Raw genomic sequence first — 122707 nt, forward strand, 5'->3', positions numbered from 1 at the left:
TAACATTACTTTAACCAGATATTTATCCCTTTTAAGAATAGTAGTGTCCTAAAAGTTGCATACACACATAATATAAGGATTCAAATGTAATTATCCCAATACCTGACACATAACATTACCAAATTTCAACTTTGGGGTAATTAAAAAACAAACACACAAGATTCTTCCAGGCAAATTCCTTCCACGTTCCGAGAGCAGGTGGTTCCACATATTTAGCCAATCTACAGTGCCGTGAAGAAATCAAATATCAAATTCTTATATTTTTGTATTGTTTCCCCACTTTAATGTTTAAGATAATCAAACAAATGTAAATAGACAAATATAACCCAAGTGAACTTAAAATGCTGTACTTAAATGGTGATTGAATTTATTAAGGGAGAAAAAAACTATTCAAAGTTACCTGGCCCTATGTGAAAAATAATGGCTCCCTAAACCTAATAACTGGTTGGGCCATCCTCAGCAGCAACAACTGAAATCAAGCAATGAGTGTTTCACATCTCTGTGGAGATATTTTGGCCCACTCTTCCTTGCAGAATATTTGGAATTCAGCAAAGATGGAGGGTTTTTGTTTTTCGCATTTATAACATGTAATAACCCAAAGACTGCTGTCTTTGTATGCTTTAGTTATGATTTAAATAACTCAGCACCATGTATTTTCATTAATGGTTTAAATGAACCTTGTTTCCAGGCATCCGGAACCAGGGTGGCATGGAGGACACCTGAGGCTCGGAGGAGCACACTTTTGGACGGCTTGGTCTTCCTACAGAAGCCCAGGTGACACCGCTGCATGAAGTTAGCAGTGGAAGTGTGTTTGGATGAAGTCCAGCTGTACAGGCTTGTGTGTCCTAAGGCAGCATGGATCCTTGACAGAAATGTTGTGCTACATTGCCTTAAACCAGGGCTTGTTGCCCCTACATAAGGCTGAATTGTATTAAATCCATACATAGCTGAGGGTAGAAAACAAACAAAAAAATATATTTTTTTGTTGAAGTGCATTTGTCTCAAACAAAAGGCACAACGTAAACACTAAGACAGTAGACCCAATACATTTTCACCTTAGTGTGCAACTTTTGATTTAATAGAACAATAATGTTTACAAATCTGGTCTGATCCCCATCCCAGCCTAATTTCTCCCTCGCCCACGTTCAGTATTTATCATTATTACCTCTCATTTTCGGACCAAGAGGTTAACATTGGATTTCTCTCCGGCACCAAGAAGATTTGTACTTTGTACAGGAGGCTCAATCGGTGGATCAGTCATGAGTATCGGAGAGATACATCACCTGAACTACCTGAATGAAAATGAACTGATGGAGATGGACACGTTCATTCACCGCATCGACTCCACCGAGGTGATTTATCAGCCGCGCAGGAAGAGAGCAAAGTTGATAGGAAAGTACTTGATGGGGGATCTGCTGGGGGAAGGATCATATGGCAAAGTGAAAGAGATGCTGGACTCAGAAACCCTCTGCCGCAGAGCTGTCAAGATACTGAAAAAGAAGAAGCTGAGGAGGATTCCAAATGGAGAAGCCAATGTGAAAAAGTGAGTGTCCTGACTTGTTGTTTAACATGATGCTCAAATAATGTATATAAATATCATAACTTCTAGGACTGAAACAATTGAATAACTTGAATAGCTCCATTACAAAAAAGTAGAAGGAACAGGAAAGCTTCACTTGGATCATTTTTCCATGCATAGTAATGTTACATGCACCACTCCATGTGGAAATAAATTTGCACGATGGTGGCTAACCAGGAGGAAAAAAGTCCATAAAAGACAGAATGTCTAAAGTTTGTTACCATTTAAAACTTACAAAAGAATAAAGTCGATACACCATAGTTGGGCTAATGGAAATTAGCATCGATATAATGGTAATTATAAACATTCAAGCAACTGCTACTTTAACACGCACGGAGCAGCAACACATACAAGCAGAGCATACAAAAGTACTCACAAGTGTATATTGTCTCGGTTGTATGGGAGCCAAGACTATTGACTACTACTACTACTACTACTACTGCTGCATGTCTTACAGTAGACCTCAGTGCAGCCCGGCATGTTGCGGCACAATGGGGTGGTACTCTGAAGATGCGCAACTCTAAATTCGGACTTGCTTCAATACTAAACGTTTGCTTAGAGTCTGCGATATAGAGGAGATGCAAATGATAAACTGTGATATCGCTGAGGAACACTGTATAGAGAAACTACCAAACCAATTTCTAAAAAATGTTCTTATTTGATATACCTTTAAAAACTTATTTTGCTCTGAACAGAGGCTGTTGTTTCTGTTTTTATGGTTGTCTATCAGCAGCAGACCCATGAGCTGCTGCATATTAGCCTCTGGCCAGTTCACTCAGAAGTGTCAGCTATTACAGCTAACGTTACGTCATATAGCAGAGACTTAAATAGTACTCTCTGCTGTTTTATGGCTGGTTGGGTCTGTGGTCGTGATTCTGAGATGGTTACGGTGATTACGATACGGTTGTTACCACAGCTTGAACCATGGTGACAGTCAGCCAGAGCATCTGTCACCATGAGTTTAAACTGTGTACATTAGTTCAGTCTCTAGAGAGGAATACTGTGTGACTTTATTGTATATTAACAGATCATGGCGTAATTTGTCCATTTGCTTTAACCTGTAGTGATCATCATGCAATGTGAGTGCAAGGACATGGATAAAAAAAATAATAAAATATTTAAAACAAAGGATAAATAGTGCGGCGGCACGGTTGCCGACTGGTTAGAGCGTCAGCCTCACAGTTCTGAGGAGCGGGATTCAATCCCCGGCCCCGCCTGTGTGTAGTTTGCATGTTCTCCCCGGCCTGCGTGGTTTTCTCCAGGCATTCCGGTTTCCTCCCACATCCCAAAAACATGCACGTTAATTGAAAACTCTAAATTGCCCGTAGGTGTGAATGTGCGTGCAAATGGTTGTTTGTTTGTATGTGCCCTGCGATTGGCTGGCAACCAGTTTAGGGTGTACCCTGCCTCCTGCCCGATGATAGCTGGGATAGGCTCCAGCACGCCCACGACCCCAATGAGCAGAAGCGGCTCAGAAAATGGATGGATGGATAAATAGTGCAAGAAGACATAGAATATAATTGTATTCTAAGTAGTGTAACAATATAATTGTAGTCTTAAATAGTAGTATTAGTGGTGTCATTAGTAGTAGAATAGTTGAGATGTATCACTTAAACATACTTCCTTGACACCTATTGCTAATTTCCTTTGAGCCAGGACTTTAGCGGCATCTCAGGGCATGACAGAGTGGTGCTCAGCGTTTTTAATATACACTGATTGAAGTCGTACCACTCGTGTTACGGATTCTGACGAATAGCCTCTCATTAAGGGATGCAAATATTTTTTTAGTTTTGAGTGAGTTTGCGATATTTTTCTCTTCTTTCTGACATAGGTTATAGGTTGACAAAACTGCAATGTGAAACAAACAAGCATTATTAATAATTTGTCTTCCCACATCTCATTGTCTCCCTCTTGCAGTGGCTGAAATAAGTATTTAACAGGTCACCATTTTTCTCACTAAATATACTTCCAAAGGTGCTTTTGACCTGAAAATTTCACCAGATGTTGGGAACAACCCAAGTAATCCTTACATACAAAGAAAATAGAACAAATAAGCTCAGAAATGAAGTTGTGTGTAATAATGTGAAATGACACAGGGAAAAGGTATTGAACACGCCAGCTGGTATTTATTTAATACTTTGTACAAAAGCCTTTGTTTGCAATGACAGCTTCAAGATGCCTCCTGTATGGAGAAACTAGTCGCGTGCATTGCTCTGGTATGATTTTGGCCCATTCCTCCACACAAGCAGTCTTCAAATCATGAAGGTTCGGTAGGCTTCTTTTATAGACCCTGAGTTTCGGTTCTTTGCATAGATTTTCGATTGGATTCAAGTCAGGTGATAGGCTTGGCCATTCTAGCAGCTTTTATTTTTTTCTTTGAAACCAATCTAAAGTTTCCCTGGCACTAAGTTTTGGATCATTGTCCTGATAAAATGTCCACCCTTGTTTAATTTTCATCATCCTCATAGATGGCAGCAGATTTTTGTCAAGAATGTCTCTGTACATTTGCCCATTCATCCTTCCTTCAATAATGTGAAATTTACCAGTACCATTTTCTAAAAAGCAGCCCCACACCATCATGTTCCCACCTCCGAATACTCACTGTTTTCCTTGTGACAACAGTACCTACTAATTCCAGGTCTATTTGAAGCTCTCCACAGGAGGTCATTGGCTCTTTGACAACTCTTCTGAATATTCTTTGCTCTCCTCTGTCAGAAATCTTGCAAGGAGCACCTGATCAAGGCAAATTTATGGTAGTATGATTGGCTTTCCACTTACGTATTATGGCCCCAACCGTGCTCACTGGAACGCTCATAAGCTTAGATATACGCCTGTAACCAAAGCCATCATTATGTTTTGCAACAATTAGTTTGCGATGGTCTTGAAACAGTTCTCTGCTCTTACCCATCATGAGATGTGTCTTGACTCACACCTTGGCAATGAGACTTTTATGTAGGCCATCAATTAGGACTGAACCAGCTAATATTCATTTGCACTGACAAGGGGTTGGATTGGTGTTTGATTATTGATAGATTTTAGGTGTTGTCTTGGCTTTCCATGCCTTTTTGCACCTCTCTTTCTTCATGTGTTCAATACTTTTTCCCTGTGTCAGTTCACATTTTTACACACAACCTAATTTATGAGCTTATTTGTTCTACTTTCTTTGTATGTATGGATTACTTGGGTTGTTCCCAACATCTGGTGAAGTTTTCAGGTCAATAGCACCTTTGGATGTATATTTAGTGAGAAAAATGGTGACGCTAATTATTTATTTCAGCCGCTGTATCTGTCTTATTGCCCTCTGATTCAGCATTTCTGGATTTCCAATTTTCTTGCAGAATATCAGAGGATTTAATCACACCACACATCATTAAATATTACTGCAACCTGCACTAATTATAGAGGAAGCACTAGGGAGCCGTCGCACAAGTTCACGAAGGGAAGAAAGTCTTCAAGATGGCATGTATAAAGAGCGCAAACAGTACATCTGTTCTATTTGGTGGAGGTCTCAAGCAGGATCCTTGAGCCTGTCGAGGCCTGTGTATATGTGGATGTCGTCGTGTCTCCCTTTGCTCTCAGTTCTGTCGACTAAGCAATGTCATTTCCATGACAACGTTCAAGGCAAGACACGCCTTTTTTGGGAATGATATCTGCGCACCTTCTACTAGATAAACACCAGTACCGTGAAGATGCATGTCAATCAGCTCTTTATAAGAGATGCCTTCAGAATCAGCTCTGAATTTATTTTAATTTAAATAAATGTAGTTTTATTATGCATGTGAATAAACGAGGGAGTGGGGGGGGGGGGCTGTCTGGTATTTGCTGAGAATCTTGTCTATTCACTTTTTGTGCTCAGGCTAAATCAATAAATCAAAATCATTCCACCATCTGTTGGAATGATGGTGTTGTTAGGTTAAATTCATTGATAATGCTTTTTAGTCTGTTTGAGATGTTTTGTTTTGTTGGCAGTCCTTGAATGCACCGCATACACTCTCAAAAGTGAAACTCCAAATATATTTCTGTTTCTTTCCCGATGCAGCTACTAATACTATTAGTAGTAACCCGTGTAGTTTACGTTTGACGTGACAATTTGGCTGTATTCCCTAACTTTTATTATTTTGTGTGTGCCTGTGTGTGAATTCCATAAGTTGAGTGTTATGACATAATACTATTTGTGTTAAGTGTTAGTGCATATAGTTTGCCAATGTAAGATTTCACGTCAGTTTGTGCTAGCGTGGTATTTAGTATGTTGTACTAGTATGCTAGCTATTACTATTGACGAGCTTCATGTGAAGGTGATTTGTTTGTGTTGCATAATTTAACTAATTCACTGCCAGATGTTTTAAGAGGGGCGGCACGGTGGCCGACTGGTTAGAGCGTCAGCCTCACAGTTCTGTGGTGCGGGGTTCAATCCCCGTCCCCGCCTGTGTGGAGTTTGCATGTTCTCCCCGTGCCTGCGTGGGTTTTCTCCGGGCACTCCGGTTTCCTCCCACATTCATTGGAGACTCTAAATTGCCCGTAGGCATGACTGTGAGTGCGAATGGTTGTTTGTTTGTATGTGCCCTGCGATTGGCTGGCAACCAGTTCAGGGTGTACCCCGCCTCCTGCCCGATGACAGCTGGGATAGGCTCCAGCACGCCCGCGACCCTAGTGAGGAGAAGCGGCTCAGATAATGGATGGATGGATGTTTTAAGAGGTCCCCATATTGTCGGTCATCTTAAATCATTGTGACTGATTTTTCAAGACCCACAGAATAGTCTCCTCTGTGACTATGGAAGCACCAAACCTACCAAAACTAAGAGTAGACTCTCTTCTTTCACCACAAAAAAGGTTTGTTTCCCTGACTCACTGCCTGGCTCGAATTTAACGTCAGTGGCTTTATTTTTTTGCATGGCTTTCGCCACTGACTCCATGAACTGCGTCATCTTCTATCACAATCGCGACACACAATTTCTACTAACTACTGTGGGACATACTCTGTTTATACCATACATATAGTATACATACTCTATGTGAGTGTGAGGTGACTAAACTTCAACTTCCAACGTGTTGGCATTTCTCTCCCTAACAATTGATGGGACGAGCCAAGATTCTTCCCCTAATCTTTACTCAAAATTACTGCAACGCCACTGGAATGTATTCAACATTACAGTTTTCTACAAACTTGGTATTAACACAGAACCGAACATTGGAATCCTATTGACAACTATAGACGTCCATGGCAGTGAATGAGTTACCTACTGAATACAGTTGTTTATGTAACATGGGTTCATGATTGTGTACATTTCTAGATGCATGGTGTTGGTGCTTTGTGGTCCTCCCTATTTTAAGTGCTTTGCTGCCATCTCATGGCATCTATACACAATTACAAACCCCTTCTAGGCAGGCTGGTGTCAATTATTTGCAGATTTTCACTACAGTATTTGCAGCAGGTCTCAGTCCCTATCCCCCAGGAATAGTGGGGGTTCACTGTATTATAAACTCTCACAGCTTAGTGATGAATGTTGAACTTCCCTGGGGTTTTGACATGGTGGTTTTGAGTGTTTGTAAAAATATTGTAAGTAACTAAATGTTCATCTAAAACCCTTTGATTAATCATTTCCATGTTTTTGTCTTATTTACAGGGAGATTCAGCTGCTAAGAAGACTCCAACACAAGAATGTGATTCAGTTGGTGGACGTTCTATACAATGAAGAGAAGGAGAAAATATATCCTTAATCCTCTTGATCCCTTTTTAAGGGGTTTGGTAGCGTTCTTCTTTTGTAAACGTCTCACTTCAATTATTAAAAGCTAGGTAAAAGATACACAGAGATTGCTGTTCGTTAGGTACACATGTATGTTTATTGTAAATAGATACAAAATGCCTCTTAGATAAAGGAAGTTACCAGAATAGTGCAAACAAATGCGCAGTTGTACACCACCGCAAATTACAACCACAATTATAAATGTACTTTTAATTAGGGCTGCACGATATGGGAAATAAATGACTTTTATTCATTTATTTATTTATTTTTATAACCCTGCGATGTGAAATAATACAGGATCAGTGTTGGGAATGTTCTGTTCATCGTTCCAAAAATGAACTAGTGCAGTTTTATATTCAAAATTTTGAACTAAATTTACCAAAAACGAACTAGTTCATAGTTATTTTTTGTTCCGCCCATATGTTGCTGATGGGCTGTTACCCTCAAAATACAGCCATTTCATTTCCCCACTGTTGCTACACATTCAGTCCACACTTATAGCCAGCTGCAGCTTTCACCCTACAATTTCCAAATATGAGGAAAAACGTTTTACTTAAATGGTGTTTTTAAAATGAGAAATTAAAACAAAATCAGGATTTTGGTCCTTAATGTGCAAACAAAAACACGCAACACAGTATGACAGGAACGATGGTGACATTGATTACTTTGCATGCCTGGCAGCTCTGGCTGACTATATTAATGAAATTATTTATCTATTTTTATATTACAAAACAAAATAATTTCCATATTATCACAATGTAATCATACATTGTTTTAACTAAAGCATTCCGATTTTCATAGTAATCCATTACTTTTGTACTTTATTACCAAAAAAAACACATTCACTCCCATTTACGCAGTGTACTTGAACGCACCTCGCTCACTGCCACGGGGCTGCCTAGTTTCACTCTGAAGAGCGAAATGGGAAATGCAGCAGGTGTACAATCTTTTTACCTTTTCAGCATGTCCAAACAGGTCCCTCTGCTGGTCACCTTTTAATATTAACTGTATATTGCAGTACGCTAACATCGCAGCAGACCCTGCGATGTGACTATTCCGCACACGTACATCGCGATGATGATGCTCAAAGAAAATATCATGCAGCCCTATTTTTATTGTAGTAACTCAGTGTCTTAGCATTTAAAGCCATATATTTGACCTCAGCTTTTGTATTAGCGCTAAAGATAATGTACATGTTTACCTAAAGTTGTGACCAGTGATTGTATTGCTTGGATTTTTGAATGCCCTTGACTTGTGACATACGTATATGGTGATGGAGTATTGTGTGTGCGGGATGCAAGAAATGCTGGACAGTGTCCCGGAAAAAAGGTTTCCTATATTTCAAGCTCACGGGTACGGGTTGTCGTTTCTCTCGCTCTTCTCACCCCCACTTTTTCTGTATTTCTGCTATTTTTAGACTCATCCTCTGCAACAATAGCTCCAGGCCTAAATTTAGATCCTGAACCGCTGCGCTTGTACATTTCAAATAACTGCCGGATGATTGCATGAATGTGTAATCACCTCTCTCAAAATGCAAAAGTTCTTAAGTGAGGAACCCTAATCTGTCCACCTTGTTTAATTGTTGGCTAGCACACTTGGTCACGCACCTTTTTGTTTCTGCAGGTACTTTTGCCAACTCTTAGATGGCCTTGAATATTTGCACAGCCAAGGAATTGTTCACAAAGACATTAAACCAGGCAATCTGCTGTTGACCACAGATGGAGCACTTAAAATCTCTGACCTGGGAGTAGCAGAAGTAAGCGCACCCATCTAAATTTGTTTCATTTTGTGAAACAAGAAGGAAGTGTACAAAATGGACTGAGATGGAATGTGTGTTGAGGTTTACTTTGCTTTACATTTGTGTCCAGGCCCTGCACCCATTTGCAGAGGACGACACGTGTCGCACCAGTCAGGGCTCTCCGGCCTTTCAGCCTCCGGAGATTGCCAACGGCCTGGACACCTTTTCAGGTTTTAAAGTGGACATTTGGTCAGCGGGAGTAACACTGTGAGTAGTCACAGGTTTTATCACCCTTCTGCACTGTTTACAAAACTATTCGTCCTCTTATTTGTATTATTCTAGCAAGTTAGTGAGGTGTCAAAAATGTTTTTTATATATATATATATATATATATATATATATATATATATATAGAGAGAGAGAGAGAGAGAGAGAGAGAGAGAGAGAGAGAGAGAGAGAGAGAGAGAGAGAGAGAGAGAGAGAGAGAGAGAGAGAGAGAGAGAGAGAGAGAGAGAGAGAGCCTTTATTTTTCTTATCTAAATAACAGGAAGGAATAGTATGTAGTGAAAAACAGTGACAGCTAAAAAGTGAGTGAGTAGCATGTAGGGCTGAAACAATTACCGTAATTTCTCGTGTATAATGCGCACCCATGTATAATATGCACCCTAAGTTGACCTCAAAATGACCTATATATAATGCATTTTTACAATGCATGATTTTGCTTCTACCCATATGATCAAAACATGAAGTAATACCTGTATTTTGTTAGGTTTTTTTCAGAGAATGATTATAAAGAAGTTAAGCACCTGGTTTGAACACTTAATCCTTATTTTAATTTACTTGCTCTTATTTTGAAATTCACAGCCCTACTTTTATTTAGTCAATTAGAAAACACAGAGTTGAGATCATGTTTGATTATCCAGGCAGAATTTGTAAGATGGGTACAATTCTTTAAAGAAAACATGAAGAACCAGGCGAAACACATTTTATTTTAATGGGATTCAAATTAAACGGTCAAGCATTTCAGAAAAGCATTATCATTAAACATAACATAACCATAAAGAAATTAATGATGGCTGTTGTTCAGTCATCAGTCATATTTAAATAAAAAATAAAACAATTCAAAAATTCTGCCAGGGTATATAAACTTATCAGCACAAATGTACATATATGCAGTCATACGTACCCCTGTTATATTGGCGACACCTTTTTTATAACCACTAGGTGGCGGTGGCATTTTGAAATGAAAGTGTACAGCTTTTTCATAACCACTCGATGGCGGCATACTTTTATAAAATGTGAAAGTTTTTTCCATTTGCCCCTATACCTATGTATTATGCGTAGTATTGACTTTTGACAATTTTTTTTTTGGGGGGGGGTGTGCATTATACATGAGAAATTACGGTAATCGAATAACTTGAATAATTCTATTACAAAAAAGTTGAAGTAAATCTCTGCTTCGAAGCTTCGCAGTAATCATTTTTCCACACAAATTAATGTTACTGCAGTCTCAAATAAGTTGGTATGATGGCAGCAAACCAGAAAGAAAGACCACATAAAAGACAATGCTCAAAGTTTGGGATCATTTCACGCTCAAAAAACGAAGATAAAGTGTAATGTGTCTACTACAAAGCAGAACTATCATACACAGCGCATCTACGATGACCATTACAAAGTGTAAATTTTAGCTAATTCAGTATAGCCTTATAGCCTACCACTGCTAGTTAGAACATATTGTACTGCGTCCAAAAGTGGTCAAGATAGACACAGCTGCCAATGCACTTTGTTGAACAAACTTTAACAAAATGAACACTTATTAAGCAAATTCTTATAGGCGTTGCTATGCCCATAACTGACGCTCATTCACTCAACAGTCAACACGGAGACATGCCAACTCTACACTCTCATTCGCTGACTCCCACATCATTCACCAGGATAGGCCCCACCTTCTAAAGCCACACACCCACAAAGTCACAAATATTATAGTGTGGAATGCGAGTGGACAACAATAATACCTCTACCTCATTTGCACATTTTGATGTTTCATAATGCAAAATTCGGCGGCACGGTGGACGACTGGTTAGAGCGTCAGCCTCACAGTTCTGAGAACCCGGGTTCAATCCCCGGCCCCGCCTGTGTGGTGTTTGCATGTTCTCCCCGTGCCTGCGTCGGTTTTCTCTGGGCACTCCGGTTTCCTCCCACATCCCAAAAACATGCATTAATTGGAGATTCTAAATTGCCCCTAGGTGTGACTGTGAGTGCGAATGGTTGTTTGTTTGTATGTGCCCTGCGATTGGCTGGCAACCAGTTCAGGGTGTACACCGCCTCGTCCCCGATGACAGCTGGGATAGGCTCCAGCACGCCCGCGACCCTAGTGAGGAGAAGCGGCTCAGAAAATGGATAATGCAAAATTCATTGTTATCCGATTTCTTGATTCATCAATGGGGTGCGCAGTAGTATAATCGAGCCATAAAATATTTGGTAACTGTAGCCCTATATTAGTGTAGTAAAATACCATTCAAAGATATAGCAGTGATTCCCTTGATGTTTCCCTCCATTCAGATATAACATTACTACAAGTCTTTACCCGTTTGAGGGGGACAACATCTATAAGCTATTCGAGAACATTGGAAAAGGAGATTTTACCATTCCTGAAGAGTGTGGACCCCTCCTTTCAGACCTGCTGCGAGGTGAGTGTTGTGTCTATCTGATGTTCTCGGTGGGGTTTCAAGTCCAAGATGTTTGTTATCGTAGCTCTGTATCTTCCTATTACTTTCATAGACAGCAGCATTCATTAAAGGAAAATGTTATGGAAACAGACTTTTTGGGTGCGACACAAATAGTTGTGCCTCAAGTGTGAAATAAAAAATATTTTCGCTGCCAATTCTCAAAAATGTGTCTGAAGGCAAGCTTTTTAGATTTGACCACAATTGTGCTAATAGTGGGTATTAGGGCTGCACGATATATTGTTTGTGCACGATATATTGTTTGAGCATCGTCATTGCGATGTTGGTGTACTGTAATAGACAGTGAATCAATTGTAATATTAAAAGTGATCAGCAGAGGGAGCGGTTTGGACAAACAAATAAGATTAGCGTCCATTTCTCGGTAAATTATAACTCTTCAAACAACATACAGAGCAGCCCAGAGTGTTGTATACTTACTCCTTGTATGATAACTATGAAAGACGACGTGGGAAACAATGTCCACCTGCTCCATTTCTTATTTCGCACTTCAGAATGAAACTACTGCAGGCATGCACGCCGTAGCTGCATGAGTGCGTGAGGTGTGTTCATGGACGCTGCATAAATGCAAGCAATTATGTTCCTTGATTCTTTTGTAATATAATACATATTGTAAAAATGGATCACAAGAAAAATTATTATTTGTATCAGAATGCTTTAGTTAAAACACTGTACGATCACACTAATATGGAATTTATCTTGTTAGATAAAATACTGTGTTAATATAGTCAGACAAAACTGCTGGGAATGCAAAGTTATCTATCTCATTTCACCATCGTTCCTGTCATACTGTGCTGCATGTTTTTGTTTGCACATTAAGGACTACAGTCCTGTTTTTTGTTTTGATTCTGCATTAAAAAAAACATCATTCAAGCAACACATTTTTACTCATGTTTTTTTAGATTGAAGGGTGAAAGCTGCAGCTGGCTACTAGTGTGGACTGAATGCGTGACAGCCATTGGGAAATTAAATGTCAGTATTTTGAAAGTAATAGCCTGTCAGCAACATACAATATTGGAAAAGAAACAAAAAACATTCAATCGTTGTCCGGCTTGTTAACAACACACCTTTTTTGGTGTGCTTTGTTCTACTTTAAGTAAAATGTCAAAGATTTACCAACTTCGATACTTTATTAAGACCAGGATGAGAGGGAAAAAAAGCAGCCATCACGGTCGCAAAAATGACATTACATACAATAAAGGTGTAAGATTGCAGAATGCACAGAAAAGGACAAAAAAAAAACGCTGCAGTGATGCTGCACTGGTGTCTTTTATCAGTGTGTCCAGCTGGTGGTGCTGTGACATTTATAGTCATTGGGTCTTTCCCCTCCCACAGCTAGAAATCCCTTCAGCTGCTGACGTAGTTTCTATTGATCTGGAGCCAACAGCAGAATACTAAGCACTCCACCAGGCTGCTGCAAAGCCCCTTGTTAAAACAAGTCAAGAGTCTTTTATGTTTAACCTCGTATCAGCTTTATGTCAGTGCAGGCTAACTGTCTGTGAAATTGTGAAAAAAATGCTGGCAAGACTGAGGTGAAGACATTAGACTGAATCCGTGTGTTTCCTTATGTTAAATAATACTGCGCCTAGTCTGCGGCTTTTCCTTTTATGGAAATGTTCCCCCATTCATGAATGCCTCCATGTGAGGGAGTTTAATTCTGCATTTCAAATGGGATGAGGTGTTACATTGACTTGTTTTGATCAATGACTGTTGAATTTACAGCTCAACACTGACTAGAGAGAGGGTGTTATAATTCCTCAGGCTTCCAGTCCTCATAGTGTGTGACGTCTGTGTCTGATGATGCGTCACATCAGCGATAGCTGGCCTCTAAATATTACATTGTCTAAAATAAACCCAGCACTATGATCAGCACTGCTCGGAGATCGTTACATTATTATTAGGTCTGTGTCTACAACACATCACTGCTGTCTCATCATGCTGACATTTTGTTTTTCCCACATTCAGCCCACATGATAAAGGTCCAAAATGTATTTTGTCAGTCACAGTGGATTACGGTTTGCCTTAACAATATCCCAGATGGATTGTTTCACTGTTCAATTCAAAAATAAACTGCCATCATTTTATACACCCTTAATGACTATCTTAAGCGGACCATATTCCACTTTAAACAATAATTGTATACAGTGGGTCCTTGTTTATCGCCGGTTCTTAAAGCAGATACATAACCTACATTTGTTAGTCTGAATGCACTGTAGTCGCTCTTGAGTGGTTTAGTCCTATCTGACAGGCAGAAGAACTCTGTGCTTAAGCCTTGGTTGCTCAGAGTTCCACTCTGCCCCACTGTCTTGTGGGGTTCCACAGGTTTCAATTTTAGGGCCCCTGCTGTTTTCTTTATATTTGCTCCAACTGGATTCCATCCAGAGAAAGCATTGGATTTCTTTTCATTGTTATGTGGATGATAGATTTATGTCCCACTAAGGAAAAGGACGCACTCTCCTTAAAGCCACTTTTGTTGTGTCTTGAGGACATTAAAGCATGACTGGCATTGAAAACAGATATTATGGTGTTTGGTCCCATTGGCTCTTGTAAATAACCCCCCACCCCCCTTCTCACACTATCAAAGGCCAGCAGTCTTGAACTTAGGTTTGAAACTGGACTGATTTTAAATTAGATTGGTAAATTGGTGCTGTTTTCAAGTCCAGCTTTTTTATCTTAGGCAGCTGGCTCAAGTAAAGTCTCTTGTTTCGCAACAGCACTTTGAAACAGTAATCCATGCCTTCGTTATAGCTCGGCTGGGTTACTGTAATGCACTTTATTTCAGTCAGCCAGTCCTCCCTCAAACGTCTCCAGTTGACTCAAAATGTTGCTGCTTGCCTCCTTATTAGATAAAGCATGTAGGAGGGAGCGCATAACTCCAATTCTGGCTTCCATTCACTGGCTTCCTGTGCATTTTAGTCTGTTTTAAGATTGTTTTATTTTTTTAAATGGTGTAGTCCCAGCTTACCGACAGTCCCCTCCAAAAGTATTGGAACGGCACGGTCAATTCCTTTTTGTTGTATACCGAAGACATTTGGGTTTCAGATCAAAAAATGAATATGAGACAAAAGTTCAGAATTCCAGCTTCATTCATCGAGAAGAAGTGTTTGATTGAGTCTAGTGAAATATGGAGGGATTTAAGGCCCTTTAAAGCATTTGAGGCAAAATGAAGTGCACTAATTGGCAGAAACCTACAGAGGCACTGTTGATTCAGTCTCAAGTGCAGTGGTGCCTTGATTTACGAGTTTAATTTGTTCTATGACTATACATATACAGTCCCCTCCATAAGTATTGGATCAGCAAGGTCAATTACTTTCAGATCAAATGATGAATATGAGACAGAAGTTCAGAATTCCACCTATTATTTCATGGTATTTACATCTAGATCTGTTAAAAGAGACAGGACAGGATATACATGTATACATATATGTATATATACATATACATATATATATACATACATATACATTTATATATATGTATATATATACATGTATATGTATGTATACATATATATACATATACATATATATATATATACATATATATATATATATATATATATATATATATACATATACATATACATATATATATATATACATATATGTATATATATATACATATATATATATATATGTATATATATATATATATATGTATACATATATATATATATATATATGTATACATATATATACATGTATACATATATATATATATATATATGTATACATATATATACATATATATATATATATTTATATATATGTATACATATATATACATATATATATATGTATATATATGTATATATATGTATACATATATATATATATGTGTATATATATATATATATATATGTGTATATATATATATATGTGTGTATATATATATATATATATGTGTATATATATATGTGTATATATATATATATGTGTATATATATATGCTCTAACCAGTCGCTCACCGTGCCGCCTGCCATGTTTTGTTTATTTTAATAGAAAATAACACTTGATACATGTGGCTATGATGCGTTGCCTTCACTTCTTCTGACCACCATTAGGTGGTCCCTCCCTCTCATACCTGCTTGTTGCAGCACCTGAGGACAATTAGCACTCAGGAGTGGTGAGGAAGTGTGAGATTGAGCGTGATTTTTGGGGGTTGAGGTCAAGTCTTCTTTTGATTTATAACTAATTTGTTTTTCCACAGCTGCCCATCTCCATGAGTAAGTAGCATGCTGAAGCTTTTCTTGTTTTAGTTCGACCTGGTGACCACTGGTAGCCCACTTTTTGAGTTGTTTCTTTGATAACCTATTTTTGTAGGTTTTTCTTAGGTTAGTTAGGGGGGCAGCGTTGGATACGACAACCTGTGATTTGGCTTGGTCCATTGTTGTCCCTGTTTATTTTCCTTTGGTCTGGGACTCCATTCCTTTTGGCTTGTTTGACTTTATTCCTTTTTGGGGCAAAATAATACTTGTGGCATTTGACCTCACTCCTTTTGTCTCTGGCGTCCTTTTATATGTTGCAATCTCTTAACAAGTTAAAGAGGTCTTAATATATTTGGGGGCTCGTCAAAACTTTTTTTCTGCTGCGGCGTGAGTTTTCTAGGCATTTTTATATGCCAGTTGCATAATTTGCTTATTCTTTTTCAGTTTTTGTCAGTAAGTGTGCACTGTGCAGATTTTGCAAACTGTGTCGAGTTACTTTTCTCTCTGTCTAAAGGTGCGAAGTTTAGCATGTGGTTGATACTTGTTTTGTGTAAAATCCAATATTTTATACATTTAGATTTTTGCACATTAGTTAGGATGGCTTTGTGTTGTTGCTGTTTTAATGAATTGTGCGTTTCTTTTGTACTTTTTGTGCCATTTTTGCAGCTGTCACTTTTAGGGCTTTTATTTTATTTATTTATTTATTTTTTTTACTTTGAAGGCCAATATCTTTATCCTATTTGCTCAGTAATCAGCGGTTTACTGTTCTTGAATAAGTTTAATATTGAAGACATTGTGGCTCACCTTGGCCTAGACCAACTCCATTGCTATACAAAAGAACCTTTATTTCCATTGCAGATCATTTTGATCACTGTCTAAACAACAAAAAAAACTAAAATCTGAGGTGTTATCTGCTTTGTGTGGAAAAAGGCATTTTGCTATGTACACCAAAAATGGCATCACCAAAGCAGTCAGCGTAATAATGCGTTTAAAGGAATTGGAACTTCAGCTTTGAAATTTACAAATTAATGTTGGAAGTCTGAAAAAGGGAGGGAGAAACAAAAAGGGAAATTGGACTAAAAAAAATTGAAATGAATGCGCCTTTATCGTAAAATGTTTCGTGTTCAGTCAACTGAATTTTATATAAATTCATTAGATTGATACCTCCCTACAGTGAAAGTCATATTTTACGTTGCTCAAGCATTACTTTTAAATGGCCTAAAAATCTCAGTCATAACAGTATTTTTGTACGTGAAGAGTCAAAACCCAATATAGGGTCAGTTTTGGTCAATGTGTGGTGCTCAGTCCCTTGTTGTGCGCAGAAGAGTCAACTAATTTTTCAAATGGTCCACTTCAGTTGCATTCGGCTGTGTTGCTCAGTGTGCAGCAGGCATTACACCGTTGCGAAAACTTATTCACTACGCTGTTTGAAATTTTTCCAATATCGTGCAGCCTTAGTTAGTTGGTACCTTGGCAAACTGAAGAAGCCCCTTTACGTCATAGCAGTCAGTGAACATACACTGCTGTTCACATTAAGTATGGAGTCAACCACGAGACAATTTCATTATTTCCATGCAAATGCATTGTTGTGTATGCACTACCGTTCAAAAGTTTGGAGGGTCACCTAACAATGTCTTTATTTAAGAAAAGCACCTTTTTTGCCACCTTAACGTCTGGACTGTATTTTAGAATTTATCTTAATTGAAAAAACTGCTTTAAAGACATTTCTAAGTGACGCCCCTAAACCTTAGAAATATTGTGAGGGGGGCTAAGCTTTATCTCTTCTATTCTATATTTTAGCTCAACCGATTATTTCTTTGTTAGAAGTGCCATCCTTTCGCCTTACCTTTTCAATGAATGAGTGTGAATAATTTTTCCATGGGCAAGAACAGTTGTTACTGAGCTATGTATATTACTGTGCATTCACACACAATAGGGTGACTTGAGAGCATTTCTGACATTAAGTGGCCCGTTTCTGTTCTCAGGAATGCTCCAGTATGACCCTGCGAAGAGGTTTTCCATACAAAACATAAGGCAACACAAGTAAGTTGTTTGTTATATAAGATATGCCAGTATGGATGGGGTCTTTGTTTTCCCCGAAGTAGAATTCTGAAGACATTCACTAAATGGTCACAGACGAGTTTTATCATTGATATACCTCTACTACACTGGATGTGTTCCTGGTAGCTGGGTGCGCAAGAAACACCCTCCAACGGAGCTCCCCGTGCCCATCCCTGCCAGCGCAGAGAGCAGGGACCCTTGGCGCAGTATGACGGTGGTGCCCTACCTGGAGGATCTCCACGGCTACACTGAAGAGGAGGATGACGAGCTTTATGACGGAGAGGACGAGATCATCTACACTCAGGATTTCACAGTGCCAGGTTTGTGTGCTCTTGAGAGGCTTTTACAGCCAAGTTTTCCCGACAGTGTTCATGCTTGATCTTCTCCAGTTGTCTGAAAACCTCACAAATAGAATGAAAACTAAAATACAGTGGTGCCTTGCCTTATGAGTTTAATTCTTTCTGTGACCATTGTAACTCAAAACACTTCCATCTCAACTCATGTTTTCCCATTAAATGAATGGAAATGCCATTAACTTGTTCCAGCTCTCTATAAAACGCCAACACAATTTTTGTGATTTTAAGAAAAATACAGTAATTAATATAAACTTGATAAAGTGAGCATTGTGATTTCATGCTGCAATACAATATGCGGCTCGTTATGGTGTGCATACCTTGGCCACCAGAGGGAAGTATAATACAAACATTGAGATAAACGAAGATGGCCACAACTGCTTAGTAAGCTGTAGTACATTTTGCAGACAAGAATATATGCCTGTCTGTCTACATGTGTTGCTGCACCCTTTAGTCAAAGCCATTGCTTAAATGCTTATAAGGGATGCACGAAAAATTAGGTCACTGAAAATCCCCACCCCACCCCCCGAAATGTTGCAAAAGTGCATTTTTGGCCGAAAAACCACGCCAAAACAAGACAGCCAAAACAGGATGTTGTGAGGACTTAAGCAAAACCCGTGGCCAGCTTGCACTGGAGAAAGGTCAGAGCGGCCATCGAGGTGGCATGTTTTGTGGGCGTCTCACTGTTTAGCATCCACAACGGTCCGTCAAAATGTCTTGGGGCTGCGCGATAAAGATGATAAAACGATAAAGATGCGTGTTAGCATTTAGCTACCGGACTTTTGTAAGACAAAATTGTGGTTTGTTTTAATACCCAATTTTTAATTTCTCTCGTTCAATAAATGGCGAAAAGTGTAAATGCAACTGTGGCTCTCCTTGGCCACATGCAAGGGCATTACAGTACCTTGATTGCTCCATTTTCTTTTCACTTAGCTCTGCATATCTGAAGGTCGCTCGGAAGCAAAAAATCAACCAATGCGACACTCGAAATTTGAAAAACTTAAGTTGGCGCACTCGTCAGTCAAGTTACCACTATACTTGGCGTTTGATTAACAAAAAACAATGACGCTCCAAGCCGACAGGTGGCGGCATGTTCTCAAGTGGCACTTACTCTGCTTTGATAATGAAAATGACCACATCCCAGAGTCTCCCTCACTGCTTTTTTCTGCAGTATTCACAATCACAATATCAGTTGCTAGGCAACAGCCTGAAATGATAAATGCAGTCGTCTGTGCTGGCCAGGCATCTAGAAGTGGTGCCCCACTTAGGTCCAATTGGAGCTGCAGAATGTGAACCAAGTGATCTATAAATAGTCCAGTAGAGACGTTTCTGGTCTTTTGTGTGTGAATGGTTCCAGGGTTCACTCCCACCTGTGCACCTCCAGTACATGCTTGAAGTGTGTATGATGACATTTCACCCGAGCAGATAATACATCTGAGCCGTAATCCTATGCTTCCAGTATAATTGTGTGTAAATGTGTAAGTTTCCTATGTAAATCAGATGTTTGCCCTGATTCCTTGGTGCTGTTCACTTTTTAAACCGTTAAAAGTAGGGCTGAACGATTTATCGTTTTTACATCGAAATCATGATTTCAGACACCGCGATCATGTGATCGCCAAAGCTGCTTTTTCCACGGCTGCTCGCAAGGGGGTTGGAGGGACGCGGGGGGAATGCTACACTGCATACTCTGCTTACTTGATCAGAGTTCACAACAGCTACGAGCAGGGCTTGCTGGTGCTGCTAAACACTATCCTTCCGTGGTGCGGATCCTCTCAACTAATCCTTGCCTCCATGGCAGCAAATAAGTTACACTTCTCACACGTACCGTTATCACTAAAGGTGGACGAGGAGTAACTAAGTGGTTTGTTATACAAGATATGCCAGTATGGATGGTGTCTTTGTTTTCATTGAAGTAGAATTCTGAAACGATCACAAGCTAATCGTGAATCTAATGAAATTTTAAAGAAACTCCTTAAGTGAATAGTACACTTTTAACATAACTCTGGCTGGAACCACGTTAGTGGAAAGTAACCTGACGAGCAAATTAGTAGGCAAATTGTCCAGAGTGAAAATAGAACAGCTACACAGGAAGCACACACGTAACCTGAAAATTAATTGGAGAGGGGATATAGTAAAGCATAAAGGATATAATGTTCTGTATGGACTTAGAAAAGATAAGATTAACTGTCCGAGGTTCTCAAAATAGATTTCTAGTTTGGCGCCACTTAACCTTATTTGAGAAATCTATTAGTCTCTGAGTAGCTCCCATCCCTACTTTCCCCTTTATAGTTTTTTTCCTGTATATATTTTGGGACTATTTTGTCATGGGATTCTTGATTTATATTTAGCATTTTATTTCTACTTTGTACAAATGTTATTTTTAGTTTTGTTTGCTGTCTGGGGATTTGTTTGTTGGTTGTAAATTTAAAATTAAAGGTATTTCAACGGGGAGAAATTGATTTGAGGGGAGTAAACAGTTACAAGCTTGGTCACAGAACTAAACTTGTAAGTCAAGGTACCACTGTAACTGATTGCAGGGTGCCATGTTGCCGTGTAAAAGCGCACAGTAGTGGCAATGTCTCTCTTTGCTGCGTTCTGTGCAGGAGGAAAAGGTGGATAAATCCTGGGTCTTGTTACGCTATCACTTGTAGGGGACATGTGCGTGTAAAAGAGGCTGAGAGTAATGTCTGATTTCTGATCTAAAGACTGTTTTCCACAATGTCTGGCTTTTAGGACAAGTGGCCGAAGATCACGAGCTAGGGCTTGCGGACTACAGCCCACCTATGGCCAAGCCCGTTTGTGTGAACGGGACAGAGGTGGGGTCTCTGAACAGCAAGGCTAAAACCGAACGGCGGTCTTCGTCCTCATCTAACCCCTCACGCAAAGGGGTGTCCACAGCAAGCAAGATCCGCAAGCTCTCCACCTGCAAGCAGCAGTGACGCCCCCCTTCTCTTCTCCAGTCTGTGTTGGCAGCAGCCCACTTGGTGAGTGTGGACTGTAAATAAAAAGCTTGAAAGGAAAATGTGTGTCAGGTTCTTAGACTTTTAAACTATAAAAATTGAAGATTAGGGAAGAACCTATCCGGCGAGAGAAAAATTAGAGACAAACGCATCATGCAGATGGAGAGTAAAAGGGGCATTCAGGGAGTGTCGAGAGGCCGTTAATATTGAGTGCTACAATGACTCATCACTAAACTGCACGAAGACACACAGGATCACAACTAGATCCACTGCAATTTGGGTCGTGGCTTTCTAGGGGCCATCAAGTGGAAGTGCAGCGCAGTCGAGCTCAGGGTGGCATTTTAATTAATTGCCTTTTTTATATGCTACTTTTACCAATTGGTAATGTTAATTTTAGAAAAGTTTATTTTTTTCTAGAGAGAATGGGCATGGTCGACTAATTGATTCTTAGCAATTATGTATACAGTGTTATGCCAAAAATCGCCCCAAAAAGGTTTATAGTTGCCAAACGATGGCAGCAAAGTACTACTTTTGTCTAAATGAACATTCTCAACTCACTTCAACATAGTTCATTGTCACCAAGATGGTGCCAAAGCAATTGATTGTGGTGGCTAACAAGCTAACTCAGCTTTACAAATGGTCGTTACCAAACTTTCGGGTCATATAGACCACACCAATTAAATTCAGTCCTGTGTCCTGTTTTTGTATTTTTGATTTGAGCCTAAAATTTGAGGGATCTGTTTTTTGTTAGATTAAATAAACAACAAATACCAAATTAAGCACTCTTCATTTTTGGATTTCTGATTGCCTGCTGAAATTGGAAACGGCAAGGTTTTTTTGGAGCAATTTAAAAAAACAATTGCAGCTGAAACAAAGTGCCGTAGATAATCATTTTTGTATAAAAATATAATCTTTTAAAACAAACGATTCAGTGACATCAAAACACTCCTGCAGGGCCTCCTGTGTCTTTAGATTAAACTCTTATGTTGGCGGCCTGCTATTCCACCAGTGGCCTGTTGCCAAGTTTTAATATTTTCCAGAAATGGTAAAGAGCCGTATGCTTCCTTGTCGTAGGCATACAGATGATCCAGAGTTTTCGACTCCCTCTTGCGCAGTCTAACATGTTGTGTGAAGTTGTGAGATGACAGAGAGGCACACAGTCTCCACTGACCAGTATGAGTGCTGGAATGCTGAAATTGTAATCTCATGATCACATTGTCCATGATGTCACTCGCGTCAGCTCCAGCAGCTGAAGGTTAAATAAAGCAAACTACAGTTTTCTAACAACCATTAGTTCTTCCGTTAGCGAGTAACCTCCCATTTTCTATAACGATCCATGGAAGGAAACTGTTCAAATCTGTTGTTGCTCAGTGTCCAGAAGTGACTCAAGGACGAATGATACATGAATTCTGTCACTACTGTAGCAATCGGTTTTCCAAACTACTGCTAAGATATCTTTCACACTGTAGCATACAGTGCATTCGGAAAGTATTCAGTGCTTCACTTTTTTCCATGTTCAGCCTCATTCCAAAATTGAATTCTACAAACACCCCATAATGACGTGGGGAAAAAAAAAATTTGAAATGTTTTTTTTCAACTTTATTGAAAATAAAAAACTAAGAAATCCCATGTACATAAGTATTCACAGCCTTAGCCATGAAGCTAAAAATTGAGCTCTGGTGAATCATGTTTCCAACCATCATCCTTGAGGTTCCTACATATTAATTGGAGTCCGCCTGTGGTAAAGTCAGTTGATTAGACATGATTTGGAAAGGCACACTCCTGTCTCTATAAGGTCCCACAGGTGACAGTTTATGTCAGAGCAGAAACCAAGCATGAATTCAAATGTAATGTCTGCAGACCTCTGAGACAGGATTGTCTCGAGGCACAAATCTGGGGAAGGGTACAGAAAAATTTCCTGATGCTTTGAAGGTTACAATGAGCACAGTAGTCGGCATCATCCGTAAATGGGAAAAAGTTTTCAAACTACCAGGACTCTTCCTAACCCTTAGTCAGGGAGGTGACCAAGAACCCGAAGGTCACTCGGTCAGCGCTCCAGCGGTCCTCTGTTGGGAGAGGAGAACCTTCCAGAAGGACAACTGTCTCTGCAGCACTCCACCAATCAGGTAAAAGTGGCCAGATGGCGCAAACGGCACCTGAAGGACTTTCAGACCATTCTCAGAGAGAGAAAATTCTCTGGTCTGATGAGAGAAAGATTGAACTCTGTGTGAATGCCAGGCGGCATGTTTGGAGGAGACCAGGCACCGCTCATCACTTGACCAATACCATCCCTACAGTGAAGCATGGTGGTGGAAGCAACATGCTGCGTGGATATTTTTCCAGTGGTAGGAACTGGGAGATTAGTCAGGACTGAGGGAAAGATGAGCCGCAATGTACAGAGGCATCCTGGATGAAAACCTGCTCCAGAGTGCTCAGGGCCTCAGACTGGGATGGTTTACCTTCCAACAGGACAACACAGAACACAGTCAAGACAACAGAGTGCCTTCAGGACAACTCTGTGAATGTCTGTGAGTAGCCCAGCCAGAGCCAAGACTTGAATCCGATTGAACATCTCTGGAGAGATCTGAAAATGGCTGGGCACCAATGCTCCCCATCCAACTTCATGGAGCTTGAGAGGTGCTGCAAAGAGGAATGGGCGAAACTGTCCAAAGATAGGTGTGCAAAGCTTGTGGCAGCATATTCCAAAAGACTTTAGGCTGTAATTACTGCCAAAGGTGTATCAACAAAGTATTGAGAAAGCTGATGTACATGTGATGTCTTAGTTTTTTGTTCTTAATAAATTTGCAAAAATTAACTTTTTTCATATTGTCATTACAGGGTGTTGTGTAGAATTTTGAGGAAAACCATGAATTTGGTCCATTTTGGAATGCGGCTGTAAGATAAAAAGTGAAATTGAATACTTTCCTGATGCATTGTACACTCCCAGTAGGTGCTTTTGTCACGGCTGCAGTGCAGAGGAAATGCGTGTTAATCTGTCGAGGCAATGACTCACCCCGAAGTCGGCTCCGCTCGGCTGTGCAGTGTTTGTTCTAGATGAGGCTTTCAGCGTCACAATGATACGGTTTTATTTTTCTCTGGGAAAGTATGTAAATTTCCTGTTTCTTTCTCTTCTTATAGGCGGAGTTGTCCCCTGTCCTCCTGTCTGCAGCGGGCACGTTTGAAATGCGCTGAAGTTGATGCCCCTCGTTCGTGCACAGACCACCTGGCCTTGTAGAAACGTGTGCTCAGAGTAGAGTTGCAAAGGGGTGGAAAATTTGCAGTAAATTTCCAGGGAGTTTCTGGTAAACTTCCTTGAGAAATTAAGTTTTGAATTGAGGGTAATGTAATGGAAAGGTATCATATTCAAGTATGTTTTGTTCAGTCATGAGCAGACATCCATGCAAAATTCAGCTTTGGAAAAATATTACAAGATGAAAAAGCACCTTTTTTCCTGCAAATTCACTGACAATATTTATAATTAGAATTTGGGAGTTATGTTAATATAGAATCAGTTTCTTTCTACTCAAACATACCTATAAAGGGCAAAATCAGAGAAACTGAATTTTTTTTTTTTTTAGTGCTCATTTTTAAAGCTGCAAATGAAGTTCCTTGCCCACATGAGGTCACTACAGTACCTTATTGCGCCATTTTTTCCCCACTTAAGTGACGGTATATCTAAAATTTGCTCATACCTGAAATTTTGGCTAACAAAGGGAAAAAAAACAAAATGGCCCCGAACTCAAAAACTTTTTTCCATTTAGAGCATTCATTTCATGAGCCTAATAATTTGCCAGTCGTTTTGTTTTTTCTTTCGGATAAGAAAAAAATTAACATACCACTAGTTTAGATTCAACCTTGGCGGATTACCATGACCAGGATTACTGAAAATCTACAAAAAAGGAAAAAACCCTTAGCGATCACATTGGTATTTTTGATTATTGTGACAGTATGTTAAAAATTACTTTTGCAATTATGTCATTAGATACGATTTGCATAAAAAAATAGAACGGTCAAAATACACTATTTTGGGCTCATCTCCCCAGAGCTGTACACTTTGGGAAAATATATTTTAGCATAATTCTGACAGAAACGGCTAAATTAAACGAGGTAAGTTTTTTTGTTTACACTCAAACTAGGCATCGTTCCTTGACTTGTCGGTGGAATTCAACCAAGCATTGGATTGTTCAGCCACTAATAGGGGACAGCGAACAGTAGTGAGACAGGTTCGTTTCAGATAATTGTTGCCACAGTCGTAATTCAAAGTGAAAAAAGTTTTATCCCCAGTGTGGGTTCTTGTGTGAACGTACAAAAGTCCCTTCTGAGCGAATCTTTGACCACAAACTGAGCAGGCAAAAGGTTTTCCTCGTGTGTTGTCATGTGAGTTGTTAAATTACTCTTGATTTACTTGCTCTAAACCACACACAAAGCAGGAAAAAAAGTTTTCTCCTGTGTGTGTGTGTGTTATGCTTTACAATTGAATTACTGCTGCGACAACACATCAGCAAAATAAAACGAACCTGTCTCACGACGGTCTAATCCAGTGATTGCCAACCAGTGTGCTGTGAGACCATCAGGGTTGTTGTAGGAAATGATCCAATTCCACTTGTCCAAAATTAATTACAAATGTATCTGTGCTCATCTATGTCAGTGACAGGCAGAACAAATATATGTTCTTCCACAAGATGACGGAAGGTACAACCTATGTAACCACCTGTTGCCTTTCATGCACTATATTGCCAAAAGCGTTTGCTCACCTGTCTTGACTCGCGTTTGATTTTAAGTGATAGCCCCTTCTAAATCCATATGGTTTGTGATGTTGGTCTACCCTTGCAGCTATAACCGCTTCGTCTTGTAGGAAGGCTTTCAACAAGGTCTAGGAGTGAGTTTATGGGAATTCTTACACATTCTTCCAGGAGCATATTTGTGAGGTCACACACTGATGAACGAGAAGGCCTGGCTCACTGTCCACTCAAAATCAACCCAAAGGTGTTTTATGGGGTTGAGGGCAGGACTCTGCAGGCCAAGTCTCATCCATGTCTTTATGGACCTTGCTTTGTGCACTGGTACACAGACATGCTGGAATAGGAAGGGATAATCCCCAAACTGTTTGTCCAAAATATTTTTGTATGCTGAAACGTTCAGTTCCTTTCACTGGCGTTCAGGGGCTAATATTTTGGTCATTTCCAACTTTGTGGAAACAGTTTGGAGATTGCCCCTTCCTGTTCCAACATGACTGTGCACAAGTCAAGGTTCATAAAAATAGTTTGATGTGGCTGAACTTGACTGGCCTGCACAATCCTGACCTCAACCTGATAGAACACCTTTTGGATGAATTGGAGCGTCGACTGAGAGCCAGGCCTTCTTGTCCAACATCAATGTGTAACCTTACAAATTCACTTCTGGGGAAATATGGTCATAATTCCCATAAAGACACACATAAACCTTGTGGAAACCTTCACAGAAGACTTTAAGCTATAATAACTGCAAAGGGTGGACTGATTGTCATATTAAACCCTATGGCTGAAGAATGGGATGTCACTTAAAATCACATGAGTCAAGGCAGGTGAGCGAATTCTTTTGGCAATATAGTGTACAACAGACTAATAGTTGTGTTCAATTTAACAAATTTCACAGTCAGTTTGTGAGCCTATTCAGATCATTTCAGTATTTGTAGTTGATATTTTTTGATTTGGTGGTGTGCTATAAGATTTTTTGACTCTAAAATGGATGCATTGGCATAATAAAGGTACGGAAACACTGCTTTAATTCCAGCTCACTTTCCCTATCAGTGGGTGAACAATCCAATGAGGAGTCAAGACGTACCTGGTGAGAGTGAACATGAAAAAACGTTTTGTTTTTTTTCAGGATTATGCTAAAATATATTTTTCAACTGTACCTTGTGGGGGGGGGGGGGGGGGGGGTTGATTACACACAATTACACACTGGCCCCCTTCATTTTCTGCAAATGCTATGAGGCTTGAGATACGACTAATTCGTTCCATGACTATGCTTGTTTCTTAAAACTCATCTCAAATCACCTTTCCCCATTGAAATAAAAGGAAATGCAATTAATCTGTTCCAGCCTCCTCAAAAATGGGTTTTTGGAAAGGGTTAGGAAATATTGTAGTGTACCGTTTATATTTAAAAAAAAAAAAAAAAAAAGTTTAAAATCACTAATAACCTTTGCCCTCCACATAAACTGCAGTTTTTCTTTAACTTTGAGACTTGAAGGCTTTGGAGGTTGCCTGAATGATACGTGTAACCACTTGATTTTTTTTAGTCGCTGCTCACGCACTCGCACACTGAGAGGGTCAACGTACCTTTCATGGGTTTCGTTGCCATCTCCGCTGTTATGAAAGTCTTCCAGTCAATCTGTGACTGGTTCGTGTATTCTCGTAGATTACACACCTGGTCACTTCCAGTCGTTTGTGTCTGCGTGACCTATTCTGCTGCCCCCCAGTGGACAGGTCGCACACACCCGAAAGAGCCACAAAGAATGCACAAACTGTTTAATTCTTTAATTTCTACTTAGTTTTATTTTCCCTCGCTAAAAAATGCATTGCAAAATTGTTTGGTTTTGGGGGAGGCTGGAGCGGATACATGGCTTTTCCGTACATTGCCATAGGAAAGATTAAGATTTTGAGTTACATGGTCACTGAACGAATTGCGTATCACAAGGCACCACTGTACAGTATTTGAATGTAGGGGTTGTCAATTTATAAAGTCCAACAAATGTTCAATTTACTCAAACAATTATAAATGGCAACATCAGAGAAACTGATAATGTTGCACTGGTCTCTGTCTCGCACCCCCCCCCCCCCCCCCCCCCCCCCCCCAGAGCTGTATTTAAGTTCCCGCTTAAGAGCCAACGTTCAATTTGGTAACTTCACAATTTCTTCCTGTAAATTCCCATGGAAAGTTTCCAACCTCCTGGAAGTTTGTTGATTCCTACCTCTGAGGGACAGTGAGAAGAGTAGGACGCTGCAATGATTCTCCTTACTCCAAGACAAGGAAAAGCGCTCACCAACGTCAGTCACTTTCCTCTTGCACGTCATCGCTCTGTCAACTCCCGATGTCGTCCGCCGTCTTCCCTCTCTCCGGAGGGCTCCAAATGTCGCACTGGACTTTGACGAAGCCCTCACTCATCTTCTGTTTCATCTTTACCGCTCTGTAGCAGATGGGCAGAGCGGGGGTAGGCTGAGTAAGGAGATGTTCATCCCCTAGGTGGGGGCAAGGCGGAGGTGGTCTCTGAGCAGAGAGCGTAGTGGGCACCGGCGTGGCGGCATCATAACGACTTCAGTTTGCAGGCCTCTGTTAAAAGGTGTTTTTTGTTGTTTTCTATAAAACGTATTCACGGAATCTGTAAAAGTGGCTTTGGACTACCTTTTTGTTTTGACAGAACCTTCGTTGTTTAGAGGCACATTGTGATGTGTGAGGGGGAGAATATTAAAAAGGAAAAGCAAACATGATCAATCATTCTATTTGTAAATGCGTATGAAAAGGCTTTTGAGCATTTATACGATGTTCTTTATCCTGTAGTACACTTTGTCTTCACTAGTAAGACAATTCAGCGCACTAGTAGAATGACTTGGTTTTTTTTCCCACTACGAGTGCCACTTTTTGCCTACTAGTATGCAATTAATCCTTACTCGTAAATTACTGTAAACTCGTAATATTTTTGTGCCATATGTGTAACTGTGTATTTGTACGACAAAGTTGTGAATCCTTGTCTCACACCATCCATTTTCTGTACCGCTTAGCACCAAAATTCCCACTAGTAATTTTGCTTCACTAGTAACTTAGTTCTACTAGTGTGCAGAAATGTCATCCAGCAGCAAAACGTTACTAGCGCAGTCATTGTACTTTTGTGCTGAATCGTCTTACTGGTAAGGACGAAGCGCATATGAGTACATGGACCTTAAAGGATATCCAATAAATGCTCAAATGGTTTTCCATAAATCTGTGACATGCTAATACTCTACTACCACCAACATCCAACCTGCATGCTGTACAAAGCTGGAAGAGGAGGACAGACGGACGGACTGATTGTCTTGTGGGGGGAGTTTTGGTTTCCCTTTTAGTTTTGTTTTTCCAATGAAGATTTTTTTATTATTTATATAAAAATGTCCCAAAAGTCTGTTTTGTTGAATTCATTTTTTATTCTGTTTGACCAGAGTTGAGCTGTGCTGGGACCCACATCTTTCTCTCTCACACTGATTTTTTTATTTTTGTCACATACACTACTGAAATACTGAGTTTATTTCACTCAGACACTTTCACAGTATTTATGCGCTCACACGCTCCTGAATTTTCATTTGCTCACATTTCTGAAACGCCCTCACACTATTGAAACGACTGAAATTCTCACACACAGTAGTGAAAAACGAAACAGAACAATACTGAATCGCTCTCACGCTTAAAACATTTTGTGCTCAAGCACTACTTAAATATGCACTACTGAATTTCTTTTCACCCACACTACTAAAATGCTCTTGCAACTTAAATGCTCACACACTACTGATTCCCCCCCACATACACTACTGAAACACTCAACTGAAGCGCTCAAACAAGGGAAACAGTTTTTGCTTACTGCACCACTGAGCTGTTCGCTTTTGAAATCCTACTGAATTTTCGTTCTCCTTACGCAACTGACATGCTCTCACACACTAATGAAATGCTAAAATTTCGTACACTACTGAAACACTAAACAAAAAAATGCTCACATACCACTGAAATGCTCTCAGACTGCAAATTTGCCCACCCATACTTCTAAAGCAAAACATTTGCAATTGTTTTTTGCTCACATATAATAGTAAATAGGCACATTTCACACACTACTGCTTTTTTTGTTGTTGTTGGTCACAGATTTCTACAACACAATATCAAAGCACATATGCAACTTTTTCTTTTCTTTTATTTGCTCACACAAGTAAATAACTACATTCTAGTGCATGTGTCAAACTGGTGGCCCGGGGGCCAGATTCGGCCCGCCACATCATTTTATTTTATTTTTTATTAAAAAAGAATAACTGAAATATCACACAGCCATAAGTATTCAGACCCTTTCCTGTGACACTTAACTCTGGTGCTGTCCGTTTCTTTTGATCATCCTTGAGATGATTCTACACCTTCATTGGAGTCCAGCTGTGTTTGATTATACTGATTGGACTTTATTAGGAAAGTCACACACCTGTCGATATGTATTCAGACCCTTTGCTCAGTATTTAGTAGAAGCACCCTTTTGAGCTAATACAGCCATGAGTCTTTTTGGGAATGATGCAACAAGTTTTTCACACCTGGATTTGGGGATCCTCACCAGTTCTCTCAGGTTGGATGGTGAAAGTTGGTGGACAGCCATTTTCAGGTCTCTCCAGAGATGCTCAATTGGGTTTAAGTCAGGGCTCTGGTTGGGCCATTCAAGAACAGTCACAGAGTTGTTCTGAAACCACTCCGTTATTTTAGCTGTGTGCTCAGGGTCATTGTCTTGTTGGAAGGTGAACCTTCGGCCCAGTCTGAGGTCTTGAGCACTCTGGAGGTTTTCGTCCAGGATTTCCCTGTACTTGACCACATTCATATTTCTTCGATTGCAACCAGTCTCCCTGTCCCTGCAGCTGAAAACACACCCACAGCATGATGCTGCCACCACAATGCTTCACTGTTGGGACTGTATTGGACAGGTGAAAAGAGTGCCTGGTTTTCTCCACACATGCCACTTAGAATTAAGGCCAAAAAGTTCTATCTCAGTCTCATCAAACCAGAGAATCTTATTTCTCACAATCTTTGAGTCCTTCAGGTGTTTTTGTTACCAAACTCCATGCGGGCTTTCATGTGTCTTGCACTGAGAAGAGGCTTCTGTTGGGCCACTCTGCCATAAAGCCCCGACTGGTGGAGGGCTGCAGTGATGGCTGACTTTATAGAACTTTCTTCCATCTCCCGACTGAATCTCTGGAGCTCAGCCACAGTGATCTTTGGGTTCTTCTTTACCTCTCTCACCAAGGCTCTTCTCCCCCGATTGCTCAGTTTGGCTGGACGCTCAGCTCTCGGAAGGGTTCTGATCGTCCCAAACGTCTTCCATTTCAGGATTATGGAGGTCACTGTGCTCTTAGGAACCTTAAGTGCAGTAGAATTTTTTTTTGTAACCTTGGCCAGATCTGTGCCTTGTGACAATTCTGTCTCTGAGCTCTACAGGCAGTTCCTTTGACCTCATGATTCTCATTTGCTCTGACAGGCACTGTGAACTGTAAGGTCTTATATAGACGGGTGTGTGACTTTCCTAATAAAGTCCAATCAGTATAATCAAACACAGCTGGACTCCAATGAAGGTGTAGAATCATGTCAAGGATGATCAACAGAAATTGACTGCACCGAGTTAAATATATGAGTGTCACAGCAAAGGGTCTGAATACTTATGGCTGTGTGATATTTCAGTTTGTCTTTTAATAAATCTGCAAAAATGTCAACAATTCCGTTGTTTTCTGTCAATATGCGGTGCTGTGTGTACTTAAATGAGGAAAAAAATGAACTTAAATGATTTTAGCAAATGGCTGCAATATAACAGTGAAAAGTTTAAGGGGGTCCGAATATGTTTCGTACCCACTTTATACGGGTTCACAGTCAAAACAGCCCTCGGAGGGAAACCATAACTACAACGTGAGTTTGACAGCCCTGTTCTAGTATATTATGAGTGCATTTCAATTTGTGAGGATTTCAGTTGTAGGAGAGTAATTCAGTTCTTCCTGAGACATAACCCTGAATTATGTCCCTCATATTTAATGCTTATTTTACCATTTACTTGACCAGCTTCCTTCAGTGTTGCATGCCTGCTAACATCTAATCACATCACATGAGCCCTGTCATCCACAATCCCCTCCCGTGCAACTCCGTTGTGTAGTGCTAATCACATCAGCAGGAGCCCCGCATTCCCCCAACCGTATTTGGAAGCCGAGCCCATCATCAGCCCCCTTCTGGGAGTACATCAGAGAGCAGGTGAGTCACGACTATTTGTGGGAGGGAGGGAGGGAGGAGTAGAGTGCTTAACTTCCTACGTCAGCAAGGTCAAACAGAATAGCTGTGTTTGAAATCACTCAAGCCACGAAAGTACGCTATATAGTGAGTTTGCCATTTTGTAGTGCTTTTCCGATGTGTCAAAGATTTTACACAAGTCCCACCTAAAAACCTACTCGGCAATCCAAGTACCACCATCATGACCAACATCAAAATAGAAAATGAGACATAGGTTTTATTTCTAAATAGCAAATATTTAATTTTATTATATGCCACTGTAACATGCACAGTTGGAACATTACTACTGCGCTTAAATATAGGACAGTGAAAATGACCTAAATAATAATTACATTATTAATAATAGTATTGCACAAAGTTGAATAAAATAAGGTAAATGATAAAAAATAAATACATTTTTAAGAACAAACAGTTCTTGAGAAAGATGTAAACATTAAATACAACTGAACTGTGCCAGGCAGTGATTCTGGCACTAGAGGGTGCCTGTGTAACACTACACACTTTGAGAATCACTCCCCTTGCCACCCTACCACATAGCCCAGGCAAGAACAAGACTGGAGTGTTGTCACATGTACTAAGAAGTAGGACTTGCCAGAAATTCCCTGCAGCTCCTTCAACGTTGCTGTCGGCCTCTTGGCAGCCTTCCTGACCAGTTTTCTTCTCGTCTTTTCATTGTTTTTGGGGGGGTGGGGGATGTCCAGTTCTTGGTCACGTTGCTGTTGTGCCAGATCTTCTCCACTTGATGCTGACATTCTTCACTGTGTTCCATGGTATATTCGATACCTTGGAAATTCTTTTGTTCCCTTCACTTGACTGATAATGGGATCTCTCTGTTGTTGTGGAATCTTGTGCTGTAAGATGTGGCAACAAAAATGTCAAGAAAAGCCTCCTGCAACCTCTTAACTTTATTGGGGGTTAATCAGAGGCACTTTAAATGGTGGCAGGTGTGCTGTGACTCCCATTTAACATGAGTTTGAATGTGATTGGTTAATTCTGAATTATATGTGGGTGTGCAGACTTTTGCAACCACACCATCTGAGTTGTTTATTTTTACTTACACCTCGAAATAATTTGAATTTTTTTTTTCAATTGATCTGTAAAGGTTATATGTTAAATTAATGGTGAAAACAATGTTTTCAAATGATTATTCTTGGTCTTATTTTTTTAGAGCACAAAAACCTGGCATTTGAACAGGGGTGTGTAGACTGTTTTTTATATCCACTGTAGGGATTTTTATATAGAGGACAGGAAATGTGCGTTTCACAGAATAATGTTCAACAGTAAAATGTAGCAAACATCTCTCTTTTTTTTAAAAAAAATTCCATTTGGACAAAGGAGCATTGTGCGTCAGGTTGTCCCTTAGGGTATTTATCGTGGATGATGGATGAATTTTCTGCATGACTCACCCCCCACTATAAAGCCACTACTTCAACGTGAGCGCGGCACAAAAGACGAGACGCGCACGCTCGCCAGCTTCCAACCTTCTGTGTTGAAATGACTGCCTGTATTACACGTCATTGACATTCCTATCACACATCGGTTACACGCGGCAGTGGACGTGATGACGAACTATATGCTACATCTGTTCATGTTGGAAAGCTATTTGAGATTAGTGATGCCATATAGCCATCAATTGCACTAATAATGTAAGTCAAGCCATCGATTTTATAAACCGCGTATCTTCTTTAGGGTCGAAGGTGAGGTGGAGTTTTTGGGCGAGAGGCAGCCAGGGTACACCCTGGACTGAATGCCATTCAATCGCAGGGCACATGTAGACATACAAAAATCCTTCACACTCACATTTACAACTACGAACAATTTAGATCACTGGTGTCAAACACAAGGCACAGGTGCCCGATCTGGCCCATCACATCATTTTATGGGGCCCGTGAGAGCAAATTATGTGCGTCAACTTTCATGATTCTTGTTATAAATCTGTACCAAAATTTCAAATTGGCATATTTAATAAATAATAATGCTGAGATATTGCAAACAGGTTTTTGTTACCAAACCCCCTTTTTACAGTAATTTAAACAATAGCTGAACAAACCATTATCCTTGACGTCTGACATCAAAGCTAGTTATCCATAAATTTTCTGTGTATATGTAAAAATGTGATGAAGGCGATTAAACATTTTTAAGGATTCACAGTCACTACGGCCCATTGAGGGAAACCATAACTACATGGCCCACGACAAAAATGAGTTTGACACCCCTGAGAGTCTTCCATGAACCTAAGATTACTTTTTCCGGGAGAAGCTGGGTACACCCTGGATGGGTCGCCATTCAATCGCACATATAGAAAAACAACTATTCACACCTATGGACAATTTAGAGTTTTCAATTAATATAACATGCAAGTTTTTGGAAGTATGAGGATAACCATAGAGAAGAAAATGTATTTTTTTGTGTTATTGTGAAATGGTGTGGCTGTTTAGTACAAAATGTGCAATAGAATTCATTAAATATCATTTATATTGATTTGACTATAGCATGGAAATGACCAGAGAAGCTCGCCAAACAAATCACATACTGTATTTTACTGTTTTTCCTCCACAACCATGTTGATTTGTTAAACAGTACATACTGTACAAAGCTCAACATGTGACAGACACCACCAGTTGACATTATTGCTATGCAAACACTTTCCTGTTCCCGCCATTATGTCTTTTTTATTTTAGTTGTATTATACAGTGGTTAACTTATCTTTATACTTGTATGACAATTATAAAAAATAAAATAAAATAAAATAAAAAGAAAGATTGCAGTGTAACAGATTATGTTTCACATTGGAGATTTCACTTTACTATGTTCAAACTGAGGAAGACTTCAATGAATTGTTTGTTTCCCTGTAACATTTAGGTTTCAATTAATGCAACTGAAATTATACGTGACGAGGGTGGGCAAAGGCTCGCTTCTTTGTTTAATCAGACCCGACGAACATTCACATTATCAAGAGTCCTGTAATATTTGTCGTAATAATTTTCCCCTTACAATTGGTTGACTAATATGAATATATTTTATTACTAAAATAATTACATATAAATTGTGACATCCTTTTTAAAAAGAATCTTAAATCATTAGTTTCTTAATTATGATTAAATTATAAATGCAAAACTTTAAAATTAGAATGTTATTATGTAATTAAAATCTGCATTTTACATACACTTTTAATATATTTTTAGCCTCATCTATGAATGAGCTGTCCATGAAATTAAATAAAAAATGTAATTTGGGCCTTTGAGCACCAGTGCTAGATTGTGCAGGTAGGTATACCTAATGTTTTCACATGAAAAAGGTCCACAGCACAATGGGGCTGAATTGTTTTGGTCTTTCTCCGCATGGCATTTTCTGCCAATATTTCTAAAAATAAAAATTTAAAATCCATCCAACACTTCACCTGAATTCCCTTCATTGTGCACAAAACACTCTTCACTGTTGTTAATAAGAGAGAAGTGCAAACACTGGCAGGGTTTAAAATGTACCTTTTGCCAAATACGCCTTCATATAAACGGAAACACGAAGGACACTTGCGGAGTTTATAGTTGTTCATGATATAAATGGTAACATGGATGTGTCTTCCTAACAAAGTGCTTTTTGTTTTTTAAGTTTAAAACTATATAGTCTTTCACTTACACATAGTTTCGGACATACAGTAGTAGCAGTAGTAGTAGTAGCATGCGGTAAACTTAGTTTGTTTCAAAATATTTCTCAAGAGGGAGGCGCTATGTTATTCTGTGCAATATGTTGAGCAGATAAAAAGGGGCGTCACGTGTCACAGCACATGGCATCACAGTGGAGATTAAGGTCTGAGAGGAAATGCTGGCGGAGGCCATCAGTAAGGTTATAATACAGTGTTCGCCCATTAGTGGTTCATCGCAGATTTTTCAGTTCATTGCAGAGAGAATCTACGCCTGTGAGTGTTGTTGTATGCTCTGTTTTCACGTGTCGCTGCTCAGCGTGTGTTAAAGTAGCTATTGTTTGAAGGTTTATAGTTACCGTAACATCTATGCTAATTGATCTTAGCCCATCTATGGTGTTTCTCATTATATGTTAGCATTAAGCTAGTGCACCTTTGTCAGATACATTTATATGGTTTGGTTGAACATTTTGGTGTCAGTTTTACAGTTAACTTCAACTGGGAGTAACAAACAGCTTGAAGCAAGCACGCTTTGCCTCAAATTTGAAGTAATGTGAGCGGGAGAGTGAGAACAGGTGTTTTTGAAAGTTGATATATCCTAATACGTTTAAATGTTGTCAAAGTGTGTGGGAGGTTTAAAGCTACAAAAAAAACTTTTTATATGGTCACTATTGCGGCTCTTCAGTTATTGTCGGTGGATTTGGAACCCCGCGATTAACGGGGTTTTATGATGCGGCACATGTCAGACTAATTTAGCAAACATTTTTAAAAATGAAAATCTGGGGTATGGCTATGATGGGGTTACATTGGACTGTGGTCAGGTGAGGCAGTGCGAGAGGCGGCAACTATGTTTTCGGTTCCTCCCTGGCTGAGTTCGGACCTCCGCAGGCTACTGTAGAGCCTATCCTCCACCGCTGCTGTCAGTTTGTCTGTCAGGCTGCTAGACAGACTGCTGTTGTTGTTCCTGTTTTCAACTCGGGGGTCCATGCAGAGTGTAGGTCCAGCGGCGGGCCACTGACTGCTTGTGCTTTTAATGTTGGAAGAAGTTTGCTGACCGTCAATCTGGCCACTCACAGTCACATTGGCTATAATCTCTGAAGTGGCTCCGTCACGGGACGCATCCGCTGTGCTCTCTTTGGCTGCCTCCTCGCAGGCCGCAATCTCATTGGCTTCTTCATCCGCTGCGCTCGCGATGCGTGACAGTGTGCTGTGATACCTGGTGTCCAGAGGGTAACTGGCGCTGTTGCCTCTCGGCAGCGGAGTGAACCTCTGCCTCTCTAGAGATGGTGAGTAGCGACCCCCCGATCCGGGGTCGCTGTATTGCTTGTGTCTCTGCCACTGCTTCCTCAGGTGCACTCTCGAGCGATGCCTGGTTCGAAATGGCGAATCTGGCTGGTCAAACCTCGGGTCATGTCGGAGGAACTCGTTGAAAAGTGCGTCCGTCTTCTCGTCAATGCTGTAGTCGCGGCGGTGTAGACGAGGTCGGTGAGGACTAGAAGGCTGAGAGGTTGTCTTCAACAGCTGAGATGTTACGTGTGACAGGGCTTCTTGTTTCTGAGGAAGTGATTTGATGAGTAGATCTGGTTCTTGGCGCGAGAGACTACCCTTGTGCTTCTCCTCTATGCTTTCAGTTAAATCCTCTTCCAGCTCCTCCTGGAACAATTTGGTCTCAGTGCTCTCGCACACAGAACATTTTCTCCCTGAGCTTGTGAAGAACAACCTCCTCTCTGAGGCAGTCTTTCCGCGAGGAGCTGCAGGAGTCCCAAAAATGCGCATCTCCTCAGGCCCCTTGGATGGCGTTTCAATAGAGGCATAGCCGCTATCCATCTGAAGGAGCTTGCGGTTACCCACCTCACCTTCTCCGTCGACCCCATTTCCTGTCTCGCTGGCCCCACCCGATGCCCCTCTGATGCCTCCATCCATCACCTCCCCTTCTACATCAGGCTCATCGTCCAGGTCTTGGAACAAGCAACTATCCAGCTGTCCAGTACGGGCTCCAGCACAACCCAGTGATGAGACGCTTTCAGCATCGCTGCGGATGGACTCCCGGTCGGTGCTGCTTTGGTCCGAGGATGCGTATTGCTCAAGGGAGGCTCGCAAGCTCCAGATGTCTCTGTAGAGAGATGGTTGAGCCTCCAAAGTCTCCTGCCGAAGCCCAAAGGAAAGAGAAGAACCTGAATCCGCCCTGGGTCTGCTCTCAAAGTCTAACAGCGCCTCTTCTCCTTCATCTATTTCCATCTCACAATTTTGCTTCAGATCGGAATCTGGTATTTTCCTGGATGAGTCTTCAAACTGAACGACTTTGGCTTCCTGTTGTGGCTCGAACAAGTCGTCCTCCTCTAGAGGTTCAGACTCAACCCTGTCACTGCCCGTCCTTGTGACTGCATCTGGTTTTAATCCCTCCTCTACTCCTGGTTTGTTGCCTGAGATACTCTTCTGTCTCTGCATGGAGCAATCATCTGTTTGCCAAGGTGGTTCTTCTTTCCTGTTGCTGACAGCACTGACCTCCACCACCACGGCCTCCAAATTTAGCCTGAACACAGTAAGAAAACATGTATTTACAAAAGAATTGTAAACAATGTGTGGCAGAGGTGCAGGACATCATGTTTTAGTTTTGTTTTTTTGGTCATACATCGTTCCACAAATCAATAGTCAATCCAAAATCTTACATACAACTAACTACATGCATGACTTGACATGGGACTTGCTTGAAAGATTAAGGTTAAGACTTGAGACTTATGTGTAACTTACTCCCACCTCTGCTGTGAGGTATGACAAGTTTACCTGTTGTGGGAGACAGAGGCGTTGTGATCCATGGAAGGTTGAGACAGAGACTCAGCAGACAGAGACTGGAGGCCACTGGTCTGGCTGGGAGTTTGTGGGAAAGACCCTGTTGCATCATTGCAGAGAGAAGAGTCATCCTCGGCATGTTCAGTGGTTTCACTTGCTGCTCTCTGCCTCTGGAAGGGTCTTCTCTTTGGGGATCCTGGTGGACAATCCCATAAAACAATACATGACAACTTTGTATTAACAGTTTCTCCCAATACCGTCTTAATGGTAACACTCCATCACAAACCTTTGGCATCGAGACTGGCGGCCCGGTGGCTTCTTTCAAACTTCCAGCGCTTGAAATAGGGCCCAGCTCCCTCCAGGCTGGTGTGGCGCCTCAGTTTTGACAAGAACTGTAGAACTGAAGTCTGGCCGGGAGCATGGGTGGTCTCACCCCTCATCATGTGATCACTCTGAGCCTCTCTTCTGCCCCCAAGAGCCTCCAACTGACCAGTGAGATGAGGGGATGGAGGGAGGTGATCGGAAATTAGAGTTTGTCAAATTGTCATACAGTGAATGATAATGGTGATGACAGTCAGAGAAGAACCTGTCCAAGTGGCAAAAATGCATGAATACATTCTTACTAAGCTTAACCTTAACATTTAACATAGTTTGTCCAATGTCCCCAAGGTACCCAGGAGGAACCACAAAATGCTATAAGTCTAGTTGAAGTTCGTAGAAGCCTCGATTCAACCAATCAGTATGGTTTGTTTCTGTTTAGCTCAGTATGTAGTATAATAGAACAATATATATATATATATATATATTGTATTTTATTGTTTTTAGTTTATGTATTTTAATGCGTCCTTTTAAAGGCTTACCTGACCTGATCTGTACCATAGCATCATGAACAGGACTGTTCCACCGAGTGGAAACTTGGCTAACGTCAACAATATGTCATCCTGGTAACTCGAACAATATGGTAGACTGACCAACCACTTCCACTGAACTAAAAAGTGTCACTCACAATTATTTGAATCCAAAAATAGTCTTACAAATGGTTTAAAAATGATGCTAATGCTCACTGTCAGAGAGCCGCTTCTGGCAATCTGGTCCAGGACGATGGAGTGCTGTGTATCTCCTGGCAAACCTCCGCTGAGTCTCTGACCCAACCAGTCAGACATTCTTCTCTCTGTTGGCTGGGAGACAAAAGTACATATTCTCATGTCAGGATTTAGTATGAATATGTAGAAGAATTACCAGCTTGTTTGTATTAAGCAATGTATCCCAATTACCTGGTAGATAGAGAGAGGGAGTTTGGGAGTTGGCACCTCACTGATGTTGACAGAACTGCTCTCAGTTGAGTCACACTCCATGATGGTGAGGATCTTGAGGTCACACGGGGCTGGCGGCAGGTGGAGGTGAGTCAGCCGAGCTTTCTTCAGATGGTGAAAATCCCCCTCCGTCAGAGTGTATCTGAAGATGCAAGGGGAAATCATCCAAAATCAGTAATTCCCAACCACCACTGGGAAATGGACCACTATGCATGACAACGCATTAAGAATGTCCGGTGGAAAGGTCAGATGACATAACAGTTTACGCTGTAAATGTCAAGTACTGGGATGTCATCTGACTGAAAAGTAACCTTTGTCTTTAAATGTGTGATTGTTATATACAATAGTTTAGTGTTGGTACTTTCCAAGGTGAAAATGGCATTAAAAGTTTTTACTTTTCAAAGACGATGAGATCGCTCCTCCAGCCAACACTGCAGTGTTCAGTGTAAACTTGGTTTAGAGTTTTAACACGTTTCGTATGTTGTCACTATGTGTTTAAATCCCAACTGGAAGTTAACATGGCAACTTACACTGAATGTGGACGTCCTGTGTGCAGACAGTAGATTCCATTATCCAATTTCACTAATTGGTCCAAAATATGTGATTTATTACTACAAATAAAGTATTTTCATTGTATTTTTCAGAGTAAATGTCCAACCTTTAAAAGGAACGAAGTACTAATCTTATGAAAATAATATAACACATAAAAAAATATATATATATATCCTTGGTTATACAATATATAAACACATATATATATATATAGATATATTATATTTTTTTGCATAGTTTTCCCACTTTAATGTTTTAGATCATTTAAAAAAATAATTAATATCAGACAAATATAACCCAGTGAACTTAAAATGCTGTTTTTAAATGGTGATTTTATTTATTAAAGGAAAAAAATGAGTTAGTTACCTGGCTCTGTGTGAAATGGCCCCATAAACTTAACTGGTTGGGCCATCCTCAGCAGCAACAACTGAAATCTGAAAGTGTTTTCTATAAGTGGCACATTTCTGTGGAGATATTTTGGCTCACTTTTCCTTGCAGAATTGTTTGAATTCAGGGAGGAAAAGGAGAGTTTTCCAGCATCAACAGCCTTTTTAAGGCATTTCAATCAGATTCTAGTCTGGGCTTTGACTAGGCAACTCCAAAACCTTCATTTTGTGTTTTTAGCCATTCAGAAGTTGACTTGTTGGTGTGTTATGGATCTTTATCCTGCTGCAGAACCCATGTGCGCTTCAGCTTGAGGTCACAAACTGATGGCTGAATATTCTCCGTCAGGATTTTCTGATTTAAAGAGCAGAATTCATGGTTCCATCAATCACAGCAGGTTGTCCAGGTCCTCATGGAGAAAAGCAGCCCAAGACCATCATACTACCACCACATTTGACTGTTGGTGTGATGTCCGTTTTCTGAAGTGCTGTACTACATTTACACCAGATGTAACAAGATCATACACCTTCCAAAAAGCTCAACTTTCATCTCGTCAGTCCATATATTATTCTCCCAAAAGCTTTGGGAATCATTCAGATGTTTTTTTGCAAAAGTGAGACAAGCCTTTATGTTCTTCTTGGTCAGCAGTGGTTTTCGCTTTGGAACTCTGCCATGGATGCCATTTTTCCCCTGTCTCCTCCTCATTGATGTGTCTTGAACACTGACCCTAACTGAGGCAAGGGAGGCGTGCAGTTCATAAGAGGTTTTTCTGAGTCCCTTTGTGGCCTCCTGGATGTCATTGCTGTTCTCTTGGGGTAATCTTTGTAAGGCCGGCCACTCCTAGTAAGGTTCACCATTGTTCCATGTTTTCTCCATGTGAGGATAATGGCTCTTTCACTTAATGGCAGAAGGTACAATTAACCTGTGTATCCACTTGTAGGCATTCAGCAGCTTCTCAACCTCTGTTCAAGCTAACAGGCCCAGATTTCACTCTAAATTGTCTAACATGAGATTGTAATTATTTCAGTATACTGTACAGTAGTTTGTGCCATTTTTGTTTGGTGGAGTGCTGTAAGAGTTTTCTAAAATATGTGCCTTGGCTAAATAAGGTTTTGTAAACACTGTCCTAATTGGTTGTATGAAGAGCTCATTTGGAGCACACCTGCGCCCTTTGTCCTCTATCATCCTCTCCTGTTCGTACAGAGCAGATTCGTTGAAGGAGACTCTGCGGCCTGTCAACCCGGTGGAAACAAATCTTTCTGACTCTCCGTCGTGGCCGCTGGAAGCTGAGAGAGCGTCTGTTTCATCCAGACGAATGGTGATCTCTGAGTGACACATTAGAGAGAGAGGAGTGATGACGCCAGAGTGAAGATGTGTGCAAATGGGGACTTTGTGACCTTAGAATAGCGCGGCTCTGACCTTGGGTGGGTTGAGTATCTTCAACGTAAGTCGTGTTTGTCTTCTCAGGGTCATCACTTGCTCTGAAAGAGACACATACTGTATACTTCATGACCGCACATTGGGGCAACTCTGACTACATTTCCAATATTTTCGCTTTTTTGATGAAAAGCACGTATGTCCAAATTTGGTAAGTTTTGGGGTTTTATTGGATAAAACAACAGTATCTCTAAAGTTATAAATGAATACAAGTTGTTGAAGCTGTTCTAATAAATCACGCCTGTCTGTGTTGTGTAATCCGTTGCCATTGAAAAAATAATTGAAGGGGGAAAAAAAATAAATAAAATAAATCACATTGGACAAGAGAGTGCAATATAGTTTTCCTGGTAACTGAAGCTGTAAGTGTGGAGCACCCACCTGGAGTAGCGGCGCCCACCCATGCAGCAGCGGTGGCAGAAGAGGAGCAGTAGGGAGAGCAAAACCAGCGTCCCCCCAGCGAAAACACTCAGCAGCACCAAGAGCAGCACATAATTTTCCACCTGGTCCGCCGACACAGGCAAATCCTGGTGGGAAAAACCAGCGGGAATGCTTTTACTCATTTGTGACTTTGCATGAGTACTTCCACTTGATGCTGCACTGCAGTTTTGATCCCCAAAAAGATGAATACATTCTATTTTGTGCTTGTCAGCGGCTCTTGGCATATCTGCTACACCCACATGTGCATCCGAGATGAAAAGAGAACAAATACTGACAAACATGCTGCTCAACACAAAAATCTATTTTTATCATTAAAGTTGATGGTTGGTAGCGCATCGGTTCTGTGGTTAACACAGTTGCTTCACAGCAAAAAGGTTCTGGGTTTGAGTCAGTTTGTACGTAGGTGTTTTATGTTCATTGAAGACTGAATTTAAGCACGGTAGTAACTGGGTGGTTAGCTAGTCTGCCTTACGGCTCGCAGGTTCAGGGTTCAAATCTCAGTTAATCAAGGCTAAGATGTTCATCTTCCCTGACCAAACTGTGTCAGTGACGGCTGGTCAATAGAGGGCGCTAGGGCACTGCCCCACCACGCACTGTGGTCACCACATTACTTGAAGTATCCATCCATCCATCCATCCATTTTCTGAGCCGCTTCTCCTCACAAGGGTCGCGGGCGTGCTGGAGCCTATCCCAGCTGTCATCGGGCAGGAGGCGGGGTACACCCTGAACTGGTTGCCAGCCAATCGCAGGGCACATACTAACAAACAACCATTCCACTCACATTCACACCTACGGGCAATTTAGAGTCTCCAATTCAAGCATGTTTTGGGGATGAGGGAGGAAACCGGAGTACCCGGAGAAAACCCACGCAGGCACGGGGAGAACATGCAAACTCCACACAGGCGGGGCCGGGAATTGAACCCGGGTCCTCAGAACTGTGAGGCTGACGCTCTAACCAGTCGCCCACCTTGCCGCCTTACTTGAAGTAAAAAAATTTAATATAAATATTGATTAATTCATTCATTCATTTTCCATACCGCTCATCCTCCCTAGGATCGTGGGCGTGCTGGAGCCTATCCCAGCTGACTCTGGGCGAGAGGTGGGGCACACCCTGAACTGGTCGCCAGTCAATCGCAGGGCACATACTGTATAAAAAAACAACCATTTGCACCTACAGGCAATTTAGAGTCTTCAATTAACCTACCATGCATGTTTTTGGAATGTGGGAGTAGACCGAAGTACCCGGAGAAAACCCACGCAGTCACGGAGAGAAACTCCACACAGGCGAGGCCGGATTTGAACCGGGGTCCTTTAGAACTGTGAGGCAGATGTGCTAACCAGTCGTTCACCATGCCGCCCATAAATATCGATAGTACAATAAAAATATTTTAAAATATATGAACATCTTTTTTTTAGATGAGCAGGAAAGTACTGTATATAATTAATGATGAATAATTTGTTCATCTCTGGGAATTTCGTGACACTTCTGCATTGGGCACACAAATCGCTACCCAGTGAGTCTCATTAAACGTTTGATATGTGCAGTAGCTCCTCTTCAATGCAGTAGATAGGACCAAAGTGGAGCGCTGCATTCCATAGCCCTGAGCTGACTGACATCACAGCCCACTGTCGGGGCTCAGTCTCTTTGCACCTCAAACTCTGGTTGAGTCGAGCTCATCAATGTTCATTCGCCTTTGGCTGGAATTGCTATTTATTTATTTAATTAAGGTTTTAAGTTTCATCGTAGTTCTGCAATTCTCAAGGTAGGTTTGCTAACTTTGGTTTCTAGCTTGCTAGCATGCTGACTTGGTGTGGCGCTCACTTCATACAGACATAAGTGACACCCCCCGAAAAGGTTTTCTAATTACCTATAGATGCCACAAGATGATGGCAAATGACTGCGTTTGTCCCAATGAAGCTCCTCAATTCACTTCAGATTGTTTCCTTGGGAAGAAGCTACCACCAGATGGTGCCAAAGCTATAATGTTATTGCTTCGGACCAAGAACGAAAACGGCAAAAAGGTAAGATTTTCAGCGAATAATGGTGGGTAGGTTTGCCCCCCCCATCCCAAAAAAATAAAAATAAAAATGCAAATGGAAAACTGCAGTAGTTTATATTTAAAAATAATATGATCTCGTCTCAATTTACTTACAAATTGTCTAACTCGGTTTAAAATCTGGGCCTGTTTAGTTGTCACACACTAATTTTTGGACGGATTTTGTGAAATTGGATAATTTCCTGCAGCACAGCATTTGTAATCTATAAGTAGTCTAGACTCTTGCCCAAAAGGAAGTTGGGATGGGCTCCAGCTTCCCTGTTACCCAGATGCTGAACAGGATATCCATCCATCCATTTTCTGAGCCGCTTCTCCTCACTAGGGTCGCGGGCGTGCTGGAGCCTATCCCAGCCTATCCCAGCTATCATCGGGCAGGAGGCGGGCTGAACTGGTTGCCAGCCAATCGCAGGGCACATAGAAACAAACAACCATTCGCACTCACATTCACACCTACGGGCAATTTAGAGACTTCAATCAACCTACCATGCATGTTTTTGGGATGTGGGAGGAAACCGGAGTGCCCGGAGAAAACCCACGCAGGCACGGGGAGAACATGCAAACTCCACACAGGTGGGGCCGGGGATTGAACCCCGGTCCTCAGTACTGTGAGGCAGACACTCTAACCAGTCGTCCACTGTGCCGCCCTGAACAGGATACAAAGTACAAAATGGATGAATGGGTGGATTTCATACAGCATGTCATTCAGTAAGACAGAAACTCACACATCTTAGTTGTCACACTGATTTTACGACTGCATTTGTCCAGCTGCAACAGTACAGTAATGGAATCGCTTTGTGTCATTAGTTGGTCAGCTGAGCGACATATTATTTAATAAGGATTTGAATTAACACCGGGGATGTGCTGCCTCCTCACAGTGATTCTTATCCCTAGACGGACTCACACGTACAAAGAGACAGCACTCTCTCTGATTAATACTCTGTGCGTCTTGCCTGAGCGAGCCCGAGGACGCTAATCGAAACGTCAGCGAGACCGTTAATTCAATTTGCGAGGGCTTCTCAATGAGTGGGGAAATGAGGCCTCCGAAGGCTAAAAATGGAAACGGGACGCACATGAGCAATCCCCGCAGCGGGCAAGCCGAGAGTCCTGCATCTGTTCTGGTGTCACTTTCCGGAGAGGGTGGAATTGCAACTGGGTTATTAGAGGTGGAAAAGCAACTCTTAAGCTTCATATGTTGGAAAGTTTAAAGTATGGGATCTACTAATGTACTAAATACACATATTACAAGCTGACCATCTTGAAGTTTCGGAAACATTGGGTATTGATCATACATTGATCATTCTTAGTGACCTAAGACTATCCACTAAGACAACCGCCCTTGATATTACATATTCAAGCGCTCGTCATTAATAATTCACTTAAAACGGTAGTGGTCAATGTTAGCAGATCCACCGCACAGTTTAGAAGTTGTGGGTTCAAATGTGGACTGCGGCCTTCCCATATAGAGTTAGCATGCTCTCCTCATGTCTGCATGGGTTTTCTTAGGGTACTACTGTTTCCCCCACATTCCAAAAACATGCATGGTAGGTTAATTGAACACTCTAAATTGTGCGATTGTGTGAATGTGAGTGTGAATTGTTGCTTTTCTATGTGTGCCCTGTGACTGGCTGGTGACCAGTTCAGGGTGTACCCTGCCTCTCGCCCATAGTCAGCTTGGATAGGCTCCAGCAGACCCGCGACCCTGGTGAGGACAAGCGGTACATGTGCTCTTCATACGTCAACCATACTGCGACCTGACGAGCATTGTACTTGTTAAATGCAGCCCTGGCCTACATTCATCTGAGGCCTTCGGGGAAATACAGTATGTAACATTTAAACGTATGTTTGTTTGGCTTCACAACTAGACTGACATCCTCTGTGAGTGTACGTGTGTGCGTGAGGGTCCAAGGAGCACACGTATAGTCAATCCTCTTTGAATGAGATCAAGCTGTCCTAACATGGACGCACAAAACATGATGTACTGGACGTGTGCGTGTCGCTGGTGCAAGTGTACTCACAGTAGAGTTCTCGGTCAGAATTGTCAGAGCAGGCGAATCATTGCTCATGGTCCAGGTCAGCGTGGGTGAAGCCTGTAGAGGACCGCCAAAGTCAGCGAGCATCCAACAACATCACTCACGGTCGTTTCACTTAATTGGTACGAAAATTATATTTCCTACAAATAATGAAATCTTCATGCATCTATGCCAGCAAGATATAATGACAGGCAGAACAATCAAACACTCTTCCACTAGCAGGCAGAAACTGCAACTGACCTGTGTATCCTTTTACAAGAAGTACATTTGTGAATAAATTCATTATTTCAGTATGTGGCTGTAGCTAAGACAGTAAAAATCTACAACCTGCAGAATATAAATGTAACCAGGCCGTGCTGGATCAACAGTTTTGCCTCATCTAATGCCAAATGTATTTAGAAATGGGTGTACGTACTACTGGAAATATTTTGTAATAGATCAAGTACCTGCTTGATGTAGGACTAGTTGTATCTAAAGTACTGTATAACCCACTATAGCTAGTACAGGATGGACTGTATCTAGAATCTGCTGTATTCCTGTTATTCTAGAACCGGATCTATCTAGTACTGTTTACATTATATCAAGACCATGTCGTATCTAGTGTGTGCTCCCTGTTTATATTGTATTTTATCTATTAACTGACTGACCCAGAATTTATATCTTATATATCTAGCTTCCATAGCTTATACTTGCTTTATCTAGAACCGTTTATGTATAGTTACAATCTGCTGGATATAGATGCACTGTAACTCCAGCCTTCTTGATCTTGCGTCAATCGAATATCAAGTATCTATTGTACTGTATATGGAAACTGTTATCCCCCTCTTATTTGTGTTTTGTTTTTTAAGCCAATTATAAGGGAGCGTCAGGCTCGGTCCTTTTGTCCTCTGCGAATCACGGGTGTCCACTGTACTGTAGAGCATGTGGTATCAAATACCTGATTATTCTAGTGCCCTATGTATCTAGAAACCTGTCAAATCCAGAAGTTGTTATGCGAGATGTTTCCAGAAACTGTTACATCTAATACCTGCTTTATCTGGTACTGGTTGTCTCTACAGTTTTATCCACTGTTTCTATTATCAAATGTAGTGTATCTGAAATCTGCTGTATCCAAATCCTTCTATTAATCATTGTATCTAGTGAGTGCTGTAGTACCTGACTGACCCAGAATATATTTAGCGTACTGTAGTGAATATTTTCTTTATCTAGAACCCTCTACATCTCCAATTTGCTGTAGAAATTGTAAATGCCTTCAGTATCTAGCAACAATCAAATATCAAGTACCTCCTGCATATAGAAACAGTTGTATCTAGTAATTGATCTATTTTGTAATACAGTAGATGGATTTGGGAAATGTTGTATCAAATACCTGATTATTGCTGCATGTGAATTTTATCCAGGAAATATTGTAAAAAAAGAGAAATGTTTTTTGTTTGTTTGTTGTTAACTGCTATGCTTCACCTGCATCAGGAAGCAACATAGTATAGATTTGCGATTGTGTAGGCTGGCCATCACCAAGCAGATGGACCAGTGAGTTCTGGATGATTGGATTACAACCATTTTTGAGTGATTATGTCAACACCGTCTGATAAAAATCCCCTGCACAGGCGGGTATAAACGCTGAGGGCAATTATATAAACTAGTGATTTTATGTTTTTCCCTCAACGCTCTTCTAAAGCCGTTATCTCTGATTACAGTAATTCCAAGGTCGACAAATAATTAGAATAAAAGGCTTTCGAGCAATCACATCTGGACACATTCACATGGATGATTATTTTAGAAGGCTGGGGGATTAAGACCTCCCTAGTTCCGAAAATGTTATCAGTTTTTACCGCACCACGATGAAGGTCATGGATTGACATCAGACAGGTGCATTTGCACAGATACTGTCACTTTTGAAAATGCATGTTTGGTAAGAAAAAAAAAAACTGCATACACTGCTTGTACTGCAGATGTTTTTGTCAAATAATCCCTCTCCTGAAAATGAGATTTTCTGTGTTTGTGTGGTCATGTGTGACAGAAAGAGGCAGAAGCACTCACAGAACGTCATTATGTACACGTCAAGTCCTTGATAGCATTCCTTGATAACATTCCTGATACACACACACACACACACACACACTCACACACACACACACACAAATGACTACACTTTCTGCTCACTCTGGTTAATGAGTCAGAATCGTGGATCATTTATGTTTTCTTTAAAAGATCTTCTCGATTTCTTAACGTTTTTAAGTAGGCCCAGTTTGATTTTGCTGAATACGAAATGTGGGAAGAAATGTCATTAGGTACACAAGATTTAAAATAACTTCTGTCTCAAAAAATAAATGACATTATAAGAGAAATACTTATGTAAGAACATGCTTACTTATGTACTTGTACTTTGCCCAATAAAATACAGAAAGAACTACAATACTACATGGAGTACAATTACAATAATAGACATATTCAGGGATCTCGTTGGATGTGCATCCAGCGTCTGAGACGCACGAAAATGAGCAGGGGCGCACAAAGTACAATCAGTCTGCGTCTTTTACACAGAGCTATGGCTTAGTACTCTGGCGTTGTGCTGAAGATTCGGCGTATGATTTTTTTTTTGCGTTTTCTTTGACTAGAGAGGACTCTAAAGTGCGACTAATTTGGTCGCATATGCGAATGGTGCGGCAAAAAAATAATAATTAGTGTGCGTGCAGATGCCCAGTCATTTGGGAAAGAAAAAACATTTCCGCGACTTGAAAGCAGACACACAATGGGTTTCATCAATGTGGTCTCTAAACCAATCAGAGATAGCGAAGGGACCCTCCGTCTGATTGCCGTATGCGTGTCTGTGTGCGTGGATTTCAAATGCGGGCGCTCACGTACATGAAGCTACGTTTTCTGATGGCGAGCCGGTAGCTGCAGTTACAGAAAATTGAGCGGCATGAACAAAATTATTTCCAAAGCGTAACGCCACCGCGATGATGTGGGAACATTTTGGATTCAAGCCAGACGAACGCGGCCGTTGCGCCACTAACACCAGCGATCTGCTATGTCAAATTTGTATGAAGTCGCAACAAAGACATCACAACTTAAAATTTCAAAGTGACAAAATCAATTTTAAACACTACCATCCCATGGAAATCTTCGCCCAACAAAGCAAATACAAACGTGACAACGTATCGGCTGCACGTATGCTCACATTATATACAGTATAGCGTTACTATTGTAAGAGATTAGCTATTGAACATGTTGACAAAGTAGCGTTTAAAGAAAGGTTGCAGACTTTTTAAAAGTAGTACAAATCTTAAATCAAAACAGGTTGCTTGGATCTACTTGTTTTGATGTTATTAATGTTCCTACTTGGAACTTTTTCTTAACCAAGTGGAAACTTGATTGGCAGTATATTGCCTGTTAAGGCATAAATTACTGTTCATACCTCTGTGCCAAATTTTAATATTTGTTGAAGTGATTCAGTTTTAATTATATTGCTTATGAAAGATAGTCACATAATATATTGAGAGACAGCAAGCGCAATGGATAACACAAAAATATTGTACAAAGAGTATAAAAAATAGAACAACAACTGTCATAGAAATCTGCATTATAGCGGCACCGCGAAGCAAGAACCGTGACATAGCGGAGGATTACTGTATCTGTATTCTGTGATGATAATTTGCAGAGACTCATTGTTCGCGGATTGGGACTCATTGTTTCCATTAAATGTGCATCCAGGGACTCACATGGTCTCAAGTGTAAAATGATCAAGGCATATTAATATATCAATACCGATCAGACAGTGACAGTCAAAACATAAAGTTTGCAAAGGCCTTGTTTTGGTTATGTAAAGGTATTGTATCGATATCATTAGATTATGCAAGTGTGCCTAATGTTGTGGCCAGGAAGAACGCTTTCGTTAAACATTAACTCCTTCACAGCAACAAGTGTGTATTCTAATGCTCGACTGCCAGAATCAAAAGGATTCTTATTTTTTAAATTAAATTACAATACATTTTTTGGAGTTATTTTTTTTTTAAAAATTCCAGTAAAAGTAGGATTTTTGTAAGAATGAAGTTGTAATTTTCAGAGGGAAAGTAATGTGGAAAAAATGAAGCAATCTTATGGCAATCATTTTTGTAATGATTTTCTTACGGTGAAAAAGTTTATTTTTATCAATAATAGTGGGTTTTTTTTCATTTTAAAAAAGTGTACTTTTTATTTTTTTATTTACTTTTTTATTATTATTACTAGGAGTCAGAATTTTGTGTTTCAGTATTATTAATTTTTTTGGGGGGGGGCTGATTTTCTTGAATAGAAATGTTAACCCTATGAGAATGATATTGTATAAGAGGAAAAAAGGGGGTTTTCATGGAACATTTTGGGAGGTAAAAGTATAAATTTAACTTGTTTAAAAATCTTATTTAACTAGAGTCATATTTTTCAAGATTCATACTTTTGTAGAAATAAAGTTGTATTTATCAAAAAGAAAGTAATATTAGTGGAAAAAAGTTGAAATTGTAAGAAAATAGTCATATTTTTCTTTTTGGGGGGAAAAGTATGTTTTTCTTTTGTTAGAAGAAAAAAGGTTGTCAGCTTAGGATAATAAAGTGTTTTGACTGATCTTTTACATTAATGAAAAAATGAGGTTTTTTTCCAGATTTTTTTAAAAGTTTTTTTTCTTGCTAAAGGCCAGAATTTTGTTTCTGTTGTATTTATGGGGAAAAAATAGTTGGATTTCTCTTATATAAAAAAAATTATTCATTTGCCAGAAAAAGTCTGTCTGTTGGGGGGATAAAAACATTTTAAAAAAACATATTAGGAGAATCAGATTTTGCTTTTATTCATTTTTTTCAGTAAAAGTAATATTTTTGGAGGAAAAAAACAAGTCTACTTCGAGGAAAAGAGTAATGACTATTAAAAAAAAGTTATATATTAAATATATATTTTGGTGGGAATTCTTCTTCTTATAATTATTATTATTATTATTATATGTCCTTATTAAAAACTATTATCTTTGTCCAGCTATCCATGCCAGTGACGTATAGTGACAAGCAGAACAATTTAATGCTCTTCCACTAGATGTCAGAAAGTGTAATTATCTTCCTGTTGCCATTCAAACAATAAAAGTACTATGATCAATTGTCATTATTTCAGTACACATACACTTTTTGTGACTTTTTGGGCCAATTGAAATAGAGTATTTGCCTGGCTCAATAAAGGGTGGGAAACATTGCTGTACACTATCTGACAGTGTTTGTACCAGTGGTGCATGTGAGTGAGTTGGTGTGGTGGGCTGGGATGGGGTGGGGTGGGGTGGGTGCAGACACAACATACACTCCGGTAACGTATCAAGTGTGTGAGTGAATGTGAGTTGCATCTTACGTTCGAAACAGAAGGTGTTGAAGCCGCTTCCCTGACTACACGGAGACCCTCATCATCCTCAGCATCTTGCAGTCTCCCGCGTCCCACATGCCCCGCTGCTCCCAGCCCGCCTGCGTGGGAACAAATCACGGTCAGTGCGATGATCCACAACTGCATGGCCGCCAAACATCTTCTTACATAATCAAACTATATAGTATCGCATCAGCATCAACTCGCCTGTGCGCGCACCAAATGGTTGTGGTGATGGTGACGGTGGTGGGGGTCCTCCTCGGGGCGAAAATTCCGGTCCAGCCTGCTTGCCCCCGTCTGCATCCTTGAATCAGGGGGAGCTTGGAGATGCGCCGGAGTTATGAATGAAAGGACACACCCACACTACCGCCCGTCCCTGCTTCCGACGCGCCACGTGACCAGCCCTGACGATGCTGCTGCTGCTGCTGATGATGATGATGATGCGAGATGGCGGAGACTTCCCATGCACCCCCCGCCCCTCCCCCCAAATCCATCCCCTCCCTCCTCCATTCACAGCTCCCTGCCATTCATCGTCTTAAAATCGATTAATGGACACTCGAGTGTGGTGCAATTGATTCACATATCTTTTTTATTCATCGATTTATTTTGGGCAGTTATTTTGGGTTTTTTTTTCATCGCGTAGGAGTGACGGACGTCATCATGTAAAGACGTTGTTGTAGTCTGACTTTGTACCACACGGTGGTAGCATTGTGCCATCATCTGAGCCGGCCCAAGCCTCCACTCGGGCCAGAAGCAAAAACTGGAGTTTGGGCCCCTCTTGTTCAACCAAAGAGCGGTAAGACGTCCCCCTGAAGAGCATTGTCGATTTTATTTGAAAATATCAAAATAATTGTAATATCAACATAACATGTACACAATAAGTATGGCTATGTTAACAAGTTTAGAGGGTAATTCATTCACACAAGACTACAACTGTGTTATTATAAAACAACATGTCAAATATCGTAAAGGGGAAGCTTTCCCCAAGGCCTGGGGAAGATGACCCCCCCCCCCCCCTTACCCCACAAGTCATTATATATATATATTAGGCTCCAGCACTCCCCCACGACCATAGTGAGGAGAAGTGGTAAAGAAAATGGATGGATGGATGCATATATATGCATCATATTAAACCTTATTTTCAAATGTTGACATTGCGTTTACTTAAACTGAAACAAAAGTGCTACAAAACACATACAGAAATGATTATTGATTGTTTTTAACAACTGTTTGATTATTGCTAAATTGAAATGAATAGACCTGTGACAAATCACAATTGCAAAGGTATGTTTAAGATGTGTAACTTTTATTTCAAATCAGATCAACAGTTGACACGCTTTACACATAGACACACACGCACACCTGTGTACAGTACATAGGCTATGGTTTAATTTAAGTCGAATATAGCTTAATACGAATATCGTCACATAAAGTCAGTTAGAGGTAGATTTTTAAACTGGTAATAATACATTTCTTACAGCTGATTACCTAATAGCTTGATATGCTAGATGATTGTGTGCATACTTTCTCTGAAATATAACATTAGTAAAGCTAGATATTCAGAATCTTGGGGTGGGGGCATCTTCCCCACAAAGTCATACATATTGCAAAGAAAACAAAACTGGATGTTATTTTTGTTCAAACTAATTGATCACCCTCCACAAGACTCTGATGTTAATATTTAAAACAAGTTTGTGTATGCAATGCCTATTTTTAAGGGTCCCATATTTTGTCTATTTAGGCCTCCATAGAGTGACTCTCTAGCATGGACTTAGCACAAAAGGGTCAATTTCATTTTTTAAAAAACACCTGAGTTTTGTCATACAAGTGTCCAGAAAAGGCTCAGCTGACAGTTACGTCTGTTTGACCCAGTTTTGTTTCCACATATTTGGCTAAGACCGCCCCCTTTCCTCTAATTGGTTGCCTCTGCGTAGAAGACTCAATTGTGAGAGCACGTGTTTGTTATGTTGACAGCACTGGCGTATGACGTAGATAAGCTTGAGGAATTCGAATGACCTGATTTTAGGCAGAAAAACGTCTGGAACTCAGGAAAGCGTGGACGATTTTGTTTCATAGTTCACATGTTTATCGAGGTACCATAGTGTAAATATCCATCCATCCATCCATTCTCTGTGCCGCTTCTCTTTCACTAGGGTCGCGGGGCGTGCTGGAGCCTATACCAGCTATCATTGGGCAGGAGGCGGGGTACACCCTGAACTGGTTGCCAGCCAATCGCAGGGCACATACAAACAAACAATCAGTCGCACTCACATTCACACCTATGGGCAATTCAGAGTCGTCAATTAACCAACCACGCATGTTTTTGGGATCTGGGAGGAAACCGGAGTGCCCGGAGAAAACCCAAGCAGGAACGGGGAGAACTTGCAAACTCCACACAGGCGGGGCCAGGGATTGAACCCCGGTCCTCAGAACTGTGAGGCAGACGCTCTAACCAGTCGTCCACCGTGCCGCCATAGAGTAAATATTAGAGCCCAAATACTAGAAAAAATTGGTTTGGTAAAATATGGCACCTTTAAAAAAACACAGGCTTATTTTGTAGTGTCAAAATATTACATCCATCCATCCATCCATCCATTTTCTGAGCCGCTTCTCCTCACTAGGGTCGCGGGCGTGCTGGAGCCTATCCCAGCTGTCATTGGGCAGGAGGCGGGGTACACCCTGAACTGGTTGCCAGCCAATCGCAGGGCACATCGAAACAAACAACCATTCGCACTCACAGTCATGCCTACGGGCAATTTAGAGTCTCCAATTAATGCATGTTTTTGGGATGTGGGAGGAAACCGGAGTGCCCGGAGAAAACCCACGCAGGCACGGGGAGAACATGCAAACTCCACACAGGCGGGGACGGGGATTGAACCCCGCACCTCAGAACTGTGAGGCTGACGCTCTAACCAGTCGTCCACCGTGCCGCCATAGAGTAAATATTAGAGCCCAAATACTAGAAAAAATTGGTTTGGTAAAATATGGCACCTTTACAAAAACACAGGCTTATTTTGTAGTGTCAAAATATTACATCCACTTACCTTAAAATCAGTTATTTGGATTCCGGCCAACTATTAAAATGATTTAATTGCTAAAAAAAGGTTTAGTGAAGCTACAAGGATGGCTAAAAACATGGCTAAAAAACAAACCGTGGAGAGTCTCTGCCGCGGAGAGCAGACAATGAATTAGGCGACATTGCCAACAGCCTCTCAAATATCTACTCTCCCCTCTTTTTTTGTGTCCATTTCCTCTCTTTGCATTTTTATAACCAACCACTTCTTCCTTGAAAATCACACTGTTTGTGGTTCAATTAAAAAAATAAATAAAACAATTAAAAAAAAAAAACAGTACTGTATATGTGGCACAATAAGAAGACCAGGGCAGGGGTTGCAGTTTTTTCTGTTACAGCGAGATGCTATGTGTCCGAGGGTCAATTGTCAGGTGAGCAGGTGTGAGTCGCTGACTGTAATTTGTGTTTATGTGGCAGGCCTATGGGGAAGAAAGTATAGCGATGTTTTCAAATGTAGGGAGTAAAGGTAACAAGTCATCAGAAAAATACATACTCCAGTAAAGTAATGTACGAGGAAAAAAGAAAAGAAGAACAAAATAAGTTTGGTAATGTCAAAGGGTCACAGGCTTGGTGCAGTTATTGCAAGCAAAGGAGTTGCAACTAAGTATTATTCACTTCTATTTTAGGTCCAAATATGGCTCTGGATGCAAATTTCGGACGAAAACATTCTAGAAAACTCAACACCATTATGTCTTAACCCTTCTGTTATGTTGTAAGTCAAATTGACCCATTTTAAAAATGTAGCTTTTTTTTTGCTATGAAGTATGCAGTGAAATGCAATCTGCATGTATAATGAGATTGGTTCATCATTTCACATTTTAGCAAGTTGAATTAAAAATTAAATAAACCAGACTTATTGGGATAGTTTTGTTTCCAATACTTTTTGATAACTACGCAAGACCCAGGAATGTTATTGATGTTCCTGAATGTCACAGGAGCGTTTTTACAGTGTCCTTTTATCCATCAACCGCCTCTGATTTTAAAAACTTTATTTTCATAATGACAAAAATCATATGCCTTCAACCTACTTAAGATTATCGCGTGATAGCAATTATTCATAAGGAGGTCAAAAAGCTCTAGACGTCCTAGAAATTTAGGACAAATTGAAACAGTATGTACAGTAGACGTTTCAGCCATGAGTAGCATTTGGGTTTTGGGTGTAAATCCATATAGCCATCCATTTTTTTAAATACGGTTTCTCCTCATTCAGGTCGTGGATAAATTGGCGCCCATCTCAGCTTTGAGTGAGTTGGGGAACACCTTGGAGTGGTCGCCACCCAATATCAGGCCACATATAGACAAATGACCATTCATACTGGTATTTACACCTAATGGACAATTTACAGTCTTCAATGAACCCAGCGTACATGTTTTGGGGGATGTGGGAGGAAGCTGGACAAAAAAACACTCAAGAGGGGGAGAACATACAAACTGCCGGAACAGCGGATTTGAACCCTGAACCTCAGAACTGTGAGGCAGATATGCTAACCACTCACACACCCATTTGCGGTTTGTCTTTTTCACAAATATTTGTGTTTTATTTAACTATTTATAGCTGAATTGTATTGATTATATACCAAAGTATGAAAAAGATGAAGAAAAAAAACAAAAAACGAAGGAAAAATCCAACTCATTTTGTAAAACTAATCGCAGATTAGGATTCTTTAAATATTTGGATGTCTTCTGTGTAATTGTGTTGACAATGTGAATGTTCAAGCACAGAGGTGTGAAATAGAGGATTTGACACATCTGGGAAATGATGGCAGGATATGCCATGGAGAGGTGGGAGGAATGCTTAGGAGAAACACAGTGTGCGCGCGCGTGTGTTTGTCCGTGATTGTGAGTGTGTGTCTTTGCTCCCTGAGGTCTGACGTCAGAGTTGCGTCTGTGCATGCTCCGGAGAGCAGGACATCCTGTGGAATTGTTCTTGGCGAGAGCCTGAGAATGTAAAGTAGCCTAGCCCTCCCTCCCTTCTAACAAGCTACCGTATGCGTGTGAACGTTTGTGCGTGCGTGCACGTGTGTGCGCGTGCATGTGTGCGAGAGAGTGCTCAGTGTGGGACGTTCCATGTAAGGAAAATGCTGCTAACATCATGTGTGTAGGTGCTCATATACGTCACAATTCCAAGGGCATTAATGAATGCAATGTCTCACAGACTTGATTGCGAGAGGGTGAACAATGAGCAATGTGGGTAGGTGATATTGGAGCGAGTGAAGAAGTGACGCAGACCGGAAAAAGCGGGGGCGTTGTGGGTGTGCCTATTTTTAGCCCCGACTAGGAGACGCGTATTAGCCGCATTTCTATTCCCTCGCAGGCTGTGCTCTCCTCCACGCATCATGTGACAGGTGCAGCCCCGACAATTCGGCTGGGCACCGAAGGTGGGACATGAATACTAAAGAGGCAAGGATGAGAGAGGCGTTTTGCGCAATACAAAGAGAAGACTCATGTTCTCACAGTCTGAAAAATTAAGTGAAACATCACTACTCTAGTTTCCAACTCCAGGGGTTTTCTTACCAAAGACACTACACAATGAGATCAGATTGCTCTTTTAGAACTTGCCCCAAATAATTTTGACAATTAATGCCAATCTGCCCAGGGCCTTTAGAAGCAGGTGTGCTAGCAAATGTAATTTGAACTAAAGTGTCTTGAAAAAGTCGTCTTCTCAAATTCTTTTTTTTTTTGCAGTTTCCCCACATTAATGTTTAAGATCATCTAACAAATGTAAATATTAGACAAAGATAAGCCAAGTAAACATAAAATGCAGTTTTTGATTGCATTTATTCAGAATTGTTTTTTTTTCAAAGTTACCTGACCCTGTGTGAAAAGGTAATTGTCCCCCCTTTGTTAAAGGTCCCATATTTTGGCTATTTAGACCTCCATAGAGCGACTCTCTAACATGGACTAATTATAAAAGTGTCAATTTAATAATAATAAAAAACACCTCTCTTTTGTCATACGAGTGTCCAGAAAAGGCCCCTCTGACAGCGACTTCTGTTTGACCCAGTTTTGTATCCGCTTTGTCCATATTTGGCTAAGGCCGCCCCCTTTCCTCTGATTGGTTGCCTCCGTGTAGAAGACCCACTTGTGAGAACACACGTGTTTGTTGTTTTGACAGCGCTGGCTCTGGAGGGGAAGGGGAAGCCGGAGAGCTTCGCTAGTAACGTAGATAAGCTTGAGAAATTCAATATCCGCAAATGAAGAAAACATGGAACGGTGGTAGACCTTCCCAGGAGTGGCCGGCCAACAAAAATTACCCTGAGACTACAGCAACGACTCGTATATCATACATAATGATTTTTGTGTGAAAAAAAAATACAAAATCTGATTTTATTTGAAGGCCATGTCACTGAGCAATACTAACTATCCATCCATCCATTATCTGAGCCGCTTCTCCTCACAAGGGTCGCGGGAGAGCTGGAGCCAATCCCAGCTATCATCGGACAGGAGGCGGTACACCCTAACTGGTTGCCAGCCAATCACAGGGCACATACAAACAAACAACCATTCGCACTCACATTCACACCTACGGGCAATTTAGAGTTGTCAGTTAACCTACCACGCATGTTTTTGGGATGTGGGAGGAAAATGGAGTGCCCGGTGAAAACCCACGCAGGCACGGGGAGAACATGCAAACGCCACACAGGCGGGGCCGGGGATTGAACCCCGGTTCTCAGAACTGTGAGGCAGACGATCTAACCAGTCGGCCAACGTGTCGCCATACCAACAATTACTTATTAAAGCAGTTTGTGAATCTTCTCTGTGGAAAGTTCTATAATTTATAAACTAAACTTACTTACAGAGCATTGATAATTTACAGAGTCCTAGTTAATGAATACCGGACGACGCATTCTGACTTGTATCTCACTCTGATTGGCTGTGAGTTCTAAAGGGCGGGGCTTACCGGAGACGGTCTTCTACTGAAGTAAAGCGGCTGCGGACAGACACGAGTCATGATGATTTGTGCCGTAGCTCCAGATTCTCCCTCTACGCCGCTAAATGCTTAAACGGCTCTTTGACTTTCATTTTAAAGGATAACATATTGGCATAACGTTATAGAGTCGTAATTTTTTTTTGGAAGTGGATATTTGATTTGTATTCTCTACCTGGACTGTTTAGTTTACAAGGGGCGGTGTCTGTCGCTTCTATCTTCACAGCAGCCCCACCATGCGTCTGTTCGTCGGCTCCAGCTCCATCGGCGGCCCGCTGGAGCTCGTCGTCCCCAGAGGAGAGACCGTAGACGGGCTGAGGACTCGCATCTCTCGTCAACTCAACATGCACACGGACAGAATCGTCCTCCTGCACAAAGACAAGTAAGCGTGCGACACTTTCTTATACGGCGCTCCAGTGGTGGGAAGTAACTAAGTGGAGTACAATTTCGTAACAGTAAGAAGTACAAATAGAGTGTTAAAAAGGTTTATGGTTGCCTATAGATGCCACAAGATGGTGGCAAAGGAAATGAAGCTCCTCAACTCGCTACAACATAGTTCCTTGGGACCAAGGTGCAAAGCTACGACAACACGTTTTGATCGGATAAAAGCCTGACCATCTCTCCCCTTGTGTTGTGGTAGGCAGTTGGCTGCAGGGAAACTACTGGAGCAGGGAGTAGCAGATGGCAGCAGACTGACCTTACAGGTGCCTGCGGCAGTCGAAGCTGGTTTATCTGTAAGTTTAAAAAAAACACACACAGAGAAAACATGTCAGCACATTATTTTTGGTGACACTTGACATCATTTGGGTTAATCATTTTCCTCTGCAGCGTTCTAGTGCCAGAGTCGAGAGGATTGTGGACGTTTTGGAGAGGCTAGCAGACTGTGAGGTAAAAAATATTTGTTATTCACTGCAAGTAATGTATTTATTTATGTAGCCTAGCTAGAGGTGTGACGCTTACCAATATAAACATCAAGACAAATTCAAAGCAATCCACATTTGGTTGTAAGCTTCTGGCTCAATATGACTTGGCAACTTTCTCTAACTTTCAACTGTTTCTTCTCAACAATCACGCAGATCAGTGACTTCCTGTCCGGTCGTTCGCCTTTAGCCATTAAACTGGGTATGGGGGCCCACACAATGCACGTGCAGCTCCAGCTGTCCCCTCAGGATGTGGCGAAACTGCAGCTGGACAAAGCCTCAGAAGCTATTAGCAGCCCACCCACAAAGGTCAACATGGGCCAGTCTGCTTCAAGCTGTTCCCCCACTCGCACATTCACGACTTCAGCAGCTTCTTCTCCCCCAACCGCAAACTCTGCCAGCTCTATGCAATTTGAGCCCCAAGCTGTTCCTTGTATGGACTGCCACCGCCAAGCAACTTCTCATCAGTCACGTCCACACGCAACTCTTTTAACGCCTTCCTTCCATTCCACTTGCCCACTACCAGCGACTACACCGGTCTGTTACAATGACTCCATTGCTGCATCTCAGAGTCCATTACCAGCCTCCACCTTCAAAGAGGTCAGCCCTGTTGGCTTGTATACATTGTCCTGTCTTGGATAAAAGACACTGTTTATAATCCTGTCCTTGATATTTTACAGTCTTTGCACTCCTCCGCTGTTGAACGGATCAAGCAACCAGGCGCAGTGATAGAAAGTTTCGTGAAACATTCTCAAGGAGTATTCTCTGGAGCTTTCTCTGGTAAGTCCCGCTTGAAAAAGTGGAAGTTTTTCATTGGAAATAGGGATGGGCGTAATAATGGATTAATTCATTGAGAAGAAGTGTTTGATTGAGTCTTGTGAAATATGGAGGAATTTAAGGGCCCTTAAAGCATTTGAGGCAAAATGGAGTGCACTAATTGGCAGAAACCTACAGAGGCACTGTTGATTCAGTCTCAAGTGCAGTGGTGCCTTGACTTACGAGTTTAATGTTTTCCATGACTATACTTATACAGTCCCCTCCAAAAGTATTGGACCAGCAAGGTCAATTCCTTTCAGATCAAATGATGAATATGAGACACAAGTTCAGAATTCCACCTATTATTTCATGGTATTTACATCTAGATGTGTTAAAAGACTCAGGACAGAGCACCTTTTGTTTGAACCCACCCACTTTTCAAGTGAACAAAAGTACTGGAACATGTGACTGATGGGTGTTTCTAGTTGCTCAGGTGTTGTCTTTTAGATTGATTGCTTAAACATTTTGGAACGGGCTCACTAGTCGGGCTCACTAGTCTTTATTGATGATGTAACTCATTATGGTAGCAGTCTACAAAACCATTTTCTCTGGCAATTTCCAGAAAAATGCATCCGGGAGAAGGTTCATCCTGCAACAACACAATGACCCAAAACACACTGCCAACACAACAAAGGACTTCATCAGGGAGAAAAAAAGTGGAAGGTCTTAGACTGGCCAAGTCAAACACCAGACCTTATCCCAATAGAGCATGCATTTTACCTCCTGAAGAGGAGACTGCAGAGAGAAGCAGAAACAGAAACAAAACAGAACTGAAAGAGGCTGCAGTAAAGGCCTGCAAAAGCATTTTAAATGAAGAATGCAACAGGCTGGTGAAGTCAATGGGTCGCAGGGTTGATGCAGTTATTGCAACTAACTGTTATGCCAAAAAACATATATTAAATGTTATTCACTTTAAGTTAATTTAATAATGTCTGTTCAAATACTTTTGCTCACTTGACAAGTGGGTGGCTTCAAACAGAAGGTGCTCTGTCCTGAGTTGTTTTAACACATATACCATGAAATAAAAGCTGGAATTTTGAACTTTTCTCATATTCTTTTGATCTGTAACCCAAATGTCTTCAGTATCCAACAAAAACAAAGGAATTGACCTTACTTACATTTGGAGGGGACTCTGTATTTTATATATATATATATATATATATATATATATGAGCGAGAGAGATGGGTAGAGTAGCCAAATATTGTACTCGAATAAGTAAGAATACTATTTAGTTACTTAGAATAATGAATTAAGTAAAAAGTAGTCCGCCATATAATTACTTGGTAAGAAAGTACTGAGTGAAAAAACTACAAGTACCAAGTAACTATTAAGTAACTTCTCATTTATTTTTTTAATCAGAACATGAAGGTAAAATAAAATAAAAATAACTAAATAAAATAGGAAAGTGAAAATTCAGATATTGCTGAACATCACCTAATGTAAAACATAAATAAAATGTTTATAAGATAAAATCTTTGTAAAATAATAGATTAAGGCAAATTCATCTCCCAAAAAAATGGTCTTACACTATATTGTTTATACTTGTTGAACAGAACATTACTTTAACATTACAGAAACATTATTTGCTTTATCCACTAAAATGACTTAAAGAATCTGTTTGCTGACCAGACTTATTGATAGTGTGTGTGTGTGATAGAGAGAGAGAGAGAGAACAGAACGTACCCCAGAAGATGCATGTTTTACAGTTACTTGTGACCATAAAATAGGGGTAATGTTGCCCTTTGCACAGCCAACACAACCGCAAAAAAATCTGCAACTTACCGCAAGGTGTTTTCTCAAGTGAGAAGTGGGTTGAAATATCCACATTTGGGCAGTGACAAAATTACGCTGCATGTTAAAGCTGTTGTTTTTCGTAGTCTGTAATGTAAACACTGGAGATGTTGTATTCTTGCATATTCAGACATTAAGGTATAGATAGTTTGGCATTCTTATGGAATGAATAGACTAAGTGACACAGGTTGCACAGATCTTGTGAAAAACAAAATACTGATGTTTTTTTTCATTATTCTGCAATTATCTTTTTTTCACGGAAAGATGACCATAAACGGAACCTGCAAAAAAAACCTAATGCTAATAATATACACACCAGGCAAGTAGTTGGCGATGTCCCTTAAATCATGAATTCCATAACAGTACTGTAAATCACATAAATTGTATTTAATGTAAAATCTGATCTAATCCCCCATCAGGCACTTTGGCTCCGTGCAGTCAGAGCGGCGTCAGCCATCGAGCCCGCAGCATCGTCATTATTCTGCAGATCCTCGATGACCTCCTTAGAGCTGCCTCAAACCACCAAGGGGCTCCGTCTTCCCTTTGTCCGGCTTTGGACCGTCCAGCACAGGAGCACAAGCACAAACAGAATACCAACCCCGGCAGTGAGGCTCCAGGTGAGCTTGATTAAATTTGCACTGTCATATGATTAGGGTTGGGCATCGAGAATCGAGAACTGATTGGAACCGAGACTAACGTTCCAGTTCTCCCTGAATCGTTCAAATAAAAAAATTTCGGTTCCCAGTTTCGATGCCTAGACAGCCGGCCCCGAAGAAGAAGTGGCAAAAACCAACAAAGAAAAATGCACACGAAGAAGTGCTTGTGCCCAACAATGGCAGCAGCGAACAAAAGTGTGTCTTAACTTTGTTAAAATTTATAGATAGTGCCTCAGTGCAACACTTGGAATAAGATTATTTTGTGCAAAGGAGGCTTTCACTATGTCTGAGCCTCAGCCTACCCCGCGTGGAGCTTCATTGAAGTCAACTCTGTCAATCGGGTTTAGTGAAACAATAAACTACGTCTATGCCAACATTGAGACAGCTAACAAGGTAAACAGTTGGTTGCGCTCTTGCACTGATGGTTTTTAGCGTTTATTTTAGTCTTCAAACCAACGTAAGAGTCGATGACAGGAGGGAAAAAAAAGGCTTAACACTGAGCTAAAACTTTACATCACAATGAATTGGGAAAAAATTGACATACGTCTCACAGTATCACAAAGACTAACCTTGTGCCTCATCGGTGGGTAAGGAAAGGAATCAATGTTTTATAGTATTTGGTTCCATCCATTAAAAAAAAAAAAAAGGGAAAAAAATCACCGGTGCCTTGTGAAGTTACTTTTCGTGCCAAAATGCTGCGTTCCGGTGGGTACCCTTCAAAATAAATGGCTACAAGCTTAAACAGGAAGTCAAGTTAAAACTTGCAAACATAAACCATTTGACGTGTTAAAACAGTCCCAAATAATGACTTTAACAATCCTATATTTAACTTTTAGCTGAAAAATTAATTAATAAATATTAAGTCAATTGGGTTAGTTCTACACATATTGCCTTTTAGTTCATAGGTTTGACATTGATACTGGTTATAAAGAACCCTGAGTCAAATGTTCATTTTAGTCTATGGTGCGGGCTGTTAAGAAAATGGATGTTCATAATTTGGACACGCTTTATTTAAACCATGCAAACCTTTTTGACCCAGCCCCCTAAAAGAATCTGAATCGAGAGTCGTTTGGAACCGGAATCGAACCCGGAATCGCTCAAATTCAAACGATGCCCAACCCTACATATGATATTGTAAGACAAGACAAGTATATTTATTCTATCATTCATGTGTAAATGTGGAAAAAACCTTTGCAGGTTCAAGTTTACTGTCACACTAAACTAAATCTTTATATTTTGCCAACTTGAGCTGTAGTATATTTTGGACGGCTGTTGGATAGTCAAGTCAATTTTACTTATAAAGCGCCAATTCACAACATAACTCATCTCAATGGCACTTTTACACATTAAGTTGGTCAAGAACCACACTCCTCATCACTCTTGATTTGTATATTTATTTTGTTTTCAGTTTATTATCATAGTCATTCCACAAGTTAACTCCTCTTACATAGACACGTCTCTGTTTTGTTTATTCTTCCATCCATCCATTTTCTGAGCCGCTTCTCCTCACTAGGGTCGCGGGCGTGCTGGAGCCTATCCCAGCTGTCATCGGGCAGGAGGCGGGGTACACCCTGAACTGGTTGCCAGCCAATCGCAGGGCATTGTTTATTCTTGTCTTAGATTTTTTTTTAAATAAACCTGTTCCCCTCAAAATATAACAGTCTAGTTTTGAACAGCTTCTGAGTAATGTGGCAAAGTAATTTGTTGTGTATTTTGTACATTACCTGTGCTGTTTTGAATTCAACTAAGTTTGAGTGTACTGTACTTAAGTTGATATATAGTGTCCATACCTCATAATGTCTAGCTTTCCTGGAAAAGTCTGCCTTGAAAATTGATTTTTAAGTATGTCCGAGACCAATTTTTGGCAGCCACTACGGGTGTGCAAATCGCTGCAGTTGTATTTTGCCTGTCGAACTTTGCTGTAACGCCTTTGCTCTGACCAACCAATCAGAGGACAGAAAAAAGCTGCTGTTTTGGGGGGCCAGCTAGCTGACATAAATCTAATTCGACAAAGGAAACTAACTTCCACATACTGTGTGTACTGGAAGCAATGTAGCCACGAAAAACTCAAAGTGAAGACAATTGACTATGTTAATAAATTGATACAATTTTACGGAACAAATACTAGAATTTAGGTTGTAAATGAGGACAGTGTTTCTGATTCACAACTTCTGCATTTCTTTGATATTCTATGGATTGTAAATTTAAACATATTTGCTTCTCTTGTCTACAGCTGAAGAGGCTCAGCAATTCCTCACAAATGCCGAAGAGAATCAGACGTTGCACTGCAAGCTAAAGCACTTGCAGTCTCTAATGGTCAGGCGACGTCATCACAGGCGAACTCGCAAAGGTTCCCAATTTTCACGACCAGCTCACCCTTATCAGCGTCACCATCGACCCTGATCTCCATAGCGGTGGGCCAGAAGAGTGGACTTTTAAGTTCTTATGGGCGTCATCACTTGTGCAGATGCTACTGTTTATTGAATTATGAAAAGAAATGACTGACCAAACAAGGTTTGGGTAATTTAATTCCAACATATCTACTTTGCCTATCATTTGTAAAGATAACTGAAAAGAACAGATTGCATTCTGCTTTTTCGAATACAATTAAGCTAAAAAAAAAAACGAGTGAGATTCTTGCTTGTTTGAATTTTTTTCTCCTGCTTATCAGGAAGTGATTATGAAATATATGCAGAGAGACCAGTAGAGGGCAATGTTTGCATTCGCAGCGTTTGACCCAAATGAGTAGTCCCATATGCATGTTGCTTATAAGAGACTGTTATTATCAATATTTTGCAGGTTGCTTCAACAGGTCAAGGTCATCCAACAAACCCAACTAACTGTGAACTGAAATAACAAGAATTTAGATTTGCAGAGCAGGGAATCACGTTTGATTATATTTTCAGAAAAAAAACTGTTTCATCTCTATGCAAAGTATATTTAATAGCAACGATAGCACATAGTCCAGACGTGTTCTCTCATCATCCGTGTTCTTGTCGGGAAATGAAATCTGAATGGATGGATTCTTGTAGCCAATTTCATTAAACACACTGGTAAATCAACAAAAGTCTTGATTCCATTCATCAATTTTCTATACTGCTTCTCAGTATGGTGAGCTGCAGCCTATCCCATCTGAATTTGGGCTGAGAGGTGAGGTACACCCTGAATTGGTCACCAGTCGATCACACGGCACATACAGTATCGATAATTATTCACAGCCCAACAGCCTCGCAAAATATCCACACTCATTATTCTCACCTGTTTCCTCTTTGTGTCCATCCGCTTCTTCCGTGACAATCGTGCCAGGTTTTTGTGGTTCAATTAAAAAACATTATAATACAGTAGTTCTGTGAAGCCTCAAAACTACTATACAGGGAGGCAGTTTTTCTGTTGCAACGGGTCAGTAGACGTGCGGTGCTCGATCGCTTAAGTGTACGGCGAAAGGTCGACAACTGTAATTTTCCTGGGACGGTCCACTTCAGCCAGTTTTGGCCACATCAATCCATGTGTGGCGGGCTTCACATGTATGTTTTTTAAATCTGGGAAGAAGCCACAGAGCTCTGTGAAAACCTATACACAGGTAGGGTGGAGCCTAGATTCAAACCCCAAACCTTAGGACTGTGAAGCAGACGTGCGAAACACCTTTCCCCTGTGCTGCCATGCTTGAGTCCATATTTACATAATCATCCACTTCATGTGAAAAGTAATCAAACAAGTTGCTCAAGTCCATATTTACATAATCAGCCACTTCATGCGAAAAGTAATCAAGTACAACAGCCCTTGTTGATCAACTGAGTTCATAACATGCCTCGTGCCTTAACATGCCCTATCACTCCTTCCCCAAAAAAAATCTACTGAGGCCCACTTGTGATATGTACTGGGTGAAATTGGACAGCCTGGAGTCTCATCGATTCTATCAAATTCCACAGGACGTGTCCCAGATGGTGCATACAGAGTTGTTAAAAATTCTCAGGTTCAAATGGAGAAATCTCAGGTTGCAGACTACCAACAACAGAAAGCAGTGCCAGCGACAGGTGTCATTAAATGTTGCTCGACTTGATTGATTCTGTATTAAATGTGGCTTGTGACCAGCGTGTATTGGTGCTGCCAAGTCGCAGTATGTGATATGGTCATGGTGGACTTCCTGCAATGTTCTCTAGCAGGAATAACAATTTTAACATTTGCCAACGATTACCTCTTTTTACGTAACGATGATGTCCAGGTGTAAACTGCTCACTGTCCATCTGCTTAGCGTGACTCTCGCACCCTGAAACGCATAAGGAAACCCAAATGAGTTCCACTTCTTTGATGGGATGTATGCCGCAATGTGACATTTAAAACAACAACAACAATCTTAACTCCTGAATGCATTAGTCAAGGTGCCTAAAACAATATTTCCCAACATTCATTGAGCCAAGGTACATATTTTACATAAAAGAATCTCATGGCACACATCAAACAAAAATGTCACAAAGAATATATTCTGGAATGAAGATGATGTGTTTAATGCATTTAATTGTTTTACCTAACACTATACCTCGCTGGCATAAACAGATGAACAAAGATATATTAGTAGTAAATGAATATTTTTGTTTTGTGACACTGGATGATTTCATGTGTGAAATTTTATTTGAAATAGGTCTCATGTACGTGTCAAATTTTTTTTGGTAGTATTTTTGGGTGCCACAACTTTATATTGTAGCCATCAGACACCAACGTAATACATTTCAAAGTTGTGAACTCACTCTTAACTTTAATGGTGCATGCAGAGCATAATTAAAACAATATATAAGTTTATTGTTTTAATCAGTTTATTTGAAAGGCCTTATTTCTTTCTATGAAATTCATAGAAGGCCTTGTAATTTTTTACTAATACACGAATTAGGTATAATGTGCGCACGAAATACGAATTAATACATAGAATTCTATTCCAGGACAGTTTGGGAAAACAAGCGCACCTTCTCTAGAAACAGTACGGTACATCAAGTGAAGTTCCTAGCAAATGTGGGCTCCATTTGTTTACCAAGACGTCCAAGTTGTTCATGGGGATGAAACTCACAAATGAACATTTTGTGCCCACTTTATACTTATAACATTGTCGTCACAAATTATTTTTTCCCACCATGTCATGTCTAGGGCTTCGTATAAAATATACATTTAGAAATAGAGTAATAAAACCCACCATTAAAGAGAGAGGGAGAGAGATGACTGCTCATGCAGTATTTGAAAATGAGCAGGCTTTGGTTTCGGGTAGCCTTTGCTACCCATCGACCGTCTCCGCTAATCACAACTGCGCATGCGTACATAGACTGCCATTTTAGACCCCTATTTACGCGAGCAGTTAAAGTAGATTCATGTGCTGTGTTTGTGTGGGGGTTAATGAGTCGATGTAATGTGGTTAAAATGTTTCAACATCAAACGTAATGAATGAAAAACTAAATGTCGTTGTGAACAATTACATAGTCTATTTTGTATTGAACAAAGGAAAACTTGGATATTGACTATGATCCCCTCTTCTATTGTTTAAAATAAATAAAAATAAGTGTCATTGCACGAACATTGTTAATCTCGTCAATATCTACGCTTATAATTGAATTGTCTTACGTTTATACGACTACTTAACTTAAACGGCGTGTGATTGTTACATTCTCGGATTCAGCCAAAATGGAGAAAAGGGAAAGCGGCCATTTTAAAATCGATCGATGGCGTCACACTATGTCAGCACAAAGCGCCAAAGGCAGACTGCCACAACTCTACTGACCGTTACAGCCGTCACGTGACACGCAGTCGCCTTGGGGACGTTTAAATACAAGCAAGATAAAACACACAATATCAACTTTAAAATCACACATTACCACTGATACAGCAACTTCGTGGTACTAATATAAGAAAACAGGGTCTCGTCGATTTAAAAAAATATATATTTTTTTTTTCGTAACGACTCGGTGGCACGTGATCCGCCCCCATCCGGTGCCCTCTACAGTAAAAAAGGCTTGCGCGCTCCCTCTTCTCTCTCATTCCCTCAGCAGCTCTTCACGTTCGGTCGTGCACTCATCACCCTTGGAAAGGTAGAACACGTATTTATTCTCTTCTACTCGTATTTATTCTTTTGTAAAACAGCATACAAAATAATCAGCTTGCATCATCCAAACCTTTCTTTCTTTAAAAAAAAAAAATCTACGTTTTTGCATTAATTTGATTGTTTTTTCGGGCAGGAAACTGAAAGATTTTAACTCGCTTTTGAATCATTTAATTGATGCAGACTTTTGGCTGCGGTAGTCTTTAAAGTAAGCGCACAGGAAAAAATGTTTGATATACGTTCGTGTGAAATGTTTGAATTTGGACTGGGCTGCCGTGTTGGTTGCAAAGCTGCCATTAGGCGTGAAACAAAGCAGGCACTCCGCACCTAAAATGGCGCTGAAAGGAACAAAAAATGCTAATCCGAGTTAGCATCAGGCTAACGCCACGGACCACGTTTTGCCGTCTCGGCAGCCTATTCCCTTTAGCCGTTATAAGAACGCAACACGATTGAATCTGTTTTTTTTCTACAAATACTATCGAACTCGTCTACTTAAATATAACGCAGTTGTTTATTAACGGGTTATTTTGGGACGAATGACCTACTTTTGCCTCCGTGTGCCGTTGTACGCAATGGCGTCGTTTGAAAATCGCGTTCGAGATTGTAACTCACTAGTTTTTCCTCCTCCTTTTTGAAGATGTCGGACGAGGGAAAGTTGTTCGTTGGCGGTTTGAACTTCACCACGACCGAGGATTCCTTGGCGTCGGCCTTCGGCAAATATGGAACCATCGAAAAGGGTAAGGTTGGCATTCACACGACGTTTTGCTCCAATTATTACTTTAAACTTTTGGTCCCTCCAAATTTCTCAATTTTCACATTTATTTAAAAAAATAAAAAATAAAAAAAACTTTCCCCCAAGAAACGCGCACACACACAAAAATTACATTTGTCAAGCAATTGTTATAATCACAGCATTCAAAGTTGCACACATTAGGAATGTTTAATATACAATTAATCATTCTAAAATCATACTGTCTACCTTTCTCACTCAATTTTTATGTTTTAAACTTCTGTTTCCCCACAGCTCCACAAAAGAGGGAAAAAAAGATTAAACAAAGATCACAAATCAAGCCATTTGTTTTATACTCCCCGTATACACCATTAAAACTAACATTCAGATTCACGCCACTGTTCTTTAGTGCCAAAATTACCAGTTTCCTTACAATTCTACATTTTCCACAAGAAAAAAAATATTCACGTCAACTAATTGACCCAAAAAGTTGAACTCAATAGCCATTTTACACTCACTTCTATGCATTTACACGATTCGCATTTCAAAATGGTGGAAAAAAAAATCAGAATTTATGGGATACTATTCTTTACCTACCAAAAATATACCCCTGTTCACAATTATTGACAAATTTTTGCATTTTATAAAATTATTTTCCACAAAAAACCCAAGTAAATGAGACATTGAACAAATTCCTCATTTATCAAGCAATTTGTTATACTTACACACTTAGATTTTTCAAATATTCTGAACATTCAGGCTGTTTCATGGTCCATCTATTCCCAGTTGTCCCATTTCATTCAAGTAAATGAAAGTCAGTTTCTGAGTCACTTTACTGTCACACTTCAAACTTATTCATCACACCATTGAAGCTTCCCACTAGTCATTGAATTCTGGACATTCTGGTGCTGTTCTTCCCCTTCAGTTCACACCATTTAGCATTCTGTTCCACTCATTCAAGGCCTTAAGCTTTTTGACATTACATAGTTCCCACCATAAAATATACAAATCAGTTTATCGCGGTGGTTAGGTTCCAGAACACACCTGCAATAGGCGAAAGCTGCGAAGTAGTGACATTTAAAAAAAAATATATAAATGTATACATTTTAAAGCTGTTTCAACAGCTCCAGACTCTTAATCTCCCCCACACTCATTAACCTCACCCATACTCTTAAAACACAAGCTATACACTTACTGAACTCTTAAACATGCAGTAGTACTGTACATTTAATTCCTTGTTTTAATGAATTTCTCTTTAGTTTTGTTTTAGGCAAGGAAACATTTTACCACATTTATTACAGCATACACTCAAAATCCCACAATATGGTGAATTATGCCCATTATGAATATGGGGGGGAAAGTACATGTGCTGAATCTGCAATAGGTGAACCGCGATATAGCTGGGGAACACTTACATATTTAATTGTAATTTACATAGTTAATTCTTACTAGGCATTACACGATCTGGATTTTTGGGGCCGATCACAAGATGGAGTAATGTCTATTTACATGACACATTGACATGTATATACTTGTGTACCGTATGACTTGTTCATTTATTGTATATACTTGTGTACTGTATACTCAGAACTGTATATTCAAATTTATTCTCTTGCATTTTAGACAAAAGTTAAAACAATGACCTTTAGGGGGCATTCAAGGATTGGCCACTGACATATCAACATTACATGACCGAAATAATGGGTGGTAACTTGCTGTAATTAAATTACTGTATTGCATATAAATTACTTTAATAAATACTATTGACATGCTTACTCTCTCACTGTCCCGCTATATGGACAGGTGTTGTCCAGAGTTTGTGTCCGTTTGGCTTTTTCCCCTCCCGCGCTGTCGCTTGAACGTGGACATTCTTCGGGTGTCCGATCAAATTTGTTGTTGAAGCATTTGGATGACGTTCCGCACGGCGTACTTCAGTGTTGCACAGACTGCAGATAACTTGTTTGACACTGCAAAATAGTCCCACACCGATGTATTTTTTTCAGAGATTGAAAACTTTATTGGCTGTCAGTTACAGTACTGCGCTAAAAATAAACTAGCTTTTGAAGTCATGTCCCGATGGCAACGCGGATTTAAATGTCTTGCCAATCAGCATAAAATGCGAATTATTGGCCAATACGATCGCATCGATCAGATTGGCGTAAAGTTTAATTCCTACACTTTACATCAATGCAGCAATTTTTAATTCCATATTTAAGTCTGCTCTTCGGTATTCTATTGCAATTTACACAGGAATTGAATTCTCCAGTTTGTTGCTTTCATAAACAAGTTCCTGATGTGCTGTATTGGTTGCCCTCTTATGTTGTGGGTTATTTTTCAGTGGATGTGATCAGAGATAAAGAGTCGGGAAGGTCCCGTGGGTTTGGTTTCGTGAAATACGAAAATGTGGAGGACGCTAAGGATGCACTGGAGGCCATGAATGGAAAGGTAAACCCCATGTTTTTTTTAATTAAATTTATTAGGATTAAACTACAGTATCACTGAATGAATGCTGATATTGAGACGAAATGTCCTTCATAGACTCTGGATGGCCGGTCTATTCGTGTGGACGAAGCAGGAAAAGGTGGTCGCCCCAGGGGAGGATTCTGCTCCACTGGCCAGCGTGGGGGTGGCGGAGGCCGATTTGGAAGCTCCAGAGGCAGAGGTGGGGATTACGCCTAATTTAAGAGCAAGTGTTTAAAAGCAACAAGTGCATGGTTTTTTTTTTTTTTTTTTTTCCCAGGTGGTGGTGGTTACAACGGTGATAGGAGTTACGGCAGCGACAGGGGTTACAGTGACAGGAGCTTCAGCGGTGGAGACCGGAGCTTTAGCAGTGGTGGTAGCTACAGGACCGGAAGCTACTCAGGCGGCTACAGAGACAATAGGTACGTACTATTGCAGATACACTATATAATGCGGTGGTACCTTGACTGAATAGTTTTTAGTTTTCAATCTTCCCTTCCCCATTTATCAGTTTTTCTCAAATGATCAGATGTTGCCTTCGTGCTCCATGTAGGGCTGCAAGAATCGAATGACTCGATTGCTAAAAGTTGGGAGCAGAATCTCAGACTTGGTGTACCGCAACATTAGTCTGCAATCGACCATTGTATAAGGCCAAGGGTGGACAAAGCCATTTGCACACTTTAACCGCTTTATTGAACAAGAAAACTCATAGTAAATACAATGTGAAATCAGTTTGCATTCCCTTACTCAATTGATCAAACCTATTGTATTTGATAGCTGCAACCCTAGTTGTGAGCCAAAATTTGAGTGGTGCGAGCTCCAGATTGTAAGATGACACAGGAATGGATCTTGACTCCCACGCCTCGTGATTGATCCCAAATCAGTTAAAAAAAAAAGAGAGAAATTCCCACTCAACACAGATGTATCCCATTCCTGCCGAATCCTGAGCCAAAATTTTACAGAATTCCTTTTCTCCTCTTACTCTGCTCCCGGAGACTTTTTCCTCCTACTCCTGTCCAATCCCATGTGTGGGAGTGACATTCACTCCCATCCTGTGGCAATCCTGAAAAAATGTTAGCGTCTGCTTCAGATATGCCACACTTTAAACTCTTACTGTGAATGTACACCAGTTGACGCGATTAAATGATCAACTATTCAACTATTTTGAAAATCGATTCATTGTGTAGAGACTAACTAAATTGTCAATCTTTGGAATTTCAGCCTCGCAACCGTGAATATTTGCTAATTTCTCTAATCTATGAAATCAGACTCATCTGTTGTTGTAAAATAAGGTATTTGCAGACTTTTTTTTTTACTTTGGAAAAGTATCAACATTTGTGCCTATTTTCTGACATGGACCGAAGTGATTTATAATTTTTATGCATGTCCTGCTGTCAATTTTAATTTATTATTATTTTTTTTAAAGGGATGGAAAACCTCTAAATTGCTAGTTGCAGCCCTACTTTGCTGAACTAAGAAAACAAACGCTAATGCAAAATACATTTTCATGATAAATTGATTCTACTTGATAACTGCAGGCCTGTTGTTACCCATTTCAATGGAGAATTTGATAAATGTAATTACTAAAACTTTCATTCTCTCCAAGGGGACAAGGTGGCTACGGCGGCGAACGTTCCAGCTCGTACCGCGATGGATACGACAACTATGGTAGGCAATGATGTTGATTTTAAACTATGTAGAATTATGTTGGGGCTGTAACCACACTTGACTGTCCAAATTAGTTTATTTTCATGTAACAACCTTTACCAATTTGCCTTTTATTAAAATGAGTTAACTGTTTAGGGACCACACACAGCCCCAACATATCACATTTGTCTGCAACTTTTGCTGCTGGAAGCCAAGTTGATGCTTTTTGGGTAGGCTACCAAAAATCTTTTTGCAATCCGCATCACCCTGCATTGAAACAAGGCTGGCACAAAATAAGCAGTTGCCTCGCTTCCAGTGAAATTGGAGGAAAAAAATGGGAGCCCCTTGTGCCAAAAAAGTGTGGGAGGGCTTCTGGACTGTGGTGGGTTTGAGTGGGGATGTTGTGAAGGAACTTTCAGTGTCTTTACCTGTGTGCCCACTTCTTATCCTCAGCTGCAAACGACTAAACATCTCCCTGATTCAAGATCATCACTTGGCTGGCTGTTTTTCAAAGATACGCTCCTCAAGAAAACCCGTCCATGTTGTTTATTGCTGACATTAGTTTTGTAGTTCTGTTGTCGTAGCTCAAGCATCTTAAAAAGAATGTAGCCCTGAGTTTTGGTCATTTCCCCCCCTTTTTTTTAAAGCAAAAAAATCAGTGTTTAAAAAAAGTTCTTTGCTTGCCTCCCGCGGGGCACCACAGATTCCTCCTAACGCTAACTTCCAATTAGGTCAATTCCATGAAGCCCCCTTTTTGGGGGTCAGACTACGCCAGTCCATGACTTTCTTTGCTCAGCCACACATGCTGTGAGCATCCCCTCCCCATTTTGTCTGGAACATTCAAGTGTTGCTAGGTTTGGGGAATTATTATTTTAAATCAACACGTTTCGAAGGGGCTCGTTTTTGTTTCTTTTGAAGTTCCATTGATCTCCCGCCAGGATTTTAACTCTGAGGAAAGAGATACATTCGCCCAGAAAGACTTAAATGGGTTGGGGGCGGGGGGGATTTTGTAGGCCAAATTCCTTTTTACAATATTCAACTTAGGTTATTTGGCGCTTCCTGTATGTTCAATTTCCCAAAAGCGTGAATTCCTTTCAGACTGGTGAACTACAAATCCGAAGTGGCCGGCTGTTCATGAAGTTGCAAATTGCAGCATGCTACAGTCTGTCCCAAGGTATCTTCTGTGCTCTGCTCAACATCTGCATTTTTTTTAATGTGCTGTAAAATTGGACTAATCTTGTCAAGTGATCGAAAACAAACTGTAACTTCGTTTCCAAAAAGTAAAACCACGATCGGGAACAGATTTGTACTTTGTTCTTTGTATGGTCTTTTTTTTTTCTTTGTCAGTTCTCGGCTTCATGGAGCCCATTAAACAGATTGTGGAAAATATTCTTTTGATTCTTGCCTCAAAAAGTGTCGCATGGGGGGATTACTTTGATTCTAATTATGTGCACATTAGGTAAATGAGTAGGGATGCATTTGGAGTCCAAATTTGAAATAAAGCTACCTGACTGCTACCAAATCTGAACCTCCAATGAGACTACCACTTGGCTCCACCCGACTATTCAAAGACTCAGTGGGCAACTTGTGTGCAGGGTTAAACCTCTAGTGGGGTTTTGTTGCCACTGGGAACGTTTAGCAGGTGTTTGGTCATGTTAATGCTTCATTACATTCAAGAGGTCAGCTACTTCCAAATCCTACCAAGTCCTTGGAGAGTGAAGCGTTGCGCCTACCCAACAAGTGCTGCTCACAGATGAAAGCTGCTCTCTTGCCTAGGTCATATGTGGGGAGAGAGTAGGCCAATGCACGTGAGGTAAAAATCTCCTTTTGCTTTGCTCACATCCTTCCAACTCAGTTGTCATTTTGTTTCCATGAATGCCCTCAAAGTTCAGTCGCTCTTTTCTAGTCCTCTGCCTCACAAGTCGTCCACAAACATGACATGGCCGCTAAAGCCTCTTTCTCCCGATTCTTTTTAATACCTGAAGAATTGTTTGTGAAGCTCCTGGAATGTAAATGCTCCATCAGTTCACCAAAACAAAAAGCACTGGCCTCTTGAGTCATGGATTGTACTGACCGGTCCACTTCAGTTCACTGCATTAGTTCTCTAATTTTCCCAGTAATGACCCACAGAAGTATTCTTTAAAAAAAAAAAAAATATGTACTCGTGTCTTGAATATTTACATTTGAATAAGTGGTGAGTTTCAGACCCATGAATAGTGTTGCATGCTGTTGGATTTATTTAAAAAAAAATTTTTTTTTTTTTTTTGGGTCACAATTGTTTCAGTGCAAAGATTTGATAAGTTCTCTTTTTCTCCAGGTTGACCTGATGGTTGGACTTGTGGAACTTGTCGCAGCTGAAAGATGTTCCGCCTGAGGGGCATCGGTCATTTGGCAATGCCAGTCGGGCTGAAGGGGTATGTTTTGTTTTTGCTTTTTGTGAGGGTGTTACACGTGCAGTTGTACATTGATTTACCAGTCACCCGTCTTACAGAGATTTTACACCGATTTTATCGGGCGAATCGGTATTGGCCGGTATTTAGCATTTTATGCTGATCGGCTTTGTCATTTGCCGATCGCAAAAGACATTTACTCCGCGTCGCCGCCTGCACAGTATATGTGAATCCAAAATATAGTGGATTTTAGCCTTGTCTTTTGGCATAGTACTGTAAATATCTGACTGCCAATGAAGTTAAAAAATATAAAAAATTTGCTCCAGGCAACACGTAATGCCTGGATCAAACAAATTTGCTCTTGCACGATTGCAGTCAGGCTACTGCAATAAAATCTTGTATTCTGATACCACCGCATCCCGTTTTTTACGATCATTGGGCTTTATCTTGTCAACTCAAATGCGACCGGATACACTCGTTACTGTGGCGATGACGAGTGGAGCGCGCAGATGGTATAAGGACAAAATGGGGAAAAGGTGTTGGTGGTCACCGGTGCTCAGGGCAGGAGATGTTCATTTAAGGCTTACTTGAGGTATGGTCACGTACTTTTAATACGATACGGCTCACAAGCAGGCAATAAAATGTTATGTAGCCTAGCAAGCTGCTGCTAGCATGAACGGTTGGACGTAAACATGCCGCCGTTGCGTCAAATCATGCTCTAAAGTTTTGGTGTGGGTGAAGTAATTTAATCAAAAATAATTTAATTACATTAAATTGGCACCCATTATTTCTGTCCTGTAATGTCGGTTTCACCTGACTGATTAGAACATATGATCTGACTAGAGCAGTGATTTCTAACTTATGGAGCCAAGGAACATATTTTACTATTGAAAAATCTCACGGCACACCAACAAACAAGTCACAAAGTGGATACATTATTATATTTACTTCCTGCCATCTAATAGAAGCCCATTCATTTGTTCTGTCTGTCACTATGCCTCACTGGCATAGAGGAACAAAGATACATTTATTGTAAACATAATTTTTGGAGCAATTAAGTACACAAGTATATACAGCAAGTGAACAGGTCATTTAAATAAGACTCATTCCGCCATCTTGTGATCGGATCTATCGTTTTTAAAACTGATTTGTGATCGGGCCCAAAAATCCTGATCGTGTAAAGCCTACTTACACGTTATAAGCAGTTTTGTGTATTGCACCTCAAAATATGAGGTAAAAGTAAGCTTCAGATTCCCAGCAGCCCGAATGAAGTGAATTTAAAAAAAAAAAACTGCCCCAGTCCGCTGTTGCACTTTAAGCGAACAGACTCAATCGCACAAGTGAAAAAGGGAGTATTCGCAACGAGCTGTGCTAGATCAAAACTCATGCTTGCTCACTTGGCTTAACAGTGATATTTAACTTTAATAAAACAGGCTACCAAAATTATTTTTTTTGGGGGGGGGGGGGAGGTTCTGAAACTTCAATTCTGTAACCTGAGCTGAGTTTTATCAAGCTTGTTCACAGAATAAAATGGTACCGCAGAACATGTCTGTTTACGGGAAACTAAGACCATATTGTTTATAAAAACCTTTGATTAAGCATTCCAAAGTTTTACCCAATATGGGTTCTAACTCTTGGGCATCTCATTTAAGGTCCATACAAAGTAGCTCTTGGCATACTGGGTAATTTGTTGAGGAGCCACATTTGTTCCATATTGAGATGTCAATGATTCAAACATGTTCTGAAGGCTGTATCTTGTTCTATTTGGTATTATGTCGATAAGTGAATCCTTGTCTCACCTGGCGCAATCATGATCCACATTTTGTCTTTTCAGGCCCAGCTGACAGCTACAGTGAAGCCTGATAAATTATGGCTCAGAGTTGGTGTTGAGGGGGGAAAAAATACAAGCAGAGCTGAACTGACAACTCAGTGAAGGAGTTTGAACAGCTTTTGAGAATGTTTGTTCCATTGTAATTATGAAATAAACTAAGACCACTAATAGACTGGTTTTCATTCCAATGAGTTTTTCCTTGTTCACTTAGAGGTTTGCAATATTATGTACTGCTGTGGCATGAACTTAAATAGCTTTTTGGGGTTTATTGAAAATTTTTAAACTGAATTTGAAGGAAAAAAAATCTGAAATGTGGATAAAACCTTAAAGTACTAGGGTAAGTGACATTGAAAATGGGTAAACAAGCTCAAAATTAAAAGCACACTCAGTGGTAACCATGAACAATCTGCAAGCTTGAAATTGTGGTCGGTTGATCAATTTAGTCTTGGACTCAAATATTGCTTACTGACACACTAGATGTGTGAAAACATGGATAAAACCTCTTCAAAACAGTTGATGCCACAGAATAAGTGGACTAATCTGCAAACCTAAAATTGATTTACAATTTAATCTCACTGGACTAAAATGCTAACTTTGCTTACAGACTGATGTAAATGTGTATCCACCAAAAATAATACTCAAAATGAATGACTGTTGTTACAAAGAATAATGCCACTAAATTGGGTACAGAAAATGGATCTTTAATATTGAACATTTACAAAGGTTGAGCCACATGGTGTTGGGAAGTGTGCCAACCTTGGAGAATTTACACATACCACAAAAAGCCAAAGCGCTTGTGTAAAAGCTCTTCCCGCGGCCTCAGGTTGAAGAGCTCCTCAGAGAGAGGAGCCACCCAGCGCTCCGTGTGATAGACGCTCTCGCCCACCTGTGAAAAGTAGACAATGTCAACACTTGATTATGTGGAGATGGGAAGTCAAGAGTTTACTTAACTCACTACAAATGTAAATTAACTGCAGTGTTGGCATGAAATTCCAAATTGCTTGATCACACATTTGGAAATTGGAAACTGTCAAAAAAAGTTGGGCAATTCAGAGACCGATCTCTGTACAGTCAATTTTCCATACTACATTGGACAAAAATATATCCATCCATTTTCTGAGCCGCTTCTCCTCACTAGGGTCGCGGGCGTGCTGGAGCCTATCCCAGCTGTCATCGGGCAGGAGGCGGGGTACACCCTGAACTGGTTGCCAGCCAATCGCAGGGCACATACAAACAAACAACCATTCACACCTATGGGCAATTTAGTGTCTTCAATTAACCTACCATGCATGTTTTTGGGATGTGGGAGAAACCCCCCCCGCAGGCACAGGGAGAACATGCAAACTCCACACAGGCTGGGCCGGGGATTGACCCCCCATCCTCAGAACTGTGAGGCAGACGCTCTAACCAGTCGTCCACTGTGCCGCCTACTTTTACTCATACTATAATACTTTACAAATTCTACCACTATTTATACTTTCTGCTACTACTGCAGTATAAACGCAACATCTTTGTTTTTGCTCCCATTTTTCAATAGCTGGATTCAAAGATCGAAATCTTTTTCTACATACACAAAAGGCCATTTCCCTCAAACGTTCACAAATCTGTGACGTTGCACTGCGTGAGGCAAATAGTGGTCACACCAGATCCTGACTGTTTTCCTGACCCCCCCCAGACCCCCACAACAAAGCAAAACTGCACATTTCAGTGGCCTTTTATTGTGGCCAGCCTATGGCACACCTGTGCAATAATCACGCTGTCTAATCAGCATCTTGATATGCCACACCTGTGAGGTGGGATGGATTATCGACAAAGGAGAAATGCTCACTAACAGATTTATGAACAATATTTGAGGGAAATGGCATTTTGTGTATGTAGAAAAACTTTTAGTTCTTGGAGTCCAGCTCACGAAAAATGGAAGCAAAACCAAAAATGGTGCGTTTATATTTTTGTTCAGTGTATATTCCCTTTGAAGTTAGAGCTGTGCACACACGTTCCCATTTCAGGTACCTAGAAGCATGAGCAGATTGGATAAGCATAAATATGACAACCAGGATTATTATGTTTTTTACCTTCCACCCTAGAACGTCCTTCATAAGAATTGCCTCCTCTTCTAAATTTTCCCTCAACAGCCGCAAGTTCCTGCCAAAGAATGAGAACAGTTAAGATATCTAGAGATCAAAATCCACAAACAAGCCAAACTACATTGCCTTGAATGGGATACTTCTGTTTGAACTAAGGCGTTTTGAGATGAGGCCATATTACAAATAACGGAATGGTAAACTTTACTATAACTACAGTTAAAAACGGGAGAGGAATACTGTACATCTCAAAGTTGCACTTTCTATTGGTAAGCTCTGTCCTATTGGGAGAACTAGTTGTTACCAGTTAAGTTTCCTTACAGTCACAGGTTAACCAATAAATTAGCATGTTATGGAAAACCTACTTTATTTTAGTAGTTTTTTTGTTTTTTTTTAAAGTGTATGTTATATAGAGTCATAACACTGAAATATTTATTTCATCATTTTGATGATTGTAGCTTAGCAGCAGTCACCAACCTTTTAAAAAAACAAAACAAAAAAACCCTACTTCTTGGATATGGCTTGAAGCAAACGGTTTCCAGTTTGATACACTTCTGAAATAATAAATTTGCTCAAGTTGCCTTAAATTATATACTATTAATAATCTTCATATACGTGTATCTACGATACTGACCATGTTTGACATTACAACATGACAGAAATAATGGGTGCTAATTTACTGTAATTAAATTACAACCCCAATTCCAATGAAGTTGGGACGTTGTGTTAAACAAATAAAAACAGAATACAATGATTTGCAAATCATGTTCAACCTATATTTAATTGAATACACTAAAAAAGACAAGATATTTAATGTTCAAACTGATCAACTTTATTCTTTTTAGCAAATAATCATTAATTTAGAATTTTATGGCTGCAATACGTTCCAAAAAAGCTGGGACAGGGTCATGTTTACCAGTGTGTTACATCACCTTTTCTTTTAACAAGATTCAATAAACGTTTGGGAACTGAGTACACTAATTGTTGAAACTTTGTAGGTGGAATTCTTTCCCATTCTTGCTTGATGTACAGCTTCAGCTGTTCAACTGTCCGGGGTCTCCGTTGTCGTATTTTACGTTTCATAATGCGCCACACATTTTCAATCGCCGTGTTACTCCATAACCTGTATGTACCTTTCAGCATTAATTGTGCCTTCACAGATGTGTAAGTTACCCATGCCATTGGCACTAACACAGCCCCATACCATCACAGATGCTCTTTTGAACTTTGCGTCCATAACAGTCCAGATGGTTCTTTTCCTCTTTGGCCCGGAGGACACGACGTCCACAATTTCCAAAAACAATTTGAAATGTGGACTCATCGGACCACAGAACACTTTTCCACTTTTCATCAGTCCATCTTAGATGAGCTCGGGCCCAGAGAAGCCGGCGGCGTTTCTGGGTGTTGTTGATAAATGGCTTTTGCTTTGCATAGTAGAGTTTCAAGTTGCACTTACGGATGTAGCGCCGAACTGAATTTACTGACATTGGTTTTCTGAAGTGCTCCTGAGCCCACGTGGTGATGTCCTTTACACATTGATGTCGGGTTTTGATGCAGTGCTGCCTGAGGGATCGAAGGTCACGGGCATTCAATGTTGGTTTTCGGCCTTGCCGCTTACATGCAGTGATTTCTCCAGATTCTCTGAACCTTTTGATATTATTATGGACCGTAGATGATGAAATCCCTAAATTCCTTGCAATTGTACGTTGAGGAAGCTCCTTTTATTCCCAATCATGTCACCCACCTGTTCCCAATTAGCCTGTTTACCTGTGGGATGTTCCAAACAGGTGTGTGATGAGCATTCCTCAACTTTCTCAGTCTTTTTTGCCACCTGTCCCAGCTTTTTGGAATGTGTTGCAGCCATAAAATTCTAAGTTAATGATTATTTGCTAAAAACAATAGTTGATCAGTTTGAAGATTAAATATCTTGTCTTTGTAGTGTATTCAATTAAATATAGGTTGAACATGATTTGCAAATCATTGTATTCTGTTTTTATTTATGTTTAACACAACGTCCCAACTTCATTGGAATTGGGGTTGTATTTCACCCACACTGAAACTTTAGAGCATGATTTGACAGGACGGCGGCATCTTTACGTACAACTGTTAGTGCTAGCACTAGCTTGCTTGGCTACATAACGTTTTTGTTGTCTGCTTGCGAGCCGTATCGTATTAAAAGTACGTAAACATACCTCATGCAAGCCTTAAACTGATGTCCTCTCCTGTCCTGAGCACCGGTGACCACCAACACACGTTTTTCCCCATTTTGTCCTTATAATACAGTTGGCGCGATCAACTCTCGCGTTTGACAAGATAAAGCCCAATGATCGCAAAAATCAGGATGCGGTGGTATCGAAAAAATACAAGATTTTATTGCAGTAGTCTGACATTGTGCAATTGTGAAAGAACAAATTTGTCTTGTAGTCTGATCCAGGCATTACGTGTTGTCCGTCTCAGACATGTTGTCTGTCCCACACCGCCGACTTTTTTTTAATAACTTTATTGGCCATCAGATATTTACAGTACTGCGTCATAAGACACGCAACAAGGCTAAAAATAAACTAGCTTTTGGATTCAGATATACTGTGCAATAGTGATGCATTGTAACACTTCAGCCATTTGTTGGAGTAATGGTTCATTTCTTGATGCTTCATTGCCCACGAAACCACCTGCTGGCCATCTGCATAATCACAGGCAGCTGTATCTTTACCACATACAGTATGTGCTGCGTTGCATTTTTGCATCTTTTTGGCTCTTGTGAATGACTATGTATTACAAAACAATGTTTGACCAAGTAATTTCCCAACATAAAGTGTAAAATATATTATTTTTGAATGTATACTGTGTGCTTAAAATGTTCATCATCACTGATATGGCAGGTTGCATAATGTTTTTCTGTCACTTGGGAAAATGTGATGCACTTAAGAGGGCAGAGGATTTTGAAAGTGCTTATTTCGAAATAACAGTTTATCATCATTTTTGTCTTAAGTGATTCATTCAAGAGCAAGATTTTTCAATTTGGGTACAGTAATTTATCCTCTCCCAGTGAGGCCTTCTGTGAACACAATAATTACTTTCCCCATGAATAAAATAAGAAACGGTGGAAATGCAGTTTTTGATAAACAAAGGTAATGGATAAGCCTCAATGATATTTCCTTATGTGGTGCGGTCCTGCTTGGGGTTCGAACTCAGGCGACCACCATACCCCAGGTTGAGAGTCTAGGGCACCAACCGGTGGGCTATTAGACCAGGGTGCCAGGTTAGTGGGCAGCTGCCTCTTTCCAAGGATTCCGAGGAGTGACGGAATCGCTCGCTAGCTCTACTGTCCAAGCTACGTCCAAACAGCTGTCAACCCTCTCCAAACTCTATTAGACTATACAAACTACACTGTCTTTATCCAAACTGAGCTGACCACAACTCTATATAATTAAAAAAAATAAAAAAACACACATTTTGAATGGAGCCTGCATGAGGGGTTTAGACTGCTGTCAAACCACGCGGCAAACCCTGAAACGGTTCCCGAATCGGTCTCGTGGTACAGCCGGGCAGCGAGGCTTCGGTCATCATCGCTTCCGGGTCCGCCCCTAAATGAAGCAAGCCTTGATACGCGCTTTGCGGAAACGCCCCCTCCATTACTCAACACACACCTCGAAGACTTGGCACATCTTGTAACATCACTACTGTGCAAGATGGCGACGCGGAGTAAATGCCTTTTGCGGAGCTGATCAATGATGTCATTGATCGGATCATTATGACAAAGCCAATTAGCATAAAATGCTAATTACCGGCCGATACCGATCAGGCCAATAAAATCTGTGTAAAGTCTACTTTATATAATTATTTGCAAGTGTTTTCAAATGACCACTTCTACAACGTTCCTTGGAAATCACAATGTCCTATCATTTGTGAGCTGTTTTTAGAACAGACCCACGAGCAACTCATGTTGGTGAGTTGCTTACAACTGATGAAAAACCCAAATTCACCATCTCCAGAAATTTTATCATGTAACATAGAATCAGTTATTTTCAATATAGGAATTTGGTAGAAATTGGCCTTCTGAAAAAAAAAATCCCATGTTTAATAAACATGTACAATATACTGACATTTTTAATTCAACTACTGAAATTTTTTTACTTTTAAGATTTAATTTATTTTCATCCACCTGTATGATAATACACTGTCCTAAACAGCACGTTTCAGGAGTTTACATTTTGTATTTTAACCTGTTATTGTTCTCCCTGAAGGAGGACATATTTTGGTGTCTGTTTGAGGTGAGGTAAATGTGGTTCAAACTATTGACACTGTATGTGTATTTTCCCGTTACCTGCGGTCTTGCTCCGCCTGCATTAACGGCATCATAGCTATCCTGGCTTCCATCTCTTCAATCTGCAAGCGCCTGTGCGACACAAAACGCACGACATTAACCTCAACGTTCAGACGCAACGCTTTCCCCAAAATACAACGCACACACAAATGTTCCTACCTCCTCTCCCGGTTCCACTTGAAAACTCTCCAGTAGCCGAACATCATGAGGCCGATGCCAATGCCGAACATGCTATAACCTGTTGAATGAGGATTCATGAGTGTAATTGCTGAGACTAGTGGTTGCCAACCACTGTGATGAGTGCCGTGATAAATTATCCAATTTCACTGAAAATTCACTTTATATTATACAAGAAACCACTCTGCCTGAGAAAACAAAAACAAAAAAGAGAGATAGGTGTGACTTGCGAGGTGTCAATCATTTGTCACGCATTCGAGGCCTTGCTGAACTGTTCCCCCAGAAAAGCGCTGTTTTTTTCTAAGTGTTGCTATAACACTAAATGTCAATTTGAAGTTTTATTTTTAGCAAGGCAGCGGGGATCTGCCCGCTAGTGCGCAACAAATGGTTGACACCTCAGACATCATGAATTCTGTCTCTGATTGGTTGTTTTTTCTCAGGCATGGTGGTTTCTCATATATCAAATTAGAGGCACAAGATGAGCCCAGAGATTGCTGAGTTTTCTTTTAATAGATAATATTTATTATGTACAACTGTAAAGTCATAATGACAGTTTTAACAAATGTAACAAAAAGTTTTGTTTTTTTAATTGTAAACTCCCCGTTTAAGTGGTCCGAAAATTATTTTATAACAGATTATGTCTTTGGTCACCAAGCTATGCCAGCGACATATCGTGACAGAACAATTTAATGCTCTTCCACTAAATGGATCAACATACAATTACTCTGTGTAGCCACTACCATTCCAACAACAGAATCATAGCTTTGCTTGTACATTTATGAGTTAACTGCAGAGGTGGGAGACTTGAGTCATGTGACTTGACTCAACCAACCAAAATTATCACGCAAACCCGATAAAAGGATAATCAAGGATTAGAACATTTAAATAGAAAAACAGTGATGGAAGAGGACCTTTAACCCAAGTAATGATTTGACTTCCTTGAAATTTAGTTGGGACTTGGCCGTCTTGATTTTTTGCCACAGTAATATGAGACTTGCTTGAAACTTTACAGTCAAGACTTGAGACATACTTATGATTTGTACCTCCATCCATTCACTTTCTGAACCGCTTAGCCTCACTACATGTGACTTAATCCCACCTCTACTAATTGAAACAAGATTGTCATTATTTAAGTATATATACTTTAAGTGACATTTTTTATGCTTGGTGGTGGTGCAGTGAGCTTTTTCTAACACAAAATGTGCTTTAGCTCAATAGGAGTTTGGGGGAAACACTGGCTTACATCATTAATTTTGTTAACTAGAACTCAACGTTGGTGTAATCTCACTCTTTATTGCCAACATAATGATACAATGCAACTTTGTGTTTCAGCCTTCCATTAAAGATTAAAGGCACTAATTTCCCATAAGGAATAAAGCCCAACTTTACTCCTTTAACTCGAACATGGCACAAAATCATTACTCTTCAATGAACAAAATATCAACATACGAGTGTAGTATCTGTTTCTATTTTGAAGAGTATTTTAAACAAAGACACTGCTTCACATTCGAGCCTTGAGTGGATCCCATCCCCGCTAGCCTTTTTAGCATTAGCATTGTGCTGTATGAAGTAAGGACAGCCCGACGTGCTTTACGTGCGTGGTAGTCTGTTAATTTAGCAAGATGCGAGTGAAAGGCGTGTACCCGAGAGTCCTCTTTTGGGTAGATTTCTCTTGTAGTCGAAGGCGGCATAACCTCCCGGAGGAGGCATGTCCTGCTTCACCTTGGAGCCCGCCATCTTGCCCCGGCCTCCTCCACCTCCTCGGTGCAACAAAAAAACCAAACAAAAAAAAAACACTTCTTCTCTTTGAAGAAGAAATCCCAGTTGCACTCGGACGCCCTCACATGGCTGAACTGAAAAATAAGCACTTGCTTCGTGAGCCTACACACTGCGTCATTCCTGCGGATCATGCGTTTGATAGATTTGTTTGCCCAATGCAATTTCAGCCTCTATGTACGACATCTCCATGTCAATCTAATCTGCCCATGACTTTCAGAATAGTGCTGGCCTACTATCGAATCAGATTTGTGCCAAAAAATAATCAAACAAAACTTCTTAAAATATAGTATATTAAGCAAAAACGAGGCAGAGGTTTTATTCCTAAAAAGTATATTTAACATTTTAGTTAGCCACATTAGCATTATGCACAATTTTAAAATGTACACTCCACGTAAATAGAGGACAATACCTACGGAAGCGTATTCAATACAAATATGCGTTTTAATGATTCAATTAAAATATATGGCACATAAAAGTTTAATAAAAATTGTTCCTAAATAAAAGTTTGAAAAACTTTGCTCTAGATGGGGGAGAAAAAGGGTGGGTTTTGTCAGGAAAGGCGTCCGGCATAAAAACTGCCAAATAAATCATGAGTGATTCGCTTTGGCAACCCTTGACAGGTCGAAAGTCACTTCTTCTTCTTTTATAAAATTCTAATGTAAAAGTTAAATATACTTGAATTGTACTGTACATGATTTAAAAAAATACATTATGTACTGTAAACATTTAATTCAGCAAGTCTTTCATATACCACTAGAAGACCAAGTACCACATCTTCTAACTTGATTAACCCAAACTGGAGTTGCAGTTCTACTCGGTTTATCCTGACATGTTTTATTTTTGCTTCCTAGCAGCCTGAAGGTTTTTGATCACACGACTGCTATTTCGAACTGTTCATAATACCCCCACCTTTACTACGGTCCTAGGTCCAGCTGAACAAAACAACCCTAAACCATGATGCCGCCACCAGTCAAAAAGTATAAATGCCAGGAAAAGCCTACTAGAACATCTGCACTTTATTTGGGGTCAATCAGAGGCACGTTAAAATGGTGGCAGGTGTGTGCTGACTCCCATTTAACACAATTTTGAATGTAATTGATTCATTATTAACACGGCCACATTACCAGTTGAGGATGTGCACACTTTTGCAACATTCTCATTTCTAATTCACCTCAAAAGATTTTTTCTCTCCAATTGAGTTGTACAGGTTGAAGGTCACATTAATATCTTGGGTCTGACTTTTTTATACCACAAAATTTTTTTTTGGGACAGCTCTCATTTGAACAGTGGTGTGTAGACATATTCACTCTACACACAACACAAACAAAAACAAGTTTTAATTGTATCTCTTTATTTATTTAGAAGCTAGGAAAAAGTTAAACCAATGTTTTTTTAACAATTTGCACAATGCAATCTAGGTTTGGTAGCAGGGAAAATATGCAATTTGGTGTGATGTTGCAGGATAAAAAAAAAAAAGCAAATACCGTAATCGGCTTGTGCTTTCTGGGTTCACAGTGGGAGATACCGTATTCCAATTACAAACTATGGATCATGGTCTCTGGTTCCAGGGTGGACAAATTCAGCTCGTCGGAGTTTGAATTTTCTCAGTGAAGATGTAACACTCAAATTAAAATGATGTTGACATGAATATAAAATAAGCAAATTACATTACAGATGGTAATTACATATGACTTGAGCGTCAACACCATGCATTGTTAGCTAAGGTGCAAATGAACATTAGGTGTTAAATGTAATCATGCTGTTAAACTGAAAAAAAAAGAAAGCAAAAACAAACACTTCAGTTGTGAAAACCACAAAATAGAAAGTTAAAAAAAAGTCTCAAAAAAGAACAACAAAAATAACTTACTGTAAATACAAAATAAATTCAATTTTAACTCCAGGGATGAATATAATGAAACATTTACAACTCTTATCCGGTGTAATTTTCTTGGGGTGAGCATGACAAACATTCAAGTGTCAATCATGTGTCAGTTTGATGCAAAACTAATCCCCTACCCAGACAGGAGGGAAAAAGTACCAAGTCTCGTGCATTTGCGTTTTTGGTCACCCCTGTCAAATCAAAACTATATGAGGGACAGCAAACCTTAAAACTAACAGAAAAGAAGTAAATCATACAAAATACACGAAAAGGAAACGTTTCTTCACTTTTTAGAAATTGTATTTCCCAAAACAGTCCTCCTGGGAGCGCTGTTGCCCATGATATTGGAAAAAGCTAAGAAGGGGTAGAGCTGGCTGAGGGTTGGTTTATTTTGTTTTCATTGCTATTTCCATGTGTTTGCAGTCTGCGAGATAGACGAGCGAGAGGGGATCATGTCCAACAGGTACTCCCTCTGGCGTGCGTCCACACTAGCTGAGGTCTTGTGTCCGCTCAGGCTAGGGTTCACGTATGCCATTGTCACACCTGTGGGGGGTCAAAAGAGCAGGTCAGGCCAGGGCAGATGGCACTTCAACACTTTGGCAGACCAGAGAGGCAAAACTATTACTTATTTTGAGGCTCTGTCTACCTGTACAAGGGCATTTCTTTATTTCAAGGGTCATATCCTGACCGTCTCATCAGTATCACAGTAGAACAGGATTTACCAAACTTGTTAAGCTCAAATTTGGAATAGTAACAAACAAACAAAAAACAAACAAAACAAACAAACAAAAAAAACAATGCACCTGAATCATTTGCCAACAAAATGCATGTCCGTTTGATTAACAAGAAGAAAAAAAAAATCATCATTGTATACCAATTTATGTATTAGTATAAAACATATTGAAGTAAAATCTACAGAAAATAGCTAGGTAACTTAGAAATGTCCTTATTTAAAAAAAAAAAAAAAAAAAAAAAAAAAAAAAAAAGAAAAGCACAAGTGTATATACAGTACATGTATGCATAGAGATACATTATGCAGTATACTGTAGTGGTGCTTTGAGATATGGGTTTAATTTGTTCCTTGACCACGCTTGTAACTGAAAACACTCATATCTTCAGAAAACACTCATATCTTCCCTATTGAAATTAATGCAAATGCCATTAATCCGCTCCAGCCACCCACAAAAAACAACACATTTTTGTAATGTTTTTTAATAATAACAACAAAAACCCATAACATTATACTTGCCATATACTACTGACATACTTAATAGAATTAAAAATAATTAATCAGGTTTTATCACACTTCCTCCTTCAATGCGCAATTGTGTTTCATTCTGGTGTGTTTGCCGTGGCCACCTGGAGGAAGTATAAGACAGACATACAGATAAACTGTAGTGGATCGATGGCTCGTATTTAAAAAAAACTTGTAAGCCGAGTCACTTGTATCTCAAGGCACTGCTGTACCCGCAAATACTGGAAGTGAGTTTTGGAATTTCTGACATTTATAAAATTGTCCTAAAATGTAGTTCGCATTTAGTTGAAAAGTCAAATCACCCATTCAAAAACACCCATGTTCATGTGGACATGGCAGCCTAATATCCCAACAACAACACACAAACAGACACAAAGGAAACAGGAACCCTGGAGAAATGTTGGACCACCAAACGAGGAGACTGCGAGTGTCATCTGAGGGTTTCTTTGGGCCAGACAGGAGTTTGAAATAGAGCAGATTTGAGCCACCAGAGTCAGGCTGCTATGACTCTACCTTTGTTGCTGTTGCTCTGCTTCTTCCATGCAGTGGATGAGGCACTACCCCCGCTCATATTCCTGCTGCTGCCGACTCCGCTGCTGCTCACCTTTGAAATCTGGACAGAGCGCTGGGTCACGTGCTCGTGCTTACCTGGCCGGCTGACCAAAGCGGCGGCCGCCACGGCGCTCTGCAGCTGGGAGGAGGAGGAGAAGGAGTGGGGGACGCCCCTAACGCCGCTGTGGGATAGCTGGCTCGAGGTGCTCTAAGGGTGGCGAGAAGAGAGGTGAGAGCTCAGTTACCATGGCAAATCTCAAACTCACACTGATCATCAGAAGAGGCAAAAGTACTCACACTGTGTACTTCAATAGAAGTAGTGATACATGTGTGTAAAAAATAAAGAGTGGTAAAAGTACAAGTACTGGTTCAACTTCTGTACTTAAGTACATTTCAGAGTATACACTTTTACTTAAAATTAACTTCTACAGTCAGTTACACGGCTCACAATAAGTTTGTGGTATTCGGCTTTCGGGTGAAATGTCAGAATGAACCTAAAATTCACTATAAACTGTCATTGGCAGGATGCAACAAATATACAGAAGAGCAGAAGAGTCACAGAAAGGCATCGAATTGGATGTCTTGGAAATTGATTGGCATGGATCAAACACCTGTTTTGAATTTTGCCACCCCGTTTCAGGCCACCGTGGACAAACCAGTTGTGAAATGACACGTGGGGACACGATGGGCAATCACGACAGATCGTGATTGCCGTGGATCCCTGCGAGATGTTCAAATTGTGAAAACGTTTGCAATGGAAGTCACAGTGCGGATGAGAAACCTAGTCGGTCGTATTGAATCTAGATGTGCGCAACTTCTGTAAACCTGACAATACGTAATAGGGTGTAACACGACTTGGAGGTGGTCTAGCATCTCACATTTGCTGGCTAAAACTCTTCTAAAGCTTCACCTACAATGCTCACCATGGCGTACCTGTTGATAACGCTTAATGTTGAATGTATGTGTGAGAGCGTGAGAGTACATGTGCGAGCACACTGTACAATGGCTATGTGAATTTTTTTTTTTTTTTTTTACATGTTTTGGTACAATAGATGGATTAGTGAATTAATTGTTGACAGAACACTAATAATATCAAACATATTTAGAGCGGCAGTATACATGCGCACCACTGCGCTGACACCGACTCTGGAGCTGCGGGCCATGCAGAGGAGCTTCAACTCGGGGCCACAAACCAAAGCTCCAAAGCTGCCCGACGTCCACGTTTCATCCGTAGAAAGCCTTGGCAGAATGTGATAAACGTGAGGGACCACATCAGAACATGACAGGCTCGGAAGGAACATACTAGCATCCATGATAAACGGCGCGCTGAAATGAAATGTAGGGTGCCTTTGAGTCTCTGAGACTTGGATACGGAGCAAAAAAATAGCCAAAATCCCACTACGCACTAAATTTCAGGCAAACAAGGCTGCCATGGCCACTGGCAATATACTGTAAACATAGCCCGAGAGATCAGCAAGTTATGCAAAAAAGTACTAAAACATTGAACAGTTTTACAAGTGCATTCAAAAGTTTAGGTCAAAATAAGTTCACCTTACAGATAATATTTAGGTTCATCCTGAAATGTCATGAAAATCACACAATACCCCTTATACTAAGTATTTTCCCTCTTTTAATAACTTACATAATGCTCATACTGAGAAGAAGAATACAAATCGTGTTACTTGTCACATGTTGCTGTCTAAGCGCTAGCTGGTGTTGACTCGACTTATGCTATCAAAACATGTTCCCATAGCTTTGCTCACATTGTGAACCGCGTAACAAAAAAAAGCTAAATTATCAAATGATGAACAATTTGTTTTTTTACACCTTATTTGTATGCGTTTTATTTTTTTTAGATTAGATGGAAAATCTTTGACCACCACAAATCATTTTGGAGCCGACAATATCAAACAATTTCTTATGACCATAGATGGGGAATATTTTGCTTCTATGAATCTGCTGCCGTCGTTAATGCTCCCTGATTCCTCTATGTCGTTGCTGTCTGTTTTTTTCCACCTTTTAAGACCTCAATCAATCTAAATCTCAATACGGTTGATTTGACCTCTCTCGATTTACGTCTTTTTTTACGTCATGTCATCATTTGCAGAGGTTGACAAAAGTAACAAGCCTAATTTGACGAAGTGAGGAGTAGAAAGTACAAATATATGTTTTCAAATGTAGGGAGTAAAGTCATCAAAGTACAGCTATCTGAAAAAATCACTGAAGTACAGTAAGGAAGTATTTGTACTAGGTTATTTCCCACCACCGCTGACCTTGATGGAGTGGTGGTGGATGACGTTGGCCCCTCGGTGCAGAGAGGAAGCACGGGCGTGCTTCAGCTGCTGTGACACCAGCTGCTCCGCCTTCAGCGACGAAGAGGACGACGAGCTGCCGTGAGAGATGGATGAAGACGACTGCTGAATGATGCGCTGCTCGATTTCCTGCTCTTGCTGCAGCGCTTTGACGAACGCCGCTTTCAGCCTATTGGTGTGTTCGGCTTTCAGAGCCTTCTTCTGATTGGATGACATGCAGTCTTCGCAGAGGACGGTGCCGCCTTTGGCCTTGTCCTGCCTCCACCTGCACGTGAAGTCAGTGTTGCACTGGGTGCACATGTTGGGGTCTTTGACGGTGGGTTTGGATGGAGCTACCCCCGTCTTTCCTGAATGGAGAGATGGAAAAGTTTGAGAACCCTTGTTGTACAGTAGACAAGCATCTGCAGCTTGACCCTGACAGTAATGTGATTCCAGTAATGTCGAAAGATGTCAAAAAAGAGTCACATTCCTAAATTCGTTTCACTTCAGTTTTATATTAAACTGTGAAGTATTACAAATGCCACTGAATGACATCATCATTCAGAAAAAAATAATAACATTACAAACATACCTCTGTGAATAGTATCTAGCAGGTTCTGGACTACTTCCTCAAGTCCCACCAGGTAGATGAACTCATTATTGGCTGCCGAGGGCAGGAAGTTAAACTCCGGCGCAGGGGGTTTTGGAGGCGGGATCTCCAGGAGCGTCTTCTCGAGTTGTTTCCGCAGAGCGAGTTTGGCCGCGGCTTGACGGCTGGCTGGACTATCATTGGTGCCCACCAGAGATACGACGCCGCTTCCTGAGGAAGAAATCTTCAAAGTGGATGAGCCCTGTGAACAAGACAACAAAGTCACCAGGGTGATATCCAGACACAGAATACAGACAAAGTGAAAAATCCATCCATCCATCCATCCATCTTCTATACTGCTTTGTATAGACTGTCCTTTTTGGTGACATTTCCACTTCCAACAGAAGGACCAGCTGTAGCAAAGGGTGTTAAGATGAGTAGAACATGAGAATACAAGTAGAGGAAAATACACTAATTTACGAAAAGAGTCCAGCATCACAACATGCGTTGTCCCTTGTTATCAAAGTGAAGTGTTTATACAGTTTATGGTTAACAAATTGAATTTGAAATCAGGAGTGACAAAAATGTTGCTCAATGTTAAGAAATGAAATAATGCATACTGTAATATCTGTTAAAAGTAGAGATGGGAATTTATCAGAATTTAGTCATTCCGATTTATCAATAATGCCTATCGCTCCAAGTCCTAATTGATTCTCTTATAGATTCTCATTGAGTGAGGGAATGAAATAATAAAATGTATATGATATTATTGATTATCATTATAAATACACATCTTCAAGATCATTATAATACAAAAGATGTTTCTGCATATTATAAGTATTTTGCCTCTTACAAAATGAAAGCTTTGCAAGTATCATCTTTTCAACCCAAAATACACCTCTTGCGTGTGACGTCATCAATCTTGTGCGACGTGAGAGGAATCGACATCCTCAATCATCAGGCAAACAAACAAAAGATTCTTATCAATCAAATTAGGCCTACTGGGAATCGGTTCTTTTCGATTCCCATCACTAGTTTTAAGTGAAGAAAAACATGAAATTGATACTTTATTTGTTTTAGGGGGCCACGTAAAGTGAACCTGAGTTTGCCAGCTGTGCTTTAAAATATTGCCCACACTTGATTTTCTACTCAGGAGTGAGATACTGACCAGTGAGTTTGCAGTACTTCCTATTCTGATGAGGCCTGTCTGCACCATGTTTCTCTGACCCTGGCCAGCAGGGGCTGAGGTCCTGGCGCCCAACAGCAGGGGAGGGGGCCCTGAGCCACCACCTCCAGAGGCTGCCAACTGCTGCTGTTGCTGCTGCTGGCGGAGAGCCTGGATTTGCTGTGGAGATACAGAGATGGGCTAACCAGGACAATGAGAGATGACGACACACATGGGGTGCTGCGGGCGAGGTGGTGGACAGAAGAGGGACATCCAGAGTGCCAATGCAAAGGGCACAAACAGACAGACAGACAAGGAGACAGAGAGAGAGCGAGAGAGCGATCCAAAGAGCAGATAAGTCCTACATTAAAAGTTCCGTGAGTTAGTCTTAGAGGATGAAAGAAAGAGAAACCAGCCTGAGCTCGGACATCTCTGGATGAACATTGACAATTATTATCACTATACAGGCAGAATTTGTCATACACTCCTTGAATTGGATCACATTAGATTGCGCAAGTGGTCATAACGTTGTGATTGTTCAGTGCACCTTTATATTATTAGCATGCCAATAATTGAGCTAACAACATTTCCCCACAACTCACCTGTGCTCCTCTGACTAGAGGCGGCATGATGATCTGGGAGCCATGTTTAGATGACACCTGCTGCCCTCCACGCACCAAAGGCGGGGGTATGACCGTGCCTGAACTTCTACCAGTCACAATCTACTCAGAACGACAGAGACGGCCAATCAGAAACAGTGATAGCCAATGTGAAGGTACAGTGGGTACGGAAAGTTTTCAGACCCCCATAGATTTTTCACTCTTTGTTATATTGCAGCCATTTGTTAAAATAATTTAAGTCAATTTTTTCCTCATTAATTTACACACAGCACCCCATATTGACAGAAAAAAACGGAATTGTTGAAATTTTTGCTGATTTATTAAAAAAGAAAAACTGAAATATCACACAGCCATAAGTATTCAGACCCTTTGCTCTGTATTTAGTAGAAGCACCCTTTTGAGCTCTGGCTGGGCCATTCAAAAACAGTCACAGAGTTTTTCTGAAGCCACTCCTTCAGTATTTTAGCTTTTTTGAAGGTGAATCTTCAGCCCAGTCTGAGGTTCTGAGCACTCTGGAGAAGGTTTTTGTCAGGATATCCCTGTACTTGGCCGCATTCATCTTTTCTTCGATTGCAACCAGTCTCCCTGTCCCTGCAGCTGAAAAACACACCCACAGCATGATGCTGCCACCACAATGCTTCACTGTTGGGACTGTATTGGACAGGTGATAAGAGTGACTGGTTTTCTCCACACATGCCACTTAGAATTAAGGCCAACAATTTCTATCTTGGTTTCATCAGACCAGAGAATCTTATTTCTCACCATCTTGGAGTCCTTCAGGTGTTTTTTTAGCAAACTGCATGCGGGCTTTCATGTGTCTTGCACTAAGAAGAGGCTTCTGTTGGGCCACTCTGCCATAAAGCCCCGACTGGTGGAGGGCTGCAGTGATGGCTGACTTTATAGAACTTTCTCCCATCTCCCGACTGCATCTCTAGAGCTCAGCCACAGTGATGTATGGGTTCTTCTTTACCTCTCTCACCAAGGCTCTTCTCCCCCCAATTGCTCAGTTTGGCCGGACGGCCAGCTCTAGGAAGGGTTCTGATCGTCCCAAACGTCTTCCATTTCAGGATTATGGCCACAGTTCTCTTAGGAACCTTAAGTGCACCATACATTTTTTTGTAACATTGGCCAGATCTGTGCCTTGCCACAATTCTGTGTCTGAGCTCTTCAGGCAGTTCCTTTGACCTCATGATTGTCATTTGCTCTGACATTCCCTGTGAGCTGTAAGGTCTTACATAGACAGGGGTGTGGCTTTCCTAATCAAGTCCAATCAGTATAATCAAACACAGCTGGACTCCAATGAAGGTGTAGAACTATTTTAAGGATGATCAGAAAAATGGACAGCACCCGAGTTAAATATATGAGTGTCACAGCAAAGGGTCTGAATACCTATGGCTGTGTGATATTTCAGTTTTTCTTTGTTAATAAATCAGCATAACTTTCAACAATTGCGTTTTTTTCCTGTCAATATGGGGTGCTGTGTGTACATTAATGAGGAAAAAAATGAACTTAAATGATTTTAACAAATGGCTGCAATATAACAAAGAGTGAAAAATTTAAGGGGGTCTGAAAACTTTTCGTACCCATTGTATGTGACACACTATTGTTTACTTCACCTGCTGTGAGCCTTTGCTGCTTCCAATGGACCCGCGTATTAGAGGAGGGGGAGCGGAGGAGCTGGACACCCCTGAAGCCTGAGCAATGGGAAGGTTATTATTTAGTGGAGTAAAGCCCCGCAATATCGCAGTTCATACAGTAGCTCGAGCACCTGCTATATTGCACATTTTTTTTTCAGAGACAATTTTTTTAATGGGTTTTTTAATGCATCTAGGCAAGTCCAAATTTAGACTTGCATGCTTTCAGCGAAGTACCATGTTGTGTCACAACATGCCGGGAAGCACTGTGCTCTACTGGAAGAGATGCAGCGTAATTCAAGAGCAAGAATAAGAGGCAGAGAAGGTCTCCAATTAAACTCCAATAATAGTCATTGTTCCCAAAGAGCAGAGAACATATACTGTATGCCTGTGAGTATTGTTGTAGTGGTTGTTTGAAGGTTTAAAATTACTGTGACATTAATGCTAATTTCCGTTAGCCTATCTATGCAGTTTCGCATATGTTAGTATTAAACGAGCAGCCTTTGAAATTATTTGGTTTGGTTGAACATTTTAGTGCTTAAAATACAATACTCAATTCTCTTTTTTCTTTCTGTCAGTTTTCCAGGTTGAAGCAAGCAGGTTTTGCTTCTTATTTGGAGAACTGCATGAGCGAGAGTCTGCTTTTCGTTTCCTCAAATTGATATTATATGATAGTCTCTCGCTTTTTGACAGAGTCCGAACAAAAGCTAGCAAATACCTTCAAAATTGTGTTTTAATAAGTTAAATTGTGATTAAAATGTCTGGGTGGGGTAAAATGATACATTTTATTTGTTATTTATAGTCTTTCAATATCACAGATTTTCACTTAGTGGGGATGGGTCTGGAACTTATCCTTGTGATAAACTGGGGTTCACTGTATTACTGCACAGGAGTGAGCTGCCGCTCACCTTCTGAAGAGTGTCCCTCTGCAACTGGCTCTGTCGCAGTTTCTTCAGCAACACCAGCTTGGCCTCCTCCAGCCTCAGCTCCTCTTTCAGCTGCCTAATGATGCGCTCCCGCTCGGCTGGGCTGCTCTTCTGCACTCGACATACGAAATCAATCACTTACACTACTCACACTACTGAAGACAAACAACCGTGTCCGGTCATGCATCCTTCACAGACAAAATCCTTCATTCATTTGGAGTCCCTTTGAATTTGATCATTGGTTAAAGCCATGCCGCAAGAGCAAATAGTTGACGGTGCAGTAAGATTGGTTAGGCCTGATCTGACTTCCTGTGTCCATGTTTGCAACTCTATTATTGATAGATCTGTTTTGACATAAACTACTTGTGTATGATGGCATGAAAAATACAACATCTCACCATGAGGAGGTCTGTATCCAGCTCCTTCAAGTGGTTCAGACCATTCATAGGTGGACTTGGAGAGTCGTTATCTGACAAGATGATGACATCATCATCATCATCATCATCATCATCCTCCTCCTCCTCCTCTTCGGGGGATGGAGGCCACTTCTCACTTTTTATACTGTAGGTAAAAAAGAGGTACAGTGGGTATTGATCATGTGACTAGCCCGTACTGGACCAAAGCAGCAGCTGAATCATGTGGTAAGCAAGCAAATAAAAAAAAAAAAAATGAAAGAAAAGAGATCCATAATAACTACATAAACGCAATGGTCACATCATGGAAATGGCACACTGTAACAAGATCAAATTGAAACCTTTATAACCAGTACAATGCAGTTTGGACTGGCACAGTCAAATCAACAATAGTGGTGCCTTGAGATAATTTAATCCGTGATGATGCTTGTAACTCAAAACCCTTGTATCTGAAATCATCTTTCGCCATTGAAATTAACGGAAATACAATTAAGCCATTCCAGCCTAAAAAAAGTAACAATCTATAATATTGTACTTCATAAAACTTACAGTAATAATTAAATACAATGTAAAGAATTAAACCGTCTTTGCCATATTTTCTGGTTCAATTCAATGAACGTTGTGCTGCTCCTCCTGGTGTGTGCACCATGGCTACCTGGGGGCAGTATAATTCAGACATATAGTAAGGCTATACATGGAGACTGTCTCAGCATTATTAGTAGTTTTTCACAGAAGATAAAGACTTTATGCCTGTGATTGCAGTTATTAGCAGAAGACAATGGATGGATGGATGGATATTGTTATTAGTGTTGGTGCACCATGACACTGATGCTATCTGTTAGCCTGTCTATGGAATGAATTAGGAAGGCAAAGCTGTGGTTGTTTTAAATACATGACTTCCATACATAATTCTGTTTTATGTTTAGTTTTACAGTAAGGTGAAGACAAAAAAAATTAAGAATTTTTCATTATCTGCCAAGCTGCTGCTTGTTAAGTGAGTTGAGTTCAGTTCACTGCCACCATAGAGCGTTCGTATCTCAAAATTTCACCCGCAAGTCAAAGCAAATAAACGGCTGCAATGGCTTGTTTCTCCAAAAACCCGTAAATTGGGTTACTCATATCTCAAGGCTCCACTATACAATTGAAACCAGATATTTACATCCACTATATAAAAATACACACTTTTTTTCTTTATCTGATATGAAACCAGACTAAACTTTTCCTATTTTAGGTCAATTAGGATTAACAAGATTATTTGTAGCCAAAATAATAATAATAATAATAATTATTATTATTATTATCATTATTTTCTTCAAATTCAGAAGTTTACATATATTTATTTCATTATTTGGTACAATTGCCTTTAAACTGTACGACAATGGGTCAATTGTTTTGGATATCCTTCCATAAGTTTCTCACAATAGTTGGCAGGGATTTTGGCCTATTCCTCCTCACAGAACTGATGTAGTTGAGGCATGTTTGTAGGCCACCTTGCCTTTTCAGGTCTGCCCATAAATTTTCAATGCCTGTCATTGTCCTTTTGGAAGACAAGGTTTAACTTGGTCTTAAGATGTTGCTTCAGTATTTCCACATAATATTCTTTCCTCATGATGACATCTATTTTGTGAAGTACACCAGTCCCTCCTGCCAAAACAACCCCACAACGTGATGCTGCCACCCCCATAACTAACTCAAAGTTGGGATGGTGTTCTCAGGCTTGTATGGCTCCCTCTTTTTCCTCCAAATGTAACAATGCCCATTATGTTCAAACAGTTCAATTTAAGTTTTGTCAGACCACAGGACATGTCTCCAAAGTTAATATCTTTGTCCCTGTGTGCATTTGCAAACTGTAATCTGTCTTTTTGATGTTTGTTTTGGAGTAATGGTTTCTTCCTGACAGAGTGGCCTTTCAGCCGATGTCAGTATAGTACTCATTTCACTGTAGATAATGACATTTTATCATAATTTTTTGATAAATCGATGAATGGTATACATTTTTTTTAAATTTTGATCCCTTTATTCAAACAATTGACATTATTTCAAATTGACAGTGCAGAAAATGAACAAACTTTAATTGATTATTATTCAGTTACAGGTTTGGTCCGTAACATCAGTCAGAAAATCGGCAAAAATTTTGTTTCCAAAGTCAAAGCAGATGTTTGCAAAAGTCTTATTTTGACGAATCACAAAAGATAATCTGCTGCAGATCTTCTTTCATGGAGGGCTACAGAAATAAAAAAAAATATTTACTGATGAGAGGCTGAAATTCCAAGGATTTGTACAATTTTAAGATGAACAGTCTCTAAACGATTAATTGATGATCAAAATAGTTAGAGTAGTATAGTTTGATCATCAATTAATCGAATTGCTGTTGCACCTCTAAGAAATTCTCAATATTTGAAAAGACTCACTGGGTGGAATCATATGACTAATACGGAGAGGGGCAGTTACAACACAAAACCTAAATGATGACAGTGGACTGATCCGTTCCACTTGCAAGTCCAGACATCTTTCCACACTATTGTAACAGTCAAAAGTAAGGTGGGGCTAAATGGGACATTTAGTTGTGGTATAGTTGTGTGAGCCAACACATCTGCCTCACAGTTGTTTGCTTGGTCTTCCCCATAGGTGTGAGTGTGAATGGTTATTTGTCTATATGTGCCCTGCGATTGGCTGGTGTCCAATCCAGTGTGTATCCCGCCTCTCACCCAAAATCAGCTGGGATAGACTCCAGATCACCTGCGACCCTAATGAGGACAAGTGTGATGGATGGATTGGATAGTTGGGTCGTATTAAGATGAGGTCATTCACAAACATGCACATTCTGTTTAAGCAGGGGCTTTGAGACGTGGTGGTGATCCAAAAGAGCTGAATACATGTGTGTAAAACACACGTGTAATACAACGCAAATACAATATGCCATATGTGAGGTGTACAATCGAAAGCTTGTGTTGGACTCTTCATACAAACACACAATCAGGGATAATATTTTTACGAAGCATAAGTCAGCGCATGAAAAAATGAGGCCTGCCTGTCTGAGCCGCCCTCTTTGTGGTCGTGTGTGTGTGATTCCTCGGGGCTTAGCGCCATCATCACTTCCTGTGGATTAATCACTACTTCCAAAGTAGTCACATGACCTCAAAGTCGTTATCACGTGACTTCCTTTTCCTCCAATACAACGCCCCTCCCCTCCCTGCTTCTTCCACGGTGGTAGCCATGGCAACAGCTGGCTGGAACCAGTTTATGACACGGCTTCATTTTGTGTGCGTGGACTTTTTAGGGTTCAGGTGGTGAGTTGTGGGAAAATGGAGGCGGACCAAAGGCTAAAGTCAAAAGACCATCTGAGTACAGTTGCTACCTTTCCTGTCAATTGTAAATAACAATCAATGCATGAAACTTTAAAAAGTCCGTTCATGTCCAAAAATAGTTCAATATCAGTTTTGCATCAGGCTCAAACAAGCAGCATCCAGTGTCTGACAAAGTTTCACACAATGTTGTTTTTCCACTAAATAGTACTACCAGCTCTACTCGCCTTGGTTTGGGGTGGTCGCTTCAAAATAGTACTGCAGGAAACATAATAACATAAAATAACAATGGAGGAGAAGGACAATTTTTTTTTATTTATTTACAGTGCTTGTGAGACTGAGGGGAGCAAAAAAAACAGACAGGTGCAGCAAATTGGAGAAAGTGGAGTACAGTCAACCCACGCCGATTCGCCTTGCTAATTTCCGCACTGTGGAACTAATAAAGGTTATCTTATATGCAAAGTCACCTACTCATGTTAGCTGTTGATGTTTCCTGAGTGTTGACTGAGTTGTGATAACTATCTTACCTGGCATTTATTGTGTTAACTTCAGGATACACCTGAATGTGTGTGCTTAAATTTGTGCTGGACGTCTTGGATGTTGACCGGAGCCTCTTTTTGGATGCACAGTAAACACCGGAACGATAAGTGCTCTGTGAGGACTTGATAAGTAGCAGGAATTTGTTAAGATATGTTGGCCCATGGGGATTGAGATGTACACACCTCTGCCGATGTATCCAATTGCGTGGTTTCCATAATCCGTACCACGCAGCACAATGTGGACGCAGTCTAGAGTGAGCATTAGCAGGAGGAGAGGTATGTAATGTGACGTCAAACGGAATAAATGCCTTTTATGTTTAGAACTGTCTGGGGAAATATAGCTTCTGTGAACGCTGCTGCACTGTCGCTATGTGATCACTAAAGTAGCTTTGATACTGAAAAACTGTTTGCTATTAGACAAAAGCGGCGCTACGACCATGTTCTGAGACGCAGTTAAACTAGTAACGCTGTTACTTGTCACGTCGCTATACCCAACACTGCTTACTTTCATGTCGCTGGTGTTGGATGACTTCCCTTTGGCTGCAACCCTTCCCAAGATTCAGAACCAATTTGTAGTAATTTGGATGGACAAATTTGACAGGTTCTTCACGTGCTTAAAAGTTGAGAACAGTTTCTTACCCTTTGGAGGTGCTCATGTCCACGGGCTGCTCTCCAGTCTGGACCTCCACCTTGATGGTTGCCTTTACCTCGCCGGCAGCCAACATTCCACCGGACACTTTTGGTTCTGAGGGCTGAAAGCGGCTCATTGTATCCACGTTCTTCTCCGCCTTCAGCTCCTTGCGAGCTCTGTCATTGCATCCAGTTTGATTGTTCGAGCTCCCTTGACAAACGGCCTCGTCCTTCACTGGCTGAGATTCCAAAGGTAGCGGTAACTGCCTCGGTTCCTCATTTGATCCAGTCTCAGTCAGATTCTGACCATCCCGTTGTAGTTCTGGGTCAGGTCTAGGTGTATTTTCCTCCTGGGCTGTGGGTTCAGATTGCTCCAGTTTAAGCTTTTTGCTTTCATTGTCAGAACTGGAAGGTTCTGAAGTCTGTGGTGGCGCATCCCTCTCCAGTGCCCTCTTCTGGCTGCGTGTCTGGCGGACGGCCTCCTCAGACATCCCCTGTGGATACATCACGGAAAGGATTTGGTTACATGTGTACATTAGTTTAAGAGTTCACACAAATCTACAGAGTGGGTCAAACAACACGACATGTTGTTCACTCATACCAACATGAAACTTTATCAAACTAGCCATGCCTCCAACACACACTCTCACTGACTAACTGAAATTTATCTTGGCAGAGAACTTCTCTGTCATTGAAAAAGTTTACAACTTTCATTTTAATGTTGATCATGGGTCAAAGTTGTACAAAGCAAGGGCGTAGAATGAAGAATCTTGTTTCCACCTTTAAAATAAGAGTTTCCTTAACGTAAGAGGAGCGTACCTTCTCACCTACGAGTGGGGAACATCCTGTTTACAAAGCTATTTTTGGTTTCCTTTATTACATACAGAACTGCACTAACCGGTTGGTTCATTAAGTACCCCTGCATAATCTAATGAGATCCAATACAGGAGCTGTATTAAAGATTCTGTCCTTGGAGAGATGATCATATTCAGCTTTGAGAGACAAAGTCAGAGAGGTGTTCATTTAGCAATATGTTTATAGTAGTGTTGCATCACACAGAGTTGTTTATAAGATTCTGATTACATACATACTGTACATAACAGCTCTCAGCAAGATGCTTTGCAGGTTTACACCATTGCAATCTACAGTTATTCAAAAGATAATCAGGAAGTGAATTATCTGGAAAATACAAAAAAAATGTTCTTTGCCTATATGCAATGCATTTTTTTAAACATAATTGATGTTAAATTGACATTCCAAGAGTTTAAACAAACTAAAGGATGATTAATGGCAGATAAATTGCAAAATCTGACCCACTAACTAATCAAGGACTCTTCAGAAATCTGGAGATAATGAATGTTGAGTCAGCAGATTTGAGTTTTGCTGCCTCCGTTTAGAACTCGCTGCTCGGCACCTTTTTATTTTATTCACATTTAATCACTGCTACGATTGTCTGGCGGACAAAACTGACCTTGACTCATCGGCAGCGAACACAGGGTTACTAAAATGGCCTCCAGACAAAACAAAGTGGATTAGTATGATCACATCATCACAAGACATTAAGTTAAATTCCCAAACATTGATTATGCACAACGTTTGAGCCGTACATTTTCAAAACACTACACTGAATGTAACTGGAGAGTTAAAAACTACACATCGGAATGAATTGAAGAATACTGTACACAGAAATATTCATCAAAACCCATGAAGTCTAATGCAAGAGCTCGAGTTTATCCTATTTTTTGCCCACTCTTAAAACATCGACCCAGCTTTTGGTCCAAATTAGATCCGACCCGCCTGGCCTGTTCAAAAAATGTACCAGATGTGAACACGGTGGAGAAAAACAGTTGCATGTTCGGTCCCTCACAGTCACAAACTCGCACACACACACATTATCACTGCAACGCCCGCTCCGATTCTCTCAGGGTCAAACCCGAAACAGAGATTCAAGGAGACATTAGGTCACACGCCAATGGCTCGATAATGATAATGCGCATCTTCAATCCATACATACAGTACACTATGTGTGGATTTCCTCATTGAATCAGTAGAATTACAATAGGAGGTAGCAGAGATGCCCGTGGGGACGAGAGAAATATTGTAATATCACAGTAAAAGTGAGTAATACCAGTGGACTATAGGACTATGCACGGGCTGTTTCTGCAGGGGTGGTAAAGGGCCGAGTTAGTGTTGTACATTTAAACGCGGCAAAAAACAAAAACAAACCCAATATTAAATAAATTAAGTTTGATATAGTAGTACAGATCTTTCTGTAGAAGTTTCACTGACAGACGTCGTACAAAATTTGACTACTGTATATACGTTTATTTGAGAAATACATCCCTGACAAAACACCCCAAGTTCCAACCACCATAATTGACATCAGACTTCAGAATATCATGATGAGATTTAATCTCATTGAGAATATAGGATTAAATCCAGTAACTAAGTGTGTTTTTCTTTTTCATTGGCTTTTTGTTCTGTTTTGTGATGCCACCAAACAAGGGTAACAGTAATGGTGAGGAGGAAACTCGTAACTTGTACACACATCTCTATCCTGGCAGATCAGTAGAATATAGCTAATTCGACAATAGTCTCATACTATACTAGTGAACCCCTGCTATTGGCAGGGGATAGGGATCGGGTCTGACCATGAATAGCAAAAAACTGTGAATAATTGATACTCGGAGGACGACTGGTTAGCACATCTGCCTCACAGTTCTGGGGACCCAGGTTCAAATCCGGCCTCGCCTGTGTGGAGTTTGCATGTTCTCCCCGTGCCTGCATGGGTTTTCTACGGGTACTCCGGTTTCCTCCCACATCGCAAAAACATGCATGGTAGGTTAATTGAAGACTCTAAATTGCCCGTAGGTGTGAATATGAGCGCGAATGGTTGTTTGTTTATACTCTATGTGCCCTGCGATTGGCTGCCGACCAGTTCAGGTTGTATACCGCCTCTTGCCCAGAGTCAGGTGAAATAGGTAGGCTCCAGCATGCCCGCGACTCTAGTGAGGATAATGAATGAATGAATAATTGACACTCATTATAATTGTCATGATCTCCCCCCCCCAAAAAAAAATTTGAAGATGCCATTAAAAACGCGAATGAGTGGGTGATCAGGAAAAAAAATAGGTTAAAAAAAACAAACAGATAAGGTTACCCAAAACGGAAAAATAAAAAGGCACAGGCTCTAGACTTGAACCCCCAAAATGTGAACGTGTCATTAAAAACACGAATGAGCGGGGTGATCAGGAAAAAACTAGTGAACAACCAGGGATTTGCAAATACTGAACTACAAACAAGGTTTTACAACACCCTAAACCTTTATTTTTTAAGTCAAGCAGTTCAAGTCCAATGAGCTTGAAATGGTAAAAAAATTAAGTTGGCTGATGACGTACTAGAGGTTTAAAAAAAACAAAAAAACAACAACAGGTAAGTTTACCCATCCATCCATTGCCAAACCGGAAAAATAAAAAGGCACAGGCTCTTGACTTAAACCCCATCGAGTTGGTTTGGGATGAATGAGAGAAGAGTAAAAGAAAAGTACAAATTTGGGTACTGCCATTACTTCTGCCATTACATCTCCTTAAGGTGGGTGGACTTTTGACAAGCAGTGTACTGTATAATACCTAAAAGTTAGCAGGTGAGAACACTATTTAGTTTTATCATACGAGTATTTTCTTATTTGCATGATAAAAAGTGAAGGCCACTTTCCCACTTCCCTAAACATCCCTCATGCATCATCACATTTAAGAGTGAGTACGTAATTTTTCAATGTTTACGCTTGTATGACAAATGACTGTTACTTTGAAACATTGCCGGTAAAGTTAATTAACAATGACGATACCAGTTTTGTGTTTTTTAGTGACAAAGACAACTGCTTCCTATATCTAGAATGAAACTATTTGTTGAATTAGTGTATATATATATATATTTAGATGATTTAGCAACTAATACGTGTCAGAGTACGGTGTGTATTGCTTATTTGATTTTTACAGTAATTATACAAAAATTAAAAATGGTACATTTAGCTACTATAAGGAGAGTCACATGGAAAAAGTCATCATGCCACTTTGACAGGAACCAAAACATCACATTCTGGTTCCACAACTCTAAACAAGTCCTTATTGCAGTCAACACAAGAGTAGACCCAGACGTGCCAAAGGTTGACATGTTCGGATTCTGACCAACATGGCATGCAGTGGGAGACGACCTTTGCCCATAGTTCACAGAAAAGATAGTCAGAGAGGAAGACTTGAATCTATCACTTGAAATCTACAGCATAAACTTCCACTCTTAGCATCCGCATTCATGGCGAGAATCATATTCATGCATACAAAACAGCGCCTGTCTATTGTACCAAGGCCCTCTGTCTGCCTGGTGATAAGTGACAACAAGGTTTTTTGTGTGTGAACAAATTAGATTTACAATCATGGCGGTATACATGAAGCGCACAGAGGGTAGCTATGATGACATGTCACAATGCAGTCACAATACAGCATTTTTTAAAAATAATATATACTCTTACATCACTAAAACATATATGACATGACCCTTCCCAGGATTCAGTGAGACACACAAAGCACTTTTCCCCGTGAACTGGTTTAAACCAGTTGGTTAGTGCGTGTGCATGTGTGTGCGTGCGAGAAGTTGAAGCTAGTTTTAACCCTCCAGGTGCTGGAGAAGACCAGTGAGACGATGGTGTTACACAAAGAGGGAACGCCGCCACGTACCCCACGACCTCAAGCCGACCTCATCTTTCTTACACGGTCTGAATGTCTGACGGGTTTCACATTTCATCTCAGTGGCTTTTATTTTTTTTTAAAACACATATCCCTTGAGTCCATACACACACACACACTTTAACACATGGATCACAGCCTCACCGACCCACCCTTGAACATGACATCACAACCAGTGGAAAACCTCTGAAGACAACTAAAGCTCAACTAATAAGCAAATACTGCACTTCAAGTTGTGTTCATCTGCGGTGACATGTACTGTACACTGCTCGTATTGCGCCACAGTTTTTTACTAATTTTCCCCATCAGCTCTGACAGCATGTAGTGCAAAGGTCAAGTAGCTTTACTGTGTAGCCAAGAAATAAAAGTGAAAGTACCACTGAATCCTTCCAAGGTGGGGAAAGAAATAGATCATGAAGCAAGCTAAGTAGAAAATCTCAATATTGAGTAGTTAGTAGTAGGGACATTTCAATAAAATTCCTTGCTCAACTGGGGGGGAAATAAATTTATTGTAATTTTTAAATTACATTTTTAAGATTCTACATTAAATAATGTAAAAATTCTATGCATAACCAACTTTTTTGAACAATTAAACATTGCAGATAGTGTCATGGTTATTCAATGACTTGACTAATTGGATATTGTGTTCATCCCTAGTAATTATCAATTTAAAAAAAGCAAAATCAACTGGAGAAGAAAGCAGTTTAAGAAATGAAATGTAATTTTCCTCATGTTTAACGTATTTTTGTAGATGCCTCACTCCAAAGTTGATAGAAATGATAAAACTTTATTTCGTGCCTATACAAATACTATGATGGATAAAATGCATGTTACTGTACATCAAATAATCTGCTCACTTTTAACACTGTCATTTCACAATATGTTTCACTTCACTGTTATTTTCCGTGGTGTAGAACTGCACTGTATCCTCCATTCTGTCCCGCAAAAGTAGAGAAATAATGTAAATCAAAATATTACATTTATCTCAGTATGATGAGTTGGCGTGCTACTGCAGACTGCAACCACAATACAATCACACCAAAACCAAACTAAACCAAACCAAAACTGATCATTATTTTATTTGTAAATTGATGCAGCTCTTGTATTGGATCTCAAAAGGTTCTGCAAGTAACCACTGAATGCAATTACAGGGCCTAATTCAGATACATAGTTATCAACGTTCCGTTTGACTTCATACTCTCGGATGTCTTCGGGCTAGATCACCTCCAGCTCCACATGTGACAAAGTGAGGAGTAATCTACGATAACTGAGTTATTATGGCTCAAATTAATGTGATATTTCTGGAGGATACAAGTGTAAATACCCCACATGGGGAATGAACACAATCAACAATCCTCCCAAAACTACTCCATTCCAAGGGAATCACCAGATTGGCTTTCACCAACACAAACTGTGGGCTAAGCCACTATCAGGTTGTAGAACAATGCAGGGTTTATCTGTCATGATTTCTGTTCCTGCCTTCAGGAGCTTCTTAAATCCGTTAATCTGTCACTCAATAGCTGGCAAATTCTCACTGCCAGCCATCTTTCCTGTGTGGCAAACACATTTATAGTATGTGCAGATCATGCTATTTACCCCCCTTGACAAGATCCCCTGTCAAAATACTGTGACATATTTTAGTGGTTTAACTTTGGTGGAGCAATAGCAGGACACACCCAGAATAGTAACTCTCTTCACTGTATACAAAAGAACCTCTAAAGTTAATTTCTGTCAGAACGTCATACAATTTTGACTGCAGTTTGGCCCCCGCATGAAACATAGTATTATTTCTATTTCCATGTTTTTCTTTTTGTTTTAAAATGTCATCAAAAGTTGATCAGCATCTCGCATCAGGTTATGTTCGACCTTAGAGGTTCCAGACATGATGAAGTTTCCCTATAACACCTGCACTCATGCGGACCAGCTTAAAATGTTGCCTGCAGACATGCCCTTTATACACAACAGTTGCCGAGTACACAAACACCCTCAATCAGTCTTGTTCGTGATCAGTGTAGCGGCACTTTCTAGAACGTGGAGCACAACAATGCAACTAAACTTCTGGGTATGTCCTGACTCACTCATTCAGGTAACCCCTGGTAATTTTAACTTTACCAACATACTCACTCAATCCAACAAACTCAAACTGACAATGTCAGCAGAGTCCATCATGACACGTAGCCCAGTGACATGACAAAACCTTCTCCACTCTTCTTTATTTATCTGACCATTCACCAAGGTTGACCGCCATTTGTTCACAGACAATGCCTCAATGATTGTTTATACTGCTGTTGCTGCATGAAGTGCTCCTTCCATCATCATGAAAAGAGGCAGTAACAGCGCAAAAAGTCACAGTAAGACCTCCAAGGAGCTGGCTACCCCACCATACTCATATGGAAGGCAGCCGACTAAGTTAATTACCATACAGTAATTAAAATAATTACTGGCTTGTGATGCATGTTTGACAAAATTAGAACAGCAATATTAAACTGATGACACAATCAGCAAATACAACGGAGATTCCCTGATTTTGGTTTTGCTGTGTTTTCTTCTTGGTAAAAGGGCCGTTTTTCCTCACTGCATTAAGCGTGACAAGCTAACATGAAGTGGACCAAACAACAGACTGTTACCACATTTACACTGGTCTCATCGTTAGGTACACCTGTACAAGCTACAATGATCCAATATGACAGCTGTAACAAAGATTCCCTTCAATAATGCTCCATTTTGGGCAACTGCCATATTAGCCTAGATTCTCATCAGGGTCCCATGGATTCCCGCGGGATGGGATTGAATTTCATTGTTAATCATTGGATTGGGAAGGAGCGAGAACGAACGTCACCGGGAGCAGCAACAAAGGTCACTGGGAACTATGACAACAAAATCACTGGGAGTGGAAACCTTGACAGGGGTAAAAATCATGGATTTCGCAGGATCCTGTAAAATTTGGGCTCGGGATTGGGAGGGAATGCGATCAATATGTGTGGGAGTGGGAGCGAGCAAGAGTCAAAATCCACTCCCGTGACAGCCTTTAGTATGTATTGCCATCATTATCTCACACTTCACAGGTTTAGGGTCACCCCAACCATTTCATGTTTTCCTTGAAAACACACTATTGTATATATACACTGCCACTGGGATTTGGGGGTCACTTAAAAATATGTTTAATTTTGAAACAAAAGCATTTTTTTTTTTTTAACCACAATAATTTCGACTGCATTGTGATTTTGTTTAAAAAATAGGGACGTTTCTAAGAGCCCCCAAATTTGCATTATGCGATTGCATTGTTATAAAGGGCAGGTGATATGATATAAGCCTATCTGATAAGGGATGAGATATTATGACGTAAGATTCAGTATTTCATCAGAAGTACAAACATTGCCACAGCTGAAGTTAAACAGCAATATCTGCTGCCTCAACAAGAAGTGCTCCTTGAGCTTTGTCAACACAACGTGAACACTAGTATACTGTCAGAAAAGTGGGTTATATCATGTATTTTTATTTATTTGTTCAATATTTTTTACTGAAGGTAAACCAGCCGACGTTGATCCGGTACGTTGATATTATGCGACAGCAATGACTTGATTGACGGTGTAATTAACATCCTTGATATTCAGCTTAAACATCCATGTACCAGTATTCACTTTGTCCTCATTAATAAGACAATTCAGCACACTAGTAAAACAAAACTAGTAACGTTTTATCCACTTCTGTATATTGTTGCACATTAATAGGACAGCTTCGGCATACTGCTACGACAAATACACGCGACGAGTGAGGCAAAACTGCGCAAGAGTGGATATCTGCAAACTCTTAGTAGTAATAGTGAAGCGCTAGATGATAGATACAATTTTAGAGTGTTTCTCATAGTACTCGTAGCACCCAGTTGTCTACTATAGCACAGTTGTGCCTGTAAGATGTAGTTATCCTACTAGTATCCCAAAGTTGTCCTACTAGTGAGGACAAAGCACATGGACCTCAAGCCGGAGATCAAGGATATCGAATAAATGCTCAAATGGCTTTCCATTAATCAGCCAGGTATTATGGCTAAATGTTGAATTTGCTTAAGTTTCTTTCTACTAAACGGGTCATGAGCATTGAGGTTGAAATATTTGAGAGAATCCCATGGAATTCATTGGCGCACATGGTAGTTATGTTTACTTGGCGTGAGGATAATGAGGGGGTCATTGGAAAAACTTACTTCTAGAAGCAAAACTTTGGGAACCCCTGGAATAGATGAAACACTTTATATATGCTGCTAGAAACATTGCCGACTTAGTTTAGCAGGAAAAGGGGTAGTAAAAAAAGAAGTTGCTTATTTTGAAAAACAGTCCCTGGAGCTCTAGAAGAGTCACTAAAAATAGTGACCAAATCACTAATTTGGAAACACTGACTTTTGTAAACAAGCTCCTCACTGTTTGCAGCTTTGCTGTTAGTGGAATCAGTGACACGTTAGCCAGTGACTATGGATAAATACTAAATTTAATAGAATTTGGTTAGGTGACCAAGTGGTTAGCACCTCCGCCTCACAGTTCCGAGGTTAGGGTTTCAAATCTGGGTTCCGGCCTTCCTGTGTGTAAGTTTACATTTTCTCCCCTGGGTTTTCTCCAGGTAATCCAGTTTCCTCTAACATTTCAAAAACATGCATTTGTTTACTGCCATTAACTGTTATAGAAGTCAAATATTCACTTTAACTTTAAATTTGAAGTGCTCTTGTAACATTAAATAAAAAATATATATATATTTTTTTTAAATCACTCAAAAATAGGTCACAAAATGACGATGCCCGACAACTATTGCCACCATATATTGAGCTATTCGACCCTCGCCCGGTAGGTAAACCATGGATAAAGCGTTTAATGCTACATTCTACATGAACTATATTAAAAACAAACATTGCTCACACCTCACAGATGAAAGCTTACAACGGTGTCTGAAAATGAAGGTTCCGCAGCAAAAATCACATTAACCAGGCAAAATAAATAGTTTTTATTGGGCATTATTTTGCAAATATCCATCCATCCATTTCCTGAGCCGCTTATCCTCACAAGGGTCGCGGGAGTGCTGGAGCCAATCCCAGCTATCATTGGGCAGGGGGCGGGGTACACCCTGAACTGGTTGCCAGCCAATCGCAGGGCACATATAAACAAACAGCCATTCACACTCACACCTACGGGCAATTTACAGTCTTCAATTAACCTACCATGCATGTTTTTGGGATGTGGGAGGAAACCGGAGTGCCCGGAGAGAACCCACGCACGGGGAGAACATGCAAACTCCACACAGGCGGGGTCAGAGATTGAACCCCGGTCCTCAGAACTGTGAGGCAGACGATCTAACCAGTCGTCCACCGTGCCATCTATTTTGCAAATATGTGTTATATTTTTAAGTGAAAGTCCTTTTTAATTAAAGATGACAATTGACTGCACGCTCCACACGTGAAAAATTTATGACGGAACACAGAATCAGATTTCATTTTTTTGCTTTGCTGCAGGTGGATAATTTGAGTTTTGCTTTAATTTCATGAATACGAGGAGGACTCAAATAGACACTGCCTATTTTATTTAAAAGTAAGCTTTAACCAAGCGCCTTTTTTCAGAATTCTAAATGTTTTTGTTACATGCAGAAATAAAATTGTGTTCTCTGTAGCAAGTTCATTAATTTCATAAATGCAACACACTATATATTTTTTATACATGCAGGTGAAAAACAACAACGATATATGCAGTGTTTATCCACACTATGCCTCTTTGAGTATTTAAGGTTTCTGATCCCTGATCTAGTATATGTACCCTCCGACTGGCTGGCGTCCAGTCCAGGGTGCCCGTAGACAGGTGGGGTGGGCTGCAGCAAACCCAGGCTGTGACCCTAATAAGGTTATGCAGTATAGAAGATGGATAGATGTGATTAAATTCATTCATTCATTCATACGTCTCCCGCTTATCCTCACTTGGGTCACGGGCGTGCTGGAGCCAATACCAGCTATCCCCAGGCGAGAGCCGGGCTACACCCTGAACTGGTCGCGAGCCAATCGCAGGGCAAATATAAACAAACAACCATTCACATTGACATTCATACCTACGGGCAATTCAGAGACTTCAATTAATCTACCCTGCATTTTTTTGGCGATGTGGGAGTACCCGGAGAAAACCCATTCCTTTCTATTAAATAGGTCATGAATTTTTTTGTTGAAACTTTCAATAAACATAATTCCCATGGGTGCACGTTATTATGTTTAATTGCCGTTAGCATTACGAGGTGTGTGAGAAAAGTTCCAGGACTTTTTTTTTTTTCCTTCAGTGTAGGCTAGACGATCAACCAGCACGTCTATAAAGAGAACTTGTGGCTGCTTCACCATGACAATGCGCCTACTCACAACACCGTGAGCATCTGACAGTTCCTGTCCGAGAAGAATACCGCCGTGGTGGAGCAACCTCCATACTCAGTCACTCATCCAAATTAACTTTGTGTAAATTTTTTCCCATCTCTTTCCCAAGCTCAAGGGGACCCGTTTTGAAGACATAGACAACATCAAGATAGCCATGACGACGAAGCTGAGAAGAATCCGTCAAGGACTGCATGAAACCGTGGTTGTGAAAGTGCGATGGAATCTGGGAGTGGGTTTCTTCAAAAGGGAGAAAACTTGTAGTTTGGATTTGAAATATAGCTTCTGTGACACCAGTCCTGGAACTTTTATGACACATCTCGAATGAGGTGGTCATTGGAAAAAAATAAAATCTCTCTCAAAAGTCTAAGCCCTGGAATAGATGACACACTTTATGTACGTGTATGGTGTGTGTGTGTGTGTGTGTGTGTGTGTGTGTGTGTGTTTGTGTGTGTGTATGTGCAGCTTTAAGAGGAGGAAGACTGCGGTTGTCACAGCGAGAAGTAGGAAGATTAGCTACTAGATAGCAGAACCAACAGTGGCGGCTGCTGTCGGTCTTAAAAACGGACAGCAGCCACCGCCGTCCGAATTCCACCTCCCCGGTCGAGTCGAGAAAACAAAGTCGGCCCTTTAAAAAACTAAAGCCGGCCCACAGTACATGTGCAACTAGCCGGCTTTTTATTGTTGACACCGCCTCGGAGGAGGTGAGCTCGCGAAGGAGTTAGCGAGCTAACGTTAGCTCCGCGGCACAAACAACAACAAGCAGTCACTTTAGCTCGCATGTTCAAGGCTCACATGAAGCCACCAAAAAGGCCACAACACACACTTCCAGTCAAAGTGATTTAAGAAAAAAAAAAAAAAAAAAAAGTAGCGGTCTAGTAAACAAGACCCACACGGGAAGAACCGAGCCCGAATCGCTGACCTGGCTGCTCTCCCGATGCGGGACAGCCGTCACCTCAAACGAGGGGCCAAGCAACTTTCAAAAACCTCACGTTTTTACAAAGTCAAACTTTAGTGTAGCGAACCGGGGGTCTACTGTTTACCTTTCTGTCCCCCTCCCGAGGGAAAATGGTCAGGTCGGAACTCGGTAACGTAACCGACCGGCCCACAACCGGAGCTCGCCGCCGGCGAGGTAACGTTATAATTGTCGCTTCATTTCCTCACTTCCACCGAACGAGATCCGGTCCGGTAAGCGCGACAAGCTTCGGAAGGTAAAAAAAGAAACAATTTTGGCAGAGCGGGACCCCCCCCTCCCCTTTCCCCACCGCTCAACCTTTTGCTCTGCGGAGAAGTGTTACTTTTCAACAGCCCATCAGCTTCTTTATCGTCACAGATAGGTGGAGGAAGACCTGGCTCCTCTCGACGAGACGGAATAAAAGGCTCCCCTCGATTCACTCACTAAAAACTTCGGCTTCACCCCCGCCCCCCCCACCACACTCAACACACACAGTCAACTTACTCGGTCGCTTTGTCGCCCGCTCGTCGCCGATGGTCGACCAAGGAATGTTTAATCTGCTGTTAACCTGGATTAATCGTTTCTTTTTTTTCAAATCAAGGGGATATCCTCTTTCTTTTTTTTCGGCCCTCCCCGCTGCCGCGTCTGTTGCCAAATAATGCGCCTCAACACACACATGGAGCCGCTGCGTCCTCTTTAGTGGGCATGCGCACCTCGGCATACCAGGGCGACGGGATCACATCATGTAAGCCGATGACCACCAAGGGCCAAGGTAGGAAGGATGAGCAAAGTCAGGGACAGGGCCCGGGCTCCTCGGGGATCACCCACGACTGATTGCTCCGGGCACACTCACTCAACCATGCATTTTACAGAACTAATGTCTGCATTTTACACTTAATCTGCCATAAACAATGGGCACACTGGGGGTCAGTGGTAGGAAGTAACGAAATACTTGGTTACTGTATGAGGTAGATTTTTCAAGTATCTGTAACTTGAGTGTCGCTTGCAGTATTGATAATTTCAGTGAATGTTGCAGGTGAGCACACAATATAACTAACAGCCAACAAAGAATGAGAAATTGCTTTTCAACAGTTTCAGGAAGATTTAACCAATATATACAATATTGTTACAAAAATAATATTTTCAGTGGTGCCCTCAGATGCGAGTTTAATTTGCTCTGTGACCACGCTCGTAACTCAAAACACTCAAATCATCTTTCCCCATTGAAATGAATGAAATACCATTAATCTGTTTCAACCTCCCCCTAAATAAAAATGTTTTTTTCTAAGAAAAATTGCACTCTATAATATTGTCCTTTTTATAAAACATACAATAATTACATAAATATAATGTAAAGAATTTGCAATTTTTGTCCCATTTTTTTACTTCAACTTAATGGCCATTGTGCTGCTCTTTCTGGTGTGTGCACTTTGGCCACCTGGGGGCAGTATAATACAGACACAGCTATACAGTGGTGCCTTGATATGAGTACCTTTAACCCACACTTGACAATTTTTGCATCTTGGGACAGACACAAAGCAACATTTGAGATACGAGTGCACTTCAGACACCCACCGCTAGATGGAGACAGCACACTTAACACCATCTGGAATCTGGCTACCATCAATTCACATTGGTTTCCTTCCAGTGGAAGGACAATATCAGTTGGTGGCAGTAATGTCATTAAGCTGGTTTCTCCATCGGTCACTAGACCCCGCAGAAGAAGGAAAACGACAATAGATTCAGTCAGACAGTTGTGTTTTGTTTGCATTTTCTCTGTTTGCAGCAAATAGTATGTTATCTTTTATGCAGTTTTACTTTTACTCCCTGCAGTGGATGTAAAAAGACCCTGTTCAAAAGCCAAGTTAATGAGATAAATAATTTCAACAAATTTTCCACCAATAATGAGACATATAACCTGTATATGTCAATTAAAGGAAAATATACATAATCTTTTCAAGGGTGGAAGTAAAAATAAACTGAAATGTTGCACAAGTGTGCACACCCTCTTGTAACTTGGATGTGGCTATTTAGAATTAACCAATCACATCCAAACTCATGTTAAATGGGCGTCAGCACATTCCTGCTATCATTTAAAGTGCATCTGATTCCCCACCTGATTTCAGATGTTTTAGTAGGCTTTTTCTGACATTTTGTTGCTTTCTAGTAAAAGGCAAAGGTGTTGTGCTTACACTCACTGCTATTTCAAACTGTTCATAATTCCCTCTCTTGTCTTGCCCCAGGTCCAGCTGAAGAAAAAAAAAACCCCAAACCATGATAATAATGATGAGCAGTGCTGTGTTTATTGAAAAAATATACATTATATTTTGCAATTATGGCCAAAGGTTCAGCATTGTTTTTATCAGCCCATAACTCATTTTCCCATGTGTTGTGGAGATTTTTGTTATGGTTTGATAGTACATATTGCATATAATTGACAGTAAAAAAACTACTCTCTTTACTTTTTTTTTACCTTACTCTGCTTTTGTACTCAAGTACATTTCAGAGTCGATACTTTTTTCACTTTTCAGTAAAGGAGTTGAATCCGTACTTCTACTTTTACCGTAGTCTTTTTATTACACAAGTAGGTGTACTTTTAGTGTGAGTACTTTTGCCAACTCTGCGACTCGGGATCTGACCTTCCAATATGAGGCATGCAACACACAGAACAGAAAGTAAAGTCATGCAGAAATGACAAAACTGGCTATACTGCTCAACCGAGCCAAGAAGCTGGGTTGGATCATCAACCTGTCAAATATGGAAATAATGTAGTGTTAAATGCTCCAGGGTGGAAAACAACTATACTCTCGAGTTCACTTCACAAGTCTCAATTGCATACACATGACTTTTACACCCCATGTGGTTCTTATTACTATTATTATTTGTTTACCTTGGGATGTTAAACTAATTTTTGTCATGGGCCACATTTTACAGTAGTTATGGTTTCCCTCAGAGGGCTGCTATGACAGTGAAATGATATTAGGAATGAGCTGGTTACCGGTTTGAAGGTATGCCACGGTTTGAAATGTCATAGTTTCAAAACCGCTAAAACTTCCCATCAGCCATGTGAGCAGTTTTTTTGTTTTGTTTTGTTTTGTTTTGTTTTTTGAGTCGTCAGTGCAGGCAAATTGACACAACTCTCTCTTTCTTGGTCTGAGCAGTCAGCGAGCCTGATGACTTTTCCCATTGTCGAAAAAAATCGGCCATTTGGGGAATTTTTTGGCGGGTGCAGTTGTCGCTTGCTGTATCACGGTTCACTTTTTGCAGGTTCAGTACCTCACAGATTTTTTTTTATGTACTTATATTGCAGCTTATTTGCTACATCGCAGGATTTTGCTGTGTTTATTTTTTCACTTGGACGGTTACTGGTGATTGACATAATAAGCACGAGCCAGGAGGAAAGAGGGCTTTAAAGACAGAACATCTAATGCTTGGAATTATTTCACACGTAATAAAAAAAGCTAAAGTGCAATGTGCCTATTGTAAAGTGCAATTGGCTTTAGTTAAACAACTGCACGTGTGTTAAACATCGTTAGCGTATTGAATATAGCTTACCATCACTAGTTAGAACCACCTGTAATCCATGACAGGTGGTTTGGATAGAGGGAGGATTGAAACAGCCGCTGGTGCTCTTTCAATCGCTTTATTTAGCAAATGATAACAAAATGCAGTAAAGATAAGCTTATTCTTAGCTGACCTGCCGACAGCCTCAACTAACGCCATCACTCTGCACACAAAGTGGCTAATGCTAAAGCCACTAAACAACCAGCCATCTTCATTTATCATCCTTTATTTATCCAGCAGTTATCCCGTTGAGATACAAAATGTCATCTTCCAGAAAATCCTGGCCAATAAGACACACAGGAAATTTTCAACTTAAAAAACAGGACAAACATACAGTGATATAGTACATGAAACAGACACACACACACACACACACACACACACATACACACACACACACAAAATGGGCTTCCAAAAGGTGGCCCCTAGAGGGGGCAGTACGTCCAGTACGATATTACATTTACAAGAACGCCACCCATCATCACTCTTCAACAAATTCAAGGTAATGTTAACATATAACGCTGTCTTGAAATGAACATTTTCAACGAGCTACAAGAGTAAGCGTGTCTACAAATGGTGAAATAAACACTATAGACTGTCTAGCGAGGCAGATAGCTAGCATGGCTAACATCAATTTGTTTCCGCTCTGATGTCACTTCACAAAGTGGAGAAGACCAAAAAAGGAGCTACTCATTTTTTTTTTACTGTTGTTCTACATTTTGATTTTATTTAGAAAAATTCAGTGGTTTATTTTCTTTTTACATTTACCTCATGATATTATTACAAATACACAACAAATTGATGGATAACTAGTTTTGAAATCTGAAGTCGAGCAAAATAATTACTGCAACTATTCAATTTATTTTAAAAAGCGGTTTGATAAACAAAAAATATATATAATTCTCAACATTATTAAAAATGAAGACAATTTACAATTTTGGCACAGATTTTAGCAAGAAACATGAAGTAGATGCACATGATTTGCATTAGTGGACCACATAAAATGATGTGGCGGGCCGGATCTGGCTCCTTGTATTCATAACACACAAAGAACATTGTCAGAAACAAAATTTCCAAAACGAATGAGTATGTGTATTATGTTATGGTGTCAAATAAAGTGAACTCAGACCTCAGTGGGACAGAGAGTCAGCCAACAGAAAATGCACATTCAGTGGACAGAGGCTCTCTCTGGTCCACTTCAGGTCTCAAGGAACCTTGGGAAATGTAATAGCAATACAAGGTGAAGTGATTGGACAGATTTTGTTTTTACTTTGCTTTTTAAATTAGTTCATTTGGAATGTTCACCTACGCAGTAAGTCTCCATGTCACCAATATTTTCCATCAATCATTAATTTGAGGACATGATTTTGACATGACAAAAACACTGCATTTATGCATACAGGGGCTCACTCTGTATAGACCTGGCCTGGGGACTGGGAGTTGGCCAGTTTACGACACCCAAAAGTACCCAAAATATTAAAAGTATTTGCTGGAGAGGTGCCAATTAGCCCCGGGAAAAGCGCCAACCTCAACACAACTGCTTTGGGGCGCACGTTATTTGTGCAGCCACCTCAGTCTCTCACCTGAAGCTTATCCATTGGTTGCCATTTGTGTGCGCAGTATGTGTAGGTAAGGAAAACACTGTGACAGAGTGCAACCTTGGATTCCCCAATAAGGGATATAGTAAAGGATTATTATTCTTAATATGCAGTATGTTTTAAACCAGTGACCTTCTCTTCTTGGCCTCCTAACACACAGCTGTGCAAACACACATTGATTGACCTTATATACGTTCTCAAACTTTTTACAGAAAGTACCAACTAAAAAACTATTCAGCTAAGTACCACCATCATGACCAACATTAAGTTACAGTAGCTTAGTAGGCTCCAAAGTGTTCATCAAAAACGTGGCAGCGGTCTTACTTCTAAAAAGTACGCCTGTTCTGCCCATGATTGTTTATGCACCTTTGAAGTGATTCATGTGTCCTGTGTTGTTGGTTTTATATTAGTAGATCTCTCCAATGTTGAAAGAGCCACACTGTCCTTTTTTAAAAAAGTTAGAGACATTTTTTTTAGACACACATAGTAAAGGCACTCCTTACTGACAGAGCAAATGGTGGTGGCCCATTGAAATACACTTTTTATAACGGTCAAGACAAAGCTCATCCTGGCACTTCAGCTCACAGATCCCGCTGGTGTATTGCGACAACATAATGAGGCTCTCTCCAGTCTCAACTATAAAGACAGCTTGAGCAACAAAGAAGAACCATTTGTTAAAGAATTATGACCTTTCGATGAATAACCACTGCCAATAACTCAAATACTCATATCCTGAAAAAATTATTGATTTTCAAAGAGAAAGTCAGTGAGCCATGTCTGTTATTGATCAAATTATATGAAATTGACCAATATAGGGCTGAGGTACAGGAGAAACAGCAAGTAGCCAACCAACAGTAGTCACTACTTCCCCACTTGTGCTTGTGTCTTCATCATTCATCAGAATATAATGACTGCGGAGCACTACGGCCCCATAGAACACTCAAATCTAACGTGTCATTGTAGTAGGCTTATAATGATTCACTTTCCTCATCTTCCTTACGGCTAGCGCACTGTATTTTGTTGTCTTCTCTTCCTATATTATTTATCTTTTCGCTGTCTCTCCCTTTTGTTTTTTTCTGTCACTCTCCTTTAAAACTTTGTTCTGTCCGACTGAAATTTTCAATAAAAAATCATCAGAATACAAAGAACTACAGGGGCCGCTTAAAAACTCCACTGTGGGACAGTAAAACCGTTCCGGTATAAAAGGGATACAGATCCTCCTTTCTGCTTGAACTGACAGCCGAACAGGACAAAAAAAAAAATAAAAAAGAATGTAATGACTGTGAGTATTGCATAATCTTTGTGTGTCCATGTGAGAAATGCGTGTCGTTCAATTACATTGGACGATGTTTGCAGCTAAAATATGCTGGAGTAGCACCAAGTGCCCGTTGGATATTAATCACGTGAAAATATTCTAATGGCAACTTTCTTGTCTTCTCTTTTATCCACTTTTCTGTTATAGTTTCACTGCAACTCATTGTCAACTTGTGAAATTTAATAAAGGAAAAAGACGTTCATCTTTCCTGGTTCATGAAAAAGAGTTTGACTGACTGTCTCATCATGGTTAACGCTTGGAAGCACAACAAATTGAGAGGGCAGTACAGTGAAAAGTCATCCCATCAGAAGGACACACGCTACAGCTATGGAGACCTACGGACCAGGAAAAGCACTGTCAGTGTATAAAATAAGGCTTCGAAATGGTGAAAAATCAAGTGATTCTCTACCTTCAAAGGCTGAGATACTACTACTACTACAGTGTGAGGGTGGCCAGCGCTCTCGAACAGGTGGGGGTTATGTGTTTGAGTGCTTTGTCCGCTTCATTCTGCCATCCTAAGCTTTTCTTTAGATGATGCTGTGTCATCAGGTCTGATTGTCTCGCTCCTCTCATCCCACCGCTCCATCTCCTGAGGCCATGCAGTGACTTATTGACCCACGGCTCACTATTACCCCAATCAATTTGGATGAAATCAATGTTTTATCAAGGTAATGATAAACTGCTCTGCTCTTGATCCTCTTTTTGGCCCCTTAACTTTATCAGTGATAAAAATCAAATGAAGGACAAATGAGCTCTCGTCCCACCCTTTTATGGATGTGACACCTTCAAAGGTACATCTCAAAGCCACATCAACCCTTGTTAAAGAAGATGATTTAGTTTTTGGTAGACTGCCTGGTAGCATCACATTCCCACCGTTACTTGTGTCACATTGCTATGTGGCTACATGTTAGCATTACTGATGTCACACGTTTCCACCATTAATGTGACCTACAACCTCTACAACTCAACTGAATTTAAAAAAATATATTTTCCGGAGACCAATAAAAATAACTGGAATGACAACTGAAATAATGTGTTTGCGCAAGCGTGGACATTTTCAGAATTAACCAATCACATGTTAAATGGGAATCAGCACACACCTGCCACCATTTAAAGTGGCTCTGACTAACCCCAAATAAAGTTGAGATGTTTTAATAGGCTTTTCCTGACTTTTTTTTTTTTTTTTTTTTGCTCATATGCAGAAGCCAGAAGGTTTGGTGCTAACAATGCTGCCATTCTTGTCATGGTCTG

At 40.4% G+C, this 122707-nt stretch overlaps 6 protein-coding genes and 1 long non-coding RNA gene across 18 annotated transcripts in view; 4 read left to right on the forward strand and 3 right to left on the reverse strand.

Annotated features, from left to right (window-relative positions):
- stk11 (serine/threonine kinase 11) overlaps positions 1-29523 on the forward strand; it is a 31364-nt gene extending 1841 nt beyond the window's left edge. For 2 of the 7 annotated variants that reach the window (XM_061796784.1, XM_061796786.1), the window contains exons 2-12: positions 689-774; positions 1220-1543; positions 7204-7287; positions 8587-8676; positions 8947-9079; positions 9192-9328; positions 11624-11751; positions 17998-18055; positions 18200-18393; positions 21160-21410; positions 24525-29523. In XM_061796784.1, the coding sequence (XP_061652768.1) occupies positions 1260-1543; positions 7204-7287; positions 8587-8676; positions 8947-9079; positions 9192-9328; positions 11624-11751; positions 17998-18055; positions 18200-18393; positions 21160-21365 (1314 nt within the window). In that variant the 5' untranslated portion in view covers positions 689-774; positions 1220-1259 and the 3' untranslated portion in view covers positions 21366-21410; positions 24525-29523. Of the gene's footprint in view, positions 1-688; positions 1544-7203; positions 7288-8586; positions 8677-8946; positions 9080-9191; positions 9329-11623; positions 11752-17997; positions 18056-18199; positions 18394-21159; positions 21411-24524 lie in introns of all 7 variants that reach the window. The other 5 variants (XM_061796782.1, XM_061796785.1, XM_061796781.1 and 2 more) reach the window with 3 other exon arrangements.
- A 3100-nt stretch (positions 29524-32623) lies between these two features.
- On the reverse strand, positions 32624-52874 carry LOC133489325 (voltage-dependent calcium channel beta subunit-associated regulatory protein-like). Of its 3 annotated transcripts, none has more exons than XM_061798307.1 (11): positions 52639-52874; positions 52411-52520; positions 47035-47106; positions 42903-43048; positions 42507-42568; positions 42250-42412; positions 40113-40293; positions 39903-40016; positions 39125-39323; positions 38833-39034; positions 32624-38581 (listed from the first exon to the last, which is right to left on the reverse strand). In XM_061798307.1, the coding sequence occupies exons 3-11, from the start codon at positions 47080-47082 to the stop codon at positions 36850-36852; spliced, it is 2847 nt and encodes a 948-aa protein (XP_061654291.1). In that variant the 5' UTR covers positions 47083-47106; positions 52411-52520; positions 52639-52874; the 3' UTR covers positions 32624-36849. The 3 variants fall into 3 exon arrangements, with proteins under 3 accessions (XP_061654291.1, XP_061654292.1, XP_061654290.1); XM_061798308.1 differs by having other exon boundaries at positions 52627-52669; XM_061798306.1 differs by having other exon boundaries at positions 52411-52874.
- A 6534-nt stretch (positions 52875-59408) lies between these two features.
- Positions 59409-66653, forward strand: LOC133489247 (midnolin-B-like). 2 transcript variants are annotated; one of them, XM_061798142.1, is made up of 8 exons: positions 59409-59802; positions 60061-60154; positions 60249-60308; positions 60497-60773; positions 60867-60940; positions 61021-61120; positions 63368-63565; positions 65838-66653. In XM_061798142.1, exons 1-8 carry the CDS (start codon positions 59657-59659, stop codon positions 66005-66007), a joined length of 1119 nt encoding a protein of 372 aa, XP_061654126.1. In that variant the 5' UTR covers positions 59409-59656; the 3' UTR covers positions 66008-66653. The 2 variants fall into 2 exon arrangements, with proteins under 2 accessions (XP_061654126.1, XP_061654125.1); XM_061798141.1 differs by having other exon boundaries at positions 59412-59802; positions 60497-60940; positions 65838-66650.
- A 2899-nt stretch (positions 66654-69552) lies between these two features.
- On the forward strand, positions 69553-75909 carry cirbpa (cold inducible RNA binding protein a). The gene is made up of 7 exons (XM_061798143.1): positions 69553-69672; positions 70321-70420; positions 72752-72858; positions 72952-73075; positions 73154-73295; positions 74480-74541; positions 74974-75909. Exons 2-7 carry the CDS (start codon positions 70321-70323, stop codon positions 74985-74987), a joined length of 549 nt encoding a protein of 182 aa, XP_061654127.1. The 5' UTR covers positions 69553-69672; the 3' UTR covers positions 74988-75909.
- A 3517-nt stretch (positions 75910-79426) lies between these two features.
- ndufa13 (NADH:ubiquinone oxidoreductase subunit A13) lies at positions 79427-87122 on the reverse strand. Its single transcript, XM_061798144.1, has 5 exons — positions 86967-87122; positions 85306-85384; positions 85147-85218; positions 80814-80883; positions 79427-79627 (listed from the first exon to the last, which is right to left on the reverse strand). The coding sequence occupies exons 1-5, from the start codon at positions 87058-87060 to the stop codon at positions 79508-79510; spliced, it is 435 nt and encodes a 144-aa protein (XP_061654128.1). The 5' UTR covers positions 87061-87122; the 3' UTR covers positions 79427-79507.
- Positions 87123-88436: 1314 nt separating this feature from the next.
- LOC133489246 (transcriptional repressor p66 alpha-like) lies at positions 88437-115637 on the reverse strand. 3 transcript variants are annotated; one of them, XM_061798139.1, is made up of 11 exons: positions 115484-115637; positions 102910-103394; positions 98412-98574; positions 97996-98124; positions 97070-97147; positions 95436-95555; positions 94837-95013; positions 93672-93930; positions 93062-93447; positions 90885-90996; positions 88437-89524 (listed from the first exon to the last, which is right to left on the reverse strand). In XM_061798139.1, the coding sequence occupies exons 2-11, from the start codon at positions 103389-103391 to the stop codon at positions 89385-89387; spliced, it is 2046 nt and encodes a 681-aa protein (XP_061654123.1). In that variant the 5' UTR covers positions 103392-103394; positions 115484-115637; the 3' UTR covers positions 88437-89384. The 3 variants fall into 3 exon arrangements, with proteins under 3 accessions (XP_061654123.1, XP_061654121.1, XP_061654122.1); XM_061798137.1 differs by having other exon boundaries at positions 90750-90996; positions 115484-115636; XM_061798138.1 differs by lacking the exon at positions 115484-115637 and adding an exon at positions 115068-115315 and having other exon boundaries at positions 90750-90996.
- Positions 110062-114275, forward strand: LOC133489250 (uncharacterized). Its single transcript, XR_009791847.1, has 3 exons — positions 110062-111191; positions 113940-114021; positions 114137-114275. It is a non-coding gene; the product is annotated as an uncharacterized LOC133489250 (long non-coding RNA).
- Positions 115638-122707: the final 7070 nt, after the last annotated feature.

This window comes from Phyllopteryx taeniolatus, chromosome 14, assembly GCF_024500385.1.
Source record: "Phyllopteryx taeniolatus isolate TA_2022b chromosome 14, UOR_Ptae_1.2, whole genome shotgun sequence".
In the NCBI taxonomy this organism is placed as follows: domain Eukaryota; kingdom Metazoa; phylum Chordata; class Actinopteri; order Syngnathiformes; family Syngnathidae; genus Phyllopteryx; species Phyllopteryx taeniolatus.

Coding starts and splice junctions, on each gene's coding strand:
- LOC133489246 (XM_061798137.1), bottom strand. CDS start 103,391: ATGTCTGAGGAGGCCGTCCGCCAGACACGCAGCCAGAAGAGGGCACTG. Junction 98,575..102,909: donor GACATGAGCACCTCCAAAGG/GTAAGAAACTGT, acceptor TTTTACCTACAG/TATAAAAAGTGAGAAGTGGC. Junction 89,525..90,749: donor GCAGAGCAACAGCAACAAAG/GTAGAGTCATAG, acceptor GACCCCCCACAG/GTGTGACAATGGCATACGTG.
- cirbpa (XM_061798143.1), top strand. CDS start 70,321: ATGTCGGACGAGGGAAAGTTGTTCGTTGGCGGTTTGAACTTCACCACG. Junction 72,859..72,951: donor TGGAGGCCATGAATGGAAAG/GTAAACCCCATG, acceptor TGTCCTTCATAG/ACTCTGGATGGCCGGTCTAT. Junction 73,076..73,153: donor TGGAAGCTCCAGAGGCAGAG/GTGGGGATTACG, acceptor TTTTTTTCCCAG/GTGGTGGTGGTTACAACGGT.
- ndufa13 (XM_061798144.1), bottom strand. CDS start 87,060: ATGGCGGGCTCCAAGGTGAAGCAGGACATGCCTCCTCCGGGAGGTTAT. Junction 85,385..86,966: donor ACCCAAAAGAGGACTCTCGG/GTACACGCCTTT, acceptor CTCATTCAACAG/GTTATAGCATGTTCGGCATT. Junction 79,628..80,813: donor AGGACGTTCTAGGGTGGAAG/GTAAAAAACATA, acceptor TACTTTTCACAG/GTGGGCGAGAGCGTCTATCA.
- LOC133489325 (XM_061798306.1), bottom strand. CDS start 52,566: ATGCAGTTGTGGATCATCGCACTGACCGTGATTTGTTCCCACGCAGGC. Junction 43,049..47,034: donor TTCTGACCGAGAACTCTACT/GTGAGTACACTT, acceptor TTTTCCCACCAG/GATTTGCCTGTGTCGGCGGA. Junction 39,324..39,902: donor CCAGAAGCGGCTCTCTGACA/GTGAGCATTAGC, acceptor CTCACTGGTCAG/TTGGAGGCTCTTGGGGGCAG.
- LOC133489247 (XM_061798141.1), top strand. CDS start 59,657: ATGCGTCTGTTCGTCGGCTCCAGCTCCATCGGCGGCCCGCTGGAGCTC. Junction 60,309..60,496: donor AGAGGCTAGCAGACTGTGAG/GTAAAAAATATT, acceptor ACAATCACGCAG/ATCAGTGACTTCCTGTCCGG. Junction 63,566..65,837: donor CCCCGGCAGTGAGGCTCCAG/GTGAGCTTGATT, acceptor TCTTGTCTACAG/CTGAAGAGGCTCAGCAATTC.